This window comes from Lagopus leucura, unplaced genomic scaffold, assembly GCF_019238085.1.
Source record: "Lagopus leucura isolate 7727_CA_CO unplaced genomic scaffold, USGS_WTPT01 Super-Scaffold_73, whole genome shotgun sequence".
In the NCBI taxonomy this organism is placed as follows: Eukaryota; Metazoa; Chordata; class Aves; order Galliformes; family Phasianidae; genus Lagopus; species Lagopus leucura.
In genome coordinates, this window is record NW_024962252.1 from 1 (window position 1) to 112,858 (window position 112,858).

The following is a 112,858-nucleotide window of genomic DNA, read 5'->3' on the forward strand; positions in this document are numbered from 1 at the left end:
CCGGTTCCGCGGCCCCGGACCCCGCCATGCACTTCTCCATCCCCGAGACCGAGACCCGCGCCGGCGACGGCGGCGCCGCCTACGTGGTGAGCGGGGCGGCCGCGGGGCCGGGGGGGGTTCGCAGCCCTCGGGGGCGCCGCTCGGCCCCGCCCGGGGTTTGGGGGGGTGAAAGGGGGGGCGGCGGCGGCCGCGGGGGGAAGGACCGAGGAGCCGCGTCCCGGCCGTCCCCGCTTCCTGTTGTGCTCCGTGCGAGGTGAACGCCCTCCCGCCCCGTTGCGGGGCCCGGAGCCGCGCTGCCGTCGGTGCGGGCCCGGTGCTGCTCGCAGACTTTGCCCTCGGCGTCGCGGGACTTCCCGGACACGGCGCGGGGATCGGCGCGGGGATCGGCACGGGGTCGGCTCGGCGCCTCAAAGCCGCGCTGCTATGGGACCCCGAGCGGCTGAGATGGGGGGCACGGCCGAGCTTCGGGTCGGACCGTTTCCACTCGGAAAGAGCGGCGCTGCGGTGGCACGGCTGCACGGGGAGGTGGTGGGGGCACCCAGCCCGGAGGTGTTCGGGGAATGGGGCGATGTGGCACGGAGGGCGCGTGATGGGATGGGTCGGGATGGGTGATCGTAGAGGTCTTCGACCAGAATGGCTCTGTGTGCTGCTGCTCGGTTCTGACCCGCGCCTCTCCTCACTGCAGGCCTACAACATCCACGTGAACGGGGTGCTGCACTGCCGGGTGCGTTACAGCCAGCTGCTGGGGCTGCACGAGCAGGTAGGGAGGAGGGCGGCACGCAGCGTGCTGTGCCAGGCCTTGCCTACTGTGTGACATCCTGCTGGTCGCTGGCTGGGAGCGGGCGATGAGCTGGCTGCTCAGCAGAGCCCTGAGGATCAGCATGGCTGGGTGTCGGGGCCGTCCCTGTCTCTCCAGAGGCTTCTCACAGCGCTCTGCTCTCTTCCCAGCTAAGGAAAGAATATGGCACGAACGTGGTACCAGCTTTTCCTCCGAAGAAGATCTTCACGCTCACCCCAGCGGAGGTAGAGCAGCGCAGGGAACAGCTGGAGAAGTACATGCAGGCTGGTAAGCGGGCTGCTGCAGCCCAGGGTCACGTCCCCAGCTTGGTGACACTGCCCAGGTTACCTTCCTGTGGCCACCCGGGCCCAAGCGTTGGCCCCTTCCTTCTGCAGTGCTGAGCTTGCAGCAGTCTGTCTCAGAGTTCCTGGCTGTGCTCTGATAATAGCTGGCATCGTTCCCTTAATGTCGGCCTGCAGTACACAGCACCACCAGTGCTGCTCCTCAATCCCCAGGCCGTTCCCTTGCCCTACACCCCCCTAATGCCCCAATCTGTAGGGAACCCACAGCCATCCATGCACACACCCTGCACTCAGCACGTGCTTTGTCTGGGTGCAAACACTGGGAGGCTGCAGAGCAGGTGGGAGCTGATGTGAGTCCCTGTGCTTTCCCAGTTAATACTTCTTGCTTGTCTTCCACCCCAGTGCGGCAGGACCCGACACTGGGAGGCAGTGAGACCTTCAACAGCTTTCTGCGCAAGGCCCAGCAGGTGGGAAGGAGCTGCCGGGCCGGGGTGATACGTGGTGGGCCCCCAAATCCAGATAGGGTGGCAGATGGGGCCAGGCTGCCAATCCCTTTTCTCTGCAGGAGACGCAGCAGATCCCTACGGAGGAGGTGGTGCTAGAAGTGCTGCTTTCCAATGGCCAGATGGTCAAGGTCACCATCCTCACCTCAGACCAGACGGAAGATGTTCTTGAGGTGCCAGAGCTCTTGTGCTTTGTCCTTGCTCCAGAGCAGGGTTGTCCTTGGGAGGGTGGTGGAGCTCTGTGATGCCATGATCCCTTGGCTTCTCCATTTGTTTCCCCTTTCCTGTCGTCCATCCAGCAGAGGTCCTGGCTTTCCACAAAGTGCCTGGGCTGGATCCTGCCAGGGGGCTGCAGGGTGACATGCAGAGGTACTGTAGCTCTCAGTGGTGACCTCTTGCTCTCGCTCATAGGCTGTAGCCTCCAAGTTGGATCTGCCCGATGACCTGGTTGGCTACTTCAGTCTCTTCTTGGTGCGAGAGACCAAGGATGGAGCTTTCTCATGTGAGTAGAGCATGCTATGGGCAGTCTCACAAGGGCCTGGTGGGCTCCCCTAGCCCTGAGCCTCTGCTGAGCTGCCATTTCCCTGCAGTCGTGCGGAAGCTGCAGGAGTTTGAGCTGCCATATGTGTCTGTCACCAGCCTACACAACCCTGAATTCAGGATCATCCTGCGCAAGAGGTGAGCTGCAGCCACTCAGCACCTGGGGGAGGTGTCAGGACTCCCCACAGTGCATAAGGACCCTCCCACTTCTGCCATTGCTGCCCATGCGGTGCTTTGACCCACCTGGAAATGCACTGCATGTCCCCAGTGAGGCTGGACTGCCCCACTGCAGTTGGTCCTTGTGTCCTTTTTCCCAGACTTGGTACTGCCTGCCTATAGCAGCCCTATAGAGAAGGACCTGGGTGTGCTGGTGGCCAGTAGGTCACTAGGACCAGTAGGTGAGCCAGCAGTGTGCCTTTGTGGCCCAGAAGGCTGATGGTGTCCAATGGTTACCATGAGCCAGCAGGGGTTCTGCTCCTCTCTGTTCTGCCCTGGGCATCTGGAACACTGGGCCCAGTTCTGGGCTCCCTGGTTTGAAACTACCCTGGAGAATGCTTTCCTCTGCAGTGTGCTGTAGGGAACCTGCTTTAGCAGGGAGTTGGACTGGATGATCTCCAGAGATCCCTTCTGACCCTCCACGGTTCTGTGAGAGGGATGTGGCTGCTGAGGGCTACCAAAGGGAGCAGGCTGTGGGGGCAGCCCAGCTCCACGTCCCCACATGCAGGACCGTGTTCTCCCCACTGCTGTCAGGAGTTGGGGAAGAAGCTGACTCGTGTGGTTCCTTTCCAGCTACTGGGACTCCTCCTATGACGACGATGTAATGGAGCATCGTGTGGGACTCAACTTGCTGTATGCACAGGTGAGGCTCTGTGTGGTCCAGCGGGGTGAGGAGGGAGCCCCCCAGTGACTGCTCTGCTGCTCTCAGGGCTTTGGGCCCAGCTGCTCACCAGCCTCTGCTTCTTGATAGACGGTGTCAGACATCGAGCACGGATGGATCCTTGTCAACAAGGAGCAGCACCGGCAGCTCAAGTCTCTGCAGGAAAAAGTCTCCAAGAAGGAGGTAGGGGAGGGCATGATGCTGTGTTTGGAGTAGTCCCAGGCACTGGACAGGCCTCGCTGCCCCATAAGAGCCCTGGGGCTGAGCTTGGTGCCCGCTTTCCAACTGACGGATCTGCCTGTGGGTGCTGACCTTCCCTGCTCTGCTCACAGTTCATCCGACTGGCACAGACCCTGAAGTACTACGGCTATCTCAAGTTTGATCCCTGCGTCACGGACTTCCCCGAGAAGGGATGCCACGTCGTCGTCAGCGCCGGCAACAACGAGCTCAACTTCCAAGTGCGGCTGCCGAACGAGCAGATCAAGGAGGGCAGCTTCAAGGTCACACGCATGCGGTGCTGGAGGGTCACGTCCTCGGTGAGTGCCTGCATCCTGGGCACGAGGAGGGCTGCTGGGACCCAGCTCTGTCAGCTGTCAGCTGCAAGGCTGCTGGCTGGGCTGGAAGCCTGGGGAAGGTGTCAGCCGTTCGGGGCATGGGAACTGGCTGTGGTGAAAGGCCCACGTGCCTCAGCTTGTGTCTGTGCAGGTGCCGATGAGCAATGGTCCCTCAGGGAGCAGCCCAGGGAAGTCGGACGTGAAGCTGGAGCTAGCTTTTGAGTATCTCATGAGCAAGGACCGGCTGCAGTGGGTTACCATCACCAGTCCACAGGTAGGGTTGCCTGCACACTGGCATTGGAAAAAGGTGGGAATGAGGGGCAGCTCGAGGGAGAAAGCAGGTCAGGGCTCAGCATGGTCTGTTGGGAAGGCCGTGGGGTGTGTGGGGCCACTGTCTGACAACAGTTCTGTCTTGTAGGCCATCATGCTGAGCATCTGCCTGCAGTCCATGGTGGATGAACTGATGGTGAAAAAGTCAGGTGGCAGCATCCGCAAGGTAAGGGTTGGGTAGCCATGTTGTCTAGGCGGGTCCCACCTTGTCCCTGTGACTTTGTGAGGTCTAGGCTTGGCCTCAGTTGCCCTCCTCAGCATGGGGTCAGCTGAAGGAGGAAACTCAGCTCCTGGAGCTACCTACCCATGGGGACCCTGCCATTGAGTCGAGCTTCTCCCCTGCAGATGTTCCGCCGACGGGCAAACGGGGCTCTGCGGCGCTCGGACAGCCAGCAAGCCGTGAAGTCACCCCCACTGCTGGTGAGTGTGACTACCCCTGTGGGGAGATGAGTGGGGCAGGCTTAGCTGTGGATCAGGTACCAGAGCCAGAGGGGTTCCACCAGTAGGGCTGTTGCCTCACTCCTGTAGCCTTGGGATGAGAAAAAGGCAGCCATGGGGCCATCCTTGAGGGAGGGAGGCGATTGTGTCTGGGCACCCCCAGACCTCACCTTGAGGGTTGGTAACACTGGCCAAGGGCTGGTATACAGAAGAGCAGTGAGCACGGGGGGTGACACAAGGCTGCCTGACCGTGCTGTCCCTGCAGGACTCGCCTGACGCCTCGCGGGAGCCAATGGCCAAACTCTCGGTGAGTTGTGTGTGCATGCAGGGGGTGCTCTCACACTGAGACTGAGCTGCAGCATGGAGGGGATCCTCCCTAACACATCTCCTCTTTTCACAGAGCAAACTCACATCTGTTAGTCTGCGAGGGATCAGCCACTCCAGCTCTGCTAATGATGTGGGCGCTAACGACTTCCATGGCAATTACGCCTTTGAGGGCATTGGTGATGAAGATCTGTAGCCGCCCCCCCCTCCTAGGACAGCACTGGCCTGAGGGCCCCAGGGCCTTCGCCGAGGAATGTACGACCTGCAGACAGGTTGCAATCAACGTGCCTCTCACCTGCTACCATCCACCTTCCCCTGCTCCCCAAGGGCTGGGAAGTGCATCCCCAACCCACCATTGCCTTCAAGGCTGGGGGCAGCTGAACTCCTCCTGCTGCTGGCTTCCCACGGGGCAGCCTGTGCCGGTGCCGAGCCCTGGAGCAGGTGTCGTGGAGCCCAGCCCAGCTCCGGAGGGGCAGAGCCCCCCCTTCTCCCACCCTGGGAGGACCTGGGTCTACATCAGGCCTGGCCCGCTGTGTGGGCAGGCGGCTGCCCCAGGGGGTGTTGGCAGCAGCCCGGTGGCACCGAGCGGCCCTCACGAGGCTCCATAATGCCAAATTAGCCTTTAGGTTTCTGCTCAGAGACAGAGTGCAGTAAGCTGTCTCTGGTGGGGCTCTGCGCAGAGCCCTGTCTCTAACCCGCTCGTAGACTCCAGTGTAATCTAGGCTTGTAACCACCTATCTCCTGCTGCTCAGACCGACCAGAGCATTAATGGACAGTAACCAATGTTTACATACTGCAATGATGATTAAAATGGATTCTGATTGGTACCTACGCTGTCTCTTGTGGGGTGGCAGCCATCCTCCCCCCCCCACCTCACGCCCCATGTCCTCTCCTGAAGCAGAACAAGGTCCCTAGGGAGAATACCGGATAACAAAACTGACTGTTTAATGCTTTTATACACAATATAAATTACACTGACCGGTATGGCAGCAGCCACAGAACCAGTCCTGTTCTCCCCCTCCTCCCTTTCCCCATATGCTGGCGGAGGAAGGCTCTGACAGGCAGGAGGAACAGGCTGGTGCCACCCTGTGGTGCCAAGGGCATGGCCCCACCACAGGCAGCGTAGGGCTGCAGGAGACCCCTCCCAGGGCGGTGGGCCCTGCTTAAGGCAGCCCTGAGCCCAGGGGAGCTTGTTGCCCATCCCTCCCCCAGGGAGGGCAGGGGCCGCAGCTGGCGAAGAATTGGGGTGCCCTGTGGCCCCCTGGGGCCCAGCATGGGGCCAAGCCCCTGCAGCCAGGCTAAGTGCTGTTCAGGGCAGGGCCGTGTCCACGGCAGGAGGAGCCAGGAGGGCTTTGGCGTTGCGTGGGTTCACCCAATTCTCAGCTGTGTGGCCGTGGATTTTCTGGTGGCGCTTGTAGTTGTCCCAGTGGCCAGTGGTGTAGGTGCAGTCCCGGCACTGGAAGGGCTTCTCGCCCGTGTGTCGCAGCATGTGCCGCTTCAGGTTCATGCTCTGGTTGCAGCTGTAACTGCAGAGGCTGCACTGGAAGGGCTTGTCACCAGAGTGGATGCGCCCGTGGCGCTTGAGGTTGGCCAGGTTGCCGCAGGCGTAGTCACAGAGCTGGCACTTGTAGGGCTTCTCACCCGTGTGCACGCGCTGGTGCCGCTTCAGGTTGTCGAGGTGGGCGGAGGCGTAGGGGCAGAGCGGGCAGGCGAACGGCTTCTCCCCGCTGTGCGTCTTCATGTGCCGTGCCAAGTGGTTGGGGTAGTGGGTGACAAAGGGGCAGAGGCTGCAAGCGAAGCCTTTGTCCCCGGTGCCTTTACGAGGGCTGGCGCCCGGCTCGGTGCCCAGCACCGCCAGGCTGCAGCGCCCGCAGACCTGCTCGGCCAGGCCCTCGTCCTGTGCGAACCCATCGTCCAGCACCAGCCCACACATGCGGCACGTAAAGGGGAAGAGCAGCTCGGGCAGCGCTGCCGTCTCCTCGCCCCGCAACCGCGCGCAGCCAGGCAGGAAAGGGCCGGTGCCGCTGCCCATGTGCAGGTTCAGCTCCGGCAGCAGCGGCTCTGCGAGACAAAGAGAAGCAGGGATGTCAGCAGGCAGCGCAGCGCTGGCAGAGCGCGGCTCCCGCGAGCAGCCCTAGCTCTGAGGTGACGGTGTCCTGGCCCGGGGCCAGCAGCCACTTGAGGCTGTGCACCGGCATTGGCACAGCAGAAGATGGCAGGACGTGCTCCTCGCCCATCTCCAGACTGCGCTCTGGGACTCTCCCACCGCAGTTTCCCGCCCAACTCCACCTTACCTGGGTCCTTGTCCTGCTGGTGCTGCCCCTCGCCTTCAGGCAGGCGGTGGCTGAGCATGTGCCGCTTCAGATTGCGGCTCTGGTTGCAGCGGTAGTCGCAAGCGGCACACTGGAAGGGCTTGTCCTGGCTGTGGACCCGTTCGTGGCGTTTGAGGTTGCCCAGGCTGCTGCAGGCGAAGCTGCAGCCCGTACAGCGGTAGGGCTTCTCCCCAGTGTGCGTGCGCAGGTGGCGGGTCAGGTTCACCAGCTGGGCTGAGGCGTAGGCACACTGCGGGCACGCAAACGGCTTCTCCCCGTTGTGTGTCTTCATGTGGCGCTTGAGGTGGCTGGAGTAGTGGGAGGCGAAGGGACAGAGCTGGCAGGTGTACACGATGCGTTGGTTGCGGCCGCCCTCGGTGCCGGCGCACTGCAGGCAGCTCTGGCCCAGGCTGGCAGCCAGCTGCAGCCCACACTGGCGGCAGGGCAGCGCTGCAGGGCCGGGCTCGCCGCCTTCCTCGGGGTCGCTGTCCACGCTCAGCTGCTGGTACCCTGAGGAGCAGTCGTCGTCGCTCAGCGCGTACGCTGGGATGGCGATCTTCCCCACCAGTGCCTCTGCTGAGAAGAGCATGGGATGGGATAGCAGCGGGAGCTTGGTTGGCTCACGCGTGGCCCCATTTTGGTGCCACCGATCCCAGAAGGGGAGACTGCAGCAAGGAGGTGTCAGGCAGCTGTGCTCAACCCAGCAGTACCCAGGAGCCCACTGCAGCCCCAACGCTCAGACAGCAGGCCAAGGCAGCCCAACCTGCCCCCAGGTCCTGCTGCAGGCCCTCGCCCAGCTGTGCTGGGTGGTGGTGGGCACAGCTCACCAGGCTGCTGGTCCTTGTCCCTTGGCCAGCAACAGGCAGCAAAAAAGATGTCCTCTGACCCCACGCAGTGCTGATGCCCCACAGAGAGGCTCTTGGAGGGCATTTCTGCTTGCCAGCTGGACAAGGACGTGTAACACCTATGCCCTAGCATGGGATGGCAGAAGCAGAGCCACTGACCTGCAGCCACTCACATCTAGCCAATATACCTGGAACCCCTGGACGTGCTCACAGGCAGCTGCTCAGGACAGAAGAGTACTGGTATGCAGCAAAGCCTTGCCATAGTCAGCCTTAAGCCATCTCCATCTGTTCTGTGTTGTGCCCAACGTGGAGTGCATTCAAGAGGCTGCAAGACCCAGCAGTTGGCTCTTGCCCTGGATTGTCCCCTTTGCTGCTGGTCACCCCACAGTGTCCACGTCCCAGGGTCCCTGGGCACAGTGAGGCCACTCCAGGCTCCCTTGTGTCTTCTAGTCCCAGATTTGCAAACACTGGGAAGATCTGATTCCAGACCAGAGCATCCTGCTACAGCCTTGCTATTGCTAGGGGAACACCTTGACCCTAAGCCCTATGCTGAAGGGATGCCCTGCAAGCTTGGTAGCACAGCCCAGCACCCCTGCAGCACTGCCCCACACAGCCCATGGGGCTGAGAACATGACCAGCTCAGCTCTTCAGGAATCCAGACCTGCGTGATACTGCTCTCCAGTTGGGCTGGACCTGGGGGCAGGAAGGGCTGCTTTTCTAGTTGCAGATCTGCTGTAAGGACAGCTTTTTGCAGCACAGGCAGCGCCCGGCACCATGGAGCCAGCTTTGTTCCAGTGCAGGGCTGCAAACACGCGCTGCAGGGAGGTGCAGCTCTCGGAGCAGAGCCCATCTGCCAGGCAGCTGGGGCCGAGCCTCAGCACAGAGCATGGCATCCTGTACCCAGAGCACGGCCCTCATGGGATCTGATGGGGTGCAGGAGCCGGGTGGTGCACGTCGTTCTGCGTTCAGTGCATCCCCAAACCTTCTTCCCCGCCCAGCATCCGAGAGCAGCGAGCCCTCAGTGCTGCCTGCGAGGCTCCGGGAATCCCGGGGCAGAGCGCTGCCGCTCTGAGGACACTTGGTGGGGGTCGGTGGTGCAGCCACCGACTCTGCAGCCCCAGAGCCAGGGGGATTTAACGGGAGGTAGAAGCCCTGCGCGGGCACCGCGCGCCCGGGGGGTCCCCGCGTTACCGGCGAGGCAGCTCTCCCGGCGGATGGGGAAGGAAGCCACCGACGGCAGGACGCAGCCGGGGGTGGCGGCGGGGCCGTGCGGGGCGGCGGCACGCACCTGGCGGTCCCTTCTCGCAGGCCAGGCCGCGGCCTAGCAGCAAGTCGCCGGGCAGCACCAGCGCCGCTCCCGCCGTCTCCTCGGGGCCGTCCTCGGCTTCCGCTGCAACACACCGAACGTCGCGGGTCACCGCCGGGATCCGGCCGCCGGCTCCGCCGCCGTCCCCCGGCCCCGCCGCGCACTCACCCTTCACCGGCTGCGGGTGGCTCTGCTTCCGCCGGGGCATCGTGGTCGGTCCCGGCCCCGCCGCCCGCCCTCCTGCCCGCGGCCCGCCAGCCGCCCCCGCCAGCCCGGGGCGGCCACCGCCGCCCCGCCTCGACCGGGCACTTCCGCTTCCGGCCGCCGCGGGACAGGGCCGGCGCCGGAAGCTGGCGCGACGCCCCGGAAGTAGATCGCGAACCCGGAAGCGTGCTCACGGTCCGCCGCCCTCCCGTCCCGCCGTCTCAGCGCCGGCGCCGGAGGAACGCGGGCGGCGGCCGCTGGGGCCGCGGCTTCGGTATGCGGCGGGAGGGCCCGGCCGGGCAGCGGGGAAGGCAGGCGAGGACCGGGCGGGTCCCCGGGGCCGGGCCCTGCGCTGGACGTGACCGAGGCCGTGCGCGTGTCCCCGTCGCTCTGAGGCCTCGGGCCCGGCCCCGGGCTCGGTCCCCGCCTGCAGGAGCTGCGCCGCCCGCTCCGGGGCTCCGCGGGAGATCTGAGCGATCCTCGGTGCGCGGCTCCGTCGGCGGTGATCCGGCGCTGAGAGGTCACTGAGGTACGGCGAGGGGCGGCCCGGGCGGAGTGGTGGAACCGTGGATTCATTCGGGTTGGAGCGGCACTCCGAGATCAGCGTCCCGCTGCCCGCGTTCCTCAGTGCCACATCCCCACGGAGCACCTCCAGGGACGGTGACCCCACCGCCTCCCTGGGCAGCTGTGCTGCTGCAGCGCTGCTTTTTCAGAGGAGAAGCATTTTCTCCTATCCAACCTGACCCTCCTCTGGCACAACTTGAGGCCCTGCCCTCTCCTTAAAACAACAGCATTATTTCCAGGGAGTGGGGCAGCACGGAGGCCATAGTGTGGGCACTTCTTGCTCCTGCTGCACCAGCCCTGCAGACAAACTTCAAGCAGAAATAATATTTAGTGGGCATTTTGGATCTGAGTGGTCTGAGAGGCCTTTCCCAACCTTAATGATTCTATGATTCTATAAAAGTCTGTGGTGATGGCAGCGGTGGCCCAAGATGGAGAGTCAAGTTTCCATTGGCTGTTCATTTCCCACCTGACCAAGGTGCTTTGTTACCCAGAGTGGCACAATGCAGTGCCTTGCACATCCCCAGCAGAGCAGACGTCATCAGAATCCTCTGCCTTAATCTGAGTCATCACCAATGTCTGCCCCTTCCAGCAATGGGGTTTTGCTGGTCTAGCTGTACTTGAAGGGGAAAAAACAACAGAGGCTGCTGGAGGAAGGGCGGTGGCACAGAGGATGGTGAAGCACTGGAACAGGTTGCCCAAGGAGGCTGTGGATGCCCCATCCCTGCAGGCATTCAAGGCCAGGCTGGATGTGGCTCTGGGCAGCCTGGTCTGCTGGTTGGTGACCTGCACACAGCAGGGGGTTGGAACTGGATGAGCACTGTAGGCCTTTGCAACCCAGGCCATTCTATGATTCTAAAGTAAGTAAAGCAAGAAGGATACATTGGTACCATGGTAGCATATGGTGTGACTTCTTGGAGAGAAGGAGAGCATGGGGAATGGTGGATCCACCAGCCCTGGGGTCAGGGGGCTTATGTTGTGGCTTCAGGTTAATGTGAGCTCTAAGTAAGGGAAAAAAACTGTGACAGATTTACCTCATCTCTCAATCCCTGTTCATCTGATGATTTGGCTCCATGACAGGCTTTTGGGTCTCCAAGCTCTGTTGTCTATTTTACATACAGAAGAGGAGGCTGAGGGCTCTGTGCTACAAGGCTTTTAACTGGGGAGATTCACCTAGCCTGCAAGAATATGTGCCAGTTTCTGGCCAGTTTGGAGGCAGAGGGGCTCTGCAGGTTCCCTTCAGCTCATGTCCTCCTCGGTTGTTCTTTTTAGTGCAGCCCTGTGGATTTCCCAGGGCTGGCAAGGCAGGGAGACTGAGACCACTGCTCAGTTTCTAGGCCCAAAGTTTAGTGGGGTCTCACAGATGCTGAGAACTCCTTCCCACGCCCAGGAACTCCGTGCTTATCACATGTACCTCCTTCACAGGCTGAGCAGTGTGGGCTGCAGATGGAGATGGTTTGACCACTGATTGTGGAGACGCCGGCTCCGAGGCCCAGGTAGGACGTGTCTGCCCTGCCATGGCTGCTGCACTGGGGCTGCCATCGCCCCACTGTCCTCCATAGCCTGCCAGAAGCAGATTGCTGCCCTGACGTGCCACCATGGAGCAGCCCACGTGGGTGCCTCAGCCCCCGCGCATCCTGGGCTCCTGTGGGCAGAAGGCAGAGGCCGCAGGGGAGATGCCACCGGACCCGGTGCAAGAACCGGGGGACCCTGAGGAGCTGCACATTGCCCTGCCCCTGGGCGAGGATGGGCAGCTGCTGGAGTGTCCCCTTTGCCTGCTTCCTCAGCCACCTGAGGCCTTTCCCAGCCTTGTCTCCTGCTCCCACCGCTCGTGCCGGGCCTGCCTGCAGCAGTACCTGCGCATCGCCGTCAGCGAGAGCCGTGTGAGGGTGGCCTGCCCACACTGCCCCACCGTGCTGCAGCCTGCCGACGTCCACAGCCTCCTGCCAGAGCCTGCCCTCCGTGACAAATACGAGGAGTTCCTCCTGAGGAGGCTTCTGGCAGCTGACCCTGGCACCCGCTGGTGTCCCGCACCGGACTGCAGGTGACTGCTGGCCCCTGGAATGGATCTCTTTTCCTTGCTTCCTGGCAGGCTGGTGTGCCTGCATGCTGTGAGCCTTTTACAGGCTTGTGACTTGATTGAGTCTGTTTGGAGAGATGTCTTGATTCTGGCTGCAGAACCTGGGCAGCTGTGTGCGTCGGTTAAGGCTGGAGCGCTTGGCTGTGCTGGGTCTGGCTGTGGGGAACCTGGGGGATTTTGTGAGTGCTGGGTGGGGGAGGCTTTGCTGCGGTCACCGAGCTGACAAGAGTGGCACCTGGCTCTTGAATGCTGGCTGCTGCTCTGTCCCAGCACAGAGCTGGGACCTCTTGATGCACAGCCCGGCTGCCAGGCTGGGATGCAGGGGGAGGCCACGGACGCAGCTGGCCCCAGCAAACTACCTGCTTTCTCCCCACAGCTATGCTGTCATTGCCTATGGCTTTGCTGAGTGTCCTCGCCTCACCTGTGGACGTGAGGGCTGTGGCACCGAGTTCTGCTACCACTGCCGGCAGCTGTGGCACCCTGATGGGCCATGTGCAGCAGCGCCGCTGGCCTCCAGCCTAGCCAGCCCCTCTGCACAGCTGGTTTACGCAGAGGAGTCTGCTAATGGTGAGACCTCATCCAGGATGGGAGTGTGGGGATTTGACACATCTGAGTGAAACGCTCTTCCTGCCATGGCCCAGTGGTACCATTCTGCCTCTTTGTGGAGGTGTGCAGCCCCTGGGCTGGGGTAGTGGATTAGGAGGACCTTGTGCTGGCAGTGCCCAGCTCACCCAGACACCCACAGGGTGGGCTGCAGCCCTATGGCAGGGGCTGGGGGAGAGCTGCAGTGTCATGTCCTCTTCTCAATCCCAGTTCATCTGCCTTCTCCCTGCCAGCTGAGGCTGAAGACATCAAGGTTTGTCCCCGCTGCAGTGCCTTCATTATGAAGATCAATGATGGGAGCTGCAACCGCATGAACTGCACGGTGTGCGGCTGCCTGTTCTGCTGGCTCTGCCTGCAGGAGATCTCTGACGTGCACTTCCTGAGGTCAGTGTGGGGCTGCAGGTTGTGATGGGACTTGGGGGTGCCATCAGGAGTTGTGGGGGCAGTGGGGTCCTGCAGAGAGCCACAGCCACGTTCTGCTAGGTAGCAGGGGTGTAGCTCTGCTGCAGGGTTTGCCAGGGGTCCATGGTGTGGTGGGGTGGGGTTTTTTTTGCTGCTCTGGAGTGCAATGGGTGCCATTGTCTGCCTGCCCCTGTGCATGTGCTGTTGGCTCAGCCTCATGCTGTCCTTGCAGCCCATCTGGATGCACCTTCTGGGGTAAAAGGCCCTGGTCAAGGACCCGGAAGATCCTGTGGCAGCTGGGCATGGTGCTGGGGGCACCTATGGTGATCTCCCTCGTCGCAGGCATTGCTGTGCCTGTCATTATCATTGGCCTTCCCATCTACACGGGTAGGAAGGTACTGGTCCTGGGGTCTCTGCAGTCTCGCTCTGTATTGAGACTGACAGCCCCTGGCCTGAGGGGCATGTAGACTACAGAAACCCCAGAGGTGATTCACCTGTCTTGCTTCTTCTCCAGGTGCTGGGCCAGAGCCGAAGGAGCAGCTTGTCACCTTGCCAGCAGTGCTTCTCCGTCACCAGCGGCGTCCTCCTCTCTCTCTTTGTGTCCCCCATCATAACAGCTGTCACGGTGGGTAAGTGCATCTAGGGGCTGGTGGCACGGGGCCACTGATGGAGCAGCTTTAAGGGGATGTCAGAGACCTGTAGTAGTGGACCTTTGGCAGGGGTGGGGGCTGCCAATACAGGCTGGCAGTAGCTTTGTTTCTGCCCACAGGCATTGGTGTGCCCCTGATGCTCACCTATGTCTATGGAGTGGTAGTGCTGTCTCTGTGCCGGAGCCGCAGTAGCTGTGGCCGCAGCCAACCTGGGGACCTTGGTGTGGTAGAGCTGGAGAACTTGACCAAGCGTGAGTCCTGCACTGCCTGCTGTCTCCTACTGGAGACCCCTGCGTGGTGCTGCACGGGCTGTGATCCTGTGGCTGTGACAGCTCCATGGCCTGGGGCTTCCTGTTGGCCTGGGGCAGCGGGGAGGTTGCAGGTCAGTGTCCTGGGGGGCTGTGGGTGCTGTGCAGAGCACCCACAGCCTGGGTCCAGTTCACATGCCTCCCTGCTGTTCTGCACCTGATGTTGAAGTGTTCCTCACGCACAGGGCGCTCAGCACCATCTCTCTCTCTCTGCTAGTGAACGAGCTGTGGTCAGTGCTGCCCAGCCCCAAGGGTGTCGAGGACGGAGTCGCAGACCCAGCCACCTCTTTCCCCAGCAGCAGCCACAGCCCACGCCCCAGGGTGATGTGGAAGGAGCAGGACAGCCACTCAGCCAGCACCGTGGCCCTCGCAGGCAGCACGCTGAGCGATACATCCTACCGGTGAGCTGAAGGAGACCTGGGGACGAGGGAGGGTGGCATGGCAAGTCCCCTTTCCTAACAGCCTTCCCCGTGCTTACTGCACTGCTGGATGGGGACTCAGCAGCGTCCTCCTGTTGGGCTGCTGCCCTCATGTGTTTGTCTGCAGAGAAGGCATCAACATCGAGGTGGAAGTGGCGATTGAATCAGTGCCGCATCCCAGCCGAGAGCAAAGCCTGTGCAGCCCACAGTCAGGGCAGTCTCTCTCAGGGGACTCCCTGGGGGGCACCAGCGACAAGTGCAGCGTCACAGGTGTCCCAGTGGAGTGAAGAGGACAGAGCAGCAGTGAGCTGGGAGAATCATGAGCTGCAGAGCACCCATTTCAACTCCCATCAACGTGAAGAGCCCACGCCTTCCTTTGGCAGCCCTGGATGCCATCCACGTGGCATCAGCAGCCCTAGGGCCTGGATCTGGCCATCCCCAGACTCGGCAGACCCTCACCCCACACTCAGCACTGCCTGCTCCCTGTTGTATCCATCCTGTCACACCTCTTCCCCAAAGGCAGGCTTGAGCATTGGCACTGCTGAGAAATAAAACACTCCAAGAGTCACAGCAGGCTCTGATCTGTGGTGCCCTTTGAGGCCGGGGCAGGGATTAGGGTGGCTGGGCCGTGCCACAGCCAACGGACAACAGGCACAGGCTGTGTGGTGCCCGTTACTTTGTGTTCTGTGCTTTTGACCCCTAGTCAGCCTTAGCAAAACTGATTTTATCCTGATAGCAGACTCATGATTAGAGCCAAAGGCCTTGGATATGGCACATGACATAGCACAAGCATTTTGATTCAAAGTTCTCAAGATAAAACATTGGAAGCACGCAGTAAGTGCTCTAAAACCAATTACATCTCAATGCAAATTTCCAATGTGAGATCACTGCCAAACAGACTCTGTGGAGTCTCTTTAATAACCAGAACCTAAACTGAAAAATGACCCCTCCTGTGAGGGTCTCACTGCAGGAGGAGCATGGGGGGGACAAAAGCAGCTCCAGCTCTGGACACGTCATTACTGAGCACTTAACAGAGGGACTTGGGGTCAGGGCCACTTGGGAACGGGCTTACCTTGTCACGAAGATCTCTGGGCTGGTGAAGCATGGGTGCAAGGTGAAGGGACACAGCAGCATGGAACAGCAGAGTTCATCCCACAGAAGCAATGGCAGTACTGACACAAGCCATATAAAGCTGTCCACAACCCAGAAACCCTCACGGTGCCCTGAGACACAGGGAAAGAGATGTTCTCTCCTCCCTTCCCACCTTCCTTGCCCACCACTTCCAGGAAAGGACCAATGACCAGAAGTACAACTATGTTTTCCGGGCTTTTAGTTTGAAAAAAGTATTGATTGAAAGTGTACAACAGAATGAGGTGTGGCGGCAGCACCACAGCCGGATTGTTTCACAAATAAAAACAGAAAGGGCCTTAAATAATTGGGTGCAGATTTAAAAAACCTCAACAGTGAAAAAGTTCTTTCCCTCCGAACAGAAAGTCACAGGCACAGAAATGGCAACAACCACATGGAGACAATGGGGGGGACATCCTTCTAACCACAGGGCTCTGTGCTAAGAGGTTGCCACCGATGGTGGGCTCCCACGCCGCGGCCGCCGGCTGCTCCCGCGTGCAGCTCTGCCCTTGGCTCGCTCTTTGGAATGGTTACAGATGAACAGTGCCACATGCCCTTGCTAACCAGACCCGCCCCCCAACCCCCCAACCAGGACACGGACAAACAAGGCCTCTGCTAAGGCTAAAAAAAGGACAAGACTTTGGAGTCTTGAGTTCAGCATGTTTAAGAAACGAGAGTCTGGTGAGCGCACAGCACAGTCCCTGTGCGAGGCTTGCTATTCCAGCTTGGCCTTCTTCTTATCGCTGCCGTTCTCCTCTGCTGGTGCTGCCTGTGCTGCCACATCCTCCAGTTTCCTCTTCCCACTGTCAGCAGGTGGGTGTGTATTGCGGGGTTTAAAACTGATAATGATGCAGGTCATGTTATCGCAGCCAGTGCCGTCCCCTGAGGTGTCTGGAGCCAAACACTGATCCAGCAGCTGAGAAAGGATGGGACAGGTTAGCAGACAGCAGAGACACAGCACTTTGAATATTCTGAGACATTGGGCCCCCTCTGATAGCAGTGCAGGTAGGGGCTGCCAGCCCAGAATATCACGGGCTGGGCTCAGAAGGTGTTTACAGCCAGACAAGGGACAGAACCAGCCCTCGGCACCCCTGGCTTCCTGAAAGTGGACAGAAACTCCTTTGGCTTGACAGTAACTCAGGGGTCAAAGGCATTAATCAAGGCGCCAAAGGAAGTGGCCCCTAATTCAGACACAACTCTGCTCCTGTAACAGCCGGCACTGCGACCCACGTCTGCCAGATCCCTTAAGCTCTGAACAAGGCCTGATGGAGCTGGGGTGCAGAATCACTGTGTGCTGACAGGACGGTGGAGAGACTGATGGGGTGAGCTTTGGACCTTACCTCTTCTACAATGGAGGAGAGCGGCCTCAGGACTCCGTTCTCATCCTTTTGGGTGATCTTGGACTGGATGAAATCCACCACTTCCTGGCTGCTCATCACGTTCCTGCAGAATGGGAAGGTCAGAAGGGTTATTAGCTAAGGGAGCGGTCGTACCACACTGCCCCAAGACAGATCAGGGCAGTGATGGCCAAACAGGAACAACTGCTCCCTCGCTACCTACCAGATTCCATCACAGGCAATGACCATGAAGTCATGGTCATCATTTATTGTCAGCACTTTGATGTCAGGCAAGGCAGAGATCATCTGTTCCTCTGGAGGCAGATTCTTGTTCCGCTTGTAGAAGTGATCACCTGTAGGGGAGAGGAGGATCAATTTATGCAGCTGCTGGGTACTGGCAACCCTGCCTACCCCTGAGCAATGAGGAACACTACCCAGCCCTAACAGAATTGACACCGGTGCTCCCATTAGCAGAGCAGATTTGACTGTGGGGACATCAGAGAAATCTGCCACACGTTAGGGCATGAGGTGAGCCCATCACACTGTTACTGTACGATAGGAAAGAGGAGTGCTAGCATGGCTCTGCTGTGATAATGTTAGATGCTCATTTTCCAGAAACTCATGGCTAGATAGGACAGTACCATGCCCGACCTGACAGCCCACACTGCACTGCTGGGTTTGGATCTTCTCAACCCTCAGTAAGCTAAAGCTCACTTGAGAAAAATCAATCCTCAGCTCTGACTAAGGGGCTTATCTGGCATTACACTGCAGGAGTACACTTCTACAGCAAGCACAGAACAGTAGGCAATAGTTTCCTTAGATAAACAGACCCCTAGATTTCATCCCATGTGTGTTTTCATCTCTTTACCCCTGGGTGATCATTTCTGTGGTTTGGGTCTTTCCACACAAGAACTCTTCACTTCAACCCTTACCTGCTGATGTTTCTCTCCCTTCTCTGTGCATTTCCTAGTATATTGTCAGTGTCACTGCCTACCCTTCCCCTAATGCCTCCAAGCTTCTCATCTGCTCAGACTGTTGGGCTGCTACCAGACATGCCAGATCTCCTGAGTTATTAATGACTCCCACATTACTTGTAAGAGACCAAAGGATGAGAGGAAACAGCAGTCAGGTGCTGCCTGAAGCGCTGCACAAGGGGAATGGAGCTCATACAATTAAAATACAAGCCTGGCTCAAGAACAAATGGGCTCAGACTGGTAGGAAGTTAGGTCTGTAGTAAGCAACACACCAAGATACTTCAACAGCATCCTAACAAGCAACAGAAAGGAGAAAATCTTTCCTATTGAAAAGTCAAGTTGTTTTTTTTTTTTGAGGTAGTTTATTATGCAGGGTGGTTTCTGACAGCCCAGCTGCAGGCACAAAAGCCCTGAAGGCCTCACACACTGCATCCTGTGCCACAGCCTGGCAGGGGCTGGGCATACTCTCCACTGCCAGTTTCATGGCTGTTTTCTCTAATTAGCCTGAAATCCCACCAGATGAAATACCAAACAGATTCTAAACATCATCAAATTGAAAACTTGTTCCTTAAACTTAGTGGCTGGCAAGTGCTGGAAGCACGGATGTGCTGAGGCCAGGCACACCACTGTCCACCCCCAGTTCTGCTCACCAATTGCCCTGGAGAGGTTGAGGCCACCATTCACTCTCCCATCCATGGTGACCTTGCCGCCGGCATTCTTTATCCTGGCCAGTTCTACCTCATCCTCTGGCTTGTGGTCATACGACATGTCGACAGCTTTGCCACCTTCTGACACCACGCAGCGAGAGTCTCCAGCATTAGCCACAATCAGCTGCTTGCCTCGGATGAGGGCCACGACAGCAGTCGTCCCACTGTCAGAGCCAGGCTGCAAGAAAAACATTTTTGCTCAGGCTTCTTTCTATTGCTCTAGATCAGATGATAAGCAGCACTAACCACCACGGGCTCAGCTCTGCCCCAAACTCATCTCCCATAAGCACACAGAACAATGGAGAAAATGAAAGAAGAATGAAAAATGGCAGTAGTGTGTTCACTCAGAGGCACGATCAAACCACCCCTCCACTGCATCACAACTGCCCGTGATTTTCCAGTGTTCAACACATCCTGCTGTGCCCTCAACTCTAATGCAGCAGTTCCAGCTCCCGCCCAACTCAAGCAGGAGACTCGCAGCAAGCCAGGATACCTCCCCAAAGAGAGAAAAGTTGGCACCTTGGAAGCTGTAACTCCCTTTCCTTGAGATCCTGGGTCCCTGGCCATCTGCCATGGGCTGAGGAGCCACAGCCTCGGCCTGGCCAAGGGCAATGCTCTGCCCAGGAGCAGCTGTCCTGCTACTGTCACACGTGCCCCTCCCACGCCAGCTCCCACAGCATTTCTAAGCACAGCAAACCCTGCAGTGAAGTCTCAACCTGGTGCCCAGATATATTCTCTACCCCTCCATCTTTTGCCTTGAGTCAGGCTGTCAGTAGCTGTGTTCAGCCTCGGGAAAACAGAAGGAATATTCTTAGCTGAATGGAAAGCCCCCTGCTGAGCCTCATCCCCTCCCCCCACCCCTTGCCACGTGCCCTTGGCTCCACGCTATGCTGCAGAACACAGGAACAAGGTGTGCACCTCCTCTTTCCCCTCCATGCCTGGTAACAACATTTCCTCCTCTTCATCCTCATCCTCCTCCGCTTCTTCAGTGTCATCTTCATCATCTTCATTCTCTGCCTCTTCGCTACTGTAACCATCCTCATCTTCACTGCATTCCTACAAGAAACAAGAGATACCACCAGGAGTCACGCAGGACACCCTCAGTGCCCTCCCCAGACAGCTGGTCTCTCCACCCCAGGGACAGAGGATCACTTTGCCCCAGAAGAGTGAAATGACCTGGTCGGCGTTCCCCAAACCTGATGTCTACGAACAGAGCAGCTAGTTTCAACTACCACAGTGAATGGAGGGATGGTGCATGCAGCAAGACCGATGAGTATCCACTATGGCTGCTGTGCAGGTGAGGGTATGGTGCCCTCACAATTATCTACACAATCCCCAATGAGATGGCCTCGTAGTATCAGCCTGAAAAACCTACTCCTAGGGCACACCTAGGATGAGCCTCGTCGCTCAAGTACCACAGCAAGCAATGCATTCTGCCCAGCCAGAAGGCCACTCTGTCCCAGTGCTGTTTCCTACCTCACTGTCTTCCTCCTCTTCCTCAACCTCATCTGACTCATCCTCACTGTCCTCAAAAAATTTGGATTTGGTTGTGCGCTGGGGCTTTCCCGTGGAGGAGCAGGAGGGCCCGGCCTCCCCAGTAGAAGAGGTGACGGCCTCGTCACCTTTGCCTAGTTCAGGCTTCTGCAGAGCAGGGCTGTTGCCTCCAGTGCTGGCTTTGTCTGAGGTGGAGGAAATACCCGTGATTTCTTCATCTGGCTTCCCATTCTTCCTCTCCTTGTGGTCGATAAGGTCCCCTGGCTCAGCCTCTCCGTTCATATTTGACTCCCCATCGTGCTGCTTGCCTGTCCCCTCCGCAGCATTCTCCCCAGCCAGAGCTAAGGACTTGTGTTTGAGGTTCTTGGTGCAGTTTTGTCCGTAACGTGTGAGAAGTTCCTCAATGGTCATTGTGGCTTCTTCGTGCAGAAGAGCAGCTTCCTCATTATCCACTAGAAATGGAAAGGGGGAGGGGGTGAGGACAAAGAGGATCAAAAAGCAGGACACATCACCATAGCAGCAGCTGTGCAACACACTGTGCTCAGCAGCGAGGTGCCGCGACTGGAGGTTGCTATTTGCAGACGTGTTTCAGCAATGCTCAGCATGCTTGCTGCTCACCAGCAGGCACAGATGAATGCAGCCAGGCCTGCACCGTCCCACTGCTTCCAGGCACTGCTGATGAACAATATGCAGATGGCAGGGGAAGGGCTCCTGCCCACGGCTCAGGCAAGCAGTCTGCAAGTTATCGCAGCGCCTCAGGCTGCTGATGCTATCTGGCTGGCTTGTAGGCAGCACAGAAGTGTTTAAATTATATGTAAAGGTTGGGGGGTAAAGAGCCAGAGTGAGCTCAAATGAAGCTGTGGGGGAAAGCAGACAGACCGCTTTCATGTGCAGATTTGCTCATTAACACTGCGACGACTGGGAACAAGTTTTTGTTACAGCAGTTGCTCCACAGGGCTTATGCACAGAGATCCCAAGCATTTGGGATCTAGACGTTTAAAATCAGATCATAAAGTAGCTTTAGGTATGAAGGACGCTAGACAGAAAATAGGATGGCTTTTCCCGAACTGGGAGCCCAGGACTCCACTGGTATCAGATAACCTTCATCATTTCCCTGCTGACAACCCCTTGGTTATCCTTCTCTTTGCTACTTAAAGTCAAAATGAAAAGAAAGCCATATCCCAAATGCTTCTGAAAAATACAGGATAAAAAAGAAAAAAACCAAACCCAATAACAACAAAACCCTTTGTTGGCTGGAGAATGAAGGCTAACAAACTCAGCAATGACAGATCAACACACTGTTCAGGATGACAGCATCCCTTTACATCTGCTTGAAGGCTAGACACAAGCTGTTCAGCCAAGAGCAGCGCAGGATTCTACCCTAGGATTCATCTTCTAAGCTGGCTTCATGATCTGGCAACTACTTGCTCACAGAAAAGCACACTCACTTCTTGGCAAGAAAGAATTGCTGAAAAGAGACAAGAATCTCATTCAGTCCTGCCTACAGGTTGTCTGACAGCGGCCTGGCAGAGATAAGCACCACACATTTCACTTTTACAGCTTAGCCCACTTCCCAGCTCAATGATTTCTGCCACATCCTAGAAGTCTGCACATGGAGGATATCCTATGGAAAACTGCTACAGGTCGGTTTGCTGTCCAGAGGATTAAGCTACCAGATGAATCAGCATTCTCCTAGAATCAGCTCAAAGCAATGGAGAGAGGTGGCAGCTTCACCTGAAACTGAACTGGGTGATTTGGACGAGCAAACCTTCTGCTAATAGAGACCTGGTCCAGCTGCTTTCAGTGCCTGGCCTGGAGCTGCAGTCTTATCTTGTCAGTAGCATCTGACTTACCATCATCTTCATCAGCAACTTTCTCTTTCTCATCTTCATCATCTTGGGGTCGCCCAGCCATCTGAGAGAGCTCTTTAATCACCTCCTCAGTGGTGAGCTTGGCATCTATGGCTAAGAAAGCATCTTCCAGGGCCTAAATATGAACACAGACATAATCAGGACACACAGTTTCATCATCCCTATAGGATACCTGCTGCGATCAAACCTCTTCCAGAACACACCACACAGAAGTGGAGATTGAACTGCTCAAGGCAGGCAGTATCTCTGGGTCCATCTGGTCCAAACCAGATCCCAGTACCAACCCTGGGGATACCCAATGCCAGATCAGCACCACCAGAGAGAATTACAATAGAGAAAGGTGGGGCAGACAGATCCTGGAAGGAGGGGGCACTGCGTAAGCCCTAGGTTACAAACAAGGGCTTTCTGCTGCACTGGTATTCAAGCCTGTTCCAGGGCAGTGCTTCACTCATACCTTTTGCAATTTGCCTTCCTTATAGGCCTTCTGATCCTTGATGATCTCGGGAAGATACTTGGCACAGTACAGGGCAACTTCTTCTCCTGAAAGACAGCAGAAACCACTTAAAGATGCTGGTCCTCCCAGAAGCACAACGTACGCTTAAGCAACCAAATTCCCAAGGCAGATCTTGGGGTGCAATCAGAACCAACCCAGACGTGGAGAAAGAAATCACACAGAGCAGACCGCTGTGCTTCTCAGGTATGCTTCAATTTGCTGACCACCCCTGGGGAACCTCAATAAGTTCTCACCTCTCAGAGCTGGGCAACACTGGAAGCTGCCAGGAAGGGAACATGGGCCTATTCTGACCGCTGTTCCACGTGGACCCATTCTGTGCAGAGGGAAGTTGTGCAGGGGGAACATAGTGAGAAGTAAAAAGGGGGTGAGATTGGAAGAAAAAAGAAACAGCAGACAAGGGACTTTTTGAATGTGCTTGCTGAAAAGGGATTAAGTGGCCATTGACAAAGAACAGAAACCCTGCAAAACAGCTGCTGTTAAAATAGCACTGAAAAGTTCAACACTGTGGTGCTACACAACAAAGAGACTGAGCTCTATTCTGATCATACTCTCAAAAATGTGGTGGAAGGAAGAGGGGAGAAAATGCTGGAAGGTCACTGAAGAATAAACAATGCAAGAAATGACCCCAGTGCTTTTAATGAGAACTTGGAAGGAAAACCAAGACAACCTGACAATAACAGACCTGGCAGGGAAATAAAAGATTGGCTGGGGCTCACAGGGTCCCCCACGGAAAGGACAGGCAATTAATGTCCATTAAGCTAGGCTTTTGGAAAGCAGAACTTGTGCATCCAACTCAACATCTGCTCATGAAGATTCTATGACTTTTGTTGAGAAAACTAAGCATGATTTAGTTTAGTCCAGTGGGCACGGTGGTGGTAGGTGGATGACTGGAGCAGATTTCTTAGGGTCTCTTCCAACCTTAATGATTCCATGAGTCAATTTAGGGACGTGGTTTAGTGGTCACGGTGGGGATGGGCTGATGGTTGGACCTGGAGCTCTTTTCCAACCTGAACGATTCGATGATTTCATAGAATGGCCTGGGTTGAAAAGGACCTCAATGATCAAAATTTCAACCCCCCTGCAACAGGCAGGGTCCGTCACTCACCAGACCAGGCTGCCCAGAGCAATTTAGGTAAGGCATAAAGCACTTTGCTTAAAAAGTTCACCTTTTGAGATGCCACACAACCAAATAGGTTAAAGAACTGGTCATGAGACAAACTGAGCAAAGAATCACACCTGGACACGTTTACACGTGATGATGGAGGACTGTTACAGATGGTACAGCCACATTTCTATCTACGAGCCAACACAATTTCTACTGGCCATCCATGGAGGTAGCAGTGAATAACGGCAGTGACACCAGCAGCTGAACAGCCAGGCCCAAAGACAGTTGTGAGAATGCAGAGCTCGTGCTCAGAACTTGGCTGGTGCTTTGGCTTAGACCTGGACATTACACTTAGGTGTTCCCATTACACTTCTGAGCAGTAAGCAGAGTGCTGCACTGTGCATCCCACAGCAGAATGAGAAGAAAACCCAAGAAAACTGCAGGAGCAGCTTGTCAAAAGCCAGAAACAGCAGCATGGGGCCGCTGACATGATTGCCAGACATCAATACAGCCTCCTCCAGTTTCTCTTCCAACTCAATCTGCACGACAGCCCTGACATCTGACTTATCTACTTTCTAATCTTGTTTGGATACTCCAGTGAAGCTCCATTCCTGCCCAGCTGGAAGCAGCTGACAGATCTAATAATACCAGCGTGGACATCTGATCCTCTGCCAGATGGAGATGTTTGAACAGTGCAATCTTTGCACCAAAGCTAGGGACGAGGAATTTTCTTCAAAGTAACAGGTAGTTTGATCTGAGTAAGTCACAGCAGCTTTACTGTCACGGGCCCAATGCTTCCATTCTGCCTCTGTAAGCAGATAAGGCATGGGCTGGTGCCCAGCCTGTAGGAAAAAGATGCTCACTTACAGTGTTTTAACCAAAATGCCCAGAAGAACAAGATTCTTCTTTGGGGTCTTCCACCTGTGGGCGATGATTTAACAAAACAAGTCCTTCAGTCCAAAAGCTGTGTGTCCCCTCAGTGCACAGGAGGCAGCCAGCAGCCCAGCACACAGACCACAGATCCAGTTGCTTGCACAGCTGTCCCAGGGAGGTCTAATGGTTTTTATAAGCTGAATCAGTACCTCAAAGCACAGCGCTGCCAATGTGGCCACAGAAACTGAGCTAGGCTCACGGAACTCAACTCTTAGATCCAGACACATGTACTTAAATACTGTCTCAGTATTTCTGGACCTGTCAACAGAAAGAAACTTATCAGATTTTTCTCATCAAAAAAGCCTTTGTGGGAGTGCAATCTAGAAGCCAGATCCTGACCGGAGCACTGAGTGGGCATTAAGTGTCACAAAAGCTGTGCCAAGGGAACTTTCCACAGTCTGCTGAGTGCAGAAGTGCAGTCAGCATCACCCTGCTGGCTGCTGATGGCTCCTTTCAGTTCATTGGGTGTCACACTCCTGGTTTTGGTTACATGTCAAAAATCAGCTCACTCACCACATTTTATCAACATCTCATCCTCACTAAATATCAAGCACTTTCCCTCCAAATACTCAGGCCCACAGGGGGGTGAGGGCAGCAAGAGCAAAGCAGAAGAGCCAGGTGAGAAAGCTGATGCAGAAACCTCTGTCCTGCTGGGTGCTCTTCATCACACAAGATATTGTGTGTAGTGCCTTCATCTAGAAGCATCCTCAAAAGCCTTCAGGGGTTGAACACGTGGAGAACAGAATTATTCATATACAAGCCAATGCTGTATCTAGGATCACATCTTCCACATCTCCATTATGAATCCCTCAGCACAACTCTCCAAGTCTCCATTAATCATTGTATTGCTGTTTTCTAACTGAGAAGCATCCAGCCAAGTCTCACTCAGATGAAATATGGAGCAAACCCCATTTATCCTGGCAGTCAGGTACCCAAGAGCCAACAAGAATCGTGCTGCACTGTGATTGCTCCATCTCCAGGAGCACAGGCCTGAACAGGACGTGTGAAGACAGGAGCAGGCAGTGGCCTCAAGGCAGGAACATGGAAGCCCAGGCAAGGCAAAGGCCTCTGGAGATCAAGGTTCCCAGATGAAATCATTGTCAGCACACGAACGTGCACAAACCCATCCCCTCTCGCCTTTGTAAGGCTGAGAGTAGATCTGACTGTAAGATCCCATCTTTATTTAGACACATTCAATTTGAATTTGTGATAAAGAAAGCTCAGAATCAAGTCACAAATCAGCTGGCTGCCAACGAGCACCATGGAACCCCCGGGGAGCAGCGGGCCTGGTGCTGATGGATTAATGGCTGATTAATGGCTGGACTCGGTGTCTTAGAGGTCCTTTCCAACGCTGGTGATCCTACCACTGCTGGCATCCCAAAGAGAGGAGCTGCATGAAATCATTCATTGGGAAAACATAAACTGTGAAGTAAAATGGAAAGCTACATATGAGAAAACATCGTGAGGAATGCAGTAATAAAACTTCTCCCATGTGAAGCTGGGAGATTAATAGAGACTTAAGGCTTAACTAGCTTAAAGCTACCAGGAATCTGAGTGAGGTATAAAAGAAAAGCTAAATTAATTCTTTCCACTGACAGCTGATAAACGTTGGAGAGATTATTGCCTTAAAAACTCCTTTAAATGAAATGAACCTGAGGAACTGTTTTGAACTGAAGAAGTAATGCATCAGTGAAATCATACAAAAGTAGAAGTGGACAAACGTTGGTCTTCCACATCAGGTTCGGTTTCTGTGTCTGTGCTGATAAGGTTTGCCAAGGAAAAGCTGGAGAAATCCAACCCCAGAAATGTAAAATGCAAAGTAAAAACCTGTGCCATCCCAATTGATGGCTTTCCCCAGTGTCTCTCACAATTTTTTCTATTGCATTAAAAAAAGTAAAACAAAAAATTCCACAAACAGAAGGAACAGAAACACGCATTGCTTCCTATCCTACACAGATGTGAACTTCATCAGAAGTCCTTTTGACAATCAGCACATGAAATAAATGCTAACAAGATCACGTTGATCTCAAAGAAAAACACACTGGCTCGATGTCATTTGTTCCTAACCAGTTTTTGCCAACTGTTACTTTATCTTCTTGTTAGATGCTTTCAAACGGTTTCTGAATTTATGTAAGAAAAACCATTAAGCTTTATAGTTGCTAAGCCCTCGACTTCCTTGCCCTTCTCTGCCTTTCAGAACCAATCCATCACTCAGGTGCTCTCAAAGATAATCCTGGGGACACGAGCAGGTGCCCTGCCCACTTCTCTGCATGCTCTGGAATCAAGTTCAAGAGGAAAAGAGTTTCAAAACATTCAGTCTAAACACTTCAGACTGATCCCATCTCAGAATTGGGGGTAACTGACTGATGTATCAGTTACTGACTGGGACCAACCTTTGTAAGAAGAACTGCCACTACAGGTACTACACTACAGGTACAGGTACTCTTATTTACAAACTGTCACATTTAGATGACTTGATTCTAAAGGCAATCACGCATGAAAGTGAGATGCCATGTAGGGAGCAGGCAGCCTCCTCCTCCATTTGCTCCACTATCAAAGACGTGAAAGGCCCATATATGATACAAAAAACATCCATCAAAGCACTTCAGAACATAAAGGAAACTGGGTTTGCAGAAGTATGGACCAGCACATCTGGTACCTGAGCCCTGCAAATACATGACATTGGCAGATGAAATTCCTCACTGACAGACATTAAGAATAATTGGTGGATAGATCCTCCTGGGAACTGTGCTAAGGCAGGCAGAGAACTCAGAGGTGACTGGGGAAAGCCAAGATGGTTTCAATAAGGGCAAACAGTCCCTGAGAAATGTTGTTGCCTTCTATGGCAGGGTTACAGCAGCAGAAGATAAGGGAAAAGCAACTGATGTTATCTACCTGGACTTACCCAAAGTGCACAGCAGGCTGAGAGAGCTGGGGTTGCTCAGCCTGCAGAAGAGAAGGCTCTGGGGAGCCCTTTGTGCCTTGCTGTACCCAAAGGCCTAGAGGAAAGCTGGGGAAGGATCCTTTGTCAGGAATATAGCAACAGAACAAGGGGTAAAAGCTTTAAACTCAAAGAGGAGAGATTTAGATTAGATATTAGGAAGAAATTCTTCACTACGAAGGTGATGAGGGGTGGTACAGGGTGCCCAAAGAAGCTGTGGGTGCTCCATCTCTGCAGTGCCCAAAGCCAGGCTGGATGGGCAGCCTGGGCTGCTGGGAGGTGTCCCAGCTCATGGCAGAGGTTGCAGTGAGGTGATCTTCACTGTCCCTTCCAAATCAAAGCACTTTGTGAACTACATATACACACTGCATGGACACAAAGCCACCTATTATCACTCAAGACAGATTTGGTAGGAAAGGAGCTGAGATCAAAGCAGACACCACTTATGTCACAATAAATTGATGGCACATCTGTATCTTCAAAGCTGTAGGCAATGCTTATCTGGCCACCTGAAAGCACGCTGCAGAGCTAGAATCCAAACCCAACAATCATAATCAGAGCTGTGGAACAATACAGTGCCTGGAATGTGTGGTTATGCCCAACACAAGCAGCGTAACGACTGCTGTGGCCCAGGCATTTCATCACCTGGGCTAAAAACAACTGGAATAATTCATGGTGGACTTTTAGCATAAGCCAGTTAGCACCCAAGTGACAGTTCAGGAGCAAGAGGGACCTGGACTAACAGCCAGATTGGATGCAGCCACACTATTCTAAGTCAGGTTCATAGCATCAGTGGGTCCACAATGCAACAGTGGGCTTTAAGGGCCAGAAAATGGGGGCTGCTTTTTAATTTAACAGCACGGATTTAGGACTCTTCCTACTAAAAGAAAGAACAGAGTCCAGAATTAAGACAGTGGAAATTGATAATGGTGATTATTTACCAATTTCTTGCAACTGAAGTGTACAATATGGCAGTGAAATTATTGGGTAGCAGAGCTAGATCAAATTACTTGTTCAAACAAAAAAATATTTACCTATATACAACACATTCTATGCAAATAACCACCAAACATATAAAGCTGCAATCTCTGCGATTATCCTAACTTACCCCACAAGAAAATAAACAGGCATTCTTAAATGAGATTCAGAAGATGGAACGTAAATCTCCTCGCAGTTTTGTGTCAACCCATGACCTTCTTTCTAGAAACCCCAAGAGACTCTCAGAGCCTTAGTCAATCTATGTAACAAAGTGCTTTCCAAGAAGGAGCAGGATTTCTACAGCTAGGCAGACACTGGCTCCAGCTGCCACGCCAGAAGCCACTTTTACCAAGCAGCCACAGCAAAGAACTCGGGGGGGAGCAGGGGTGCAGTTACCTCCGTGTCCATCATAGACTGAGAACATGGCTGTTTCACTGTCCAGCTCTGGTATGCAGTTGTGTGCATCCTGAAAGAGAGAGCAGAAGGTTGGGATGAGATGCATTGCAAAAAGCACTCGTATGAAAAGGAGCAGAGGCCGTGAGCGCTGATGCAAGCAGTCTCAAAGCTGGAGGAAGAGCAAGAACATATTCCCAAGAGCTTACCTGGTGAGAACTCATCTCAGAGAAGGAACATGGATCTTCAACACTGTGGTGTCTCTGTGCTAGAGCAGCTCAGCCTCTTTACAATTAAATCATGCTATATTGTTTTCATTCCTCAATATGGCTCTAGATATTGCCACGCTCAAGTCTGAATCCATTCCCTCTTTTTGAGGTACCTGTTACTGTAGTAGCCCTCTTCCCCTGCTCTTGCCAAACAAGTTCTGTGCAAAGTGAAAAGCTACTCTGATACATGGGTGAACACAGAGGGTTACATATGGAACCTCCCAAGCTTGTGCCTTCCACACAACCACCGGCTTTGCCTTAGCTTGTCCTGTGAACACGACCACAGATGACAGCAGCTGTCTATCCCAGCAGACTAAGGAAAGGCAGCCTTGCTACACACAGCATTACTGCACCCACCGAGAACAAAGAGCTGGGCTGGAAAAGCTCCTCTTGGCACAGAGGCTCCTTCCTGCTTCCATCACACGGGACGCTCCTGACAGCAAAGCAAGGAGCCAGGCATCTGCCAAGCATCTTTACAGCAGCAAAGCAAAGGAGATGCAACTAGCAGTGCCCAAACCAAAGTACAGAACCAGGTACCACTTCCCAAGATAAGACAGACATCCCTGTTCTGCCAGCTGCCCAGAAATCCTGGCACACTCCACAAACAGGGGGGAAAGTTTGTCCCAGGGGCTTTGGGGTACCAATGTCAGAATCCTACCAGCCTGTACATGCTCCCAGACTACAAAGACAACCAACACTCGAGGTGAATACACAGAGAAGCCTCTATCTCCACATGGTCACAGGAGCAGCAGACCTGGAAGAAGACACCTCCCAGACCTTACACCAGTGTGACCTCTTTCACCCTGTGAGCAAACCAAACTTCTGCTAGCAAACACGCATGGGGCTGTTGAAACAATGTGATCTCGCCTCCTTGCTGTGGTTGAAGCTCTTAATCTTGAATCTCACTATGCTACAGATGCCCTAAAAGAAAAGCACTTGTTCCAAGTCAGCTGGCTTCAGGTTTGGTTGCATTCACACTGCCAGCCATCCCCAAACAGTTCTAGACCTACACTCAGCCACGCTGGATTGCTGCACAGCTGAGGAGCTCTCCTGCTCTTATCCTCACTTCTCATAGCATTTACAGAAGCCTGAGAGATAACAAAACCACACTAAACTAACTGGGATAAGTCCCTGGTGACTAAGCAGCAGCTTAATTAGAGCAAGAAACGCAAATGGGAGGAAACCCAACGCTGGCAGCAAAATGATCTTCTACTCCATTTGTACGACTGCAACACGTCCTGATCCCAAACCAGGGCAGTGCTGTCGAGGAAGCAGACAAAGAGGTAAAGGACCTCATGCTCCACAATGAGCAATGGAGCTCACAAAGCCCTGCTGCCAGCAATCCCTCCCTATCAGCCTTCAGCCCAAAACATTTCCTCATGTATAAAACCACCTCCTTGGAGTAAAAATGGATTCTTACAGTATGTATCTTTAGAACTCCTTATACCTGTCTCACTTGGAGGCTCCTAAAACGTGACCCACAGGCAACAGACGGAACTTTAGCAGGATCTGTTACCAACCAAAAACGCCCATATCCTTCTACCACTTCCATACATGCTGCTAAGCTTCACCAACAAAACCCATACCTAAAAACTTTAGTATTAACCAAAGGAATACACTTTTGCTCCGAGCTTTTCCCAAGCTTAATGGAAAAGTGGGAGTACACTTAAATGTGAAAAAAATGGGTAAAAACCCACCCCCAAAAAACCCCACCAAACACACAGGAGAAACCTGCAGCAGGTTCAGTTTGTAACACAGCACTCCCACCATCTCATTCCTTGTGATAACGCAGCTGAACCACGTCCATGCCAATGCCCTCAGCACTGCTTTTCTCAGTGGGGAGATATGCCAAAGATGTTGGTTAGGGCAAAAAAACACAGCTGCAAGCTCTGGCCCTCATCCAATTTCCAGAAAGGTCAACAGCAGTGAGAACAGGCTTCAAAATAGCAAAATTGAGCCAGCTTCCCACCTGTGGGAGGACTACGGTAACGCACCAGCAGTGCTACAGGCTCTCTGCTCCCCCCCATCTGAGCCCACATCCTTAAGATGTTTCCAGCCTCTGTGCACCAGAACACTGCCTACATTCAGCCTTTTGCCACAAGCTGATGGCTGCATGTCACCCCAGTGCTCCAGCTGTGTCTCTGTCTCCACATATAAAGGCCAACACAATGGAGACGCCACTGCTCACAGCCAACTGAGCACAAAAACACCAAGTTCACCTTAGGAGCACGGGCACCAATTCTCCTTTCTTCCTCTTCTACTCTAGAAACCATGCCCTGCACCTTCATAAAGCTCTGGTACACGCAGAAAGAAGGAAAAACTCAGTCACTGCTTTGTCACCAGTGAAACCACTAAAGCACTTCAGAAGTGATGAAGCATCCCATTGTGGAATCGTACTGGCAGAACCCAAATGCTGTGAATAGGCCATCCAGACCAAGCCAGAGGGCTGCAAACAAGAAGGTGCTTTTCCACATTCAGAGGAGATGCACCCTTAAGGCTACAGGGCCCAGTGTTGCTCCTTCCTGAGCTCCCCTTGTTTACTAGCTACCTATAAGAGAAAATTAACCACGACATGAATGCTATTCATAGACTCGCAGAATAGCTTGGGTTGGAAGGGGCCTCAAACACCACCTAGCTCTAAACTGCTCCTGCAGGCTGGGCTGCCAGCCACTTCATCAGGGCTGCTGGTGGCTCTGAGCACCTCCAGAAACGGGGCACCCTCAGCTCTGGGGCAGCACTGCCATCGCTGCCCTCTGAGGGAAAATTTTCCACCACGCCTCACGCAAATCTCTATCAGTTTAAAACCCTTCCCCCTTGCCTTATCGCTTTACACCTGCGTGAGCAGTCGCTATCCGTCCTCATCCCCAGGTTCCCATCGGGCGGAGTTCTCCCAGCACGGCGCAGGGCCGGGGGTGGCACAGGGGGGAGGGAGAGAAGGGAGGGCAGGGAGGGAAAGGAGGAGCAGCGCTCGCTCCCGCCAGGCCCAGACCCTCGGCCAGGCCCCGCTCACCTCCATGGAGACGCGCCAGCCCTGCATAGCGCTGAAACCGAAGTGCAGCGGGCGCGGCCCGAGCCCGGCCCCATCCCCGGAGCTCTTCACCGTGTTGGGCTGCGAGAGGTACGCGCCCATGGCGGAGGCCGCCGCGATGCCAGCCCTCGGCGCGGCGGCCGTGCGCGGAGGGGAGGTGGCGGCGAACGCTGAGGCGGCCGAAGCGGAGCGGGCGGCACCTGAAGAGCGCGGACGGCCCGGAGCGGGCGGCAAGGCGGCGAGGGCGGCGGAACCACCCACCAACGAGCCGCCGAGCGGAAGTAGCGCGGCCGGAAGCGCGGGCTAGAGAGTCGCCACGGGGGTGGGGGGAGGGGACACTCAACCCGCTCGGCCAAGAAGAGGGGACCGGAAGTACGAACCATAGAGACGGGCGGCTCCTAGAGCGGCACGGCTAGGTAAGCGCTCCGCTCGGCTGCCTCAGCCCTCCCGGAGGTCGCTCAGCGTTTGGCAGTAGCGATCAGGAGCAGCTCTGGGGCTGCCCCCGTAACGCTGCTCGGCTGCAGCAGCCCCTCTGAGGTGCTGCCTCATTTGTACGCGCGCGGGAAAGGAAGAACTAGGAACTCAGAACCGATGGCACTGTAGTGTTTACGGGGAGCGCCTGGGCTTGGTGCAGGGGGCGAAGCATCACATGGAGCGCCTGAAACCTACTCGAGAACACTCTCCGCAGAAAAACAAACCAATACAACGCAATACGCCCTCAGCATGGAGCTACTATCCGCCCTATATACCGCGGGCCCCCGCCGCCGACCAATCAGCGGATGCCGGCAGCCCGCTCCGCTGCTCCCATTGGTGGCTGAGATCCCCACTCCCGCCCCATCTTGCCTCACAGGTGCGCGGGCGCCCTCTATCGCGCCTCGTACCTCGAGCCCCGCCCACCGACCAATCCGCACAGGGCGAAGGTTAGTATCTGTGTTCTGATTGGGTGGCGAGAAAGCGGCCCCGCCCCTGACGGCGCGTTACGCAGCACGGCGGTTGGCGGCGGCCGTCGGCGGAGCGGCTCTGCGTTTGGGGAACGGGAGGTGCCGGGCGAGCCCGGTAAGCGCAGCCCGCGCTCATCGTTAGCGGCGTTCTCCAGTTTGGGCTGCGCCCAGTGAGGATCGGGTACCTTCCGTAGGTTTGGGGCGCGGCTTTAGTCGACGGAGCTCGGCGGGCGCGGCCCGCTCCGGCCCCCTGGGCCTGCCGCTCCGGCCCGCTCCGAGTGAGGGCCGCCTGACGCCGCGTCCCGCCCGCAGGTGGTGCGACACAGCATGTCGGAGGGCGAGGCCAAACAGGCGCCGAGCGGCGGCTCCGACCCCAAGCCGGACTCTGCCTCGTCGGGGCCGGGGATGACCTCGGTGTCCGCGCCCGTGACTTCCGCGGCGCCCCCGGAGGAGGAGGAGGAGGAGGAAGAGAGCGAGGACGAGTCCGAGATCCTCGAGGAGTCCCCGTGCGGCCGCTGGCAGAAGCGGCGTGAGGAGGTCAGTGTCGGCGTCCGGGCCTCTGCGTTGCGGTGGGGCGGGCGCCGGGCGCTGCCCTTCCCGCAGCCGTCCCTTCGGGGCGGGGGGTCGGGAGCGGCCTTTCTGGGCTGTGCGGCGGCTTGAGGTCCGCCTGCAGTGTTGGAGGCCCTTCCGAACGGTTGGTATCGAGATCTCTGCGTTGAGGAAGGGCTCTTCCTGGCGTTTGTTCGCCGGTCTTGTTTCCCAGCTCTTGTGCTCGGGGAATAACAAAGTGCACTGGTTGCACAGCGCCTGGTGAATGGAGTGGGACCTGCTGTGGAGCTGCCCGGTTGTGCAGACTCATCAGCTACACTTTTGGGTTTGCTTTGAAGCCTTCAATTAGGGCTGGTTCTTGCAGACTTCTGGGCTTGTCTGATTTGCATTCATTTCTCAGTGCGTGTATTGGGACCATCCTCTACGATGGCATGAGTAGATTAGATCACAGAATGGCCAGGGTTGGAAGGGACCTCAAGGATCATAAAGCTCCAACCCCCTAAATTTAATACCAGACCAGACTGCCCTGGGCCCCTTCCAACCTGGCTTTGAACATCTTAAGGGATGGGACATCCACAGCCTCTCTGGGCAGCTGTTCCAGCACCTCACCACTCTCATGTTAAGAACTTAAGATCTAAATTGAAGAACTAAAGATCTTTCAGAGCTCTTCCCATTTCTCTCTGGGTTCTCCTTACTATCTCGGGAGCCTACCTCCAGAAATTGGTTTCTGCTTCGTGTTCTCTTAGTGAAACCTACTGTGGTTGGGCAAGCTGTGTGGTTGAGGAAATCTTACCTTTAGTGCTGCAAGACAGGTGCTGATGTTGCCTTACTCAGCCAACTCAAAACAGGCACAGAGATGTCTGCGTTAACAGATACATTCGTAGAGCAATGCAAACCCGTGGTGGTGAAAGAGTCCCTTGTTCTGATGTAAATTTGGAGGTCGAAATAAGGTCAAGGATGCCCTGCACCTCCTTTCCTTTATTTATTTGAAGGCTGTCCTGTATTCATTAATGTATTCCAGCGTGTATTAAGAGTGCCTTCAGTTGTGCACCTGTAAGGCGAGGCTTCTATGTAAGACTCTAATTCTGTTCTTTGGAATACATTCCTTATGACAACCTGAAACTGTTGTTAGAAGTACTGTTTCTCCCCCCCACCCCCCCATGGTCAGTGCTGACTCAGTGCGCCGGAGAGGCTTGGGAATGAATGAATCACAGAATCCCAGAATGGTCTTGGTTGGAAGGGACCTTAAAGACCACCCCATTCCAACCCCTGCCATGGGCAGGAACGCCTCGTGCTTGGAAATGAGGGTGACCGGTTGGTCTGATTGCAGATCCCCTCTGTTTACTGGATATCTGAGCTTCATTTCAACTTGACAGATATCAAAGTAACACCAGAATGATTGTTGGAGGCCACAAAAGGAATTGTTGGTTGATTTGGGGTAAAAATGAGGCCTCTGACCCTCAGCCCCTCGTTGTTGAGGTGGTACTGTTCTCTTGCAGAGATGCTGAGCCTTTGTGTGTCTGATACAAGCTGCAGTTGTATGTCAGATGTGGCTTAATTAGATCTAAGCTTCCATGACACCTCCAATCTCTGCTTGGGTCAACATGTAGTGTGAAATTCCAGAACAACACCTTTGCTTTCTGAACATCCCAGCGTGCCCAAGTGCAGCGCTGTGCTGCAGCAGCATCCCTGTGACGGCTGTCAGTGGGACAGAGCAGCCAGCTCTGGTTATTCCGGTCTGTGTGCCCATGCAGACAGATCTTACTCACTGCCCCTGGGCAGCAGGGTTACTCCACAGGGAAGGAATGCTGCAGCCTCCCCTCCCACCGTGATGCAATGCTGGTTCGTGATCCCAGCAATGTGCTCTCTGGGTGCTGCCAGGAGCAGAGTGATGTGACAATACGTGCAGAAGGTGGCCCGTATGGCCTGGGTGCAACATGTTGGCTCCTAGGTCTTCAGCTCTTCACTTCCCAGCTTGAAGCATGGATTTAGAGCATTGTAACCACGTTTATTTGTTAACAGCACATGGGTACCTCCCATATGAAGACAGGCTGAGGGAGCTTGTTCAGCCTGGAGAAAAGAAGGCTGCGGGGTGACCTCAGTGCAGCCTGGCAGTACCTAAAGGGAGCCTACAAACATGAGGAGAATCGACTCTTTAAAAGGGTAGATAACAGCAGGACAAGGGGAAATGGTTTGAAGTTGAGGGAGGGAAGATTTAGGTTGGATGTCAGGGGAAGTTCTTTACAGAGAGAGTGGTGAGGTGCTGGAACAGCTGCCCAGAGAGGCTGTGGATGCCCCGTCCATCCCTGGAGGTGTCCAAGGCCAGGTTGGATGGGGCCCTGGGCAGCCTGGGCTGGTATGAAATGTGGAGGTTGGTGGCCCTGCATGTGGCAGGGGGTTGGAGCTTCATGATCGTTGAGGTCCCTTCCAACCCTGGCGACTCTGTCATTCTGTGGCAGGCCTGGGGACACGGGCAGTTGCCCATTGCCATGCTCTGCTGTGCTGTGTGTGCCTTGGGAGCTGCCTCGAAGCACCACATGGGCACGGGCGGACCAAGAGGCCTTCAGAGATATCTGTGCTTGTTTTCCTACGACGTTCTTCCCACTTCCTCGGAGCCGTTTCTCCCTCCCTTCACTAAAGCTCTCTGAGCTCTTCCAGTCCCTCGCGCGTGGAAGGAGCCCCTCCCAGCGGGCCGCGGCCTTCTCAGCCGGGAGCGGCCCCGGAGTGACAGCTCCTCCAGCCAATGCCTCTTGGAGTAGGAGCATTACATCACCTACGGGAGCTCCCATTGGCAGCGTGAGGCCCCGCCCCCTTTCGCAGCAGCTTCCGTTTGGAGCCGTTCGGCATTCCCATTGGTGGCGTGCGGTCCCGCCCCCTGCCCGGCTGCTTCCGGTTGGCCTTGCTCCATATCCCCGCGGCCCGCGGTGGGGGCTGTGCGGTCCCGGCGGAGCCGGGCCTTGTGTTCGAGCGGTCAGGCAGAAGCTCTTAGAATACGGCCTGTTCTCTGCTGGAAGCTTTCCCGGATCTCCCGCTATTCATCGTGTCTTTGTTTTATGACAATGGTGAAATCACATGGCAGTGCCGGGTTTGTGTCCGGGGTGAGCAAACGAGGCTGTGCTGATGGGGGGCAGTTCGTTCTAGAGATGGGGAGCTTCTCTTCCACACTTAGTGCTATTCCCACCAAAGCTCGGCGAAAACTTTCCAGATGAGGCTTTCGCACCCCACCGTGTCATCCTAGAGGTGCTGTTATAAGTGGATGGAGAAGGCTCATCTTCCTCAGGGAGCACTTAATAGAGAATGGTGTGGTTCTGCTGTTTTGTACCTTCTGCACTTCTCCTCCTGCAGACAGCAGCATAGCAGTCTCTGGGCCTCCTTTCCTTCAGACAGCTCCCAGACTCCTCCCAGCGCTGCTGCCAGCTCTGTGCCCTCCTGTGGGCACACTGAGGGTCATGGAGTCATAGAATGGCCTGGGTTGAAAAGGCCCACAGTGCTCATCCAGTTCCAACCCCCTGCTGTGTGCAGGTTGCCAACCAGCAGCCCAGGCTGCCCAGAGCCACATCCAGCCTGGCCTTGAATGCCTGCAGGGATGGGGCATCCACAGCCTCCTTGGGCAACCTGTTCCAGTGCTTCACCACCCTCTGGGTGAAAAACTTCCTCCTAATATCCAACCTAAACCTCCCCTGTCTCAGTTAAAAACCATTATTTCTTGTCACTACCTACCCTTAAGAAGCTTTTTATGTTGTGGAGCTCAGAACTGCATACAATCATAGAATGGCTTGGGCTGGAAGGGACCTTTTTGATCATCCATTTCCAACTCCTGCTGTGGGCTGGGTGCTCCCTCCAGCTCAGGCTGCCCAGGATCCCATCCAGCCTGACCTTGGACACCATCAGGGATGGAATGGTTAGTGGAGTTGTAGGAGGGAGCAACAGAGGCTGACGGCTTCTCCAAGTTTGTGTTTTTCTTGATTCCTTTTATCTTACTGACAAAAAAAAAAGCCAAGCAAACCCTTTTTTTCTGCTGCCCCCATGTTACTCTGTGTTTTTCTGTCACTCACATAAATAATCTTCTTTTTGAGGTTGTCCAAATACCTTCAGAATTATCTGCTGTTTGAACTATGCCTCCTGGATCAGAAGCTTCTTATAGGACAGTAGGAATGTACATAAGGTACATTTTTAGACTACTGCTGCTGGTAGGTGTTAAACCTGAAATGTTAGAGCTTCAACTCAGTGCTGCCCCAAGAGCTATGCAGAACAAGCAAGAAGTATCACAGATACAGCCATAGGAAGACTTGTGCTCTGCTGCAGCAGAATATTCTTCAGCTTGTCTGTTTGTTGGCATTTTCAGCACGGTGTTAGTGTTGAGCTTGGTAAGTGCATGTCAAGGGAGAGGCTTCTGAGATCCACAAGTTCTTTTCTGCCTTACCCCTGAGAGAGATCTCCTGTTTATAAGTGTCTGTGCATGCAGCGGTTGCTGTGTTGCTGGATTCTTGTTTTCCTGTTTCCAGTATTTTCTGCAGTCAGGTAAGCTGGTTGAACAGAGCAGTCTTTCATGGCTTCCTTTATGCAGTGTGCAGATGAGACGGGTTGAAGAAATTCCATGTGGATCTCAGATGACCTGTGAAACTTGAGAACCAACATTTGAGGCAGCGTAGGTTGTTCCTGTGCGTAGCCATGAGATTAGTGTTTGATTCTTGCTCCTCTGCATTGTGTCTTGTTGCTGAAAGTTAATATGGGCAACAACGGAGTCTTTACTGTCATAGTATTGTTGAGGCTGGAAAAGGCCTGTAAGGTCATCCAGTCCAACCATCTGCTCATCACTGCTGTGCCCACTATACTGAGTTTCTTGACATTGGAAAGTGAGGCACCGTGCTCAGAAAGGTGGCATTTCAGGTGCTCTGAGCTTTGCCTTTGCTGTTGGAGAGAGGAAGGGTAGTAGAGATCTTCAAGTTGGGATGAGGGGGGCTGCCAGCTTTTTGATTGGTTTTGGCTGTGGATCCTTTTTCCAGCTGATGGGGGAAAAAAAGAAACAACAAATGCCATGCTGTAGTTCATGTGGTTTTACTTGACCATTGGAAACGTTTGTATTGTGCAGCCCTTCAGCACTTTTATTGGCTCATTTAAGGATGTCCTGGAAGGAGTGAGATGTGTTTGAATGAGAACAGGGGCACAGCAGAAAGTAGAGGGAACTGAGTCTTTGTCTGGGGCCTGTCCTCTACAGGGCCATTGTGTTCTTGCTTATTGACTGTAACTGACAGCTGGCAGCTTTCTGAGTGCCTCATCAGCCAGCAGCACCTCTCAGCCTTTATGCTGCCTCAGTGGGGGAGCAGGCACAACCAGAGCAGCTGTCTGCTGTTTTCCCAGCTTTCCTGGGTGGTTAGGAGTGCTAGTTACACTCCAGCTGTCCATGACTAAGCTGTAGGGTTTGCTTTGCATTCTTGAAAGAGCAATTGTAAAAAAATGAAACGCATTCCATGTAGCTTATTGGCAGCACCAGAGCGTTACTCTGTTCAAATATTTGTGCTACAGGGTGAATAGGGAGCATGCCTGCACAGAAAACAGAAGTTAAAGAGTTTAGTGATAATCAGGCACAGGACATGCAGTGTTTCATCCCCTCTTTCCACCCTTTTGGCTTCCCTCAAACATCTCATAAGTACTGCACCCCAGTTTTCCTCTTCCATGCCCAAATTGCCCATCCCTGACATTCTGAGTCTTGTGTTCCTTCACGCAGTGTCTCCACTTGGTTTGGGTAATACTGCTACTCCCACTGGACTGCTTAGGTGGATTTGCTGATGGGTGATGACTTCATTGCTCACCTTTCTGTCCGTGCAGGGCCTTGGGTTCAGTGTTGCATTCAATGTTGATGAGGTTGTCTGGGTTCTTCCCTCTGTTGTGGTGGCTCTGATCATTGATGTAGTTTCTATTTTGAAGAGCTTGGAGTTTATACTCTCCAAATTTGAAATGAATGGTTACAGTTCTGAATTCTGCTGCAGACTTGAATGTCCAGAAACGTGTTGGTACAGAACTTTAATAAAAATACTGAGCAGAACTGCCCAGATTGAGCCCCAGGGCTGCCATCTCCACCCTTTAACCCTACTGTTCAGCCAGTTCTTCACCAAGTGTTCCTGTTCATCTCACATGGTTTGTGCAAACTAATACCTCTGGGACAGTGATCAAAAGCCTTGCTGAAATCAAGGGGAACTACACCCATCATTTTCCCTTTGTCCCCTGAGCAGGTGGTCTTACCATGGGAGGATTTGTGAGACAGGAGTTTCTTCTTGTGAATCCACATTGATTGCACCATCCTTTACATGCCATTCAGTGGAGCTCAGGTTCATCTCCACAAATTCTCCCAAGTACTGAAGTTAAACTAACAGGTCTGTAATTGCCGAGATGTTCTCTCCTGCCCTTGTAAATTGGGGTATTGTTGGCTAGTTCCCAGTCTGATCCTCCCAAGACCTTTGATAGATCACTGAGGGGAGTGCTGCTATGCCACCTGCTGCCTCCCTCAGCACTCAGATGAATACTTTCAGGACAAATGGACTTGTATAAAAATGCTCAACTGATACAACTGGTTCCTTACAGTTTGGTGTCAATGATTGGAAAGTCCTTGCTCCCCACGTTGCAGTCCTCCAACTTGTCACAGGACTGGACAACCCAGGGCTTATAATTAATATCAAAGACTGAAGCAAAAGAGACACTTAATGCTTCTTCCTTTCCCTTTTCAGCTAAGCTGGTCTCATGCTACTCATGCTTGACTCAGGATGCAGTGGGGTTGCCTGCCCCTGTGCTTTTAGAAGGTGATTCTGAAGAAGTAACCAGCTCTTGTGGACATCTCAGCCCTCAGAGGCAGATTCACAGGGCACCCTGCCAGCTCATTCCCTGAGCAGGTTGGGGTTTATTCTCTTAAAACCAGTGGTAACAATTCTGCTGTTTTTCACCCTTCCTACCTGTAGGGTGAGGGAACCCAGGCTCTGGGTCACTGAGCTGTTCAATGAGAGTTCATGTTAACCCTTCCAAATAGTGTGTTAAGAACACAGGGTGTTGTGTTTGAGGCAGTCTTGTCGTTTCACCAGCATAGTCCACAAGATATCACTTGTCTTTGATGTGGGTCATCAAATGACTGCTGAAAATGGAACAAATTAAAGTATTTCCCAGTTACTTGACAGATCTTGCAGGCAGAGAACTTCCATCCCCTTCATCCAGTGTTAATGCCCATGCACTCCTTACCCTTCAGAGCAATTGGAAGACACCATCTTGGATTTGCCCTTTCTATTTCTGCTTGCTTGCTGCAAACTACTAAGTTTGCGGATAAGCTGAGCTTCATATTCCTACAGCCACTGTCTACAACGTTCTTAACTGCCTCGATGCTTCTAACTGGTTAAGTTTGCACTGAGAATTACCCTCAGTGATGTCATGTGGGTTTGGTGTCGTGAGTCATAGGTGATGCCCTAAGATGTTGCCTATGAGTCATAGAAATACTTTGCTTTAGATAAAGTGCCCAGAAGTTACATCAAGTTCCTCTGCCTGCGTTATTGAGGCAGATTTTGAGTAGCTGTCAATACTGGAGGGCTGCAGTAATGAATCCAGCAGTCAGAAGTTCTGTGTAGGCAGTGAATATAACAAAATAAGAGAATACTGAGGGATGCATGGGCATTTGGTGTTGCAGTCATGGCAGTACTTTGTTGCTGCAATACTAGCTTTGTCTTGACTGGGCTCTTCCTTCAGCTGCCTGAAGTAAAAGCCTTTGGGCAGTCATCTTTGGTACATTGATTGTAATATGTGTTCTTACTGTCATGCCTGAGAGTTTTCTCCTGCTAAATATTGAATGGATAAATGTTTTATCCTTACAGTCTTCAATCTTTCATCACTAAAGTTGGAGAAGACCTCCAAGTCCAATTGTGAATTTGTCACCACCATGCCCACTAACCCATGTCACACAAGACCCCAAGTTTTATTTGACAGTGGATCATAACAGGCCTGATGCAGTATTTTAATGTCAGCATCAGTGTGTTTGTGCAGAGAAAATCACTTTCTTACAATAAATACAACAAATATTGTATTTATCTGAATATAATGGCAGACTTTTCACTGCTCAGTTATGCAGTTAGTGAGAGGTAGGAGAGGAATGGGATCATTCATGCTAAGCTGCTTCTCTTGTCATTGTTTTCAGCAGTTACTTCCTGTAGCTTGGTTTGTCTCTGTGTAATTATGAACTGTATTCTTTATTCCTATCTACACCGTGCCATTGCATCACAATTTATGACTCAGTTTACTGAGCAGTCTGTATTGTTCCAGCTGTACTGTTCTTGTGGTCATTTATTGCTCCTGAGTGTCATCTGCAGTTTGGGGATGTTGAACGTCATCAGGCCTCTTCTGATTCCCTTGGAACATCTCCAGAGAAGCCAACCTATATTGATTGGCTGTTAAAGTTGTTGAATTACACCATCAACTTAAAAAGCTTGCACAAAAGCAGGCTTAATACTTACATGGGCTCCTTTCTCTGCTCACAGCTGTTGTGTGCACAGTCTGTTGGTGTGTTAGTCCTTCTGATCATGCGTTGTATTAGGAGCTCAAGGTCAGCTGATGGAGCAGCTCACTGGTTGAAAGCAAATTGGAAATTGGATCATGTATAAGTGGCTGCCAGGAGGAATGGGTTTGTGAGGAAGCCTTTGTCTGTTGTGAGAAGTTTCCAGCACATGTTTGATGGTAGGATCCCTACTGAGTCTGGAAACAAACCAGATCTGTGTATTGACTTACCTCAAGGGGAGTCAGATCAGCTGGAAGTTAGGTAAGCCAGCTGCTGGTGAATTTTTAATTTAAATAAGAATTAATTCACAAAGTTCATGATACTTCAAATGAAGGATGTGAAACGATGATCTAGCCTGCTAACTTGTATCTTTCTCCCTCCTTCCTGTTCAGGTGAATCAGCGCAACGTGCCGGGCATCGATAGTGCCTACCTGGCTATGGATACAGAGGAAGGTGTGGAAGTTGTTTGGAATGAGGTTCAGTTTTCTGAACGGAAGAACTTTAAACTTCAGGAGGTACGTTGACCCAAAATGGGATGGGAAACACCACGGAATCACAGAGCAGTTAAGGTTGGAAGAAGTCTCTGGAGGTCACGTGGCTGCCCCCCACTGCTCAAGCAGGGATACCTACAACAGGTTGCCCAGGACCCTGTCTGTGTGGTTTCTGAAGATCTCTGAGGAGGAGCAGTCAGCTGCCTCTCTTGGCAGCCCATTCAAGTGCTCCATCACCTGTACAGTTAACATATGTTGCATCAGGGTGACGTGCTTTCCATCAGGGTGGAGCTTTGGGCATTGGTTCATATGGGTTGTTGGCTGGATCAGTAACTCCTCCAGTTTGGATGCTGTGCTGCTTAAACGTAGCACATTCAGCTTAAGTCTGACCACTGCAGAAAATGTAACTGAGAACTGTTGGCTTAGTCTTGGTGATCAAACCAGGCAGTGTAAGATGAACTCAGGTGCTGTTTCTTCTTAGTATAGAAGCTTGAAGAGTATTGCCTCATTTCTGAGGTCCCAAACCCAAGAATAAAGTAAGGTGTGGGCCAACCTGGTCACTAGTGTAACATGGCTTTGTCTTTATGTCACAGGAGAAAGTTAAAGCGGTGTTTGACAACTTAATTCAGTTGGAACATCTGAACATTGTAAAGTTTCACAAATACTGGGCTGATGTGAAGGAGAATAAAGCCAGAGTAAGTAAAACAAGCAACCTGTTGGGTTTTCTTGCTGTATATTCTGTAGGCAACTAGTGAAGCAGAAGATAATATCTTATACTGCCCCACAGGTAATCTTCATCACTGAATATATGTCTTCAGGGAGCTTGAAACAGTTTCTGAAGAAGACAAAGAAGAACCACAAAACTATGAATGAAAAGGTAACTGTTTTTTTCTCTATGTATATTTTCACTTAGTGCCTTCAGTTTCCAAAAGGCCTTTCAGCAAAGGTTCCTAATAAGAAAGAAACCTGGTGATAACAGTGGCTGATATTCTTTGTTGTTATTGTAAGCTAGTTTAATTGCAGGTATTCTGGGATGTCTTTACTATGCTGCTTTGTTTCCTTGCACTTCTGCAGCTTTGTATGAATGGTGTGACAGCTTGCCCTATTTCCACCTGTGCATGCAGGAAAGAGGGAGGTGGTCTGTGCAGAAGAGGAGCTGGGAGGGAAGGCATGTAGACTTGTAGAAACTAAACCGAGTGTGAGAGTACTGAGACAGTTTTTACTTCCTACACACCTTCATTGGTTAGGAATCACTGAATGGAAGGGGGGGTATTAATCTTCCATGTGAATGGACTCTGAATCACAGAAGTATGGATTAGTTCTTGTTCTCTGGATGACTTCTGTCCTTCTTGCTCCTGTCTGTAGGCCTGGAAGCGATGGTGTACCCAGATCCTTTCTGCCCTCAGGTATGTGAGTTGCTGATCTCGAGGTCTAGCCTCTGTTTAACTGTAGCATTTCTTGTGCTAGGATAGTAAAAGCTTTAAATATACGTGCTGTTAAATGCAAGCAAACTTCACTGAATGGAGCCAGGAGAGCACTTTTGGTCACCCACCCTGATTCTTATCCCAGTTGACTCTGCAGAGGGTCAGCTGCACTTCCTACAACAGAGGAGGATCAGAGACATCCCAGAGTCTGTGCAGTCCATAGAATGGCTTAGGCTGGAAAGGCCCTTAAAGCCAGTTCCAAATCCTGCTGTGGACAGGGTTCCCACCACTAGGTCAGGGTGCCTAGGGCCCCATTCAACTTGATCAGTTAGACCAGTACTAAAGCTTCTATGCTAAAGGTGCAGAGTGAGTTTTGGATCCCAACAGTTGTAACTGATATGGTGGTGAGTGTGCAAGCCAGGCATCAGGGAGCTTTTCCAAGTGTCCAGCTTCATAACCTGGGCCCAAATCACTGTCAAGAGGATGTTGCAAAGAACTCTTAAAGGCATTAAATTCTATGTGAATGAACTGTGAAAAATTTTCTTCAACTTGGCAGCCTGCAGTCCTACAGCCATGCAATGTGTTCATAATTATTGTGGTGTCATATTGTTAGGAGCACATATGAATCTGTACACAGCTCGGTGGTGCAGATCTGCAGCCATCCTGATGCAATCTGGTTGAATAAAACATGGAGAGGATTTGTTTTGTCTTCAGGAGTCTTCCCTATGTGAGCCAGATTTGGTGTGTGGCTAAAAACAGCCTTGGAAAACAATGATAAACCTGAATTCAGAGCAAGATTCCCCCTCCGTGGAGAAAATTCTGTTTCCATGTAGCTAAGTGTAGCTGCTGAGGAATATCTGGCATTTTAATAAACGTTTGGGAGCTGACAGTCTTTAATTGTGCAGAGTGAAATATGAGGATATGAGATACTCTTAACTGTACCCAGAGCCCCAGCACTGAAAAGTTCTCTCTGTACGTGGTGGAAAACATGACTGATTGTGTTTGTACAGCACGAGGCACTTTTGGGATGCCCTGTGAAGAAGGGCAGAATAAAACTTTGATCTTTTGGTATAAAATCTTCACCCTTTTAGCACTCACCTAGCAGTAATCAGGTGGATGATGCAGATCTGGTATCCTGGATTTTGTAAGAACTGCTTAGAAGAAGCTTCCTTTCTTCCCCCAGTTTTGGAGGTGGTCGTTCTATCCTAGCCTAAATACTGATGTCCATCACAGAACTGTAGCTCCCTGCTGTCCTTGGCACGTACCCTGTGCATTCCTGTTCTCTTCTGATGCAGTCCAGGGAAAGGATGAGGGGAGGGATTCTTGCCTCAATCTGGGATTGCTTCCTGACCACTGTTCTTTCTGAATATCCAGCTACCTCCACTCCTGTGACCCTCCAATCATCCATGGCAACCTGACCTGCGACACCATCTTCATTCAGCACAATGGATTGATCAAAATTGGCTCAGGTAAGGCTTTTTGGAGGCACCCCATGCCTACGAGGCAAACTGCTCAATCAGAACAGGGCATCTAACCCTTTCAAATCCACCTGGCATGATAGGCATGTGTGTACATTTCCCCCACCTCTGCATTGTTTGGGCCAGGGACTGGCAGTCAGATTCACCCTTGGCTGGTCCACCTTTAGGCACAGGAAGGGCTGATACTGAGTACTGTTTCCCATGTCTGCCCCACCTCAGTTTTTGATCTCAAGGGACCAATCTCAGAAAAGATGTTGCAGCTTTCAAGTTTTCTATGTACATTATTCTTGGATTCATCAGCTTGGCAATTATTTTTTTTTCCTGGTTAATACACATGGAGTTTGTGTTGGGAAGCTTTGAGTGCTGTTTGGAGAGCTGTGTCCACTGAGAGCTTCTTGTACCAACCAGTGTATCAAAGCTATAGGCACTGACTCCAGCAAGCTGCTAGTCTTGGCATCCTCACCCAACGTCATTTGCTTTAGCTTGGACTTCAGGATGCTAGCTTGCATTGTGCCTGTGTGGCAAAGATGTGTCCTGTTCAGGCTTGTGCCAAAGTGCTTTCTTTCAGACCTAAAATGTGGTTTTGCTAGCAGTGCAGTGCATCCTTGCTTACTCATTTTTCTTTTATTTTTTCCATTTGTTCCTATTGTGTCTCCAAAAATGCTTGCAGTTCAGATGCATTCTCTGGCACCTTGACATACCCTTCCAACTGACAGCAATCTGCTGTCTGGCTGCTGTGAGTGCTCTTGACCCCGAGCAGTGGGCACTTGCTCTCCTTTAGGCTTTTGTCTGTGATGAATCCTTGGTTTGATGCAGGCAACGTACAGGAAAGAATGTTGTGCTTTACCTGCCATCTAAAAGTACTCTCTTCATAAACTGCAGACCTCTGTAACTTCTTCTTTCCATCAGAGAGCTCTTACATAATCTCTGTTACAGAACTGGGGTCTCTGTTCTCTGACGTGTACATGTACCCAGGGAGGGTGAGCCAGGACAGAAAGAACCCTCAGCTATCTGACTGTAAACTGTTTAACATCTTGCTCTTCATGCAGACTGATCTCATTATGGGGTTCACTTTATCTTTTTCTGAAGTTGTCCAGGTAGGAGGAGTTTCCAAGAGTTGCACATGTATCTGATTGCTGGCAGACAGCTGGCTCTCTGGCATTAGATTCAGGCCACCTATGGGAAGCCTATTGTAGGTTCTACTCAAGGAGCATGTAGGAGATCCTTCTCTTTCTGCTTGAGTTTGGAAATATTATACAGCTGGAATCTTTCTGACTGGTAGCCAACGCTTTGTTCGTAAAAGCAAACCACATTAAATTGGTGTCTGGAGCTGAGGTTTTAGCAGAGGGTAGTTCTGCAGATCACCAAGCATGGCATTCTCAGGAGCACTCTGTCAGCAGTGCCACTCAGAGGCTGTCTAGAAAGGTGGTTCTTCAGTGTGGGTCACACACAGCTGCCTGCTCTCTCCATTTCTCAGCTTTGGTTCATGGTGGAAGGAACAGAGGCAATGGGATGAATGGGCCTCTTTCAAGGAGCAGGGGTTGTCAACCTGTGTGCTGTAGCAGCTGTATCCTCAGCAGGACTCCTTGCTACTCCTCAGGAAGCAAAAACAAGGAATTCAATCACTACTGGACTAGTAGTAGACTGGGTAGAAGGAAAACATTTTTTATAGTAAGGGTCATGAAGCACTGGCACAGAATCATAAGGCTTAGAAGGGACCACTGGAGGTCATCTAGTCCAACCCTCCCTGTTAAAGCAAGTCCCTGAGACTAGGTTGCATAGCAAAGTGTGAGCAAACAACCTGCTCTGAGCACTTGGTATAAAAAGCAAGACTAACATATAGATTGCCATCAGTTTGTATTGCATCTAAACAGAGCAGGCAAAAAAAAATGTCCCTCTAAGTTTCAGAAGGTGTAAACAGTTCACAGATGGATTATTGTGGAAGTAGTAACCAGGTCCTCCTGAGTGTGCACATGAAGTCTGAAAACAAATTGTTCTTGAAGACAACAGTGCTCTAAGATGCAGTAAAGTCTTTCCATGCCTAGGATATGGATATGACTGAAGCATTACCATAACCAGGGCATGAATCTGTGCTTATGGTGAGACTAAATGGAATGAGCTTTCTTGAATCAGGACCATAAGTAGGTGCCTGTGTTTTGCCCTGTTGTAATACAGGCATGGTGAACTTGTGGCATTATGTATATGGATCTGCTGAGGTAGATTAGCAAGATTTTGGGAATGTTAATGCAGCCTGAATGCACCAGCTCTCAGCACATGCCTCATAGAGGTGGTGGATGGCCCTGCAGACACCTGAGGTCAGGCTGGATGGGCTGTGAGCACCTGGTGGAGCTGTTAGGTGTCCCTTGTCAGTGCAGGGGACTTGGATCAGGTGGCCTTTGAAGGTCCCTTCCAACTCAAATGATTCTGTGATTTGTTATTTACCAGCAGGCAGATGCTCAGCCACTTGCAGGAAAGCAGGGCTTTGTTGCACGTAACAGCTGTTTGGGAAGACAAATGCCATAGCTCTGAGTGTCTCCTGTGCTCACCTTCCTTGTCTCAGCTCTTGTTGCTCAGCATGATGTCATATGGCATGAAATATCCCTTTGGTCAGTTGGGATCAGCTGTTCTCACTGTACCCATCTCAGCTTCTGAGGTACTCCAGCCACTTGATGATGGGGTAGCAGAAGAGAGAGAAAAATGCCTTGTCTCTATGTTAGTGCTTTTCAGTAATAGCCAAAACATTGGTGTGTATGGCCTGAAATCCCAGGCACAGAACTGTGTGAGTTACTCTGAAGAAAATCAGCTCTGTCCCAGCCCCAGCTGGTGTAACTGCACAGCTGTGGACTGCTCTATTCATTCTGTGGTCAGCAGTGAAGTGAATTATGTAGGAGGTTTGATCCTTTCTTAAACTTGAGGAAAAAATAAATGAAGTGAGCACACGTGGTCTTGTGATCAGAAGACAATCTTCCAAGTGTTACAACTATGGTTCCAGCATAGGCTGGAGTTGAAGCTGGCAGTGTGGCAGAATGTATTCCCATTCCTGTGCTGCACACCAAGCTTCAGAAGTCAGAACTCTTGTCGTCAGATGCTTGTGACTCTCTATCCCTGCTGGCTGTGCAGTAGCCAGGCAGGCTGTTTCCATGTTCAGACCTTAGAGAGTGTTGCTGTGGGATCACTGACAACATTAAGCCCATCTTTTTCACTTCATGTAATTACTTCTCAGAGCTGGCCGATGTCTGAAGAGTTCTGTGTGTACTCAGAAGAAGTGGGGCAGTAATCCTCGTGGATTTAAAGGAAACAGTGATTCAGTGCCCTATGATCTACTCTTTAGTGCTGTCTCTGTCCCCAGCACCATTGAAGGCTGTGCTTCTGAAAGCTCTCCTTCCCTGTGCTTTTAACAAGAGAAAACATCGCTGGTTGTGGGCAGAAATCAGGGGCAAGGCAGCTGCTAGGTGGATCCCACAGAGTGCTCATCCATCTGCGAGGTGAAGGAGTACTAGAAGAGTGGTGGCAGCAAGTTGTTGCCTTACGAATGCATGGTACTTGCTCCTGTAGCACTTGTTCAGGTGCTGCAGCAGCCCTTCTGTCACTTCCTGCTGCTACATCAGGTTGCAGAAGCACGTGTTACTGTTAGGACACTGCAGTTCTGGATTTGCCACCTGTGCCGTGTAAGGAGGAAAAAAAGATTGATTTTTGGGAGTAAAAGCACACTGAGTCTTGGAAATAGGGCTGAAATCTTTATGTGCTGGGAGTCATCTGGGGAATAAAGAGTTGGAAAGAGAGAGGATGCCTTGTACTGCTCAATGCAAAGCCATCAATGGAGCCATTTGTTTACAGACCACTTATTCTCACAGCCTGAAGTGCAAGGTTAGTAGAGCTAAGGAGAAAGCCTTAGGTGAGCAGAGTGTCTTTGAGAGCTTGTGGTGGGGATGGGGAAGACCTTGTCGCTGGTGTGCTGGGGATAGGTATGCTTTCTGCAGCTCCCAGTACAAGAAAGACAGGGAGCTGTTGGAGAGGATCCAGAAGAGAGCCACAAAGATGATCAGGGGACTGGAGCACCTCCACTATGAAGACAGGCTGAGGGAGCTGGGCTTGTTCAGCCTGGAGAAAAGAAGGCTGCAGGGTGCAGCCTTTCAGTACCTAAAGGGAGCCTACAAACAGGAGGGGAATCGACTCTTTGAAAGGGTAGATAACAGCAGGACAGGGGGAAATGGTTTGAAGTTGAGGGAGGGGAAATTGAGGCTGGATGTCAGGCAGAAGTTCTTTACAGAAAGAGTGGTGAGGTGCTGGAACAGCTGCCCAGAGAGTCTGTGGATGCCCCGTCCATCCCTGGAGGTGTTCAAGGCCAGGTTGGATGGGGCCCTGGGCAGCCTGGGCTGCTATGAAATGTGGAGGTTGGTGGCCCTGCGTGTGGCAGGGGGTTGGAGCTTCATGATCCTTGAGGTCCCTTCCAACCCTGGCCATTCTTTTTTTGATTTCTTCCTGAGTTGTGGTCAGATGAAAACATTCCTTGTGAGATGCATTGTTTTCTCTGCACTCTCCCATGGGATCCACATGAAGGACCGTACTGGTAGCCCAGCCATTGGGCCTGTGAAAGGAGCACGCTGCAGGGTGTTTCACTGCAACAGGTCAAAAGCATTGAGTGCCAGGGAACAGGTGTGTGTTTGGGCAGGATGTCTGATGCTGCTTTTTGCTCGTGTTAATGGTGCTGATCCATATCTTTTATCCTTGGGAGTGTAAGAGCCAGGAAGAGGTGAACAGGGGCAGAGAGCACCCACAGAAACAACAGAACTTCCAACGTTACCTTAGCTGTGATTTCCTACTTGACAGAAGCTGTCTGTGTTTTGCAATGACTCTGACCTAGCTGTCTGTATCAATGTGAAGTGCTTGCTGTTTCATCAACTCATTGACTTCTATCTTGTTTTACTCCCCGCTCACGGGCTGCTCTGTTACCAACAGTCTTTCATAGGATATTTGCTAATGGTGAGCAAACTTCTCCACTCCTGTGATGTGACTGCCACTCTATATGTAACGTACATGACTTGTGTGTGTATATATATATTTATATATGTGTGTATATACGTATATATATATCTGTACTACACACATTATACTTTATTTACAGTGTTCCCTTGCTATAAGGCTGACGTGTACAGCAGTTTGGCTTAGGTGTCTCCTACTTTGAGACCACGTGCTTTGTGCTGGGATGGAAACAGTTCCTCTCACCCTGAGCCTTACAGAGAGGGAGCACTGCCCTTTGTGAAGTCTCCTCGTTGTTAGTTCTCTTCCTCTCCTCCTTCTTAGCTGCTAGTCCATGGACCCTAGTGCATGCTGGCTCCTGCATGTCAAGCCAATGGGATGCATTCTTCTGAGCTCTCCTGGCTGAACTTGCCACCAACATTAGGCTGTTTCCTGCTACTGCTCTGCTAGACTTGGCTGAGCGCCCGACCTGGGCTGGCCTTTGCTTTGTGCTTGGATATCCAATTGCTTGCTTGTAGTTCTAACTCCTTAGCTGTTTTGTTTTTAAGACAAATGTTTCACTGAGATGCCTGGCTCCTGGTGGCCGGAGATCTGCCACCCAAACGAGCCCCTGGTTGTGACATGAGGTTCCCTGTTGGTTTCCCCAGAGAGAGCTCTGATTCTTGGAGAAACCTGGGCATGTGAGGAGGGTGTTGGGTTGCAGAGACTGGAGGAAGATTTGAGTGCTGAAATTTATAACCCCATTAAATAGATATCTGTACTTAAATTCAAAGTAAGTATTATTTTTGCCATCAGGGTTGTTAGAACTTGTTTCTGCTGAATGGTTTGGGAGCATATCAACCATCAGTCAGCAGTGGTGGAAGTGGAAGGCCTGTCAAATAGGCTTTTGTATTTTCCAGTCAGTCAGGTCTTTGTCGACCCATCTTAGTGTGGGTGCAGCAGTTGCACACAGCTTCTTTTTGGAGCCCTTTGAAGGCACATGGAAAATAAGTATTTTAGAAAAGTCCATACACTTCTTCAGATGAAATGCTAATCAGCTTTTAAGCACCTGCTTCAGAGCCTGCATGCAGGCAGCTGTCGGTCACGTATTCATCTTTCAGACCTTCCTTATCAGTTCTGTGCCTACTGTTCTGCGTTTTCTATTCTGCCAGCTTTCGCTTTCTACCTCCATTGACTGGCTGTAGTCAGACATGGCAGTTCAGTGAATGCTTTGTACTCCAGAGCTGGATGAACTTCCAGCATCCATGCACTGACACTTGCAGTAAGGAAGGCCAGTGGTATCCTGGGCTGCATGAAGAGGACTGCCACCAGCAAGTGAGGGGTGCCATCATTCCCATCTGCTCTGGTTTGTGTCCTCCCTAATAAAAACACATTTGTCATCTTAGTGTACCACTGAAGTGAAAGGCAAAGTGCAGTTTTCTGTAGCCTGGTAGCTTTTTGCAGCAGTGAAGGAGAGTGTAACACATTCTGATTACCATCCTGGCCCTGTCACCATCCCTTATAGTTGCAAACAGATGCTCTCAAGTTCACCTGAAGATTTTGAGCCCCTGTGATGCAGTGTGATGAAGGTAAGGTTGTATCCTCTGACACTGGGTTGCTTAGCAAGCCTTTGCCTTGTCTGAAAGGTTAATAGTTGGTCCTTCTGGGTATCATCTTGTTTTCTTTTGCTTCCTCAGCCTGCTGCAGTCTGGAGTGCTGGGTACTTGAGCACTTTGCTGCAATAGTGGGATAACATTCCTGTTTCAGAGGATACTTAGATGTATGCAGCTGACATCTGGGTGGCTCAGTTCCTCCTCCAACCCCTGTATTTTTGAAAGGGAAAGGAAGGGCAGCTGAGCAGATTCTTCCCTGGATGCAAGAAGGAAGGGGTGAATGCAGGACAAGTGGGTGTGAGCTGTATTCGTGGCCAGAAGAAAATGTCTTCTGCAGCATGTAGTGCTTAAAAAGGCAGGTCACTGTGAGACTGGGCATCTGCTGCAGCTTGACATTGGTGACAGCTGGGCAGCAACACCACCAAGTGAGTTGTTGGCTGGCACTCCTTATGCCTGGCTTTCTGATGAGCTGCCTGTGAAGAGGTGTTCACAGTAGCTTATCCTTGAGGATCTGACAGGTCTAGCAAGCTCTGTGTGTCCCTGCAGTAATGCATAGTATTCCATTTTTCTTGTCAGATTGATCTCAGCTTGCCAAAAAACAAGTTGCTCGTTCTGCTTTCTACTGCACTTGATGTCTCTTCTTATCACCTGCTCTTCATGGGCACCATATTTGGCTGAATCCTTCTCTAAAATCAATTTTCTGCTTCACTGATTCCCTGCCACACTGATTAGTTGTGTGTGGCACTGTCTTACAGTCTGTTCTTCACCGCCTTCCCCTTCTTTGTGACTGAGAAAGGCACACTTGTTGTGATCTGACTTTCATTTTTGACCTTCATTGTTTGGTTTCCTTATTGTGATTTTTCCCTAGCCATCATGCATCTGATTCTTGACATAATGAAGTCATCACTTTATATGGCAGTGGATGGCAGTAGAAGTGATGTGGAAATCGTTCTAAGAGCTTGTATCAGAGGTGTCTTACAGTCTGTACTCATATCTTCTAGGCTATGAGTGTTTTATACAGCTGAAGCCCTTCTCAAGCATTCTCATCTGTGCTCAGTTGCTTATATACCAAGGTGATGGTCATGCAGTAATGACTAGACTGAAACCCAGAGCTTGCTGCCCCAGCTTCTGCAATACTGTCACAAGCTGTGTTAACAGACAGCCTCTACCTTTTTCCCCCCAAACTTTACTCTACTGACCTATGGAATCACGGTTCCTGGGAATGCCTCCTGTACTGTGGGGCTGAAGGACGTGCTTTAGTGGTGGCTTGGAGTGTTCTGTGGATGGTTGGGCCTGAGGATCTTGAAGGTCTCTTCCAACCTGAGTGATTCTGTGATTATTGGGACAGGTTGAGCTCCACTGAAACTTGCTTTTCTCATGTGAGAGTGCCTGCATTACATCACTGGTTTTCTGTTGTTAATGCCTTTTTTGGTGATTGATCCCTGCCTCTTCCTCCCTCTTATCTATTGCCTAGGAACGAGGGATGGGATGGCTGGGTGGATGACTGTCCCTTTCCACCCAGGCAACAGAAACAAGAAAATGAAGCTAATCTGAGGATTGTTTAGAAAAATGCTTTGTACATGGCTGATTCTGCTCCACTTTTGGCAGGGAGGTGTTCCCTGGGTTAATAACACACCGGATTTCTTGTCTGAGGACATAGGTTCAGTGCTTGATGGCCTCTCTGCTTGGTGGAAGTGGGGTTGTTCAGTTTGGAGAAAGGGAGGCTGAGGGGAGACCTCACTGTGCTCAGTGATGACCTGAAAGAAGGTTGCAACAAGGAGGTGTAGGTCTCCTTTTCTCAGTTGACAAGTGCTGGGACGTGAAGTGGCCTCAGGTTGTGCCAGGAAAGGTTCAGGTTGTGTATTAGGACTCAGTGGGTCTGGCTGATGGACTGGTGTTGACTTGAGATGACCTGAGCGATTCCATGCACTGAATTCCTTCAACACTGTCACAGAATTATAAGGGTTGGAGGGGATTTCTGGGGTCAAGTCCAACCCCCCTAAAACAGCTTCCTTGCAGTAGGGTTGTATGAAAACAAAGTAAGAGCTCTTGTATACAGAGCATAGTAGGGGTCACTGAGGTGCTCTGACTTGGTTACAGCCTGAGACTCGGGGGAATCCCAGAATCTCCCTGGCACTGCCAGCCTGACTTGGTGGAAAACTTTTATCCTTCACTCCAAGTTGTCACAGCACTCTGCTGGCTGTGTCTCTGCAGCCACATCACATTTCTGACTGCAGTTAGAGGATTTTGCCCAAGGAGGCTGTGGATGCCCCATCCCTGCAGGCATTCAAGGCCAGGCTGGATGTGGCTCTGGGCAGCCTGGGCTGCTGGTTGGTGACCTGCACACAGCAGGGGGTTGGAACTGCATGAGCATTGTGGGCCTTTGCAACCCAGGCCATTCTATGATTCTGTGATTCGTTCTGTGACTGGGCCAATTGCAGGGGCAGGTGGGTCAGTAGTGTAAAATACAGAAGCCCAGAGCTCATCATTTGGGAGTTAAAGAGGGTCTGGGCTGTGTGGCCCTGCTCATCTAGAGCAGTGTTGTTGGGGAAAATGCAGAGCAGGTTTTAAAAGGAAGACCAAGAATTTTAACTCATTTTTCTTAATCCTGTGAAGCTGAAACCTGTTGGTATCTGTAAAGCAGAGTAAGCAAAAAAAAAAACTGCAAGCAAAAATGAGGGTCCATTCTTGTGTTCTGCTCCTCTTTCTTGTTGCTGGGAGTTACTCCATCCCCTCCTTCACCTCTGGGGCCATGCAGGGGCTGGCTGCTGGAGTCCTGTGCTGTCAGGATGCTCAGGTCTCATTCAGCAGCTCTGCATGACTTTCCTCTTGAGGAACCTTGGCTCTGGTGTCCTGCTGACGTGTGGAATGGTCAGCTAGGAAAAGCTGCCTCGTAGACCTGTTCTTTTCCTGGTGCCCTGAGGTAGTGACTGTGACTGCAGTGATCCTGGCTGCTCGTAGGGCTTTTGTTACAGCTGGGTTGCTTACAACAAATCTGATTTAAGTGAGGTCCTTTCAGGGCTTGCATTTCAACAGGGCATTCCTTAGGACACGTCTGGGGATGGGCTGAGATGTCCTGCCTCCTAAGCATTCGTTACTTTCTTCTAGTGGCACCAGACACGATAAACAACCACGTGAAGACGTGTCGGGAGGAGCAGAAGAACCTGCACTTCTTTGCTCCGGAATATGGAGGTATGCTGTGCCATTCTCTGCTTGACCTGCCTCACTGAGGCTCCCAGGCTGTTGTGCACCTTGTTTTCAGCTGCAGTCTTATAAGCAATGTCCCATTATCAGTTTCTGTGTTATTTGCCAGTTTAATTGTTCCGACTCCTTTTGCCTTCTGATAGCACAGGAGGGAGAGAAGGCTGCAGGTTGTCACAGCTCGATACAGAGGTTGTCCTGCTGCTGGGTGCAGGAAGAGACTGACAGCGGTGTTGTTTCTGTGTTACAGAAGTTGCCAATGTTACCACTGCTGTGGATATTTATTCCTTTGGGATGTGTGCCCTGGAGGTGAGTTGGGAATACTCTGATTATGGGACAAGGAGAATAAATTCAAGGGAAGGACGTGGCTGTTTGGAGTCGCTGTGGTTATGGGTGTGTTAGTTTGGTAACAGGAGCTTTTTGTTCTCTGAGACAAAGGCACTTTGCCTTGCTGAATCTTCAGACATCCTCTGGAATCTTCTGCTGCCCTTTCCCTATTGGAAACTTGTGGATGTGTTGGCTGGAGTGAGTTGTGGATGGCATTGTGTGTGTTTGCTTTTCTGCTTGTAAAACAGAGCTATTCATGCAGCCAGGAGGGCACTGCCAGGTTCTGGCAGCAATCCATTTACTGCTTCATTAGAGGATGGGAATTGTCAAGCAGAACTACAGGCCAATGGACCATGAAATTCAAAATAGAGAGACTAACTGTCTGAGGAGGTGCTGGCATAGTTTTAAGGACTTCTTGGCAATCTGTCAAGGTGCTGGAACCAAGCTATCATAATGGAACAGTTATTTTCTCTGCCTCCACAAACCGTCACCTTAAGTAACACCAATCAGCTTGGTTGGTATAATCTCATACTTGCCAGCAGTGATCTTAATCACTTCTTAATGAAGTCCAACGTGCTGCTTTGTGCTTGCAGATGGCAGTGCTGGAAATACAGGGTAATGGAGAGTCATCTTACGTGCCCCAGGAGGCCATTAACAGTGCCATCCAGCTGCTGGAGGACCCCTTGCAGAGGGTGAGTGCAGAGGGGTCAGCGCCCACATGGACCTGCAGGCCTTGTGCGTGGCCTCATTCTGTCTTTGTCTCGTAGGAGTTCATTCAGAAGTGTCTAGAACAGGACCCAGGCAAACGTCCTACAGCCCGGGAGCTCCTTTTTCATCAGGCATTGTTTGAGGTGCCATCATTAAAGCTGCTTGCTGCTCACTGCATCGTTGGCCATCAGCGTGAGTACGGAGTGCCAGGGTGCCGCGTTGTTACATAAAGCTTTGCTGAGTTACCGCTGCGACTCTCTAGGCTTTTTTCTTCTTAGTGTGGAAAAGAAATGTGATTGTTCAGGTCTTAACTTTCTGTTTTTTAATAGATATGATTCCTGAAAATGCTTTAGAAGAAATGACCAAAAACCTCGACATGAGTGCAGTGTTGGCAGAAATCAACCATGCGGACAGGGAAGGAGTCAAAATGATGTGAGTACCCCTTGGTGTGCTCAGAGGGGTCTGCGTGGGCAGTGGGTGATGCTGGAGGATTTCTTGCTGCTGTCTGCCCAGTGGGAGAAGAACTTGCACAGACAGACTCCACGCAGCTCAGATCTGCCTTCGTCCCAAGCTGATGGGAGGGAAATGGGCACACTGTTGCTGGAGCAATTTGTAGTAAAATCTGACCAGAACAATTTGGGGAAGCAATTTCCAAACAGTTATTTGCACTGGACAGCTCTCTAAAGGGAAATGCTGCCTGCTTCTGCCACTGTTAAATTGTAGCCTTGCTGTTAGCTTCTGGGAGCTGCTATGGGAGGAGTGGAGAACATCTCACTTTGACTGTACTTACCCTGCCTGCTTATGTGGCTGCAATCTGGGATACGGAGATTTGAAACTGCATCCAAGCAGACTTGAGTGGATGGTAATGTGGTTCTGTTAATGGCTTCTGACTGCAATACTTCTTTCCCTCCAGATTCTCACAGTCTCCAGCACTGGAGCTGGACAAGTTCCTGGAGGACGTAAGGTAACAGAGATCATTTCTTGGTGTGTTGGTTGGATTTTTGGAATGGCGTGTGTTTGTTTTTAAGTACCTCTTTAACTGTGTGTGAGACTGGAGTGACTTTTCAGGAGAGGCATAACCTCAGATCCGGATTCTTTGTAGGAATGGTATCTACCCACTCACAGCTTTTGGGATGCCACGACCTCAGCAGCCCCAGCAGGTGGTGGTGAAGTCTCCCATTGCTCCACCATCAGTAAAAACCCCAACTCCAGAGCCGGCAGAGGTGGAAACCCGCAAGGTGAGACACGGCACCTCCACTCCTCCCTGTGCAGCTGTGCTGTGAGCAGCAGTGGCTCACGGGGTGCCTGTGCTTCTCTTTCAGGTGGTGCTGATGCAGTGCAACATTGAGTCAGTAGAGGAGGGAGTGAAGCACCACGTACGGTCCCACCTTCTGGCTGAGTGTTCTGTGTGTGTGGGAGGGGGTTGCTGAGCACGTGGCATCACTGTGCTGATGTGCTGCTGGGGTCTGGTGTAATATGCTGCTGCCAGAGCTGCAGTTCTTGGGACACAAAGCCAGATTGAGGCCCAACTTGGGTTGGAAGGGTCCCTTGAAGGTCACGTCGTCCTGTGATGAACAGTGACATCTACAGCCCGTGCCTATAGATGGCCTGCTGCTTAACTAGCATTTATGGCTTATCCTCCAGATACAGCCTTAGAGCATTCCTTCCACGTGGTTGTGCTGCTGGCAAGGGTTGGGAGTAATAGAATTGGGTGTGTTTTTTCCTCTTAGACTCCAGTGGAACTCTGCAGGGGCAGGGAGAGGGTGATTCCTATCCTAGTGGGGATCTGGGGGAACATTCCTAGCTGTGTTGGCTGCTGCCTGTACTGTGGCAGCCTGTCAAATTGCACGTGCTCATGAGAGCTTCTCTACCCTGCAGTTAACACTGCTGCTGAAACTGGAAGACAAGTTGAATCGACACTTGAGTTGTGACCTGCAGCCCAGTAAGTGCCTCTCCTCCTGTATTCTCATGCACTGGAGTCAGCAGTGCAGTCTGGCTGTGGGATTTACACGCTTCCCTGTGTTGCAGATGATAATATCCAAGAACTGGCAGCTGAATTGGTCCAGCTTGGATTCATCAGTGAGGTGAGCAGCCTCGAGTCTTGAGCAGGGACGTAGCTCTGCATTCCTTTCTCAGGCTTTATTGTCCTTGTCTGCCTGGGAAGGTAGGAGAAGTAGCACGAGTTCCTGCCGTGCACTCGGGCAGGTTTTAAGCAAGCTTTTGGCTTCGCACCACCCCTCACTCTGACTTGTTCCCCCAGGCTGACCAGAGCAGACTTACCTGTTTACTTGAAGAGGCATTCAGCAAGTTCTACTACACCCGGAACGGAGCTCTGACGGCAGTGACGGTGTCATCGTAGCATCCCTTGGCTCCAGGGCGGCCGGTGCAGCTTTGTTGCCTGTGACCCCTTCTGTGTCTGTCCATCACCGTAGGGCATCAGCAAGCCCCCAGCTGCAGTGCTTGGAAGCTCATCCTGCATGTGCTGTGGCTGGGCCCAGCAACAATCCTCCCTGCCCGCCTATTAAAGGGGACTTTGCGCATCAGTATTATTTCCAGCCCTGTTTTTGTTGGGATTTTGCCAGGTGGTGCTGGGAAGCCAGGTCCTGGCTCGGGGTGTTCTGTAGCCCCGTTCATGTGCATGGAATTTGTTCTGTTTGGATTGTACAAAGTGTCTTTTTGCACAGCACAGAAATGGTTTTTTCGTTTTCTTTTTTTTTTTTTTTTTTTTTTAATTTAAAGGTAAGCAGAGGGGAGCCCTTAGGCCCTGTTCCCCCTCTGTATCCCCCCCAACTCTGCAACCGCCTGTGGCAGCAGTCACGAGCCTCGTCCCTGGGCAGAGGGATCCAGCACCAGCCTGGCCCTTTGCCTCTCCGCTCCCCTTTGGCTGCACTTTGTTTACTCGTTTTGCACAGCCCCGCAGCTCTGCACGTCGGCCTGCGCTGCAGGTGCAGGGCTGCAGCGTGTGCTCCCCTGGGCTGTGTCCCCTGCTGCAGCATCCTGGAGCCGAGCTTGGCCCTCCTGCCCTGCTGCTGTGTGCTGCCGCGGGCCCCCTGTGTGCTCCGGGCCTCTGGCAGGCAGCCTGGAGCCCCGTGCTCTTGTTGGCCTGGGCTCTGCTGGGCCGCCGGGTGCTCCAGCGCTCAGCTCCCTCTGCATCTCCTTTCTATCTGAGGGTGCTCAGAGGGGCTGAGCCCACAGCCCTGCATGCGTCTTTGGGGCTGAACGCGGCGCTGCTCCCGCATCTCATTTCTATCATTTCCTATTTTTAATAAACTGTTTTGTAAATACCCGAGTGCTGCCTCTTTCCGGGCCTGGGAGGAGTGGGGCTCCGCCTCGGGGCGGCTCCAGCTGTGAGCGGCCTGCTGCTGCTGCTGCTGGCGGCCATGGCGGGCAGGCGTGCGGGGCGATGGTGGCCGGGGCCCCTGGCTGAGCCGCAGCGCCTGATGCGTGCTGGGCTGGGTCTCATCGTGCTGGGCCACAGCACCCTGGTGCTGGGAGCCATCGTGCACGGCTCCGTCCTGCGGCACGTCTCCAGGACCAAGGGTGCCGTCACCCCTGAGTACGCGGTGGCCAACGTCGTGTCCGTGCTGTCCGGGCTGCTGGTGAGAGCCGTGCGGTGCGCATGGACCCCATGCTGGGCCAGAGGGGGTGGGGGCAGGTGAGGCTGCGGCGTTGTGCTGAGTGAGGATCTCTTCCCCGCAGAGCATCGCTGTGGGCATCGTTGCCATCGTGGTGTCGCGCAACCTTTCCCGGGCTGTCCTGGTGAGTGCGGGGCTGCCGGGGTGGGAGATGGGGGGGATGGAGCTGTGCGGGGGCCTCAGCGTGGCTCTGTGTGCTCTGGGCAGCCGCTCCCTTGGACCTTGGACCCAGCAGCTCCTTCCGCCTCTGCTGCTGGGGCCGTGGCAGCTCCTGGTGCTGGAGGAGGGTGGGCAGCAGCCAGGGCTCTGGGCGGCTTCTTGAGGCAGAAATGTTCCAACTAAGGGGTAAAGCTGCAGCCCCACGTCTGATGTCTCGCAGGGCAGGGCTGTGTGAGGCATTGCTGCCGGGGGGAGCCTCTGTGGCCTGTGGCTCTGCATCTGTAGCATAGGGGGAATGGTTTAAACTGAGATAGGGGAGGTTTAGATTAGATATTAGGAGGAAGTTCACCCAGAGGGTGGTGAGGCACTGGAACAGGTTGCCCAAGGAGGCTGTGGATGCCCCATCCCTGCAGGCATTCAAGGCCAGGCTGGATGTGGCTCTGGGCAGCCTGGTCTGCTGGTTGGTGACCTGCACACAGCAGGGGGTTGGAACTGGATGAGCATTGTGGGCCTTTTCAACCCAGGCCATTCTATGGTTCTGTGGGTGAGGTGAAGCAGTGTGAGGCATCAGATCTTCATCATGAGGGCCCATCTGGAGTACTGTGTCCAGGTCTGGAGCCCCCAGCACAAGAAAGACAGGGAGCTGCTGGAGAGGATCCAGAGGAGCCACAAAGATGATCAGGGGACTGGAGCACCTCCCCTACAAAGACAGGCTGAGGGAGCTGGGCTTGTTCAGCCTGGAGAAAAGAAGGCTGCAGAGTGACCTCAGTGCAGCCTGGCAGTACCTAAAGGGAGCCTACAAACAGGAGGGGAATCAACTCTTTGCAAGGGCAGATAACAGCAGGACAAGGGGAAATGGTTTGAAGTTGAGGGAGGGGAAATTGAGGCTGGATGTCAGGCAGAAGTTCTTTACAGAGAGAGTGGTGAGGTGCTGGAACAGCTGCCCAGAGAGGCTGTGGATGCCCCGTCCATCCCTGGAGGTGTTCAAGGCCAGGTTGGATGGGGCCCTGGGCAGCCTGGGCTGCTATGAAATGTGGAGGTTGGTGGCCCTGCGTGTGGCAGGGGGTTGGAGCTTCATGATCCTTGAGGTCCCTTCCAACCCTGGCCATTCTGTGATTCTGTGAGGCACAGCCCAGAGGATGGCTGAAGCACACCAAGAGCTGGGGATGTGCACAGCATGTATCTGCCTAGCAGAAACCTCTGCAGGGTTCCCAGTGACCCCATGCAGAGCCACGCTGTGCCCAACCCCACACCTTACCCCAGCTGTGGCCGGTCCTGCTCTCACGCGCTCTCCTTATGCTGGCAGCACTGGGCCCTGCTGGGCATATCCCTGCTGAACTGTCTGCTGTCTGCAGCCTGCAGCGTGGGCTTGGCGCTGGCCATCGCGCTCACCATCCACAGCCGTGGGATGCGCCTGGTCACAGGCTGCAACAGCCCTGCGCTGCCGGCTGATGCCCGTGCAGCCATAGCCACCAACGACTGTCCCTTCAACACCACGCGCATCTATGTGAGTACCTGTGGGCCTGATGCTCGGCCTTCTCCTTTGCTTCTGCTTTCTCAATGTTCTGCCTTTTTTCTCTTTCTCTTCCCTCCATCCCGGCCCCCGTTGGTCTGAATGGGCCCCTCTCAGCTCTGGGTGGGCGCTGCGGTCTGTGCCCCCAAAAACCCCCCCACTTTCTGCTCTGCAGGACACGGCCCTGGCGCTCTGGTTCCCCTCCATGCTGCTGGCAGCTGCAGAAGCTGTACTGGCTGGAAGGTGCTCTTTGGCAGCCCTGGTCCTGCAGGGCATCGGCCCTTGTGCACGTGGCTACAGCAAGGACCAGGTACGTCCTAACCACACACAGGCATCCCTGTCTGACCTACCATTACTGCTGGCTCTCCCAACTGGGCTGAGGGCTCCCTGCCCCACCTCAGCAATCCCTGCACCCCCTGTTAGTGCATTCCTTTGCAGTCCTCCACCTCTTTTCTTCCAGATGGCCAGGCCAGGTACGGTGAAGGAGAGGCAGCTGCTGGTGGGGCTGGCTGAGACCTGTGCATAGTGGAGAGGTGAGTGCAGCGGTGTGGGCACGGCCCTGCAGTGCACAGCAGGGAGGTCACGGGCTGCAACACACCTACTCTCTCTCCCTGCAGGTGGTGCTGCACCGAGTGCTGTCATACAGTGGGGTGATGCTGCACCTGCTGCAGGTGTAGGCATGGGGCTGTGCTCCTCCCCACGACCCCACCATCCTCCCTGGGATAAACCCTGCTGGTCCCAGGCATCGACTGCCCAGAAGCACCAGCAGCCTTCACCCAGCACGTGCTGTGTTTCATGAAACCCCTCCCTATCCTCCCTTCCTGGGCCATAAGGATCCTCCTGATGCGCCGAAAGCTGTGTCAATCTCTTTACATGCACAGCTGTGGGGAGGTAGAGGGACTGGGTGAGGGCAAGAAGAAGTGCTGAGGCCTGGCAATAGCTGGGGTTGGCCTTGGTGCTGGTGCTCCACATGCAGAGCTGGGGCTCAGAAGCAGGCTGATGAACAGAAGACGAAGAGCCCCTTTCTTGTAAACCTCCATTGTTTCTTTGAATAAATAAAAGTTTTTGTTTTTACGCTGGCTGCAGTTTCCCCATCGTGGATGCTTGCAGGAAGCTGGGTCTGCTCCTCGAAGGACAGTGCAAGGTGTGTATCAGCCTTTCCTCCCAGCCTCCCAGCACAGGCTGCAGTGTGATGCTTCACCCCTCAGCATGGAGGCTGCGTGGTTAGCAGTCATGTCGAGGGGCAAGGAAGTGAGAGGAAGGGCTATGGCTCTGTCCTCCAGGAACTACATGTCCCTGGGCACTGCATCCCCTGACAAACAGGAGCACAGAAGGGTTGAGATGTGTTTATTGGAGGGTAGAAGCAGATGGGGCTGAGGAACAGGATGGTCCGTCTCACTGGAAGGAGAAGCTGGTGCTTGGGAGCCCCCCACACCACTGGCTGAGGAACTTGAGCACGTCTTGGCATGCAGGGCTGTGGGATGTCTGCAGAGTAGAAGAGGGGGAAGTGTGACTGCCTTCTCCCTACTGGCACCTGGGAGCTGGCAGAGCTGCACCTGCAAGGCGTATTGTGCCCCGGTACGGTGAGATTAATTCAGTGGAGGTACAATGAAATGGCCCTGGGTTGGTGTAGCTCCACCAGTGGGACAGTGATTAATTATCAGCATGGGGGAATGAGTGCCTGGCTCACCTTGACAGCCATCAGGAACTTGTTCCACGTGTCCTTGTTGGCTTCTCGGCCCGGCCGCTTGAACTCGATCTTGTTCCTTAGCACGGGGTACCCTGGCCACACAGTGACAGCCTCACCAACCAGCCAAGCCCCACAGCAGCCCTCCTGCCTCGTGCATCCCTCCCTGCCGTGCGCAGTTCCTCACAGCGGGGCACTTTTGTAGAAGGCAGCCACGTAGCTGCCCTGCTCCTCTTACAGTGCTGCCTGACCCCTCTCAAATCAAGGTGCAAAGTGCTCCAACTCCCACATAGCTGTGAGCTGGCCCAGAGCTTACCTGTAAGCACACAGGGCAGGGAGTGCACCCCTGTGCCTGCAGCCACCAAGGAGGCTTCGTATGTGTCACGCTCATCCTGCGGCAGCACCTGCTCCAGCCGCTGGTCCATGGACATGGTGAGCACCCAATCCCTGACCTCCTCCCTCTTCTCCTCCTGCAGGGCAGAGGACAGGGGTACTGTATGCTGTGTGTGTGCAAGAAGTGGGGAGCGAGTGCAGGCATGTGTGCATTAGTGAGCCTGTATAGCAGAGGGAGCGTGAGTGCATGGGTGTATGTGAACAGGGCCTGCAGGTGTGTTTGTGGTGGATGGTCCTGGCTGCTTTTCCACCTTCTGAAGTGCCACCCACATACAAGTCGCTGTTCAGAGAGGCAGCATTTGCAGGGATCTGACAGAGGGGGATGATACTCACAGGCACGTGCTGATGGGCTGGGAGTGGCACTTCAAAGGGAATGTCTGTGCTTTGAAAATCGGAGTGGTCCAGAGCATCCAGGTTCCCTTCTTCAATGGCCTGAGAAAGGAGAAGTGGTGGATCTCGAGGCAGTACCATCCTTGGCATTCACACTGCAGTCTGTATTGTAAAGGTGGTTTTACCAGTGCCCCTATCTATCAGTGCTGTGAGGACTGGGCCTTCCTGGGAGGTGGCATTTCATAGCCCCACATGTGCACACAGAGCAAGTTCAGGGCCCTGCATTCTCCATCAGTACCAGCTCAGGTGTAGCTGCCCCATTCAGCCCCAGGCATCTCCTGGCCAGGCTGAGCATATGCTGGGTCTGCACAGCCCTACAGCTCACTGTCATTTTGAAGCATGAGTCATAGAATCATAGATCATAGAATGGCCTGGGTTGAAAAGGCCCACAATGCTCATCCAGTTTCAACCCCCTGCTGTGTGCAGGGTCACCAACCAGCAGACCAGGCTGCCCAGAGCCACATCTAGCCTGGCCTTGAATGCCTGCAGGGATGGGGCATCCACAACCTCTCCCCCAGCAGAAGATACGCACATCTGAGAAGTCCAGGAAGCGGTTCAGGAAGATGAAGGCCATGTTCTCCCAGTTGACTGCCTAGTGTTGAGAGAAACCACAAGTGAGACCAGGCAACGGATGGTTTATCTTCCCAGCCACAACTCTCCCATGTGAATGATGGGCTGGAAAGCCAGCACCAAACAGTAAGAACATGCTGCTATCCTTGCTGTGTGTCATTACGTCTGGGCAGGAAGTCAGAGCCTGTAGTCATTACATAACAGTTTGGTGGTAACAATTAGGTGACCAGAGCAAGGTGGGCCAGTGAAGAGTCCTGCATCTGCAATAGCAGAGCCACAAAACAGAGCTCTGGTCTACCCCCTGGGTCTGCAAGTCATGTCCCCTTACTAATTCAGGTTTGCCCTTCAGCCACATCATGATAAAACACAAAATGTTTGAGGAAAGGCCTCCAAAGCCAGCATCTGGCTGCTCACATGCCAGTGCAGCTGGGGGAGACCATGGAAGAAAAAGCTGGGAATCCCTGAGCCACTCTTGTGGCAGACAGCTCTCACCTTGGCTGCTATCCCAGCTTCATAGAAGGCTTTGTCTGCAGGAAGGAGATCAGTGTGACGCAGCAAAGAAATGGACAACCTGGCAGCCACGGTGTCCTGTAGACACAAGGGACAGTAAAGCCACAACAGTAAGCATGGAAAAGAATCAGGCTGGAAGAGATCTCCTGAGATCATATAACCACGGCCCCGTAGCAGAGCTCTGCACCCACCATTACTGACATAAAGGCTTCATTGTAGGAGCTTTTGTTCATGGCCATTCCAAGCTGGAAACCTGCTAGAAAGCAGTTCTTTCTATCTAACCTGCCTCTCCCTTGCAGTAATTAGATTCCTTAATTATCCAACGCATACAAAGATTTTGAAAACAGATTCTTTCCTGTTCCAGCAGTTATGTTTTGTTATCTCTTCCTTCAGTCTTTTCCCATTGACTGTGTACCTCCAGGCTTATCCTTGTCACCTCTGCTGTTCTCTGGCCTCCTTCTGGCTGCCTTTCTTTTCCAGTTGCTGAAGCCTCACTGAGTTGGGAACCAATTCCTGCTCCCTGTGAACCACCTCTGGGTCATCATGCCCTGAACCTGCATGTCCCCATGGAGCCCTGCACTCACAGTGCTGACTTGATAAAGGAATTTCAAGACCCTTACCAGTTGTTTCACACCCTGAGCAGCGGAGCGGGTGGCGTAGTAGTGAGATATCAGCAGCATAGTCTCAAACTCTGCATGTGCTGGAGTGTTCACCTCACTTGACTTTGCTAAATTTTCACACTGAAGAAGAGAATAACAGGGAGCAGTGCTTAAGACTGTGGAAAAACTGGGAGAAAGAATGATGTGAAATATCCAGACACTTCAAAGGACTGGGAAAGGTCTGGATCTGAGTGCTCCAGGTCCTGCACAGTGCTGAACTGAGGAGGCTGTGGGAAAAGGAGAGAGCAACAGGCAATGCTGCAAGGAGGGCAGTTTGGATCAACATGGGATTGTTTGATTGGTTTAGTTTATGCTGGGGGTGGGTATTTGTGGAACAGAAATAGCAAAGGCCATCACGGGCTCTGGCTGGGATATTTGGAGACAGGAGAGAAGGAGCATAGGGCTCTAAGCCCTGTGCCTGGTCTGGTGGTTGGCGACCCTGCACACAGCAGGGGGGTTGAAACTAGATGATCACTGTGGTTCTTTTCAACCCAGGCCACTCTATAATTCCATGATTCCATGAAGCAGCTCTGGGGAGATGGGAAGATGTTTCCAGGCTCAGCAGTTCTATGCTTTTTCTGGGTCCTTCCCTCAGCTGGGCTGCTGAATATGGGTACAGGATGAGAAGTGGGCACTTCAGACTTTAACAGGCAGTGGTGGCTGTGGCCCACACTCACCAGACTGAAGAGGACATCACGCAGGTCAGCCCAGCTGGAGTATGCCTCAGCACAGTTCATGCCAGCTGCATTCACCATCTCCACAAACAGACGCTTGTAAATGTTGAAGTTCTGCAAGGCAAAGGAGTGAAATCTCAGTGGCAGAAGTTTGGAGCCCTTCTGCTGCTAAGCACAGGCTAAGGGAAGGGCAGCTCTGCTCTCTGGCAGCTCCACAGGGATGTTATGCTGTCTTCGTTACCTGTGGGTTGACGGGAGCTCCATGCTGCACATACAGGCTCAGGGCTTTGTCCCAGCTGCCCTCCCGGATGAGGTGGGTTGCATACAGAGCTACATACTTGTGCAAGACTTTATAGTTCTGGAGAAGAAACAGAAAACATAAGAACTGAAAGCATAAGATTAATGAGCTGAATGCTTGTCACTCGGTAATCACAGTTTCAGATGCTTGTACATAAATTGAGCCTGAAAAACAACACTGCTGCCTCCTGAATCATTAGAGCACCATCACAGGACTCTCCAAGATAACAGCTGCTACAACAAAAACCATTCACATCAACAGGGAAGTCTGAGTCAAAAAGAAATCAAGTTTACTGTAGTCCAAACTCAGGTTGCTGCTTAATGCATTAGAAATAACAACAATAAAACCAACAGCACAACACTGTTTGTTTGCCCAAATTGCCAGTGTTTGCCTCAGGGATTAACTATGATAACTGCAGTTACTGCAGACTTTTCCCAGGGGCTGCCCTGCTGTTATTCAGTCTGAAGCAATACCTCAACTTTAGAGAATCAGCACCTGTCCTTAGTGCAGCTCATTTATCAGTAACCACCGAACACAAACAGATCCCCAAAGCAGATCCTGGAATAGCTCTAAAACAGTTTCATTTTGCTTTTCTCTGTTTTTATTAATCTGCTGGGGTCATTTTTTTTTTTGCTTCCAGTCAGTAAAAATGCAAAAAATGTCAAATTTGCCTTCATGACAAAGATGCCTTAATTTCAACTGACATCAGGCTTCTGAAGAACACGTAGAAAGAAAGCTCTCTGTTTCCTTGGTGCCAATTACTTGCAGCCCAAACAACTCATTTAGCTTTCTCAGTGTTCCATCAATCACAAAAACTAAACACAATATGCTTCTGGTGTCTCACGCTTCCTTTTTAGGTGTGGTGTACCAGGACAGGGGCAGCAGAGAGGTGGTTTTAGAGCTGCTGTAGTGACTCCCCGTGCTCCCCACAGAGAAGGCTCATTTGCCTCTGCCCATTCATTCCTGCTGTCCCTGCTTCAGACAGCCAAGAACCCCAGCCTCCCTCCCCACATAGGCACTCACCTGCTTAGCTGCAACCTCCAGACACTTCTCCCATTGCTCCTGCTCTGCATACATATCCAAAGCAGCCATGACGTCGACTCCCACCAACTGTGGATGGACACAGCACAGATTCACTGTGAAGGCAAGGTTTCCTATCCACCTCCAGCTTTTCTTCACATACACACAGTCTCTCCCTCTTTATGGAAGCAGAGATCCAGTGCGACCCATCTGGTCATCTGCCATGACTCAGGCCTATACAGAATCCTCCCCTATGGATATTTAGGCAAAAGCCCTGTAAAGAAGGCCCTGGGGACCTCTGTCCCTGTCCTGCTGGACATCCCAAATACATACCGAATCTACCTTTCCTTGGTTCTTTAAATACTCCTTGTAACGCTGGTCCACGTACTCCTCTGACCTGCAGAGTAAAAAGAGCCTTAACACACAGCAGGACTAACAGTGCTTTGGATCAGTGCAGAGGCTGGGTTCAACTTTGTCTGCTTTGAGATAAAAAGGATTTTTACACCTTTCAAGTTTGCAGCTGTGTACATAGGTAGGAGGAGCCTGGGCAGCTCACTCCAATATGTGTGAGGACAGAAAGGGATGACAGACCTTTCAACAGGAAATATGTGCACAGGAATATCAAGAAGAGGGAAGACAGGGACAAAAGAGAACGAAGATTTTTTCTGAGAATCCAGAATACCCAGGGACAGCAGGACAGGACAGGGCAAGGGACCGTGCTGGGGTGGGAGAGGAAGTTGAAAGAGTCCAACCCCATACTTGGGGTCCAACTCCTTGGCCACACGTTTGGCTTTGCTCCATTCTTCCCCTTCAATGAAAGCATCAATGGCTTCTCGGATGAGGTCCATGTTGAGGTAGAGCTCTGCTGCCTGCAAGGGCAGAGACAGTCTCATGAGGAACAAAACTCCAAAGGCACCCTGCAGCCCAGGCTGGAGCTGGCACTGTTGGAAGTGCCTAACACACAGCAGCAACACAAAGTCTCTTCTCAAAAAGTCACCCCCTTCTCTGTCTCCTCCCAAGGCCTGAGTCTCTCACACCATTCTAGAACTCGATCCTTTCCCCTCCTTCCTTCTTTCTGATGGCTCAGCACTGCCTGACCCTGTATTGGGCCACCCACCCATCACCCCTGGATGTGACTTGCCCTCCTCTCCTTGGATACAGCTCTCCTTTCCTATGTCACTATTTCTGCAGTGTCAGGCACCAGCCCTCACCGAACTGTATTTCTTCATGGCCACCAGCTGAGGAGCCACGGTCCGTGTGACCTCCATGCTCTGTGACTGGCTCAAGAACTTAATGGCCAACTCAGCAGCCTGCGGAGAGAAAGCAGCAACAAGAGCTGTTTGAGGAAGGGATGAAGCTGGGAAGAGCTCAGTCCCAGCTAATATAGAGTCAGCTGCACTTGAACTATGTAGAAAAAGAGGAGGAGAAACGATAGCCCACTTTAGTGATTCAGAGAAGCTCAGACAAGGACAGAATTGTTACTAAAGTGGATACAAGGACACAGGTACTAGTGAAAAGTACCAACAAGAACATCACTCAAAGGCTGGTGGATGTGTGCCAAGAAAGGGCACTCAGTTAGCTAAGGTCTATGTCATAAAGTCTAGCTTCATTGTGCAGGGAGATACAGGCACAAAGGTTACATCATGCTGCAGCAAGGATGTCAGCACAGCACGAGGTAAGAGGACAGCCTGTTTGGGCTCAAGAGAATGGTCACTGATGGCTCTCTTGTGTCCTGCAGTGACTGAGGTATATGGGGGAAGCCTCCTAGATAGCAGAGCAGATGAAGGGAATCACACCTTCAGCAAACATTTCTCCATCAGGACACTGTTGCTGGAATCCTGCACCTTCAGATAGCAGTCCACTGCCCTGGCATATTCCCCTGCCTGTTCCCACTCCCGTGCCTGCTCCAGCAGCCCTTCTGTTCCTCTGTAGGGAGAAACACAGGCTGTGAACAAGACTGTGATGCTGCCATAGAAATCCTGCAGATAGCACTGGCAGGGAGGTGCAAGCAAAAGTAAGTCAGAGACCTCAGAAGGGAAAGGGGGCTGTGTGTGTGTCAAAGAACGCACACAGCTAACACTCAAGAGAGTATGATTAAGGAACCTGGGGAGATGCACTGGCAACACTGGAGACCTGGCAGACCAACAGCCTAGGGAAAGAGCAAGCAGTCTGCTCCCTGCAGCCTGAGCACAATACTTACCCTGAGCCCTTCTTGGCAGCCTCCCTGCCACACTCCTTCTGTAACTCCTCCAGCCGACCAGGCACGTATTCCTTGCAGATCCGCAGGGCTTCACTCCACATGTCAGCCTCCTGCAGCAGCACACCAGAAAGGAGAAGCTTTCCCCAGTTCACCAGGGTCCACTGCTCTCCTGACATTACAAAACATACTGCCTCTCGTGTCACCTTGCCGGAGGATCCATTGGGAGGAACAACCACAGCAGTGTCATCCAATTCTTCTGCTGGTTGAAATGGCACCACTCACCCAGGCAATTTCAGGGGAAGGTTCCACATTCATCCTAGCTAACTCTATGGAATAGGCTCTTACAGTCCTCAAACTCACCACTCACATCATCCCTGAGGCTTACCCACACCTTTCTGGCAAGGTACTTTCTCCCAGAGCTGTGGAACAGCTAAGATGTGCTGTGAAATTCTTGCCAGATTAGCTTTCTAAGAAAAGGCCAGATTTAAGTTATACTAGCAAGCACCTGTGTCAACATTTCTCTTTGGCTACTAAGCTGAAAGGAGCTGGATTTTACTCCTCCATAGAAACCGGGCTGTCAACCAGGGACAAAGACAACGATCCTGCCACAGTCAACACTCACCTTGTAGTACTTTATTGCCAGCTCAGGTCTCTGTGCTCGCAGGAGGAAGGCCTCTGCTTTCTGGAACTCTCTTTGCTCAAAAGCAAAACGTGCCTGTCCTACAAGCACATCAGCCACGCTGTCTGGGTCGTGAGCCTCAGCCACACGCTGTGCAGCATCCCAGTTCTGGTTATGCACAAACCTAGGGGGATCGACAGGAGATGTAATAAGAGGCACAGCAGGAGGCAGAGCAGTGCTGGAGAAGCAATCAGGCTGGCACCAGACAGGGAGATGCAGCAGTACAAAAGCAGGAAGACTACATACATTAGCACTGCCTCCTTGGGTTTTCCAGCTTTAATAAATTCTGCTTCAGCCTCTTCAAATTTGCCCTAGGAAAGAAGGAGGAGTTTATGTGCACGCTTTTCTCTCCTGATAACAGCACATGACTTCCTCAACTTACCACGAGGCAGAGAGAATTTATGAAACAGGTGTGTGAAAGCTTGGGACTATAGCTATGGAGGTGAGCAGTGTCTGCAGCCACAGAAGTGCCTTCTGCAGCAGCCCTTCAGGGGAACTGTTTGATTACCTGAGTGGCCAGGGAACTTCTACCTATTCCAAGTAGTAAAATTACCTCATCTTCTAGGAACATGGCATATTTTAAGTGGATCTCTGGCATCTTCTGCTTCATGGAGAGGCGAGCCAGTTCAAAAGCAAATTCAAAGACACTGAAATGAAAGAGAAAATGGGGTCACAGAAGGACTGTGTGCTGCAAGGGCATGCTTTCATCAAGAGTGAGACATCAAACAGAGCACAAGACACAGGGAGAGGAGAGGGGGGAGCCTGGGGGATTTCAAGTGAATGGCCACTACTCCTGCTCTTGATCAAAACCTAGGAACTTTTTTGGCTTCCACTAAGGAGATTCAGCTCCTTCACACTTGCTCTAAGTGCCAGAGGCCCTTTGTTCAGCCCTAAAGGGGGGTCACAAAGCTTCCAGGAGCCCAGAAAAGTGGGAGAGCTGGGGCAAAGCAGCACTGTGGATGGCAGTGCAGACACATGCCTGCGCAGGTGCAGAGTGGGGCCAAAACACTTCTGGAAAGCAGTTACTTATGGTAGCATGAGGAATACCTTCCCCTGTGTTCAGAGGCTCTCACAAGATCTCTCTGTTCAAGTTAAAGGGAAAATTTCTTTTGTCTGCCCACCTCAGACTTTACATTTATGAGACTGACAGGTGAACAAGACTTATCTTTTAAGTCCTCTGTGCCAAGGACAGAGTGTCAGGAAGCACAAGGTATGGGCAGGGGAGAACATGAAGGGAGAAGCATGGGAAGATATGCCATATCCTTGACCTGCAGCTATCACACACATGCACATATCTTGGGCCATTCCATCTTTCTCAGGTGATGAAGGTAGAAGTGTTGGGCTGAAGGACCTGCTTACCCACTGTCAGCTGCATGGTCAATGGCCATCTCCAGAAGTCCAAATTTACTGAGGAGTTTCACAGCTGCCTCTCCACCCAGGCTCTTTGCCCACATATAGGCCACTTGCTTATAGGAGTTTGCCCCACCATGTGCCTTGGCCACCTATCCAAAGCAAAGAAAGCAGAAAAAAACACAATGCATCAATTTCTACTTCAGCAGGCTGAGCCAGGACTTACCCTCTTGCACCAACTGCTCTCTCCCGAGGAGCCCTTCTGTAGCCCCTCTGGGCCAAGGAGAATGAGACAAAGGCTTAAATGCCAGTGCTGCACAGTGGCTAGTAGTCCAGGCCTGCTTTTGGAGTGCAATACTGCAGAGCAGTTAGAGGCATAGCAGTGGCACAAAGACCTTAATTGCTGTGCCACATATGTGAGATACATGAGATAAGTGAGATAGTCCACATCAAGCCTGCACATTTTGTGGTGAATATGGGCAGGGCACTTCCTACTGGAATCCTGCAACCCTGCATGGCAGGATAGCTGATCATTACCCTGTAGGCTTCCTCCCACATGTCATTCACTCTGTACATGTTCACTGTGGCCTTCCAGTCCTTAGCTTCTAGGTAGTGGTACTCAGCCTCCTGTAAACGTCCCTCTACCTCCAGCTCCTGCAATTAGAAGCAATGAATTAGTGACACTTAGCCTTGCTTGCCCTACCTGATCCCTGGCCGTGAGATGCATTCACCTTGCCCAGGTGTAGATGGGTGTCACTGAGTAAATCCTTGTGGTACTTGGCTACCAAGCAAACCATCTCATCATACATCTTACACTTCTTGTACATAGTGATGGCCAAATCAGGTTCATTCACAGTGATGTACAGCCTGGAAACACAAGCACGTTCACAAGACTCAGCTGAAGACGGTACTCAGCCCTGTATTCTCTCTGCATCCAGCAGGGACATCGTAGGCTTGCTGTCAGAAGGCATTTCTGGAGGACCATGACTGCAGGAACAATAAACTCACAGCCAACACCAAACTTGTGCAGGATTTGCTGCTCCAATTGGATGCATGTAAGTCTATGGGACCCAATGGGAATCATCCCAGGGTACTCAAGGAGCTGGATATTATTACTGTGGGACCTTTCTCAATTATTTTTCAACAGTTTTGGGAATCCGGAGAGATCTCAGTTGACTGAAAGCTGGCAAATGTTGTCCCAGTTTTCAAGAAGGGCAAAAAAGAAGAACCTGCTAATTACATGCCTGTCAGCCTCACTTTGATGTCTAGTAAAATCGTGGAGGAGATTATTCTGGAAGTTACTGAAGATGCTTGAAAGACAATACAGTCTCTAGTCACAGTCAGCATGAGTTCGTGGGGAGAAAGTCCTGTTTCATGTTGTTACCCATCGGATTCACTAAGGGAAGACAGCTGATGCAAGCCTTTGGGATTTCAGCAAAGCTTTCTGCACTGTCTCTCACAGTATCCTTCTGGACAAAATGTCCAGCATACATCTAGACAAATACATAATAAGACTGGTGAACAATTGGCTGACTAGTCGAGCCTAGATGATTACACTCAGATTGGCAGGCAGTCGTTAGTGGGGCTTCTCAGGGCTCCATCTTAGGGCCAGTTCTCTTTAATTTTTTCATTGCTAACTGAGAACTTACAGGACTTGAAGGTATATGCTGGGTAAGTCTGTAGACAATACTAAACTGGGAGGAGCTGTTGACCCCCCTGAGTAGTGTCCTTGCAGAGATACTGACAAATTGGAGGGCTGAGCAATCTCCAATCACATGAAATTTAACAAGACCAAGTGCAAGATGAGGCAACCCTGGATATATGTACAGACCATGGGATGAGAGGCTGGAGAGTGGTCCTACAAAAAGAGATGTCAGGGTTCTGGCTGACAGCAAGCTGAATATGTCAGTAGTGTGCCCTGGCCAACTGTACATGGGGGTACATCAGGCCCAGCACTGTTAGCTGGTACACAGCATGGCATATAACTGATATACAGCACTGGTACACAGCCTGACTGTTGTAGACCACATGGCTGAGCACTGCTTAGACAGGGCCCTTCTGTTACGCCACCATCATCTGCTGGAGGGCAATGTTATTTCCTCTGTCCTCACTGGTCACCCCGTGTCCTGACTTGGAGGGACCCTCTGGGCTTCTGTGACCTGCTTTCATCTCAGCCTCCAACCTCAGGCTGTGAGTTCTGGTGGAATGACAACATGACAGTGTCAATTCAACTTACTCACATATGCCACCAAAAGGATTAAACTCTGTGTGACCTTTCCAGTTGTAATGCTTCCTTTCATGTACTGGCATCCTTGAGATCAGGTGCCATGGCATCAGATAGCTGTGTTTGTCCCTGTACCTACTAACCTTATGGTGTTATTCTTAATCTAGAGCTGACAAAAATAGTAACCTGGCTGAAAAACACTTCCATGGCTACAACAGACCAGATGTGGCACACAGGGAAAAGCCTTGCCTCATTTCTGCCACATGAGACACCTTAATCTCCTTTCTGTCCTGGTGGACAAAAATTCATCAATATTTCCTTGACTTCTCTTCCTATGACCTCTGAAATATCAGTTCTAGGGCTCTAAATGTGATGATAGTACACGGGATCTTTCCAAATCCCAGTCCCAAACTCAGCTCCTATTTAGGGAAAGAGCTCCTTCTCACTGCAGCCAAACTTTCAGAGCTCTGTCTTGGACTAGCACTGATCATAAAGCTCACCTCTCTGCTTCTTTGTACTTGCCCTGCTTCTCCATCTCTTGGGCTTGGGTTATGTAGAGAACAGACACATCTTCCTGGCTCATGCACTTGATTGCCAGCTGCCAAAACAAACACACATGGGACAAGCATTTTCTTGGTACAGAGTAGTGAAGTAGAAGGTGAAAACGAATCTCCTTCCCACTGCAAACAGGCGTATACACTACATGCTCTGCAGAGAATTGGTTGTCATTTGTCACTGTGATCAAAGCACACAGGACCAGGCCCTTTGGAGAGCACTATTTGTCACAGGTGCACCCACCATGGGGCTGCTGAAGTAAAGAGGATTGTGGATACAAGGGACTGAATTCTTTCTTGCTTTCAGATGCCCCTGCACCAATCCTTTAGAAACAGCACTTGATGCTGGCACACAAAGCCTCTTTCTGATGAAGTACAACTCACTAAGCAGGATGAGGTTCCCAGAAACTCTGGCTTCTGATTTTACCTTGTGAGCCTGCTCCCAGAGCCCAGCCTGTGTGTACATGTCAATGGCATCTTTGGTCTGGTCTCCCTTGATGTACAGCTCCTCTGCGATCTGTGGTGAGATGACTATAGTCAGCAGTCTCAACAGATGGAGAGCAGCAATGATTGTGTTCTGTGGCCTCACCTGATACTCCTGCAGGGCTGCATAGTGCTGGGCAATCTTGGGATAATATTTAACTGCTGTCTGTTTGTCCTGCAAATCCAAAATGTAGATGGCTTTCTTCCACTGCCGGGCACCCAAAGCTGCCTCTATGGCCTTAATGGAGCACCTAGCAACAGAAACATTACTTTTTACAGTCAGCCAGCAGTCATCTCCTATAGCTGAGCTGGGGAGATTCTTGATTCCTCTTCCAGGGTTAGAGCAGCAAGAAGGACCTGAATAACTTCACAGTACCATCAGAGAAGAAAGCAGCCTTCAGGAAGCATGAGAACAAAGGTCTGGAAAGCTGGCAAAGCTAGGGGAAAAAAATAATTAAGAACTAGGACAGCAGAGAAGACTAATTAGGGCTGAGAGATCTTGAAAGATAAGTGGTGAGGAATCCATGGCTGGGCCAGCAGACTGCACAAAAGTATCAGGAGCACTGGCAAAGTGAGATTGAGGGCTTACTCAGAAAAAAAAAAAGCCCTACTGATTTAAGCAAATCATATGGATTACACAACCCACCAGGATATGCTGCTGCTAGTTATACAGCCATCACCTGCCCCCACCTGGCTTCGATATAATGGTTAATGGCAGCATCCAGCTGTTTCTGCTGCACCAGATGGTCTCCCCATGCCTCCTCCAGCTTCACAACTTCTGCAGGAAATGCCAGGCGAGCCAGCTCCACTGCTGTAAGGGGACATGAAAGCTGATATGCTGAAACCAGCAAGGAAGCAGAACTGTGAAGCAAACATAGGCCTTGGATTGGGGATAGGGGGGTGGTGAATCCCTAGACCAGTCCAGCTCCAATGGGCTACCCAGCAATCTGGACCCTATGGAAGGCTGGATCTGGATCTATGCTGGTGCAATCGGCCTGATCAAGGCCTTGGGGAACAGGCTCTTGTTGTTGAGTTGTGTGGGTGACTATGTGAAAATACATGCATTGAATGAGCTGATACGTGGAAGTTTCAGAGCAACTAGGTAACTCTGAGCTCCAGGGCAATAGCTCATTCTGCCACCAGGCCAGAGTACCCAGGATCCTGCTGGGAAAAGATGGGGCTGGGGGTAGAACGTAGTTAGCACACAGTTAGTACCTTTCAGGAAGGCACTGCCCTTGCAATAGCACTCCAGAGCCTTCCGTGCGTTTCCAACCTTCTCGAACAGATCTCCTGCCTGATGACAAACATTGGGATAAACACAGGCTGCCAGTTTCTAGAGCTCCCATCTCCCCACAGTATCCACCCAACCACCTCCACCTACAGAGCTGTCAGTCTTACCAGACCTTGCCACAGAGACTTCTCCATCGGTTATGCCTTCCTCACTAACCAAGACCATGGTTAATCTCACTGACCAAAACTAACCTAGACAAAGGGGACTTTGGGGAAAGATTGCACATGCTGAGATCCTCGTCTTCTCTGTGGACCCACACATTCCTATCCCTGGAGAAATTCAAAGTCAGGCAGGACAGGGCTCTGAGCAACCTGATCTAGCTGTAATGTCCCTGTTCCTTGCAGGGGACTTGGACTAGATGGTCTTCAAGGGTCCCTTCCAACTCAAGAGATTCTATGATTCTATGAGAAGCATGTATTTCTCTTGGGTCAAAATGAAATGGTCAGAAAAGGCCCAAAGTGCAATGAAACAGGAGAAACATAATTGAAGCAGGACACATAAAATAGGTAAGCAGAAAGAAGTGATTTTTCACACAATGCACAGTTGAACTGGGTAACTCACAGCCAATGTTGTAGATCCAAAAGTACCCATAGTTAAACTAATAATTTGGCAAGCTCTTAAACCTAAAAATAAATCTTCCCATTCAGGTAGACTATAGTCTGCAAGCTGCTGGTAGCCATGAAAGTACTCTATAGGAAGCATCAGTACGTATTTTTCTTCCTTGCTCTTTATACTTCCTTCTCAAGCACCTGCAAGAGGCTACTCCTGGCCAGGATACCAAGCTGTATATGGGTCAGACTGAGCACTCCTTTCTTACATCAACATAATCATGAGCTATGTCAAATACATCCTTCTGTTTTAAAAGTGACACCTAATGGTAAGTAGTTACCAGTTTCTTCTGTTATTAGATACAATCACTACCCTTCTCTGACATTCATGTGCTGGAGTGTCTTCCCAACCTCCTTTGGTTTTGTTCTTCAGCTTTTTCATTTAGACTATCTATCTGAAAGCTGTACCATCATTTTTCATTCTGCTGTGAGAAAGCACTGTGCATTTCTGCAGTGGTATCAAGTTTTCTGTTTCACTGGCAACTCCTTTTCCAGTTGGCTCCTGGTCTCCCAGAGGCCTCCTTGGCTGTTACTGAACGCTCAGCTTTGGAGACTTGCCATCAGTGAGCTGTGATCTTTTTCCTGACTAAGAAAGCAATTGTAGGCTTCATCTGTGTATGATGGATGCAGTTAGGATTTCCTACTAAATGTCAAACGTGAATTTATCAACACAGAATTGCATCTGCTGCAGTCCTCTCAATCTCACAGATGCAGAGGACAGGTAAGAGCTTTCATACTACTAGGAAGGCCCAGTGGGGAGGACCACTTACCTGCTCAAACAGTTCTCCTCTGATCAGTGCTGTGGAGATCCTATTGATGACATCCCCATTGGTCATGAGCTCATCTCTGTTCATGGCCAGCCGTGCTGCCTTAGCTGGCAGCCCTGCCCGCAGGTACAAGCTGACAGCTGCCAGATAATCTCCCTGTCCTTCCTGGACCTCCCCAGCCTTCTCTTCCTGTTGGGTATCCAGCAGCCATTGGTAGTAACCCCGACGCAGCTTATCCAGCATCGGGTGTCCCTGTTGAAAAATGCATCGTTGGTTGAGCTGAACAAAGGCAAGTGTTGTCCTGCTCCTCCTGCAGGCTCTGAATAGCTCATGGCACCAGAAATCTTGCTGCCCAGTTAAACCAAGCAACTGTAGCTAGCAGAAAACAAAAAAGCCCAGTGTACCACTGCATTACTCACTCTTTTGCAAAGCCCCAGCTACTTCCAAATCCATCTCATTACCCTTTCTTCCTCACTATTCACCAAGTTTGTAATTCCATCAAAGCAACCCTCCCCTTACATTCCTCTTTTATCACACTGAGACATTCCTTGATATTTTATTCCTTGACTGTCAGTTGCATGATCATGAAGAACCCACTGATTTTTTTCTTGTGTTCTTTCTCGTGGACAAATTGGGCTAGCATAACCTTGTCTAAACCACATCTCTAATGCACCCTGCCCCTCTAGCCATGTAATGCTATACTCCAGAAAATAAAAGCACATGTTTGGTGTTGGAACAAAGATCTATTCATCCCCAAACCTGGTCTTTTGCCATTAACAGCTATCTTGCTGATTTCTGCACTTGCTGTGTCTTAGGGACATCACTTTGTATCTAGCACAATAATTAATTCTCTCTACATCCAAACCTCCACACTTGTGCCTTGCTCTCTCAGTTCTATGACCTGGACTATCTTTCTGATGGCAAGAATCTCCCATTTCTTTAGCAGTCAAGGCTCCTTCATGCAACAACCCCACCATCTGGAGTTGAATCAGATGGGGGATCTCCAAGGCAAGCTCAGAGTCTCTTTGGGAGCCTTTCCAAGCAGATGTGAGACCAGGAGAAGTGCACCTAGACACTGACTGGGCTCTGAACCAGGAGACTTGCCAAATAAGCGCAGACCACAGACCAGAGAAACTATATTCTGTACCTTTGCCTCAGCGACCACAATGCATTCATCCCACATGTGCAGCTCCTGGTACATGTCCATGGCTTCTTCCGTGGCATTCTGTGTTAAAGAGCAAATTGTCAAGCTGAAGGGTCCATTAGCAGACATATTGCCATTGAACTCTCACAGCAGGTAGGTGAGAAATGTAGGAAACATTTGAACATGTGAATCATGCCCTCTACATGGTTACTGATCCTTCCTCACTCTCTTCCAGCAATCTTACGCTCTACATCTTGGAAGATAGAACATCTCCTTCTATTCCAGGGCAAAAAAAATTTCTCCCAGGAACAAGCAATCTTTCTTCTCAGAAATCACTCTCAGATCACAAATCATCCTGCTCAGAAATAAGTGAGATCTTTTCTGCTCCTTGTTCCTTCACTCACCTGTTCCAGGAAGATCATCTCAGCCAGCTTGTAGTTCTTGTCTAGCATGGCCAAGCGGGCACGCACCAGGTAATGGTCTGTCCCATCCCCACCCTGCAGGCAGTTACAGTTAGCTCAGTTGTTTTTACTGGGTGAAAGGCTCTGGATATGGTACAAGGGAAGGGAATGCAGGTAGGGTCTGTGTCACTACAGAAACTGAAGAAGACAGACGTGAATCACAGAAGTGAGAAGATAGGAGCAGCACAGAATGCAACGGACAGCCAGAAGACCTGGATGAAGAATTATGTCAGCAGATTCTACAAGACTAAGTCCTGGTCAGTAACAGTATACTGTGGGACTTGGACACCAGGTAATGTGTATGCAAGTATTTACAGGGATGTGACTACCCTGAACAGGAGAAAAGGTTTGACTCACATGCTCTTGAGCTGCCTGGTCAGCAATAGCATTGGTTTCATGCAGAAATCGAGCCTTTGCCACATTGCCCAGAGCTGCAAAGCACCTTTGAAAAACCAAAGCAGTTAGTCACTGAGGGGTTTGTCAGCACCTTTGGTTTAAGACAACAAAATCAGAACCACAGCAGCAAAGTCATGCAGTGGAAGGTGTTGAGATGGGTAGCCTCACCTCAGTGGAAAGGTTTTGCCAAGGTCCACGTTCAGATGTGCCCTCTAGCCCTGGTTTGTGGAGAAGCCATAGACATGGCTTCAACCCTCTACGCTTCAGAGATAGATGTGCAGAGTTTGTCCCAGTCTACCAGGTCCCTGAAACCTTGCTGCTGCACTGGCTTGAGTTGCTACCAGCAAAAGTTTATGCTACAAAGTGACACTCTCCTGACTCCAGTACTGTCATTACTGTCTAGGACTAAAGGGCAAAGTCATTGCCTGGAATAGAGAACACTTCATTCTTTGATGCAGTAAACCTTGCAGGTCATACAGAAAGTCACATCTTTAGTTAGACCCTGGATTCTGTGAGGGACTCAGCAGAGAGAGTGTTCAGGCCAGGAAGATGAACTGGCTTTTTCCCATACCTCTCTGCTATGTGCAGCTGTCTAGCTTCCAAAGCTAGTTTGCTTAGGGTCTTCCACATGGCTTCAGTCTCTGTTGACATTTCCAGTGTCTCCAAAAATGCAGTAGCCCTTGAGACAAAGAGATTTGCAGACTTTCAGTGACAGAACAGAAGAGCTCTTTGACTAGAGCTCCCTAGCAAGAGTTGCACTGAAAACAGATGGGTATGATGAGCTCTGAAGAAAGCTGTATAAAACAAGGCCTGACACGTAGGGAAAAAAAATCAGTGAAGGTGATGACAAAGCTGAGTACTCATTGCTGAAGGACTCCACTGTGTGTTACAGCCACATCCTGCATCAAAATCACTCTCTGTAGTTGAACCTCAACTCAGCATGGAAAGTTGTGCATGTGTAATTCATGGCTTATAGACCCTCAAATGTCTGCTAAGTGATGTGGAGTACCTGCCATAACCACATGGCTTATCTAGCACTTACCTGTGATAATCCTCATCGTCAATGGCAGTTCCAAACTCTATGAGACCTTCATCTAGTGTGTAGGACACAGTGTTCACTCCTTCAGACACAATCACTTCAGTCTTTCCATCACTCCGTTCCAAGTTCACAACATCTCCCTAAAAAGAGTGCCAGCTGTCAACACTCCCATGTTGTCTGGGGGTGTGCAGGGCAGTAATGACATGAGGACAGTTCTATACCAACTATGAAAGCTCTACCAGACCATTTCTGGCAGAGCAATACGAGACAGATGAGTTCATATTTTGTCCAGGAGAAACCAGTAGTTCTCTTCTGTCCACTGTCCACAATACCATTTTGCCTATTCCCACACAGGTAAGCAAGACAACAGAAACTGATGGAGGAAATCAAAGACTCCAGAGTTTTACCTTCAGAGGAAACATGGTGACTCGTTCAGGAGCATCTATGTTATACCAAATGCAAAGGTTGTTTCTGCTCTGAGCCACCACCACATCACTGCCTGGGACCCATTGCACATAGGAGCAGTAGTTCAAAATGGTAGTCTTGGTGCTGCTTCCAATGTCATACAGCTGCAACTAGATGGGGAAAGTGGAGAAAAAGGTTTGGTATGGCTCATGGCTGGGCTGCTAACTGACATGAACTTGGTAGCAACATCTGAGCAAGGATATCGTAAAGAGATATAACCAACCAGGAGTTAATATGTTGCTTGAACTTCCACACTCTTTTATTTGTACATATTACTGTTCAAGACTTAAGATCTTTTTAAATATTTGCATATTTGAAGCAGCATGCTCAGACCCTGCCTTCCTTATTAATAAGCTCATAAATAAGTAAATCAGAATATATCTTTTGTAGAGATCTAACAGGAGAATGGTCTTCTAAATCCTTCCTCAAACAGGCTAGGGGACCAAGCAAGCCTTACTCTGCAATTCTGTGCTGAGCTATCCATCCTAGGTAAAATCTTATTGCAAGGACTGCTGCCAACAAGCTGAGAGGGTGTTTGTGAAACTGTTACCATCATTTGGGGCATAGCTTTGCCCTGGGCTTACTAACACTCTTCCAGGCTATGTTCCCAGGGAATTAGCACAAGCCAAAGGTCATATTGGACATGCTATTTGGTTGTGACTCAGTTGTTTTAGAGAATTAGAGTTCATCTTACAGATGTAAATCAAGCAGAAAATGCCTTTTTAAATCGATGTGCAAGTACAACATTGGAGTCCTCATCCTGAGATTCACTCACTTGCCTCCCTCTCCCAGCAAAAGAGTCTATGATCTGTATTTTAAGGAGTAATGAGATGGAGGAAGATGTCAAGTAACTAACTTCAGAGTGAGCTACGATTAAAATCCAAACCTATGATGCTGCCAGCTCCTGCAGTCTGAACACGGTCTGTTTTTCCTAAGAAGTGGTCAAGAAGTAAGGAGTACTTCATATGTTTCTCGTTTCTCTCCCTGAACTCAGGCATACTTGTCTTTACTTCTCCCACAGTGTGCCACCTCACCACGCTCCCCTGCCTGGCCTTACCCTCATCTTCTTGTCCCTGAAGAGCAGTTTGTGACCTGTTTCATTCAGCTCCAGCCAATCAATCTTGCTGTCGTGGCTGACAGTGCCAACACTGTAGTTACCTACAAGGTCCACTTGGGAAAGAAAAAGAAAAAACAGTGTTAAATACCTAATGTGTTCCAGGGTGCTGAACACTCAATGTTGCCCTATAGGGATCAGGTATCTTGGACTTAAATACTGCAGGACCCACTAGCAAACACACTGCAATGTGAAAAGCATAATGCAGTGACATTTATCTTGGAGCCTCATCAACAACAGTAAATCCCTCCACCTTTCTGTGAGCATGCACAGATCACAGGCACTACAGAACCTTAGGTCCTAAGCACAGTGACAGCCACTCCACAACTGTGCCTACACAAGGCAGCTAACCTTCCAAATCTGGTGTCTAGTGTTCTGCTGACAGACAGAGTGAATGTGAAATGAGCCTTCAGGAATCTGCTGCCTGATAGTGTGAATGCAAAGAGGGCCTCCAGGGATATGCTGTCTGGCATGGTGCATGCAAAGGAACTGAGGAGGCCAGCAAAATGCAGGGGAGTGAGTGATGTTTACATTCACCTGTTGCTATAGTCTTGATGTCTATCAAATAAGCCAGTCTCTTGTTCTCCTCCACGCCTCTCTGTTGCCTCTCATTGATACGGACACTGTTATTTGGAACGAATGATAACTGTTACCTTTACTGCTCTCTACATTCAAAGGATCAAACCCCATCCTCCCCCTGCAAGACTCAGTTGCAGTTACCCTCAACACATGGAGCCTCTTGTAGTTCTTTGACCTGTGACTCTTGTACAATACCTACAACGCCTCTGACTCATGGCTTCATTCCAGAAGCTGCCCCTTTGGACCCCTATTGGTTCTCAATAGCAAATTAGTTACGATGCTTCCACCTCTGAGCAGCCCATGATCTTCCTTACTCTCCTCCTGAATTAGTAAAGGGAGTATGATATTTTAGAGAGACAGAGGAGCTCCCACTTGCACCTGAAGTCCCCAGCAATGTCATACTAGGATCAACTGGATACAGAGATGCCTGAGTACATGCACTGGTTCCTTTTCAGGCAATAACTAAGTCAGGCTTGAATAAGCAAAAATGAAAATGGGCTGTACAAGTGCTTCTAAAACATTACAGCCCTTAATCACAACACAGCAATTAAACCCCACCGCTGGTCACTGCCAGATGACTACTCAGAAAACATGCAGCAATGTGTGCTCAGGTCCCAGTGCCCATGAGCTACGTTCTGCAGGGTGGGACACTTCCAAGTGTCACTCCCACAGTGTCAGTACTGGCTGCACAGGCAGGTATCACACTTACCTGACCAGATGAGGATTCACAAACTCTGTGCGGACAGACCCTAAGATGTCATTGCTTCCATATTCTACCAGTGTCAGCTCCCCTGCATTAAAGATCATGCAGACCTGTAAGAGAGAGAGGAATTCACTCTTACAGAAATGCCAGGTAAGCACAAATATCTACCAGTGAGGTGAGCAGAAAAGGACTGCTGCAGACAAGTATAAATTCAAACCCACTAGGATGAGCAAGGAACTGTTCTTGTGACAGTCTCAAGGCTGCTGAGTTTAGCTCTGGGCCTATCACTCCTGCAGGAGGAGCTAAGCTGTCATCCTGAGAACTATTAGACAATAAATCTAAACTTGTCCAGACTTCCTGCCTTGCCAAACAGCATAGGATTCCAGACAGTTAACATTCTGTTTTCTGTATCTCTAACATCCTCTCTGGCTATTTTTCTTTTATTTCTCCTCTCTCCTTTGTGGTTATTGCTTACACAGTCTTCACAATGGACTTGCTCTGTACCTGGCAAATGTGAAAAAATGTGGAAAAGGCAAACACGGGGAAGAAGCAGATTGGGATGCACACGGAGAGGATAAATCCAGGAAGCAGATGAAAAACACTACTTTCCAGAAATGTGGTTGTCACTTTTTCAGCCAGAGCATATACTTCTTTACCCACCATTTATGGTAGCACCCTGCCCCATCCAACTTACGTTCTCATTGTCAAAGAAGAACTTCTCATTCCCTCCAGATCCTTGCCAGGCTACCTACAATGCAATGACACAGAGTGAGCAGTCCAGGCTGACAGCTTTTGGAGGGAACCATTGTGGTTCCCTAATCTCTAATCTCCCAGAACAGATAACAAGAACTACACTGCACAAGTGATCACATTCCAGTCCTTCAGCTGTCAACACTGTTGTTCACCTGGAATTTGAGATGAGTACGAGGTAATGCAATAGTTGCTGTGATTACAACAGGCAAGTGGTCAGTTAGGCAGAAAACTGATACAGAGATTTAGTCTGTCTGAGTTTTCAGCAGTATTTTCCAACTCAAATCTATAATTGGGAACTACTGCTCCCAGACAGATTTGTGAGCATATCATTGGTTTGAATAAACTGAATAAACACTTGTGCAAACAAAGCAAAAATGTCCTGGGGTGTCGTTAATAGTTTTGCCAGACATTTAACCTACTGCCATTTTACCTACTAGGTTTTCCAGACTTGGCACATGGTCTCATCACTCTGCACACAGGTTCAAGGCATTGGGCAGTTTAGTCTGGATTGTGAAGTACTGGAAATGGTACTGGGACAAGCTGTGGTACTGTGATCATGAATGCATTATATATATATATATAATGTTTTTAAGAAGCACAATAAAACTCATACACTCACATCTGGAATGTACATCACAACTGGATGCAGATGTGCATCCAGTTTTGCCCTCCACTCTCCCAGTACTAGACAATGAAAACACTGATAAATCACAGAATCATAGAATGGATTGGATTGTAAGGGACCTTAAATATTATCTAGTCCTGACTTCCCTGCCATGGGCTTGGTGTCCACCACCAGCTCAGGCTGCCCAGGGCCCCATCCAGCCTGGCCTTGAGCACCTCCAGGGATGAGGCACTCACACTTCTCTGGGCAGCTGTGCCAGGGCCTCACCACCCTCATAGTGATGAATTTCCTCCTAACATTCAATTTAGATTTCATCAGACAGCAATGACTTCTCAAGTATGGCACAGAGGAGCCTGGCAATCACATCAGCCAGTTCCTCCAAGTCCCTGGGATGCACGTCATTGGGTCCCATAGATTTGGACACATTCAGTCTCATCAGCTGGTCTTAAATTTTCTCTTTGCTAAGAGCAGACTGGTGCAAATCCTGCAGAAGGCCATCAAGATGTTTGGGGCTGGGACACTTGCACTGTGAGTAGAAGCTAAAGGAATTGGGCTTTTTCAGCTCAGAGAAGGGAAACATTAGGAGACATCTACGAAGATGAACCTTCTTTGCATAAGTGGTTTGATAAGAAACCTCCCAAAATCCCTTCCAACTTGAATTATTTTATGATTCTTTGAAAATAAATTTATTTTTTCAAAGCAGAAAACATTGTGAGTTGCAAAGTTAAGCATTTGACATTCATGAAACATCATAGATCTTCCATTACCTCACTGAGCTTGTTGGAGTTGATGTCACCCAGTAGTAATGTGTCTGATGTGTGGGCCACCAGATATCTGTCTTTCCCTAAGATCTTCACCTCATCAATCTCATAACCATAGTGGGATTTCAGTACAACACGGGTTCCCGTTGAGAGGTTTTTCACAATGACCTACAGAAAGTGTGAAAAATATGAGGTCTGCTTTCCACACACAGAGGAAGGCTACCCCTGTCCTATGGAAGATTATATAAGATAACATTTGGTTGTTTAGACACCCCCTCAGATCATTTCACCCTGGTTTTAAAAGGAATCTTACAGTTTATTTTGCATGGGATGATGACTGCAGTAGAAGTGTGGGATTCTCATTTCTACCACTTGAAAGTTTCTAAACTTATTGGAGGACTACTCACACCCTCAAGAATAAGTCATACTTTATGAGCCCTGCTCGCTCATCACGAACTGCTACTGCCTGGATTGCTTGTGCACCTTTACCATCTGATTTTGAACCAGGTAAAGCTGAATGAAATTGAACAACTTAAGAAGCCTCTATTTTACTCAGAGGTACCTCAAACAAATTCACAAGCTAGGAAATAAACTCCATTGTCTTTTACACCTATCAAATTTCCACACAGTTCCTGGCCCTGTTCCTGAAATATTCCCAACAAGTTGCTATGGACAAAACACAGATGTAAATGTGCACCTAAAATGCTTTGGTAACCTGTGATGATTCTGGTGCATATTTTTCAAGGAGGTGTAACTGCTTTAAAGGGAAAAGACAATGAGGCAGATGGACTTAGAGAAATACACCATTACTCTTAACTCTTTCAAGGGTAGTTGTGTAGCTGTACTGGGGCTGATGCTATCTACTACAGAATTCACAGAATTCTCTCAGCAGATTATTTGGAATCTGAATGGCTGGGACAAGGACTGGAGACAGTTTACAGGCAGGAAAGAAGCTGATGGCACAAAGAACTTCAAACACATTTAGTTTTAGGGAAGGTCTCATTTCCACCAAGAGACTTATTGGACATCCTCTTACCTGGCTTGGTCCCACATACGTCATTTCAAATTTGTTTTTGTAAATGCTTCTACGAAGGCAGCAGTCAAACTGCTCGACACCTCCACACAGAGTGCCCTGGGGAAACAAACACACTTCTCAGTCAGTGAACTGTTTTAAGGGGAGGCAGTCAGACCCTGTTCACACAAAGAGGATCAGAGGTGCAGCAGAACCCCACGTATCCCTGCTCCTCTGCAGAACCAGCTGTATAGAACCAGACGTATAAGGACCAGCCCTATTCTCACTCTCTTCAAAGAACAGGAAAAATTCTAGAGAAATGGAGCTTACCAAATGTTGGCACACGCATGACAGAGAAAGGCAAAAAAAGAAACTTCTTTTTATCCTCATCTTTATCTTCATTTCCTTTATTCTCCATTATTGCTACTTCCCACCACTCCTCTGCTACCCTCCCAAACTCTCCTCCCTTTCAACAGAATCCTTCCACCTTTATCTCTTTCTTTATAACATCCTCATTCCTTCCAGCACTCACCTATCCCTTATGTCCTTCCCCTCCTCTGCAAATATTTGTTCTTATTCAACTAATTCTCTGAAAAGATTTTAAGGGTTCTTGACTTTGTCAAACATAAAAAGATGTATAAACTGTCAAAAAGAAGTTGTAAACAGCAATTTCTTTAAAGCTCATTAAATTACGTAGGGAGATATTTAACTTAATCAAGAAATGTTTAAAGAAAGATTAATCTAGAATAACAGAATATTTTGAGTTGGAAGGGACCCATAAGGCTCATTGAGTCCAATTCAACTGAAAACTCAACTATAAATCTTTGAAGAATTACTTAATAGAGAAAGGCAGACCAGAGCCCATAGTCTGGAAGTAGAAAAAAGGCAGCTCTGAACTGAAAACAGCACACAGAGTATAAGAAACAGTTCAGTTTTTCTGGAACTGGTGCTCATGACACTGCCCTAGAGAAGCTAAGCTGACCTTATTGGGCTTTTGTCAACAAAGGGCTTGCTACCTCTGAGTCACTATACAACAATTCATGATGTTTTCCAGGTTCACTGAAAATAACACAGAATCACCAAATGGTTATAGGGGCTGGCAGAGAACTCTGGAGGTCCCCTGGTCTAAATCCCTTGCTAAAGCAAGAGTCATCCAGAGCAGGTTGCCCAGGACCACATCCAGATGGCTTTTGAAGATATCCAAGGAGGAAGATTCCAACCTGTTTCATGGCTCAGCCTCCTGCACAGTGCAGAAGTGTTTCCTGACGGAACGTTTTGTGTTTCAGTTTGTGCCCACTGCCTCTTGTCCTCCCACTGGGCATATTGCACACCAGACTTTAGCAGTGTCTCCTGCACAAGGCCTCAGCCTAGGCACCTTGCATCCCACTCCTAGGTGATGGTGACTGTTCTGCGTCCCCTCTGTACCACATAACTCTCATCTCAGGAGAATGCCTGAGACTACACCTGGCATTTGACTTGTTGGCTCAAGGCTGCTAATTCATGATACAAACCGCACAGATCCTTGAGCCATCCCTCTTCCATGCCAGAGATGTGATGGTGTAGAGGTGAGGTATTTCTTTGGGTTTGGCTTCCTCCCAGGCACCACGGCGGGGGCTCCAGTTCAGAACCCTCAGCCTATGAGAAGAGATAAAAAACAATGAAGAAATGAACGCAGTTGAAGGAGAAAGCACTACAGAGGGGAGACTTTACCATCAGCCATCGCACCTATCGTAGCTTCCGATGACAACAGCCTGGCCACCAGGACTGGCAGCTGCTGTGGTGAATTCCTTCTCTGAGGAGTCTCGGCTATAGTCAAAGGTTTGAATCACGTTGCCCTCCTTCCCATAAGCCACAATCTTCTTATCACATCCTGCAGCCACAATGCTGTTCAAAGCCCAGGCAAGGGCGTAAGGAGGACAAGGATGCATCACCAGCTTACCCTACATGAGACAGGAGATGAGATCTTGAATGCACCATTGGATTTAGCCCTCAGTTGAGCTCTGTAGATTACCAGAATGAGACCAGTATGATGCCTTTCCATAAAGACCAGTTCATGGGTGTTGCTTTGTCTGCATGCTGCAGGAAGGCAGACAGAAACCAGAGCTGAGATATAAGAACTATTCCACTCATTTAACTGGGTGAGAAGATTGCTGATGTCAGTAAGAAGAACAGTACTATTAACTAGACTGGAATGCACTACTAACCTGGCAGAGTACATTTTGGGCTCTTCAGTTTATCATGCTAGAGTTCAGACGGTGACTCAAATTGCTTCAGTTAAAAAGAAAAGATCTGAGTAGGAATAACATTTCTTCACCACAGCTTAAAGCAGTGAGACATCTGGAGAGAAACTGGAGGCTTGGGAGAAATGCTGGGCTGCCCACAGTATCCTGTCCACAGACACAATGTGATCTTGTGACTGTTCCCTGAAAATCCTACCCATTCAAGCATCATTCTCCAAGACAAATCCCATTCTCCAAGATCTCCTAACACGAGATCTTCCTGACACCTGAAAAACCTCATATCTCACACACAAAATAAATTCCTCTCTTACCAGTACACTCAAGAGTAATTTCAAGTATCTCATTACTTCTCCATCCACATCAATGCTGCACAAAACTTATTCCAGCAAACACAGACTGCTTCTCTCCAGACTTGCACTCCCTCTACAACCTGATCACTTTACAGAGTTCTTGAGCTGGGGATTCAATTGTGTTGACAGGAATTTTGCTCACTGAATAAGGATCTTTGATACCTGTGATTCACCTGAGCCCTCATCATCAAAGAAGAAGCGTACTATGGTTCCATCTGCATGGCCAGACAGGATTCCCTTCCCTGAAACACTGTAAAGAGACAGAAAGGATGATGTAAAGTTTCAGTAAGACTTGCATTTTTGTTTTTCTATCCCACCCTTAAGAAGCCAGTCGCAGGGACAGGGCTGTGGTTCCTCATCAAAGGAACCTTCACCAAATGTAAGTTGGGTGGTGAACACAGGAAAATGTAGTACTGTACTAGTGTCTGTAAAAAGAAAGCTGACAAAGGTATAGAGAGAGGAGAGTGGGCAATTAAATATCTTTGCCACATAAAAGCACAATAACTAACTTACTGTAGCATACTATGTTACTAAAACACATAGATTCTAAGGAATCTTGAGTGAAACAATAATAAAAATTTCTTATAACAAGGTGCTTCAATCTTTTCATTGAAACTCCTCTGGAAATGAGGCTGGGTATTGTAACACCAGTAATCCCTAAAAGCAACAACAGTTGGAAAAAAAACATCTGGACAAACACTCCAAGACTAAAACCATTAGCTATAGCATTATTGTATTGTGTACTTCTCTATGCAAGCAGGGAGGAGTAAGGAAGAGGAAACAGGCATAATGTGATGTACACAGAATGAATACTTTTAATGATAATCCATTTCTGGAATACAGATTCTATGAACATTGCCTTCTGTCTATTTCAATCCCACATTTGTCATTATTATCCATCAATAACAGCATGAGCTGTGTTTAGAAATATGAGGAAAAGAGAACGGGGGGGAGATTGGGGAGGAAAGAAGGGGAAGAGGAGGGTGTGGAGAGGCCAGGTGTCAGATTTTAGAACGTGATTTCTTCTGGGAAGCACTGAATTTTATCATCTTGATGAAAACCAACAGCATAAAGACACTCTGCCATCCTCCCATATTGCCACAAGTTCTGTTAGGGCCAATGGCTGGGCAGGAGAATGAGCCAAAGCAGTGTAGCTAAAGCAATTCCATACTCACTTGGAAGCGAGTGAGACCACATAGGAATCTGTCCCATAAATGGTGGAAGACTTGTTGTTCTTTGTATTTGCTATACGAACCTGAAAAGAGAAGGGTCAGTGTTGCTTCTGGCCCCACACAGAACCGTGGACTTCCTGCACTGCAATATCCCCAGAGGATTTCCAGTTTATAAGCACCAGAAATAATTTGTTTCTGGTAGGTGAGAGAACAAGCAGAAATGTTAGCACTGCAGTCACACTTCCACATTTCTAGGACAGCTCAGGAAAAGGACTCAGGGATCCAAAAGAACCTCCAAGGACTTTTCACCCAGAGGGTGGTGAGGCACTGGAACAGGTTGCCCAAGGAGGCTGTGGATGCCCCATCCCTGCAGGCATTCAAGGCCAGGCTGGATGTGGCTCTGGGCAGCCTGGGCTGCTGGTTGGTGACCTGCACACAGCAGGGGGTTGGAACTGGATGAGCACTGTGGGCCTTTGCAACCCAGGCCATCCTATGACTAACTGGGAACCAAAACCAGCAAATTTAAGCTAGTGGTGTAATCCCTTCATTGCTGATCAGTGTCCTAAGCCCACACAGTAATGTTTTCTACTCTCAAGCACAGGTGCTTGCAGGCTTTCATAGATCTTGAATGGAATAGAAAATCAGGTAATAACAAGTTGCTCTACCTTTCCTTCAGCAAGACCAAAGACAATGGCATTCTCCGCTGGCCACAACAAGCAGGTCACAGCACTCTGTCAAAGAGGAAGAAAAAGAAGTAAAAGCTCCACCCTACTCAGAAAGCTGCTCGTCCCGCAGCTACATAAGGCAGCTCACGAAAAGTAAGACCATTCAGACCAAGAAAGAGAAGAAATGTGGGTATTGGAATGGACCTTAATGTGGGATTAAGACACTCCATAGTGATGTCTGAACTAGGTAACAGTGAGCTAGGGTACAGTAAGAGGCTAAGAAAAGCTGGAGCTGAGCACCAAACAGTGTTTATATGTTTTTTCATTTACAAGCAAGATGGTTATGAGATGCTACCAAGTAGGCCAGGCAGAAACAGGTTCACTAAATCCAAATCAAAGGAATTCTCAAAATCTGAGGTGTGGGGATCAGGTGAATAAATCTGACCATGAAACCTAATTGTAAGAGAGGGCCAAAGAGAGCTCAACTGTTTCATAGCTAAACTGAAAAATTTCAGTCAGTAAGTTTGGGTACAGTGCTCTCTGACACATGCAGGTAGAACTAGAGCAGCAGAACACTGAAAAGGCCAAGGACATAGCCTGACTGAAATGGCAAACCTAAGTAGTATTGGAACAGATGGAAACTGCATTTTAACTGAATTCTGCATGCTTTACATTTTGGTTAATGGGGAATCTTGAGGTAATGATGCACCCTAAAATTATGAACCATATGGAAAAAGCAAAGCACATTTGGCTGTTAATGTAAATCCAGCCTGAGTCTGACATGCTCAAGATAAGATAAGGTTACCAAGGTAACCAGGTCACAGCTAGCAGGCTTTTTAACATGTCGGTGTAGGAACATGCTGCCTGCAGAACTGCAAGTTAAAGTGGGTGAGTGTTGAGCCTAAGAGCCCAAAACTCCATGCATAGGCTATCAGCATTCCATCTGCAATCCTGTGACAGTGCAACACTTGGCTGCCAATCTATCCCCTCTGCTACTGACTGCAGAATGGGAATGGTGGCTGGGGAACAACAAACTGCTCAGGCAGATCCACTGTCTTAGCTGGTCTTCTATGAGGCAGCAAACTTAGATTTCCATACTTTTCAAGACAGGTTATCTGGGTCTTGTAGTTGAAGGGGTTAGGGGAAATGCCATCAGAAACAGAGAGAAGATGCCCATAAACAGTTTTTGCAGAAGTGGAATACAGTGACTGCCATGCAATCAGTCTATGTGCAAAAGCAGGCAAAAGGCAGAGAATAATGTGAAACTGTGAATGATCTTCTTGGCTTTGTGAAGATATAGAAGACATCCAGATGAATTTGAGTGGAACAGCACTATTCAGGACACAGATCCTGTCATCCAGGATACTGAACAAAGGGAGATCAGATGTTTACCCTGGAGGATTGGCACTGCATTTCTGCAACAGGTGTCTGAGGGATATGGTCACAGAACCAAGCCAGTTGGACTTCAAGAAGTGTTTGAACTACACTCTAAGAAATATGGTTTAATTTTTTAATGATCCTGTGTGGAGCCAGGAGTTGGACTTGATTCTTGTCAATCCATTCCAAGTTGGATATTCTATGATTTTATTCAATCACCAGCCTCTGTTCTTCTCACTCTGTATTCTCACTGCTAGACAGCCTCCTCCAGCCCTTTATCACTTCATCGTTGTTTCAGATAACTGATTTTCTCTGAGTGTCAGCACAAGAATTGCTACAGGGAAAAGCTGCAGGAATAACATAAACGTCAATGGCACAACTACAGGCAGTGCCATTGCTTCTCCAACTGAAAGGGCCTGTGCACTGAGCTTCAAGGACAGAAGGAGGTATGAGGAAGCAATGGCGGCTGGTTGGGAATCGATGGATGGTTTTTCTTCTAGTTCTGGTCTCAGTCAGGCACCAGTATTGCTCTGCTGCAGGAAGCAATGGATGGATTACAGCAAATGTCTGATCTTTGATCAGCTGCAGAAACTTTAGAGCTGCTGACCTGTGAAAAACAGGCTCAGATCTCTTCCGTTTCTCCATTTTAACTCACAAAAAACATTCTGTCCACCGACGCCAAGAATCGTCCTTGAAGTCTTGTAACTGACTGCATTGACCAATAAACAGTTAATTACTGTTAATTACTGTGTCACATCACAGCATTATGAGGCCCCTCAGGCTTGGAGACATATCTCAAAACATAGAGATTATCTTAGCTTCTATCCATGTCTTTGAGTAATCAAACATCACTGACAGCCCACATATGTCTCTGAGCATGAGCACAGAGACATCCAACTGTTGTCTCTATCCTACATCTGTGGGAGAAAATGGAGTTAAACAGGAGTCTGGGTCTCACCATTTGGATGAACTTGTTGCATATCACCTTCTTGTCACCCCTGCAGAAAAAGACAAAAATGACTACTGGTGAAGCTGGTAAAATTGCATATTCTAGTTACCCCACCCTTTATATTTGACCTATTTGAATATTGCTGAACACAGGTTGCTTAAGTTCTGTATGCTGATGTTCTACCAAAAGCCAATTTTAAGCAGAAAATTTTCAGGAAAAAAAAAAAAAGAAGTTTTTGTATTTTGCAAGACTAAGGTGAGGGGAGAATGTGGCAATTCTCTGAGCTTCCAAAACTTTGGTGATGTGCCTTTCTCATCAGTGCTAGCACTACGCACAACAGCAAACAAGTGTGAGGTGAGACAGATGTGTGTCTCCATTCCACACCTATCAAACAGGGGACAGCAGTGTCAGCTTCACAACTACAGCTCCACAGAAGTTGGCAAATACTTCCACCAGGTTCCACTGTGTTCAATGAAACCCTATCTGCTGCTCACCATGGAAAGATCTGAGTGAATGACTGCAGATCAGATGATCTGTATCATGTTCTATACTGATGACCAGGCTTGGATGAGAACCCACATCAATACCCAGAAAGTGTGCTGCATGGAGAGCATCACTCTCTTCGCACAGAATTGTAGAGGTTGGAAGTGACCTCTAGAGACTGTTTAGTCTAACTTCTTTTAAACAAATTTTCCTACAGTGGTTGCACAGGAACAGGTGCACCCATCCAGATGGGTTGTGAAAATCTCCAGAGGAGACTCCACAACCTCTCTGGGCAGCCTGTTCCAGTGCTCTGTCACCCTCACAGTGAAGTTCTTCCTCATGTTTGTATGGAAATTCCTGTGTTCCCACATCTGCCTGTTCCCCCTTGTTCAGTTGCTGCACACCTGGCCTCATTCACTTGAATCTGGCACTTCAGATATTTATAAACAATGATGAGATCTCCTCTGTCTTCTCTTTTCCAGGCTGAAGAGTCCCAGGGCTCCCAGCCTTTTCTCATACAGGAGATGCTCCAGGATCTGACCATCTTTGTGGCCCTCCACTGGACTCCCTCTAGGAGATCCCTGTCTTTTTTGAACTGTGGAGCCCAGAAGTGGACACAGTGCTCCAGATGTGGCCTCACCAGGGCAGAGTGAAGGGAGAAGATCACCTCCCTCACCCTGCTGGCCATGCTCTCTGCAGCACATCTCAAGGTACCATTGGCCCACTGGCCTTCTTGACCACAGGAGCACACTGCTGGCTCACGGCCAACTTGTGGTCAACTGTTGGTCAACCAGGACACTACTGACCTTCTCAGACCAGGCCTTCCCACACCGGGACTCCTAAGTCCTCCCTGTGGGTGCAGCACTGGACACTGCCACCAGACTCACCACTCCTCTCCAATCCTGTAGACGTAGACAATGTTGTCTGTTTGGCCAATGGCGATTTTGGTGGAGTCCGGGGAGAACGCCATGCCTTTCACCACGTAGCTCTTCCTGCCGTACTGTGGGCAGAGGGCAGACTGAGCCCGAGAGGAAGGCCACCACGTCCCATCCACACAGCCCACAGCCACGGGCAACAGCCCGGGCCCGGTACCCTCACCTTGGCATCGGCAGGCTTGGTGGAGAACTTGTCACGCCGCTCACCGTGCTCGTCGTACAGCAGCACCACACGCTCCGCGGTGCACACGGCGAAGCGGCCGCTGTTGGCCGACCAGGCCATGCAGGTCACACGCGCGGTGCCGTCCTGCGGGACACACACAGCTTCAGCGCCAACACAGCTCGGATTCTCCCCGGCTCCCCCCGACCCGAAACGACCCGACTCGACCTGCGGGGCCAGCAGGGTCCGCACGTGCCGCAGCTGCATGATGAGGGACTGAGAGCGATAGCAGCACCGGATCGCACCGCCGCCGTACCCCGCTACAACCCACACCCGTTGCCTAGCAACCGCTGAGCCGGCACCACTGATGACGTCATTAACGCGCGCGTCTGTACTATACAACGCCCCGCCCCCTTCCTGTTTCGGCATCTCCACTTCCGGTCCCGCCCCGTCCCAGTTCCGGCAGTTCTCAGCCTCGGCGGGGCCATGGAGGCGCTGCGGGCGGCGGGTCGCGCTGTGCTGCGGAGTCCGCGTCTCGCCCGGCACGGCCTGGGGCTCTGTCGGCGGCGCAGTGAGTGCGGGCCGGGAGCGGAGGGGAACCGAGGGTCGGTACAGGGCCGTGGGGCGGGAAGCATTGGTCTGGGCCCGGCTGGCCCTGGGACAAAATGAGGTCCGTGGGCCCGGAGCCGGGCTGTGGCTGGGGGTGGGCTGCGGCCTCTGTGCGGCTGAAGTGGTGCTTAGAGCTTGGAGCCAGGTCCTGGGTGCCCCGTCCCTGGAGGTGTTCAAGGCCAGGTTGGATGGGGCCCTGGGCAGCCTGGGCTGGTATGAAATGGGGAGGTTGGTGGCCCTGTGTGTGGCAGGGGGTTGGAACTTCATGATCCTTGAGGTCCCTTCCAACCCTGGCCATTCTGTGATTCTGTGGCATGGCCCGGAGGAGGGCTCCCTGGTAGCTGCAGCCTTATGTGCTATGCGGATGAGGTCGTCTGATTTCCCCGTGGATTCAGGATGCTTCAATTATGGGTCAGAGCTTTCTATAAGCATAGCAGTAACGTTCTGGGAGTTAATCCCAGGAAAGAGGTGAAAAATAACCCTGAGAAGCATTATTTGAGTGTGAATGGCAGATGCATAGGTAATTCCCAGGGAGGGATTTCAATCTAGTGCTTCTAATGGTGTATAGAATCCAGAGAATCACAGAATGGCCTGTGTTAAAAAGGCCCACGAAGCTCATCCAGTTCCAACCCCCTGCTGTGTGCAGGTCACCAACCAGCAGCCCAGGCTGCCCAGAGCCACATCCAGCCTGGCCTTGAATGCCTACAGGGATGGGGCATCCACAGCCTCCTTGGGCAACCTGTTCCAGTGCCTCACCACCCTCTGGGTGAGAAACTTACTCCTAATATCTAACCTAAACCTCCGCTGTTTCAGTTTAAAACCATTCCCCCTTGTCCTATCACTATCCACCCTCATAAACAGCCGTTCCCCTTCCTGTTTATATGCTTTAATTCTTTGGTCCTTGTCACTCCTCCTGTATGGGTGAATCCAGACCAACTGACTCCCAGTACCTCAACCCTTCTCCTCCTATGCAACACAGGTGAGGCTGTACCTTGAGTGTTGTGTTCAGTTTTGGGCTCCTCACTACAAGAAAGACATTGAGGCCCTGGAACACTTAGAGAGAATGGCAGTGAAACTGTGAGGGGTGTGGAGCACAAGCGTTATGGGGAGCAGCTGAGGAGGAGGCTCAAGAGAGATTTCGTGCTTCTCTGTGTCTGAAAAGATGTAATGAGGTGGGGATTGACTTCTTCTCCTAGGTAACTGCTATATAACAAGAGGTGATCGCCTCGTATTGTGCCAGGGAAGGTTCAGGTTAGGTGTTAGGAAACATTTCTTCTCAGAAGGAGCAGTGCTGCAGTGGCACAGCTGCCCAGGGAGGTGGAGGGGTCACCAAACCTGGAGGTGTTCCAGAAGAGGGTAGATGTGGCAATGAGGGACGTGGTCAGTGGGCATGGTGGGGTGGGTTGGATGAGTGGACTAGATGGTCTTAGACGTCTTTTCCAGCCTCGGTGATTCTGTGATGATTCTGCAATCTTCTCTGTCACCATCCTTCTGCTCTCTGAGATTTGAGGAGGTAAATGTGTACTCAATTCTGCTTCAACTGTCCTTGAAAAGCATCCCCAGAGGAAGTACTTGGTATGAAAGAAGTGTTCCTTTGTGCATGGCGCTGATCTCATAAACAGTTTTTGATGAGACTGAGCTTTTTGTTGGCTTTATCTGGTAGGAGCAGAGCTTGTAATGGATGCTTTTACAGTGCTTGTTTTTTGTGTCCTCTCTTAGTAACAGTGGTGCAAGGGCTCCTTCTACCAGCACTTGCAGAATGTGAAGTAAATCAGTTTCTGAAGGAAGCTGAACGTGCTGAGGGCCCTCTGTAGGGAATCTGAGGAGATTGAGGAGGTTAATTGTCTACCTCTGCTCTCTTGAGACCCCACCAACAGTGCTGAGAACCCCAACATAAGGAAGATGTGGACCTGTTGGGGTGGGTTCATAGAACACCATGGGGATGCTCAGGGGGCTGGAACACCTCCCTGTGAGAACAGGCTGAGAGCTGGGGTGTTCAGCCTGGAGAAGAGAAGGCTTAAGGTAGACCTCTTTGTTGCCTTTCTGTACCTGGAGGCCTATGGGACAGCTGAGGAGGGACTCTTTTAGTGAAGCACTGGCACAGGTTGCCCAAAGAGGTGGTGGAAGTCCCTGCAGACACCCAAGGTCAGGTTGGATGGGGCTCTGAGCACCTGGTGTCCCTGTTCAGTGCAGAGAGTTGGGCTAGATAACCTTAAAAGGTCCCTTCAAGCTCAAACAGTTCTACGATCCTTTGTCAGAGGATGCAGTGACAGGGGGTAACAGCCTTAAACTAAAAAGGGAGATTTAGATTAGACATTAGGAAGAAATTCCTCACTAATGAGAGTAGTGTTTGAACAGATGCTCTTTGTCCTTTATTTTTTTAATGGACTTAATATATAGATAGATATATAAATAGATTTAATAGTAAAGCACATGGAGTTCTCTTCCCTCTGCTCGTTGGAATTCATCCATAAAGCACATTCTTCTGGAAGCTAGCTTGCACTCTTTAAATGCCAGTCTGAGCTGTTCTGTAACACAAAGCCTATAGGATGATTGCTTCCCAGTCACCTCTGCTTCAGCTGTGAGTGCTGGCCATTCTGCCCCTTTCCTGGCTGCTGCTGCTGCAGATAACAGCAGGTAATAGTTTGGCTTTGCTTGCAATGAGGCAGCTTGCGGATTTTGATCGGAGTGGGGCAGCAAATACTGCTGTTCTTGTGGTGTGGCAGCACCTGAAGTGGATGAGGTGAATGCAGTACACAGCACGTGCTGCTTGCAGTGAAGGAGCTCAGGCCTGGAAATGTTAGGTTCTGATGGATAGCACTGAACACTGCAGATCTGAGGCCATGTGAAGATATACAGAAGCTTACTGTCTTGGCTGGCAGAGCTGCTACCTCCAGGGCTAAGGGCTTCGAGGTTGAACTCTCACAGAATCACAGAATCACCCGGGTTGGAAGGGACCCCAAGGATCATGTAGTTCCAACCCCCCTGCCTAGCAGGGCCACCAAACATACACATTCAGATCAGGTTGCCCAGGACCCCGTCCAACCTGGCCTTAAACACGTCCAAGGACGGGGCATCCACAACCTCCCTGGGCAGCCCGTTCCAGGGCCTAACCACTCTCCTAGTAAAGAACTTCCCCCTAACATCCAACCTAAATCTTCCCTCCTTCAACTTAAAACCATTTCCCCTAGTCCTGCTGTTATCAGCCCTTTTGAAGAGTTTACTCCCCTCCTGGGTGTAGGTTCCCTTCAGGTATTGATAGGCTGCAATGAGGTCACCCCGCAGCCTTCTCTTCTCCAGGCTGAACAAGCCCAACTCCCTCAGCCTGTCCTCATAGGGGAGGTGCTCCAGCCCCCTGATCATCTTAGTCGCCCTCCTCTGGACCCTTTCCAAAATCTCAATGTCTTTCTTGTACTGAGGGCTCCACACCTGGACACAGTACTCCAGATGGAGCCTCACAAGAGCCGAGTAGAGAGGGACAATCACCTCCCTGTCCCTGCTGGCCACCCCTCTCCTGATGGAGCCCAGGATCCCATTTGCCTTTCGAACTCTCCTTTCATTGTGTTCTTCCAAGATTGTCACAGAACCAGGAGAGTGCGGTGGTGAGTGCATGTAGCAGCACTGCTGCTGGGAGCACTGAAGCTGCAGTGAGGTGAGGTGGCTCTGCTGGGACTAGCCACAGGGCAGCTGGTACATGGCTTCTGCTGCTAAATCATTTTGTCTTCACAGAGCTTCCTGAGAGCTGGGCTGACATGCAGGAACCACTGCTGGAGGGGATGTGCTTCACTCTGAAGTATCTAGGCATGACACTGGTAGAGAAACCCAAAGGAGAGGACATGGCAGCTGCTGCCATCCGCCGGATCGTTGCCACGGTGAGAGCCAGCTCTGTGCTGGGGTAGAGAAGAGCCAGTTTGGAGCTGGCAAGTAGACTTGGGAGGCATCGACATGACAGTCCTTAGCTCTACCTAGGGACTGTGCTGTTCCCAAGAGGAGGGTGGCTTGCAAGTGACAGGCTGATCTCTACCTCTGGAGGAAGCTGTTTTTCTGCAGGACAACCACTGTTGCTTGCTTCCACACAGCTGGGAGCAGAACTTTGTCCCTCTCTTCACAGAGAGGAGGGGGAGAACTGGGGAGGGTGGGGTCCATCCTTTCATGGCAGTAGCATGAAGGGACTCCTGGGGTGTCCTACACAGGATGTGCCTATTCTCCAGGCTCTTCCCTTTAGCAGGAGCCTCTGCAGCATGGATCCAAGTGAGTGACATTCTGTACAGAACCTGGGGGGTGGCTGGCAGCAGGGTGGGGTTGAGGACCCTCAGTGGCTCTTCAAAGATGTCTGGTGTGTCTCCACTGCCAGGCACGGGTGGGAGCTCGCAAGTTCCAGAAGGTGATTCTGACAGTGTCTCCAAGGGGCATCTCACTGCAGGACGCCGACACGAAGGAGATGGTTGAGAACATCTCCATCTACAGGTGGGCACAGCATGCAGGAGGACCTGGGTAAGGGAGGTGATCCTAGATGATTCCATGATTCTGAGTGATCCCGAGCAACCAGTGGGATCTTGAGCAGCAGGGGCGAGCTGGGCCTTGTGCTGGCCCCCACAGCACTGCCTGGGTCTGAATGCATGCAGGGACTTGGGCAACTCTGTGTTCTTTGTCAGTATCTGGCCTTTTCTGTGGACTCTGCTTGTCTCTTCTCCATCCTGTGTTCAGCAGATTGGGGCTGATGGATAGAAGCAACTAGGGCAAGACTGCATGCCTACCTTTTTTTGCTGATGAAGGACCACCCTTCTGCCTTCTGGCTGCAGTGGCCTCATTGTGCCTTGGCCTGCAGCTCACTTGAGCTGACTAAAGACTGTTTAAAGAGCTGTTTTCCTGTTTGTTTGTTCCCTCCTTACTGCTGTCAGTTGTACTTTAGCTGTGTGTTTGTGGGAAAGTAGCATAGCTGAATGCTGATTGCTAGATGAGAAGCAGAGTCAGGATGTGTCCTTGGTGCAAAAGTTGGGACTCGGCACAAGAGTTGATACACCAAAGCAGAGCATCCTACTGCCTGGCCTCCAGCTGTGCTCTTGCTTATCTATGCACCTTTTGGTTCAGTGCTTGAGTTCACACCTGGGCTTGAATAAGGCATCAGAAGACCAAAGAGCACACTGAGCAGCACAAGTTGGGATACCTGTGGATGTAGCGATCTCTTACTAGCTCTGGAGAGCTGGGCTGCTGGTTATCCAGGGCAGGTGAAAGTCTTGGGCTGTCTCTCCTGTTTGTTGGTGTGCTGAGAGCACAGCAGACCTGTGCTGGGTTTCCCTGTTGCTCTGAGCAGCTCCTCTCTGCCCATAGGATCTCCTACTGCACAACAGACAAGCTGCAAAACAAAGTCTTTGCTTATGTTGCTCAGAGCCAGGAGAGCGGGGCGCTGGAGTGCCATGCCTTCCTGTCACCCAAGAAGAAGATTGTAAGCACTTCTCTTTGGCTCTTGGCTCTTTGAGGTAAGGGTGGGTATGAAGCCCTTTCTTTTTCCCCTTCAGGGAAAGCAGACCCTTACTTCTGTGCCCCTAGCTGGAAACAGAGCCAGGGAATGCACGTCTCCTCACATAGTATAGAGGTGGATGGTGAGCAATAGGAGGTTCTTCTGTCCCAGTTCCTCTGGGATCTCCTCTTGGGAAGGATTGGCCCATATGAACAGACTGGCAGAGCACTGAGCCTTGGCCTTCCACATGAACTTTGCACAGGAGATGTGACAAGGGAGGCCTGGAGCACCTCTGTTCTTGGGCAGCACTATTGCTATGGCTTGGGGTGGAGATGGAAGTAGACATTTCCCCTCTTTTTTGTACACAGGCCCAGGCTGTGACTCTGACGGTGGCCCAGGCCTTCCAAATGGCACTGGATCTCTGGGAAGCAGCAAATGCAGGTAGGAGGAATTTCTCTGACATTTCCCTCTGCCTAGTCCTGGAATTGGGGTCTACATTGCTAGATCCTGTTTTGGGCTGTATGGAGGAGAGGTGGCTTGCTGCTTGGGTGGTGAAATGCACCAACCAGGGCACTGTCCTTGCTGTTGTGCTCTCTACTGCTTCCCCATGTGGGGAGCATGCCCTGTCTCTGGCTGGGGGTGTCCCTGCTATCCATGCTCAACTCCTCTGCACTGCTGAGCTATTGCACAGCTCAGGGCCCTGTGGGACCTGCCCTGAGCAGTGTCCCCCTCACCCTGCTCCCATGTTTGTTTGCACTGTCCCCCGAGCACAGCAGGGGCATCTGTCTCTTGCCCACAGTCCTGCCTGTACACCCCCTGCTGAGCCTTGTTCAAGTTCCAGGCGCTAACTCTGCTGCTTTTGCCCTGTCCCAGGCTCTAGGCAGGAACAGCCCCTTCACCCTCCATGTGTCTTGGAGCGCAGTGAGCCCAGCAGAGCAAGTGAGCCAGCTCCCCCGGGGAGCCCTCCCTTCAGACACCAGTTTGGGGTACAGTATGTGCAAGTCTGGCCCGTGCCCAGGTCTGTCACACGTTAGGGCAGGAGAAGAGTAACCCTTATGCAGCTCCCTCCTCCTGGTCTCTCAGGCTCCTGTTGGTGTCTGCACAGCCCCCCTTGTACGTGCGGGCCTGATGTGACAAGGAGCAGTCTGTGCTATGTCTGGCTCACAAGGCAGGAGTCTCAGGTGATCTTTGCTCTGGGAGCTCTGCTGTCAGGCCCAGCATTGCAGCAGCCAGCCCTGTTGCACAGGGAGCTGGGACCTGCTCTGTGTACTTGGTGCCATGGTTTGGGGTGAGACAGCCTCTCTCAAGGAGAGGAACTTTGTCTGGTCATCATCTTGCCAGCCTGGGATAAGGCTCAGCCCTGCCCATCTGCACAGCACCCACTGAATGTCCAGAGCCAGTCACAGCATTTCTAGTGTTGCAAGTCTCTGTTGTCATTGTGTCCCTGCCCAGGAGCCTCTGAATGCTTGCTTCTTGACTTCGTGCTTCCAGCATTGGCCCAGTCTGGCAGTGGTTGGGGCCATCGTTGCTTGCAGCGTGCTCCAGGTGGTTCTCTGCCTGGTCCTCCAGCTGGGACATGCTCACCCTGCTCCAGTCTCTAGGCAAAGGTGTGCTGTGTGCAGCAGCCATCTCAGCTTGGTGGCTCATCCCCAGTTCACGCCCTGTGTTTGGTGCTCTGCTGGCTTGGGGAATGTGAGGAGAACCTTGGTCTGTCTCTTCCCTTGTGTGGCTGTGTCTGAGCTCCAAGGATTTCATCAGCCCAGTACTGCAGGTGCCATTTTTCCCCTTCCTGCTTGTAGACGAGTCTTGTCCTTGTCATGCCTGGTGGGTGACTGTCTTGTGAAGGTGCTGGGGACAGCCCTGCTGCCCCAGAAGAGGCTCTGGGCATCCCAGTCTGGATCCTGGTAGAGACCTACTTTTCTGTTTGTTTGCTTGCTTGCTTGCAAGGAGGAGGAAGAGGAGGAGGAAGATGAAAACCTTGATGAAACTTTATCTGGGTAAGTGGTGAGCTGGTGCCTGTATGTAAGGAGCACTCTCGTGAGCCCTGTCTTGATTCCTTCTCCATGTCCCAAGCACGGGGTACTGCTGAAGCCACAAGTTTTGTGGGAGCTAGGATGAAATCTGTGGGGGAACTTCTGCTGTTTTCTCTGTCTCTGTCAGCTGAGGTTGGATGTACAGGAAGCTAAGGTATGGAGAGACAGATTTTGCAGTTCAACTCTTGCAGTGGGGGGTTGATACTTACCCTGAGGACATGAGTACAAGAGAGATCTCTGGGTATGTTTCTGCCACTCTTTGCTGAGGACAGCCTATCCAGATGTGCTTCCCATGTTGAGTCCAGAGCTGGCCCTTTCCTTCCCCTGATTTCTGTGGGCATAGGCCAGGTTGGATGCCCACTCATGCTGATGGTGTGGACTAGGAGCTGGGACTGAGCTTGGGAGGAGGTCAGAAGTGGAGGATTAACCCATAGGTCTTTGCAGAAGTGCCTGTAGTGATGGGTTTGCTGAGCCTGTTCCATTATGGCTGTTCTCATGCACCTGTTAAGCCGGTGCCTGAGGGGTCCAGCAATGTCAGCAGGCTGAGAGTGCTCTAAGTAGGGTCACCCAGGGATCAACGTGTGCAAAGTGTAAAGGTGTATATGTGTCCTTTTGATGTGGCCACTTGTTCCTGGGGGATTCTTGATGGGAAGAGACGTGGCTTTGCAGCATCAGGGCAGGATGGCCTGGGGAAGGGGTTTGGTAGCGAGTAGGTTAGGGCCTTCTGCAGTCTGAGTGCCTAGTACTGCTGGGTCTGCACTGCCAGGGTCATGAGCGTGGGTCTCTCAGCAGGTGCTTGCTTGGAGATGATGGGTGCTCTGTTCTCTTCCAAAGCTGCATGGAGGAGCTGGGGAGGGGAGCCCATGGACCAACAGGTAAGCTCTCCCTCCATGTTGCTTTTCTACCTCCCCCAGCGTGGCCTCGGCAGAGGGAGGAGGTTGATGGCTCTCTTGGGAAGGTCTGCTTCCCCTTCCTGTCCGTATTGGGTTCCAACCACAAATGTTATGGACCAGATCTCCCTCCCTTTTGCTTTTCAGAGTCGGTACCTCCTGTGCCCAGAATGAGCTCATCTGCTGCACAGCTGCCGCTGAGCTGGCCCCGCCTGGGGCAGCCCCCGGGCAGCCGGAAGGAGCCAGGAGGAGCTGGAGACCCCCCCACTGCTGGCCCTGGGACTGATTGCTCCAAGAACCCCCTGAGCTAAGCCACATCTCTGCAGCAACTGAGCAGCCACTCAGGATTCACCCTGTGCCTGCACCCAGGCCACTCAGCAGCTGCCCTGCTCCCAGGCACAGGGGCTGTTGGCACCGCTGCTGTGCAGCGCGTGGACTGTAATGCCCACTCCTTGTCCTGCTGCCCACCTGCATGAACCGCCTCAAACTGCAGTTGCTCCCTGCTCCCCTTTAAGCCTGATGGACTGGTGTTCGTTGCTCTGCCTGCTGCTGGTGCAGGTATAGCCACCCCACGTGCTCTGAGCCTGCGGGATGTAGGTGGTGCACCTAGGGCTGTGCTGATCTGACTTTGCTCCTTGTAGTGGCAACAGGGAGCAGCTGAGGCCGAGCAGCTCGCTGGGCACAGGGCTTGCTCAGCAAATTGAAGGTGCATATGACCCTTGGGAAGCCATAGCTCTTGGCCTGGAGGGGTCTCGCCCCTGCAGTTCAGCCCTGCACCCTCCCACGAGTGAAGCAAGCTGTTTTTGAAAGGAAAGCTCTGCATTTGTAGGGAAATAAACTGAGGGTTGGTTTTGTTTTTTTTTATTTTGTTTATAGTTGTCCATTTGCTTTTGAGTGCTCAGCAGGGGCCTTGTGCAAGCGTGTGAAGTGCTGTGTCCACTGTGCTACCTGCAGGAAGGCATAGCTGGTGCTGTGCCCCTTGGGGGCTCCATGTGCACCAGCAAATGTTTGCACAGCAGGAGCTGACAGTGGACCCTGCAGAGGCCGGAGATGGCATAATGTCCCATGTGTCAGCAGCTCTCTACCCATTTCAACCTTGTGCCTGCTCTGCTGCTGTTGTCCTGCTGCACTTGGTCTCTGGTGTGGAGGTATGGCCAGCAGGCTGCCTGGTTTCTCCAGCCAGGTTTGCAGCTGATTGCTATTCTTGCTGTGAATTATTCTGCTTCACCATCTCCTGCCACTGGGGAAGGCAGTGGGCTGTACCTGTTGCCTGGGAGCTGTCAGACTCCAGGCAGTGCAAGTGCCTCCATATCCCTGAGACATGAGGTTGCTGCAGTGTGCCTCTGCTGATGCTGCAGCCCCGTGTGGCTTCTTGCAGGACTTGGTGGGTGTCAGGTCAGCAGCTAATCCTGGGTTTTACCAGCTGCTGCAGTGAGTATCTTCCAGCTCCTTGTGTCAGCCTAGAACAGTTGCTGTGCCTGCTATGTATAACATGAGAGACATTGTGTTCCTTTTTTATTTGGCCACAGCTTTTGTATTCTGCTGTCTTCACCTGATGGGGAGAAGCACAGCCTCCTGCCAGCAGCCTGCTGAGCCCTGGCATCATCTTCCTTCAGCAGCTGCATGTCGTACAGCATGACAGGCCAGCCTGCAGCTCTGGTACTCTCTCAAAGGCCAGAAAGAAGTGCAGGATAGCCTTTGGGGACCTGCTGCAGAGCACGTGCTATCAAGAACAGGGCCATACACAGGAGTGCAAGAAGCGATTAGATGTGTGTGCCCCTCTTTTCCCCCCACACCTGCAGTACTGCAAGGACAACGCTGCTTTTGAGCCAGGATGCTTTTATTGAAAAGACCCCGCCACAGGGAGTTGCTTACCCTGTCCCTTCCCAATCCAGTCCTGCAGCAGGAGCTGAACAGCACCTGGAAGTGAGAGTCCTGAAAGTGCTTTGCTGGGAGGTTTATTCCTGGAAGACGCTGGATCCTGTGATGCTTGAGTCCAGGGCTGCAGAGCCAGCGCCTGACTCGGTGACCAGCCACAGAGCAGAGCACGGAGGGAAGAGCAGCAGCCAGGGCACCAGGCACGGCCTCTGTGGCAGCGGGGCTCCTTGTGTCACCCTGCATCCCCTGCCTCTGGCACGAGAACATCGCTGGCCCAGACCTCATCCTCGGATACAGCACACATCCCACCAATCCAGCCAGGCTGGCTGCATTATGCATGTAGTGCACGCTCACAGTGAGCCCTGACGGAGAAGTGGTAGAGCCACAGCAGTGTGCTGGCCAGACCCATTCCCATTGCTCTGTGAGCCTCGCCTCACCCACGGCACTGACGCTCCCTACCCTGCTGCAGCCCAGCCAGGTACTGCAGCAGCACTAACTCCTCAAGCTCTCATTTGTGTTTTTGTCCCCTGTGCCAGGGCGAGGTGTGGGAAGCCCCTCACTGCAATGATGGGGTGCAGTGGGCCCCATCCTCCAGCAGGCACTCGCTCTTACAGCCCAGCCCCCCTGCCTCCTTGCCTTGACCTCACTGGCAGCTCTGGGGCCAGCACCTGCACTGCGCCCTCCACTCAGCCTCGGAGCCAGAAGGGTGCAAATCCTTCCCCCCCCAGCACAGCAGAGAGAGCCAGGTCTGCCCCAGAACATCTCCTCGGCAGGAGTCTGGTGCCACACAGCTGCACCACAGCCTCTGGCCAAGCCTGGGCTCTGGGATGCTGCCTCCCACCGGGGCTGTGTGCAGGATAGGGCAGCAGCCCCTCTGCTCCCCTACAGGCTGGTGGCATACCCCCACTCCATCGCTCAGCTCCACACTCCTTAGCGGCAGGGAAGCGGGGCCAGGCATACATGCACGGCCGGGAGCCAACTCCATGCACATCCCCAGACAGGTGCCCTTGGGAAAGCGTAAGTTCGGATACGTGGATCTTCGCATGCAGAGTTCCAGGCTGGCTGCCTGGTGCTGCCTCCTCTTCCAAGGCCTGTTTTAGCTCTGACGTGATGCCCAGGAGCCCAGATGCAGAGCTGGTGCTGCACTTACACCTCGATTATATTGACAGAGGGAGACTTCTTCTATGGAAGAAAAAAAAACACATTTTGAGGCTACGCTTTATGGAGACCTTGGGATGGGAAATCTGGAGGAGGAAAGAGAACTTGGCCCTCAAAGTCCTGGAAACCAAGGAGACATAATCAGGCCAGTGGGCAACATGTGAATGGAGTTTGCACGATGAATAGAGACGGCAGATGAGACCCAAGGGAAAAAACTACTGCAACATCCCATTAGAGCAGGTTCTGTCAGAGTTATAAATCAGTCTTTGTTGAGTAACAAAGAACAAGGCAGGCGCTGACCTCTCTGAGATGCAGAAGAGGTGTAGCCTCTATGTGGGGTGGTGATGGGGCATGCACTGGCTGTGCAGTGAGAGGACAGCTACCATCCTGCAGTATGGGAGCCATCCCAGCAGAGGTGTCCTGCCATCACGATGGGTGTTTCTCCTGCACTCACACATGGGGCACACAGACTGCCCCAGGGCTCACTGCTAGTCCTCGGCTTTTGGGGTGAGGACACAAACTGGGGTGTTTTCTGTTTCTGGAGAGAGGAAGAACCTGTCCAGCCACTAAGGCACAGCAGATGTTACATGCCAGCCCTTCTGTCAGCCCTCCCCCTCACCTTGCTCCGCAGCAGTCCTCCAGAGGGTCGCTCTGGAGTGCTGTGCTCCGAGGATGGCTTTGTCTTCTCCTTGTTGTTGTTGGAGTCGTTGTCCTTGATGATGTCATACTGTCTGCAGAAGAGGGCGATCACAGCTGCAGAAAGAGGAGGGATGAAGGACTCCCTCGGGGCTGCCCCCTTCTCCCCTCCCCGTTGTCACAGTGGGAGAGCAGCCAGGCCCAGGGGTTGGGGTGATGGTTGGACTTGATGACCTTAGAGGTCTTTGCCAGCCTTAACGATTCTATGAAAATGGAACCAGAAGCATCTAGAAGAACCAGTGCCAACGGTCTTGCAAGGAAGGAGGATGCCAGGGCCATGCCAGCATTCCTCTGCACTCTCTGAGCCCCATCCTCTCTGTGGACCCAAGACTGTGCCTCTGTCCCAGCCTGCTGGAATGCTGTTAGTGGCACTCACCTGCCCACATGAGCAGCACGGCCACGATGATGATGATCTCTCCTGTCTGCAGTTGCCTGTCTTTATCCAGCCCTTCCATGGTGATGTCACCTGTGGAGAAGAGCAGCCGGCCAGGGCTGGCACTAATCACCCTCCCAGCAGAACCCACCTCATAACCAGCATCATTCAAGGATCTGAGGAGCTACAGAGAGAGGCCCACTTCCCCCTGACAAACAAATGTTGACTGGGAAGAAGGCATGCAGCCTACGGCTTTCCATAAAGACCCACGCTGCACATCATCTCTCTTGGATTCACGGCCAGCATTTAGGCAACCCCAGGCAACAGGCACAGCGTGGCTGCGAAGTGGAAAGGAGACGGCCCCACGAGTGGCACTCGGGCAATGCCTCACCTTGGTTGGAGCTGTTGGAGGGGAGGCGGTCGGTCTCCTTCAGAGTCCGGAAGTGGACGCGCTTGCTGGCCTGACTTTCCCCATAGAGGCCGATGCTCTGCACCTGGATGATGTAGTCGGCATCTTCTGCCAGGTCCCACAGCACGCAGGCCCGGTTGGTGGTGTTCACCTCCCGGATGAAGCGCTGCATCTGACCATCCTGCCGCTGCCAGAGTGAAGAGCTGTCATCCCTCAGGGAGTTGATCCCAGCTGCACCCTGCCTGCAGGGCTCTGCTGAGTGCAGTGCCCTCACTCCTCCCTTCCCAGGCAATCCTCCACCCCTGGGGTGGGCCGGCACCTCGCTCCGCAGCATCTCTGTGCGGCCAGAGGGACCCCCGGGGACACGGCCTGGGTACCTGCTGTAGGATGGCATAGCCGATGACCACGTCTCCTTCTGGCACATCCCAAGAGACGGTGGCAGAATTCGCCTTCAGCTGTGTCACAGTCACATTGACGGGGGATGGCGGCCTGTCTGGGTGAGCAGGGGTGGATCGATGGGAGAGAAGCAAAAGATCTGTCAGAAAAGGGACTCGTCCCTCCCTTTCCCTCCAACCACGGGGGTTTTCTCCAGCATTCGCCCACTGCAGCTCAGATTTTCATCTATTGGAAAGTATCCTGCAGAGTCGCAGCCTGGCTGCCTGGCATGGCATGCTGCTGCTCAGCCCAGACACAGCAGCTTCTTGGTAGTAAAGTCCCACGCTTCTGTGGGGTTCTGAGTCCAAACAAGCCCTACATTAATGCAGCACTTCAACCACAACTGTGACGGTGAAACGAGGATCCTCCAATCTCTGGGGCTGCCCTGTGCATGTGCACATCATGAATGCCTGGCACACCACCCAGGGCTGCGTAGGAAGCAGCACAGACACAGTATTTATATATCAACTGTGACAGAAAAATGGGGCAGCTTGGAATAAACACACTACGGAGCTCTGCCTGGGCACCTCATCTGCCTGGCGCTGCTCCCTGCCCCAAACTGGGGAGGAAAGCCCAGTGGAGAGGGCAGAGCTGACTTTGACAGTGCAACGCCATCAGCTGAAAAGCTGACAGCAACACTGAGCCACTGCCATCCTTTGGATTGACCCACAGGCTGCACCACTGTTGCTGTTTTGTCATATCAGCCCCTGGAACTACTGAGGTCTGAACTGGACAGCACATGCCCAAACTCTTCAGGGACACGGCTCAGGATTCAGCACGAGCCATGGGCCATTCCCAGCACATAGCCCTGATGTGCTCTACGCTCTTTGGAACGTGTGAGCTCAGTGCTAAGGATGTGGCCACATCCTGCTGCCATTTGGCCTCAGGCCGAGAACAAGACCTGATGCTTCATCACAATAATAAATTAGGTGGACTTTTACATCTAACAGAATGAAGGAAGCTCTGCACATGCCCGACGTATTTGCAGAGAAATTAAAGGTCTGACATCTCAGCAATGCAAGAGTCTATGTATGGAACCTGCAGAATTTTCTAGGTTCTGCAGAAAGACAGCATGACCCAGCCCAGCTTCATGCTGGGGATGCTGAGACGTGGCACTGAGTCACTACAGTTTGAGAGCAAGGTCACTGCAATGATCCATGATCCACGCTACTGGGTCCACGTGGACTGGGACAAGTCACTTGGTTGGTTTGCTGCAGAGAACATACGATGAGCATGTGGGATCTGCACACCTAGCAGGAAGAGTGAGGACAGAAAGAGTCAGCTGTTGGAACCAGATAATGCGATGAGAGGTAACGGCCTCTGCCCAGGGGGTGGTGGGGTCACCGTCCCTGGAAGTGTTCCAGAACCGTGGGGATGTGGTCATGGTGGGGTGGGCTGGGGTTGGACTTTGGGATGTGAGAAGTCTTTTCCAACCTGAATGATTTTGTGACTCTACGAGTTCACTCTGGAAACACAGAGACAATGTTAAACCCCAAGGATACACAAGATGAATGTCAGTGGAACAAGACCTCCAAAGGAGAGCTCTCACCACAGGAAGATCCCCACATTAAACCTATGTTCTCCAATCAGGTAGATCTTAGGAGGAAGTTTTTCCTCCAGAGGGTGGTGAGGCACTGGAACAGGTTGCCCAAGGAGGCTGTGGATGCCCCATCCCTGCAGGCATTCAAGGCCAGGCTGGATGTGGCTCTGGGCAGCCTGGTCTGCTAGTTGGCGACCCTGCACACAGCAGGGGGTTGGAACCAGACGATTGTTGAGGTCCTTTTCAACCCAGGCCATTCTATGATTTCTATTTCTATAAAGATCCGAGTGGGCTTTTCAGGGCTGCAAAACCTTTGCACTCTGATATGACTCTAGAAAACACCTAACACCAGGCTCCTCCAAGACTGCTGGGCTCTGTGGCATGCTATTCCCAGAGCTCAGCCCCACGCACTGCATCCAGCGCTAATGATCCTGCATCATTTATAAGCTATTCAACTTCACTTCTGATTAAAACCCTATTAAAGAATGGGGCAGCATCACAAAAAGAGGCTGATGGCCTGGAGCACCCTTTCCTGTTACCATGGAGGTGTTGGACGGATGCACCTCAGTAGCAGCACTGGTGGACGTGGCTGGGCACAGGGATGGGGCACAGCCCCACACGCTCTCTCCCCGTCCTGCTGTGCCTCTGGAGGAGGACCTGTGCCCTTGGCACTGCTGCTCAAGGGCACAGATGTTGGTCCAAGCCATCCATCCCTGCGGCAGGGCAGCCAGCCTCACTCCATACACCTGAAGACGAGGGGTCACTTTTTAACCGCATTTCTTCCCAAATGCCGCGGGCCCCGGAGTTCCCGTTGTGCAACGAGGCTGCCAGGGGACAACAGAGGACAGACACCGGGCCGAGCTCAGAATGAGGCAGCCCATTCCGCCGTGACGGGTTGCCAGGACGTAGCAATGCAGAATGGGCCAAGAGACAGCGGCAGGCATCGCCATGGAGGTGAGTCGGGGAAGGAAGGAGAGCAGCGCCCGGCTTAAAGCGCATCACCTCAGTCTGAACCGACAGCAGCGCGGGGACAGCCGAAAGGATGCAGGCACGGCAGCTCACGGGGAACAGTTCCCGGGACATCCCCAGGGCATCGCCACTTGCCACACCCGTCCCATCCCCATCCCCATCCCGTCCCCCGGCGGCACTTACTGGCTCGCACCAGGCACAGATCGCAGCTGAAGAGCACCAGCACGGGGTTAAGGTACGCCGAGAAGCGGGCCATGGCGGCGGGGCCGGCCCCGGACCGCAGCCCTGCCCCGGGCGGCAGCCCTGGCACCGGCCCGCTCCCTGCGCCGGGTGACGGAGCGGGGCAGAGCCCCGACCGCAGCGCGGGGGTGTCGGGGCGGGACGGTCCTCCCTTCTTCCCTCCTTCCCTCCCTCCCTTCCCGGCCCGGCTCCGCCCCGCAACCCCGAGAGGCACCGCAGCGCCCTCCGCCGTCGTTCCCCGGTTCTCAAATCTTCGTGTCTTTGGTTGCCCCGATCCGAACGGGGTGCTTTGCTCCTCTGGCCTCATTCAACCTCGTTAGCATCCCGTGGGCCCGCTGCCCGAGCGTGTCCCATCCCAATGCTGACCCCTATGGAGACGCCGCTCGTCCACCCGGATGGACACAGAGCCTGCCACTGCGACCTTCCAACCAATCCCTTACCTACAGCCTTGAAATCCACATTTCTTCTGTGCAGAGATAAGGACGTGGTACAGGACCACAGAATCACAGAATGGACAGAGTTGGAAGGGAGCTCAAGGATCATGAAGCTCCAACCCCCTGCCACACACAGGGCCACCAACCTCCCCATTTCGTAGCAGCCCAGGCTGCCCAGGGCCCCATCCAACCTGGCCTTGAACACCTCCAGGGATGGACGGGGCATCCACAGCCCCTCTGGGCAGCCAACATCTACAGGCCAACATCCGAGGCCGTGCACAACGCCAGGCAGAGGACATCAGTTGCCCTCCCTCTGTCACTGATGCTGTCACTCCATCGTATCCCAGCACAGAGGTGTAGTGCTGTGGCTCTCCCTTTGTCCCTTTCTTCAAAATTGGAGTGATGTTATCCCCACAGTGCTGCAGCCTGTGTCAGCTCTGTTCCACTCCCTGCCTGGCAG

At 51.4% G+C, this 112,858-nt stretch overlaps 9 protein-coding genes across 28 annotated transcripts; 5 read left to right on the forward strand and 4 right to left on the reverse strand.

The window, feature by feature from the left end:
• The first annotated feature begins 6 nt into the window (after positions 1 to 6).
• SNX17 (sorting nexin 17) lies at positions 7 to 5,477 on the forward strand. 2 transcript variants are annotated; one of them, XM_042876413.1, is made up of 15 exons: positions 7 to 86; positions 686 to 760; positions 949 to 1,066; positions 1,483 to 1,547; positions 1,646 to 1,756; positions 1,995 to 2,085; positions 2,174 to 2,261; positions 2,913 to 2,982; positions 3,091 to 3,183; positions 3,333 to 3,536; positions 3,691 to 3,828; positions 3,973 to 4,050; positions 4,230 to 4,304; positions 4,588 to 4,629; positions 4,723 to 5,477. In XM_042876413.1, exons 1-15 carry the CDS (start codon positions 27 to 29, stop codon positions 4,840 to 4,842), a joined length of 1,428 nt encoding a protein of 475 aa, XP_042732347.1. In that variant the 5' UTR covers positions 7 to 26; the 3' UTR covers positions 4,843 to 5,477. The 2 variants fall into 2 exon arrangements, with proteins under 2 accessions (XP_042732347.1, XP_042732357.1); XM_042876423.1 differs by having other exon boundaries at positions 3,706 to 3,828.
• A 97-nt stretch (positions 5,478 to 5,574) lies between these two features.
• ZNF513 (zinc finger protein 513) lies at positions 5,575 to 9,347 on the reverse strand. The gene is made up of 4 exons (XM_042876400.1): positions 9,278 to 9,347; positions 9,092 to 9,193; positions 6,941 to 7,531; positions 5,575 to 6,707 (listed from the first exon to the last, which is right to left on the reverse strand). Exons 1-4 carry the CDS (start codon positions 9,315 to 9,317, stop codon positions 5,956 to 5,958), a joined length of 1,485 nt encoding a protein of 494 aa, XP_042732334.1. The 5' UTR covers positions 9,318 to 9,347; the 3' UTR covers positions 5,575 to 5,955.
• Positions 9,348 to 9,727: 380 nt separating this feature from the next.
• On the forward strand, positions 9,728 to 14,906 carry LOC122182799 (E3 ubiquitin-protein ligase RNF19B-like). 4 transcript variants are annotated; one of them, XM_042876361.1, is made up of 9 exons: positions 9,732 to 9,842; positions 11,300 to 11,918; positions 12,331 to 12,521; positions 12,791 to 12,941; positions 13,192 to 13,354; positions 13,474 to 13,588; positions 13,729 to 13,860; positions 14,135 to 14,318; positions 14,464 to 14,906. In XM_042876361.1, the coding sequence occupies exons 2-9, from the start codon at positions 11,473 to 11,475 to the stop codon at positions 14,621 to 14,623; spliced, it is 1,542 nt and encodes a 513-aa protein (XP_042732295.1). In that variant the 5' UTR covers positions 9,732 to 9,842; positions 11,300 to 11,472; the 3' UTR covers positions 14,624 to 14,906. The 4 variants fall into 4 exon arrangements, with proteins under 4 accessions (XP_042732323.1, XP_042732313.1, XP_042732305.1 ...); XM_042876389.1 differs by lacking the exon at positions 13,729 to 13,860 and having other exon boundaries at positions 9,728 to 9,842; positions 13,192 to 13,346; positions 14,464 to 14,596; XM_042876379.1 differs by lacking the exon at positions 14,464 to 14,906 and having other exon boundaries at positions 9,729 to 9,842; positions 13,729 to 13,991; positions 14,135 to 14,220.
• A 743-nt stretch (positions 14,907 to 15,649) lies between these two features.
• Positions 15,650 to 32,128, reverse strand: PPM1G (protein phosphatase, Mg2+/Mn2+ dependent 1G). Of its 2 annotated transcripts, none has more exons than XM_042876336.1 (10): positions 31,991 to 32,128; positions 28,715 to 28,784; positions 22,302 to 22,387; positions 21,830 to 21,962; positions 19,959 to 20,428; positions 19,401 to 19,538; positions 18,426 to 18,660; positions 17,025 to 17,154; positions 16,805 to 16,907; positions 15,650 to 16,380 (listed from the first exon to the last, which is right to left on the reverse strand). In XM_042876336.1, the coding sequence occupies exons 1-10, from the start codon at positions 32,108 to 32,110 to the stop codon at positions 16,180 to 16,182; spliced, it is 1,686 nt and encodes a 561-aa protein (XP_042732270.1). In that variant the 5' UTR covers positions 32,111 to 32,128; the 3' UTR covers positions 15,650 to 16,179. The 2 variants fall into 2 exon arrangements, with proteins under 2 accessions (XP_042732270.1, XP_042732279.1); XM_042876345.1 differs by lacking the exon at positions 31,991 to 32,128 and adding an exon at positions 28,921 to 29,145.
• An 866-nt stretch (positions 32,129 to 32,994) lies between these two features.
• NRBP1 (nuclear receptor binding protein 1) lies at positions 32,995 to 59,510 on the forward strand. 2 transcript variants are annotated; one of them, XM_042887573.1, is made up of 18 exons: positions 32,995 to 33,064; positions 33,262 to 33,486; positions 42,418 to 42,540; positions 43,110 to 43,211; positions 43,304 to 43,393; positions 43,882 to 43,922; positions 45,315 to 45,409; positions 55,099 to 55,182; positions 55,442 to 55,500; positions 56,112 to 56,210; positions 56,286 to 56,418; positions 56,556 to 56,658; positions 57,140 to 57,190; positions 57,329 to 57,464; positions 57,549 to 57,602; positions 58,105 to 58,168; positions 58,255 to 58,310; positions 58,487 to 59,510. In XM_042887573.1, the coding sequence occupies exons 2-18, from the start codon at positions 33,277 to 33,279 to the stop codon at positions 58,583 to 58,585; spliced, it is 1,599 nt and encodes a 532-aa protein (XP_042743507.1). In that variant the 5' UTR covers positions 32,995 to 33,064; positions 33,262 to 33,276; the 3' UTR covers positions 58,586 to 59,510. The 2 variants fall into 2 exon arrangements, with proteins under 2 accessions (XP_042743507.1, XP_042743499.1); XM_042887565.1 differs by having other exon boundaries at positions 32,998 to 33,139.
• A 96-nt stretch (positions 59,511 to 59,606) lies between these two features.
• On the forward strand, positions 59,607 to 62,607 carry KRTCAP3 (keratinocyte associated protein 3). Its single transcript, XM_042887998.1, has 6 exons — positions 59,607 to 59,825; positions 59,926 to 59,985; positions 61,327 to 61,527; positions 61,709 to 61,843; positions 61,994 to 62,066; positions 62,151 to 62,607. The coding sequence occupies exons 1-5, from the start codon at positions 59,607 to 59,609 to the stop codon at positions 62,057 to 62,059; spliced, it is 681 nt and encodes a 226-aa protein (XP_042743932.1). The 3' UTR covers positions 62,060 to 62,066; positions 62,151 to 62,607.
• A 257-nt stretch (positions 62,608 to 62,864) lies between these two features.
• Positions 62,865 to 95,599, reverse strand: IFT172 (intraflagellar transport 172). Its single transcript, XM_042887988.1, has 48 exons — positions 95,502 to 95,599; positions 95,277 to 95,420; positions 95,066 to 95,178; positions 93,705 to 93,744; positions 91,370 to 91,435; positions 90,708 to 90,787; positions 89,695 to 89,782; positions 88,668 to 88,882; positions 88,454 to 88,577; positions 86,967 to 87,062; positions 85,937 to 86,098; positions 84,486 to 84,539; positions 83,798 to 83,901; positions 83,047 to 83,132; positions 82,453 to 82,565; positions 81,338 to 81,505; positions 80,934 to 81,070; positions 80,463 to 80,570; positions 79,853 to 79,937; positions 79,439 to 79,531; positions 79,038 to 79,115; positions 77,894 to 78,142; positions 76,440 to 76,518; positions 75,915 to 76,035; positions 75,331 to 75,475; positions 75,169 to 75,258; positions 74,688 to 74,785; positions 72,695 to 72,830; positions 72,501 to 72,617; positions 71,973 to 72,115; positions 71,167 to 71,260; positions 70,860 to 70,924; positions 70,557 to 70,737; positions 69,935 to 70,044; positions 69,531 to 69,660; positions 68,946 to 69,044; positions 68,494 to 68,603; positions 68,068 to 68,131; positions 67,738 to 67,824; positions 66,658 to 66,774; positions 66,420 to 66,530; positions 65,704 to 65,823; positions 65,066 to 65,161; positions 64,536 to 64,595; positions 63,947 to 64,045; positions 63,537 to 63,690; positions 63,224 to 63,315; positions 62,865 to 63,018 (listed from the first exon to the last, which is right to left on the reverse strand). Exons 1-48 carry the CDS (start codon positions 95,538 to 95,540, stop codon positions 62,929 to 62,931), a joined length of 5,250 nt encoding a protein of 1,749 aa, XP_042743922.1. The 5' UTR covers positions 95,541 to 95,599; the 3' UTR covers positions 62,865 to 62,928.
• Positions 95,600 to 95,759: 160 nt separating this feature from the next.
• LOC122190779 (low density lipoprotein receptor adapter protein 1-like) lies at positions 95,760 to 105,130 on the forward strand. Of its 13 annotated transcripts, none has more exons than XR_006182219.1 (10): positions 99,358 to 99,484; positions 99,612 to 99,754; positions 100,237 to 100,349; positions 101,214 to 101,328; positions 101,712 to 101,784; positions 102,217 to 102,329; positions 103,291 to 103,340; positions 104,166 to 104,251; positions 104,414 to 104,824; positions 104,908 to 105,130. XR_006182219.1 is itself a non-coding variant. In XM_042890937.1 (9 exons), the coding sequence occupies exons 1-9, from the start codon at positions 99,400 to 99,402 to the stop codon at positions 104,575 to 104,577; spliced, it is 942 nt and encodes a 313-aa protein (XP_042746871.1). In that variant the 5' UTR covers positions 99,358 to 99,399; the 3' UTR covers positions 104,578 to 105,130. The 13 variants fall into 13 exon arrangements, 10 of the variants coding, with proteins under 10 accessions (XP_042746810.1, XP_042746871.1, XP_042746883.1 ...); XR_006182217.1 differs by lacking the exon at positions 104,908 to 105,130 and adding an exon at positions 102,796 to 103,114 and having other exon boundaries at positions 103,189 to 103,340; positions 104,211 to 104,251; positions 104,414 to 104,458; XR_006182218.1 differs by lacking the exon at positions 104,908 to 105,130 and adding an exon at positions 102,796 to 103,114 and having other exon boundaries at positions 104,211 to 104,251; positions 104,414 to 104,458.
• A 955-nt stretch (positions 105,131 to 106,085) lies between these two features.
• Positions 106,086 to 112,020, reverse strand: FNDC4 (fibronectin type III domain containing 4). 2 transcript variants are annotated; one of them, XM_042862207.1, is made up of 6 exons: positions 111,908 to 112,020; positions 109,158 to 109,273; positions 108,763 to 108,967; positions 108,375 to 108,464; positions 107,922 to 108,033; positions 106,086 to 107,326 (listed from the first exon to the last, which is right to left on the reverse strand). In XM_042862207.1, the coding sequence occupies exons 1-6, from the start codon at positions 111,978 to 111,980 to the stop codon at positions 107,302 to 107,304; spliced, it is 621 nt and encodes a 206-aa protein (XP_042718141.1). In that variant the 5' UTR covers positions 111,981 to 112,020; the 3' UTR covers positions 106,086 to 107,301. The 2 variants fall into 2 exon arrangements, with proteins under 2 accessions (XP_042718141.1, XP_042718140.1); XM_042862206.1 differs by having other exon boundaries at positions 107,922 to 108,055.
• Positions 112,021 to 112,858: the final 838 nt, after the last annotated feature.

Bases quoted from the DNA above. Each gene is read 5' to 3' on its own strand.
- SNX17 (XM_042876413.1), top strand. From the start codon at position 27: ATGCACTTCTCCATCCCCGAGACCGAGACCCGCGCCGGCGACGGCGGC. The intron at 1,757-1,994 runs GTGCCAGAGCTC...TCTCGCTCATAG, and splicing joins AGACGGAAGATGTTCTTGAG to GCTGTAGCCTCCAAGTTGGA. The intron at 2,086-2,173 runs GTGAGTAGAGCA...ATTTCCCTGCAG, and splicing joins CAAGGATGGAGCTTTCTCAT to TCGTGCGGAAGCTGCAGGAG.
- ZNF513 (XM_042876400.1), bottom strand. From the start codon at position 9,317: ATGCCCCGGCGGAAGCAGAGCCACCCGCAGCCGGTGAAGG. The intron at 7,532-9,091 runs GTGCGTGCCGCC...TCTTCTCAGCAG, and splicing joins CTGCGAGAAGGGACCGCCAG to AGGCACTGGTGGGGAAGATC. The intron at 6,708-6,940 runs GTAAGGTGGAGT...TTTGTCTCGCAG, and splicing joins CCAGCAGGACAAGGACCCAG to AGCCGCTGCTGCCGGAGCTG.
- LOC122182799 (XM_042876361.1), top strand. From the start codon at position 11,473: ATGGAGCAGCCCACGTGGGTGCCTCAGCCCCCGCGCATCCTGGGCTCC. The intron at 12,942-13,191 runs GTCAGTGTGGGG...CTGTCCTTGCAG, and splicing joins TCTGACGTGCACTTCCTGAG to CCCATCTGGATGCACCTTCT. The intron at 14,319-14,463 runs GTGAGCTGAAGG...GTTTGTCTGCAG, and splicing joins CTGAGCGATACATCCTACCG to AGAAGGCATCAACATCGAGG.
- PPM1G (XM_042876336.1), bottom strand. From the start codon at position 32,110: ATGGGCGCGTACCTCTCGCAGCCCAACACGGTGAAGAGCTCCGGGGAT. The intron at 21,963-22,301 runs GTATGAGTGAAG...GTTCATATTTAG, and splicing joins AGGAAGGCAAATTGCAAAAG to GCCCTGGAAGATGCTTTCTT. The intron at 16,381-16,804 runs GTAAGGTCCAAA...ATCCTTTCTCAG, and splicing joins TCTCCTCCATTGTAGAAGAG to CTGCTGGATCAGTGTTTGGC.
- NRBP1 (XM_042887573.1), top strand. From the start codon at position 33,277: ATGTCGGAGGGCGAGGCCAAACAGGCGCCGAGCGGCGGCTCCGACCCC. The intron at 43,394-43,881 runs GTAACTGTTTTT...TCCTGTCTGTAG, and splicing joins ACAAAACTATGAATGAAAAG to GCCTGGAAGCGATGGTGTAC. The intron at 58,169-58,254 runs GTAAGTGCCTCT...CCTGTGTTGCAG, and splicing joins GAGTTGTGACCTGCAGCCCA to ATGATAATATCCAAGAACTG.
- KRTCAP3 (XM_042887998.1), top strand. From the start codon at position 59,607: ATGGCGGGCAGGCGTGCGGGGCGATGGTGGCCGGGGCCCCTGGCTGAG. The intron at 59,986-61,326 runs GTGAGTGCGGGG...TTATGCTGGCAG, and splicing joins ACCTTTCCCGGGCTGTCCTG to CACTGGGCCCTGCTGGGCAT. The intron at 61,528-61,708 runs GTGAGTACCTGT...TCTGCTCTGCAG, and splicing joins TCAACACCACGCGCATCTAT to GACACGGCCCTGGCGCTCTG.
- IFT172 (XM_042887988.1), bottom strand. From the start codon at position 95,540: ATGCAGCTGCGGCACGTGCGGACCCTGCTGGCCCCGCAG. The intron at 95,179-95,276 runs GTGAGGGTACCG...CTCTGCCCACAG, and splicing joins CCAAGCCTGCCGATGCCAAG to TACGGCAGGAAGAGCTACGT. The intron at 74,786-75,168 runs GTAAAATCAGAA...TTGTTTTGGCAG, and splicing joins TCTGGGAGCAGGCTCACAAG to CTGGCAATCAAGTGCATGAG.
- LOC122190779 (XM_042890876.1), top strand. From the start codon at position 95,760: ATGGAGGCGCTGCGGGCGGCGGGTCGCGCTGTGCTGCGGAGTCCGCGT. The intron at 101,329-101,711 runs GTAAGCACTTCT...TTTTGTACACAG, and splicing joins TGTCACCCAAGAAGAAGATT to GCCCAGGCTGTGACTCTGAC. The intron at 102,330-102,795 runs GTACAGTATGTG...GTCCCTGCCCAG, and splicing joins CCTTCAGACACCAGTTTGGG to GAGCCTCTGAATGCTTGCTT.
- FNDC4 (XM_042862206.1), bottom strand. From the start codon at position 111,980: ATGGCCCGCTTCTCGGCGTACCTTAACCCCGTGCTGGTGCTCTTCAGC. The intron at 108,465-108,762 runs GTGAGGCATTGC...TCTTCTCCACAG, and splicing joins CTCCAACAGCTCCAACCAAG to GTGACATCACCATGGAAGGG. The intron at 107,327-107,921 runs GTGAGGGGGAGG...TTTCTTCCATAG, and splicing joins GAGGACTGCTGCGGAGCAAG to AAGAAGTCTCCCTCTGTCAA.